This window comes from Anopheles gambiae, chromosome 3 (genome assembly GCF_943734735.2).
Source record: "Anopheles gambiae chromosome 3, idAnoGambNW_F1_1, whole genome shotgun sequence".
NCBI lineage: Eukaryota > Metazoa > Arthropoda > Insecta > Diptera > Culicidae > Anopheles > Anopheles gambiae.
In genome coordinates, this window is record NC_064602.1 from 4,141,953 (window position 1) to 4,282,598 (window position 140,646).

At 47.6% G+C, this 140,646-nt stretch overlaps 8 protein-coding genes and 1 long non-coding RNA gene across 39 annotated transcripts; 3 read left to right on the forward strand and 6 right to left on the reverse strand.

Annotated features, from left to right (window-relative positions):
* The first annotated feature begins 3,011 nt into the window (after positions 1–3,011).
* On the forward strand, positions 3,012–5,720 carry LOC4578380 (uncharacterized). Its single transcript, XM_001237934.2, has 3 exons — positions 3,012–4,026; positions 4,171–5,209; positions 5,285–5,720. The coding sequence occupies exons 1-2, from the start codon at positions 3,249–3,251 to the stop codon at positions 4,479–4,481; spliced, it is 1,089 nt and encodes a 362-aa protein (XP_001237935.2). The 5' UTR covers positions 3,012–3,248; the 3' UTR covers positions 4,482–5,209; positions 5,285–5,720.
* On the reverse strand, positions 5,484–6,480 carry LOC1277938 (uncharacterized). Its single transcript, XM_317453.4, has 4 exons — positions 6,325–6,480; positions 6,206–6,251; positions 5,744–6,131; positions 5,484–5,669 (listed from the first exon to the last, which is right to left on the reverse strand). The coding sequence occupies exons 1-4, from the start codon at positions 6,380–6,382 to the stop codon at positions 5,544–5,546; spliced, it is 618 nt and encodes a 205-aa protein (XP_317453.3). The 5' UTR covers positions 6,383–6,480; the 3' UTR covers positions 5,484–5,543.
* Positions 6,481–7,388: 908 nt separating this feature from the next.
* On the reverse strand, positions 7,389–10,817 carry LOC1277937 (uncharacterized). Its single transcript, XM_061662806.1, has 4 exons — positions 10,248–10,817; positions 9,834–9,873; positions 7,715–9,569; positions 7,389–7,648 (listed from the first exon to the last, which is right to left on the reverse strand). The coding sequence occupies exons 1-4, from the start codon at positions 10,300–10,302 to the stop codon at positions 7,493–7,495; spliced, it is 2,106 nt and encodes a 701-aa protein (XP_061518790.1). The 5' UTR covers positions 10,303–10,817; the 3' UTR covers positions 7,389–7,492.
* A 253-nt stretch (positions 10,818–11,070) lies between these two features.
* LOC5668217 (ATP-dependent RNA helicase glh-2) lies at positions 11,071–16,331 on the reverse strand. Of its 12 annotated transcripts, none has more exons than XM_061662821.1 (8): positions 16,191–16,291; positions 13,982–14,040; positions 13,879–13,917; positions 13,656–13,815; positions 12,917–13,015; positions 12,030–12,312; positions 11,896–11,965; positions 11,071–11,659 (listed from the first exon to the last, which is right to left on the reverse strand). In XM_061662821.1, the coding sequence occupies exons 2-8, from the start codon at positions 14,025–14,027 to the stop codon at positions 11,541–11,543; spliced, it is 816 nt and encodes a 271-aa protein (XP_061518805.1). In that variant the 5' UTR covers positions 14,028–14,040; positions 16,191–16,291; the 3' UTR covers positions 11,071–11,540. The 12 variants fall into 12 exon arrangements, with proteins under 12 accessions (XP_061518805.1, XP_061518804.1, XP_061518807.1 ...); XM_061662820.1 differs by having other exon boundaries at positions 16,065–16,227; XM_061662823.1 differs by lacking the exon at positions 16,191–16,291 and adding an exon at positions 14,993–15,554.
* A 1,051-nt stretch (positions 16,332–17,382) lies between these two features.
* On the reverse strand, positions 17,383–18,348 carry LOC133394090 (uncharacterized). Its single transcript, XM_061662830.1, has 3 exons — positions 18,113–18,348; positions 17,857–18,015; positions 17,383–17,740 (listed from the first exon to the last, which is right to left on the reverse strand). The coding sequence occupies exons 1-3, from the start codon at positions 18,205–18,207 to the stop codon at positions 17,560–17,562; spliced, it is 435 nt and encodes a 144-aa protein (XP_061518814.1). The 5' UTR covers positions 18,208–18,348; the 3' UTR covers positions 17,383–17,559.
* A 314-nt stretch (positions 18,349–18,662) lies between these two features.
* LOC1277933 (lamin Dm0) lies at positions 18,663–21,216 on the forward strand. Its single transcript, XM_317447.5, has one exon. The coding sequence runs from the start codon at positions 19,279–19,281 to the stop codon at positions 21,004–21,006; it is 1,728 nt and encodes a 575-aa protein (XP_317447.5). The 5' UTR covers positions 18,663–19,278; the 3' UTR covers positions 21,007–21,216.
* Positions 21,217–21,295: 79 nt separating this feature from the next.
* On the reverse strand, positions 21,296–29,880 carry LOC1277932 (peroxisomal acyl-coenzyme A oxidase 3). Of its 2 annotated transcripts, none has more exons than XM_061662807.1 (6): positions 29,336–29,880; positions 24,966–25,159; positions 23,967–24,890; positions 23,420–23,894; positions 23,184–23,361; positions 21,296–23,112 (listed from the first exon to the last, which is right to left on the reverse strand). In XM_061662807.1, exons 2-6 carry the CDS (start codon positions 25,098–25,100, stop codon positions 22,740–22,742), a joined length of 2,085 nt encoding a protein of 694 aa, XP_061518791.1. In that variant the 5' UTR covers positions 25,101–25,159; positions 29,336–29,880; the 3' UTR covers positions 21,296–22,739. The 2 variants fall into 2 exon arrangements, with proteins under 2 accessions (XP_061518791.1, XP_061518792.1); XM_061662808.1 differs by lacking the exon at positions 29,336–29,880 and adding an exon at positions 26,638–26,918.
* A 9,046-nt stretch (positions 29,881–38,926) lies between these two features.
* On the forward strand, positions 38,927–108,909 carry LOC1277930 (uncharacterized). Of its 19 annotated transcripts, none has more exons than XM_061662789.1 (29): positions 38,927–39,061; positions 80,880–81,525; positions 81,906–82,121; positions 86,146–86,549; positions 88,054–88,753; positions 88,870–89,017; positions 92,097–92,203; positions 92,267–92,581; positions 92,733–93,101; positions 93,535–94,038; positions 94,630–94,778; positions 94,854–95,138; positions 95,221–95,508; positions 95,586–95,672; positions 95,742–95,807; positions 96,066–96,110; positions 96,688–96,729; positions 96,794–96,883; positions 96,963–97,042; positions 97,109–97,257; positions 97,344–101,922; positions 102,060–102,193; positions 102,270–102,382; positions 103,907–104,028; positions 104,096–104,246; positions 104,321–104,508; positions 104,940–105,921; positions 105,998–106,119; positions 106,195–108,909. In XM_061662789.1, exons 2-29 carry the CDS (start codon positions 81,396–81,398, stop codon positions 106,349–106,351), a joined length of 10,722 nt encoding a protein of 3,573 aa, XP_061518773.1. In that variant the 5' UTR covers positions 38,927–39,061; positions 80,880–81,395; the 3' UTR covers positions 106,352–108,909. The 19 variants fall into 19 exon arrangements, with proteins under 19 accessions (XP_061518773.1, XP_061518774.1, XP_061518766.1 ...); XM_061662790.1 differs by having other exon boundaries at positions 102,075–102,193; XM_061662786.1 differs by lacking the exon at positions 38,927–39,061 and adding exons at positions 49,867–49,938; positions 79,566–79,659 and having other exon boundaries at positions 92,097–92,581; positions 102,075–102,193; positions 103,586–104,028.
* Positions 63,584–64,730, reverse strand: LOC133394091 (uncharacterized). The gene is made up of 3 exons (XR_009766598.1): positions 64,323–64,730; positions 64,189–64,251; positions 63,584–64,096 (listed from the first exon to the last, which is right to left on the reverse strand). It is a non-coding gene; the product is annotated as an uncharacterized LOC133394091 (long non-coding RNA).
* Positions 108,910–140,646: the final 31,737 nt, after the last annotated feature.

Below are 140,646 nucleotides of genomic sequence, written 5' to 3' on the forward strand. Positions count from 1 at the left end.
CGGCTCGTTGCAGCTCGTTGTTGGAAGGGAGAGCACCGGGTCTCGTGTCTGTAAACGGCACACAGGATTTGTTTCGTTTTTTGGGCATGTCCTTTCCCTCTCTCTCTCTCTCTCTCTCTGCGTGTGGCCTATCCCTGTCCGGGACACTGTGGTTTTGTGGTTTTGTGGTTGCAGACCGGAGACGGCAAAGCGTTCCATTTCCAATGGTTTTCCTTTGCGACGGGAGATGCTATGGCGGGGTTTGATGCTATTGCCTTGAGCATGGCATAGCGACAAAACGGCAATTCTTATCCATCCACAGTTTATTGTGTTTATTGTGAACGCACAATGAACTTATCTCGAGCCCTTCTCGAGTCAGAGGGAAACCGAGAGCAAGGCTTGGGTGCTTTGTGAGTGAAGTTTTCTGCTTCTCGTCTGCCTATCTTCAACGATTCGGCAGTCGGTGACAATTTCGGGTGAGTCTTGATTTACGTTGAAATGACCGGACACTTCATTACATTCGAAATTGTATTTTTAGCAAATAAACGATCGTTTGTTTTTACCCTTTTCAAAGTAATAACAGACCATTGAAGCTGTGGTGATAATTCTTGTGCTAAGCAAGGGATTTGGACATAATTTTAAGCTTCTCATACTGTTATCATTGTTCGTTTGTGCTCGTCTAAGTAACAAAAGCGTGTCTGTGATTCTGCAGATCCAGAACAACTCTTTTCCTTTTACAAAACGCTTGATTAAAGAGTGAAAATTCCAAGGCTTTCGTTTGAATGTCGTCGCCCAATCGCGACCACAGCGCGATTGAGACAAAATAGAACAGACCCGTGCTAATCTGAAGATCACTGCCTTTAATTAGCGAACGGCAAACGCACCATTATGATTGAAAGCTCCTGGCCAACAGAAAACCCGGTCAAGGCTCACCCGAAAAGGGCGTCGACAGAGTCTCACGCGATGCAAACCGCGATTGTTGCAAATAATTTTTTTCCACATTTCTGGCAAAAGAAAATGAGCAATTTTTGGTTTACTATGTGAAGCTAAATGGCACTGCCATCATCAAAATGGTAACAACAGAAAAAAAAAACTGTAAGCCACACCGCTTTGGAGCCAAAGGTATCCGTTCTGGTTCTTCGCACTCGCCACTCTGCCGGATGTTGTCGGTTTAGTGACTTATTATTTCAATTCCTCGCTGGACAGCGTGAGCAAAAACCAGCACCTTACGTGTCTGTTTTTTTGTTTTTGCTTTGTAGTGATGCCGGCAAAGACAGTAAGAATCGGACAATGTGCCGAGCGCGGTCGTAATGACTTCGCAATCGGGCGTGCTGTTATGATGGATGGGAACAGATCTTTCGCGTCGATCTGCGGCGCACACACGAAACACGGGGGTTTTGAGACGATCCGTGTCTGAGCATTTACTACGATTGGCCGATTCCGGCCTGTGGGGGGATGAGGTTTGTAATCGTGCACCGGATGTGAGTATAAAGTTAATATTAATGACCAAAGAATTAGGTGGCGTGGGGTAATTCAACTCGTTTTCAAGCCTCTCGTTCGCTCAAGGTCGAGCAAGACGGGCTGTTATGGGAAATGGGATGAAAAGGTTGAGATGAAATGAAACCCACTATTTAGCCCGAGTAAAACCGCTTTTGAATATGATTTGGAAATACAACAAAATGGAAATTTAACTGTGACAAGACGAAAAAGGTGGCGAAAGCTTGAGAACGTGGTCATCATCACTGCCCGCATGGTCAGCTCAACTAATTCCTTTTAGCTAGCGCAAATTATCTTTAAATCTTCTAACAATTTTACTACACCCTCTCACGGGCTCTCAGAGGCCTGAGAAACTCGGCATCATTTCGAGGCATCGTTTGCCCGAGGAAAACCACCCGCGACCGATGCGGCACTTTGGCGGCGATAGCGATTGTGGTGCTAACGTTGGCTAACGATGCTACTGCGCACCGCGGTTACGCGAAACAATGACAATTGACCATAAATTCAGCTCACCCCTGACCTTGGCCATCGACCATACGGCGACCGAGCCGTTGTGACGCGTCCGATGCCAGCCACGTCAATGCCGAAGTGTTAGACCTAGACGCTTACAAAGCAATTGAATGTCACTCGACCGTTCTAAGTCGCGACTCGTGCACCAGCACCACCACCACCTCAACCCGAAATGGTGATTTATTCTCACGTGCTGATGTTTCGCGAGCGAGAATTTCACGCAATTTCCTCCTCAAAAGCTACAGGGTACAGTAACGTGTTCCCCCTCCCTTCGAAGCAAGGGTCATCGTGTGGTTGACATCGTAGAATTCGATTGATTTTATCTTTCCACCACAAAACGATCTCGCGTACCAGCAGAACCGTTCAAGCAAATCGAAATACGCTACGGCCCGTTTCTTATGCAAAACTGCGCCCGAGCACAATTTACGATGTGTTGAGGTGGAAAATTCGTGCACGGTCTAGAAGCTTTTCTCGTAGGCCAAACGTTTGCCCTGGAAGGTAGGGTTGATAGTGATGATTGTGAGGCGAGATGAGCTGAGAAAGTGACGGCCACTTAGCGTGATTTATGGAAGCAATTTATGGCCATGATGAGATCGCCCGTAAGGTACGAAGGTATAAGCACTGATTTTGTGATTTTGTTTGCATAGTGATAATGTAGATAGATAACTGCTCTTTGCTCAGATGCTATCTTTTGTAAGGTCTCAATGAAAGTGAAACGATCGAAGTGATTAATTCATCTTATATGATGATCATCATGAACTAGAGAGTTTTGAAGATTAAATTAGACAGCATCATAGCAAAGATTTGGGAGATTTTGTGTAAGAATTACATTTATGATCATATCCCAACACTTTTTGAAGCCATGTTAACCTGTCATCACACACTTTCCAGGGTTAAAAATAGCCTCAACCTTTTGAATTCTTCTACCGATTCTTCCCAAACTCAAAAGTCCATCTCGAAGTTCATCTTCTCCCTTCCCTTTTGTGTTTGAGCGCGCGCGCGTCTCTCTTCCCAGGCAGCAACGTTTCAATTCATCCCTCCAACATCATTCATCACGCAAAAAAAAACGTTAGCACCCACCCGTCGTGGTCAGCGAACCTGTGACCTGCGGACGTTCTTTGCACGCGAAACACAAGCCCAGTAGTTGCGACTCGTCTCGCAGTCGAGGTTCGTCGCTTACGGCGCGTAGATATCATTAGTTAAGTGACTGCTCCGCGAAACCCATTCAGTGTACGAGGGACAGGTGTTAGCCCAAGAGTGTGATGATATCGGGAATGATTGCCCACAGTAAGATGAGATACGTTTGGTACTGTTTCGCGCTACTTGCGCTTGTGTTGTGTGGCACCTGCCGTGCTGTTACTCCTTCGGGAAAGGTAGACTTTTCCGAGGCGGATGATCTGAACGACGAAACCAACGGTGGTTTTGTGAGTGTGTACAAAAACTTCCCCAAGATTCAGGTGACTGTAGACACGCAGAAGCTGAAGCGTGTGCCGCAGCCGGAAACGAAAAGTGATGAGTCGAGCTCGGGCAGCTCCGGCAGCTCCGGTTCGGAGTCGGTCGAACGACCCTCCGTTGGAGTGCGAACGGATATAACGATTGAAATTTCGGAAGAGTCCGCAAACGATACGCGCATCAGTGGTGATCGTGATGGGAAAAAGGATCGTAATGGGCAGAGTGGCACGGGTGGTGGTGATGCTGCCGGAAGTGGCAAAAAGGATCGCAACGGAACGGGCAAAGGAACGCACGATGAGGACGATGACAATGCGAGCATCCCAGTGTTTAAGGGAATGGCGGGAGTGTCCACCAAAAAGCCGAAACCTACGCCAACCCGTGGGTCGGTTCCACATTCCGACAGCAGACCGATCGTAACGTACAATCAGCGACCGACGGTGAGCAGCTTTTACGGCCCGGGCAGTGACGATCGCAACCGTATCAGTGGAGAGTACGATGGCTGGAATGCGCACTACCCGTCGCACACGGTGACGGCCGTTTGGACCACCGAGCGACCGTACCTTCGCCGGGTGGACTACGACTATCCAGGTAGGCCGGTGATCGTACGTCACGTTAGCGTACGCTGTAGTGACATACAAACACACAACAAACACAGTATCTTCCAGCTGTCAAACGAATGATAACGATCAAACCATTCCTCACGAAACGTGCATCTCTTTCTCTCCGGTACAGGGCAACATCGATCGCCACCGTACTACAAGGGTTACGTGCCCTACAATGTGGGCCACCGTCCCTCGCAGTCGGCGGAGCAACATCCCCATCATCATCACGCCGGCGACTGGAAACCGTGCTACTGTAGCATCTACCAGCCGTGGGGTGCACGTGCGCCATCCAATCCCGTCCTGCCCGGCACGGGAACGTTGCACCCGACCGCTCACCCGCCACCGCGAAACGGCGTCGACAACAAAGTAGACATCCCGGCCGTTCATTCGCCACCGCCGGCACCGTCGCACCAGCAACACTATCGATCGATCCACTCGTAGCGGAATGCATTTCGGGTTTTTGGTGGGAGAAGCCCATCGATCACCACCCATCACCATACCCCCTCCTTCCGTCCTGTCCTAAACTCACCCCACTAGTCTATAAGAAAGCAGCAGCAGCAGTGCATTTCCCGTTTCCAAAGCACGAGCTGGGAAAAGCAACCTCAAACAACTTGTTGTATTTTTTTGTAAATGATCAATAAAAGTTGACACACTTTTTTCTACCATTAGATTTCGTTTGGAGCATTTTTCCCTCGTCGCTTCTATTCCCTCTGTGTTTGAATAGGGATCGTCACAAACCAGCTCGGGTTGATCTTCCCGCTGATCGTTCCCGCATTATGTCACCTGTGCATCCTCCCCGCTTTAGCCTGCTGAATGCAGCACAGTTGGGTGAGACAACCCGGTTGCCTTCACATCACCAACACAACTGTGTGGACTGTGGGAAGGGTTTTCTAAGCTACGGTAGACACGCTGACACACACATAGACGGCGACCTGATGCCGTAGCCGTTTGGCCCGACCTCCAATAAATTGATAAGACATCAGAGCGAGGTTCGAACGACGCAGATGCAAATCATTCCGCGCTCGATCACATCACGGGAAGCAGCGAGTTGGTTAGGGCTTAAATTTGAGTGTTTGATTTTTTTGTAAAAATGCAAACAAAGTCGTGTTTGACAATTGTGTTGATTGGTGCAGTATTTGTGCTCGCTTTAGCTACTCCGTCAAGTGCAGGTAGTGTGTAAATAGTGTGAAAAAGCTATGGCATTCTTGATGGCTAACGATCGTTCTTCCTTCTTCAACATGCAGCACCCGCCTCAACCGATATGGATCAAATGGAGGAAATGGAAGTGCTTGGACTGGTTGGATGTAATCATGCCGTCACCGTAACTGCGCTACCACTTCCCGGATTCACTCCAACCTTTGACCAACGGCAGCGATCGGAAGAATCGAGCGAAAGTGGCAGTGCTTCGAAGGAAAGTCCAAGTGTGCAGGAGATGCGAAATGATCATCGATGAATAAAGTGTGTGGTTTATTGTTAAAAAAAAAACTAGATCTTACAACCCCCCTAAACCATAATAAGCCGTCTCGTTAGATTGTTTTGCACTGGGGGACCCCCACCTACGACGGAACCGACGTATTCCACCGAATCTGTTAGACGAAGTTCCGGAGGAATGAACCCGCTTCGTGCGTACTATGGTGAAGAAATAAACCAATGTTAAATGTTTAAGATAAGACTGTAAAAGGAGTGTCAACTAGAACCGTTACCATGTAAACATTAGGTAGTTCTAGCTCGTTCGTATCGGCCACGGTGAACACAAGACGATCGTTGTTTGAAGGGTTTCTTGCCGTCGATGTTGTTGATGGAGCTTTTGTGGTGGGCACGATCGGAACGTAAGTAGGAAGATCTATAATAATGGGATCACTCAAAGGTTGCTCCGTTGTAGTAGTGCTACTTGGTGGCTGCTCCGTAGTTTGCCACCACCAGATACTCGGCGTCTCGGAAACAGGATCATGCTGCGGTAAATCACTGACGGGAGTTTCCTCCGTCGTAGACCAAGGAGGAATCCAAAGCATTTTGGAAACCTTCTCGTTGATACCGTTCAGAAACTCACGCTTCTTCTCGTACACGGTTTGTTTCAGCGTGGACACTTTGCTTCAAATGGAAAGGAAGCTCAATGAGTTAGTAATTCCGAACGATTTTGTAACTTTTGAGTTTCACAAGCTCACCCAAGCAAACTGCTTCCATCCTGTTTTCCCCAGTCGAGCAGTGGAGCTGTAACGGAGAGCGAACAAAATACGCTGTATTACACACACTTCTACAATAACCACGGTAAATGGTGACTTACAGCCTGTACTACACCCAAGGTATAACATCACAACCACAGCGATCAATGATCGTCTCATTATCAACACAATTCTTGGGAGCGAAAATCAATCCGAACTGTTTTGCGTTCAATCTATGACTGATCTTCATTTAGCAGTGCGATTCTCGATGCCGGTGACCCAGTTATCAGGGTGGTAAGCGAAACGTAAACACTCCAACCATAGGCGTACAACACTCGTATGCATTTTTACTGACGAGTCAAGGTTTTAACGAAGTACTGCTTATCAGCTACCGTTAACATTGGGGCTGCTGGTTGAACAAACTCCGACAGCAGTTACTCGTGTAGAGGCTGCATAAGTTCAGGATCATGGGTGACTAGATCAAGGATGACGGAAGTGCATTGACGTTAGGGTCGTTTTCGTGTTAAACCAGTCAAAAATAACATGAAATTGGTACATTTTTTTTAAATAATGTGCGCGGGGATACATTGACCAGATGATGGCAAAGGGATCTGTTTTACTAATAAAGATCGTTGATCAAAGATTTTACGATGATCCCCGGTCAAACATCTCTCCACATATCTGCCTTAATGCCTGCAACTACAAAAAAATAGTTTAGGAGAGATATTTTCCAGAAAAATAATGAAAGATTATCCTACTTAGCTCACAAATTAGTATGACAGGTATAATAATAATAATCGTGTACTACTCTTCTGCCCGAATAGACCGTGCCCCCATACGTAGGACTGACTATCCTGCTACGGTAACATAAAGTCACTGAAAGCCAAGCTTACTTTACTAGTGGGTACAGTCAGGCCTTGACCGGCAGCGGTTGTTGTGCCAAAAGAAGACTCTTTTGCCCAAAGAGCGAGCATCTGGATTCCAAACGATGATTACAAACTGATTGCAGGCTAACGACGATTACATTGGATTGACTATGTAAACTTAACTTCGGATGGCATTCAAAACTAACTTAAAATAGTTTTAGTTCTGATGTCGCTCGTTCCTTGCAGACATTTCAGTTAGGCCTGAAAGACGTTATGCTTTCTCAAACAGCTCATTGATTTATAATAACACGTGAAACGTCTAAGAGATGACTTCATACTTTATTGAACGAATGTCTTACAAACTACATAAATTAACGCTTAATTACATCAACTATAACGCAAACAAACTGAGGAAGAAACCCCTTTACGTCGTGTGCAGACTGTACGTGCTGACTTTTCCATCGTCATCCAGAGTCGTGGTGGCCGCCTTATATCCTGTCGTCTTTCCATTGATGTTGTGCTTCTCGCTTTCGGCAGTGGAGAGCATATTGAACGTCTTGGGTTTGCCATCGTCGCCATACTGTGAGAAAGATAACAAAATCATTAGCAAATGTCTTTGTTTAATGAATCCGCCTTTTCTACTTACACGCTGCTCTGAGGCCCACTTTGAGCTGCTAGACCAAGACTTGGTACGCTGGTAACCACCCGGCATTGTGCCCAAACCGTCCGACTCGCCTCCAAAACGAGTTTCTGCATCGATCGTTCCACTTCCTGTCACGGCACCATTGTGTACGTTCTGAGCCTGCAGCCGGGCAAGCGCCTCCGACTCACTCATAATGTCCTGTAGGTCCGTTTCCGCACCGAAACCTCCCGCTCCACCTACGGCACCGAACCGACGTCCAAAGTCATCATTCGCGATGGGATAGTGTACGAAGCCACCTGCACTTCCGGCCTTGTATCGGCTGTTGTGCGAAGAGCTGGCAGCGGTGTTGGAATACTGCGAACCATATGTAGATCCTCCAGCCGCCGGTGCATAGTAGACAGGACCACTAGCTCCGGTGCGCTGTTCGTGTGCTGAAGATGCATACCGAGAAGCCGTCGAGGAAGCACTCACTGGAGCGGGCTGTACTACGATCGGAACGTTGAGTGAGTTTTGGGTGTGTCGCTGTTGGGACTCCGCGGCACTTTCGTACTTCGAGGATGAAACAGATCCGGTTACAGGAACAGGTGCGACGTATGCTGGTGCAGAGTGGTACGTTTGACGACGCTGACCCTCCATCGATTGGGCAGTGTTGTATCGGGTGCTGGAACCAGTGTTGGGAACGTACGATCCCGTACGAACGTACGAACTCTGTTGCTCGGTGCGGCGTTGCGAAGACGTTGACGAAGCGGCCGGAACCGTCGGTGTGAGCAGTCTCACGGGACGGTCAGTCACCAGCGTATCAACTGTATCCTCGTAATCAACCTCCTGGTGGTGTTGTACTGCTTCCTTTTCCTGATGATCGTACCCTGCCCGGACGGGATAGAGATCCGACTGGCGCTGTACAGTTTGCACCGATTCGGCACGCTGCTGCGATCGCTGTTCGTTGACACGCTCCGAGTGCACTGGTTGGGCGATGTTCAAGTTCACCACACGTCCGGAAGCGTCATAGGACGTTGTGGATGCTGCTTCCTCAGTGCGTGATCGTGACGGTGCATAGTACTGCACGGAAGAGGCGATCGGCTTCGAGTACAGCACGTACGTGTTCGATGTGGACGGATACTGACGGTACTGGGTGTGATCTTGCTGGGCAACGTAGCGCCTGGAATAGTCATTGTTTGCTGCCGGATAGGTGACCGGCTGTACAACCTGCTGCTCGTTCGAAGCAGCGGCGAAACTTGATCGTGTGTTGTAGCTATTGCTAGCACCTGCCACGGGAAGAGGAGTGTACACAACACTGTTAACTACTGGGCGGCTTACAACCGACCGTTCACTGCTCGACCGTTCGTAACTGCTTTGAGCGGCATGTGTTTGAGGTGCGGCCACTGGGTACACCACCGGCTGCACGATACTCGAACGGGTCAATCCATGATCGGCACTATAGAGAGCGCCCGAAACGGGCTGAGCTACACCTGCGCTACTGTGAACTTTCTGCTGTCTTGAGGAGGACGAGCTAGAATAGCTGGAGCGTGTGCCTGCCGTGGACGCAACGGCTGGGTAGACCACCGGAACGGCTACGTTCTGTACCGACGACTCCGACACACGCGACGAACTGGCCGAATATTTCTGCGAAGAGCCAACTGCACCGGCTGCACCAGTGGAGGTAAAGCCCACAATACCCTGTCCGATCGTTTCGGCATCACTACCAGCATCGGCGGCGTAGCTGTTGTAGCACAGAGTATCACACGGTCCAGTAGAGCTTCCGCTGCCCGCCACTAATGCCGCGGCCTGATGTTGTTGCAAACGCTCTGCTGCAGCTTTTCGTGCCGCATTCACAGACGACTCGTGCTGGGAGTAGTGTCTAGGAGTAGAATAATGAGAAGGTTACGAGTAACGAAGCAATGGTTCAATTTCAGCTATAAATTGATCTTCTTGTTGATCGTGAAGCTACTCGGCGCACATTCTACTTACATTCCAGTTACAGCCGCACTTTAAAGGGGAAAAGAAGAACCAGACACAACCAAAGCAAAGCATGCAGGAACGAAACGGAATTGAACAGAGAAATGTTAAACCAGAGTCAAACAACGAGTGATCGGAGATACAATTACGCATGTTCTACACTTACTTGTTGTGCACTGAGATATCCTCACTCCAGGAAGCGATCCCTGTAGAAGATGTTAAGAAAATACAACCATTATTAGCAACCTTTGTCTAGCCTCACTTATGTACAAGAAGTTCTTCTTAGTACTCTACTCCATCACTTCACTGTTTCTAGAACCTGCCAGGCCAAGCCAGGAGATAGGCGGTGTCTGACACGCACGATGGCGATAAGACTAAAAATATGTTATGACGATCATGCTGCTTGCTTCACGTTTAATCTTTAATCATTTCAAAGGCAACAAAATAAAAGACTGCTGACGACACCAATGCACGAGCACATGATGCAAAGACATATTGCAACTATTGAAGATCAAGTATTGTACTATCCACGATCACTGTTGTTTCATCACTTTTACCAAGGATTTTTTTATGTTTTTACCTGCATTACTGTATCCCAGTAAGAGGGCTCCCAACACAACGCAAACCTTCCACATTATGCTTCAATGTGCAACCGTTTTAATTCTCGAAACAGAAACTTCCACTTATGATACTCTTTCCTCAATACTGTTAAGTACAAAGCAACTAGACGATTCCAAGCTCCCAGCCAGTGGCGAGCCTGCTGTTTGTTTGTTGAAGTAGACTTAATCCAATCCGTGCACCACTCCAGTTGAGCAGCTCGATGTGTACTGAAAGCTTTATAGCACCGTGGCATGATGTTATAGTACATCGCCGGACCCTATTCCGAGGTCCGATCGGTACGTTCTAGTTGCTTCGCATGGCTCTTCGGCAGCTCCCGGATGACCTCAACCATATCGATTGACACGCGTTATCAGGGATCCTCGCTCGGACATTCCACTAAACGGAGAGAGAGAGACAGCGAAAGAATGTGTGTGCGTGTTTGAGTGTCGCTGGCGATCATGTGCTGATACTACCGTACTTCGCAGTATTCCAGCGCAATCCAGTCCGGCTAGCCAAACGGCCAAGCGCGTCGTAGCCTTCTAATTGTTTGCTAGTGACGGAATTCCAGGAAGCAACGATTCACTTACCCTGCGCTTATCAGCCTACGGTCAGACGGAAGTTGCTCCTTGCAGGAGGCACTCGCACATGTCCGATGTCAGTAAACGCTAACTCGGTCTAGGTCAAACCATTGCCATTAATACATTTGCAGGGCTGGCAGATGAATGGAACAACACCCCGATCGATCGGGCCATGGTGAAGATCATTGTTCGGGTAAAAGAAAACAAAGCCTTACAGCGGTGTACTTCAGCTTATTGATAACTCTTCTGCTTTATTGTCGATCACCAGGTGTGGACAGGTGTGGACAGTCTTACATATTGGATAAAATTATCGAAATGCTTAGTAAAGTTGTAAAATTTTTAGCACATAAGTACGTTTCGCTCGCTAAAAATACATTCACACACACACACTCCTACACAAGTTTAGTGTCCGGTGGACTATCGCCTCGCTACCACCTCACATGTCCGCACAGCACACAGTAGTAGTAGTAGTAGTCGCATCCGCATTCGGTCCGCTCAATCCTGAGAAGGTGTACACTGACACATTGCTTGTTTCGGTTTAATGTTAAGCTCCACCGGAGCAAAGCTGACTGCACTCTCAGAGGGTAGGTCGTGAGATTGTCTCTACTCTAAGTCGTTGTTCCGTTGTTCTGCTATTCCGGGGTCAGGCATTTCGTCCGTTGTCGCATGCTGATGATGGTCATTGAAGACGCAGTTTAAGAGTGGACGCGATGGGTCGTCACCTTGCCATTATCGTTCACCGTCGTCACTGCTTCGCGGTGCGTCTGGCCGTTAATGTTGGAGGAGGACGAGAAGCTGGACACACCGACGAATCCTGATGGAAGAGGGGAAATAGAAAATGCCGAAGATCAGTGTTTGTTGACTTACAATCAATGCCAGACAGTTTGGGGTTTCCCAACGATTGGGAGTTTCGATGGTCACGTTATCTGTTTTCGGAGAAAAAATGCGCAACATTTTTCGCTACGTAAACATCGAACACAGGCTTCGAGTTATGTTTTTTCCTTGATAATCTTCTAGCCATGATTTTTTTTTTCGTAAGCTGTAACATACCTGGTTTGCCGCTCTGGAAGCTGGTCGCCTGTTCCGAACCACCGAAACGGGTGTCTACATTCGGTACGGCCTGTGAAATGCAAAAAAAGCGTAAGTAAAGCTTGCTCCAGGCTAAACCAATCAACAAAACTTACCGGATTGCCGGGATACACTGCAGCCGTCTGGTGGAATCCACCCGGTCCGAACGAAGCAGAAGAGCTGGCACCGTTGAAGTTACCGGCGGGGAAGCGATTTTGAATATAGTTCGGAGCGCTGGCAAAGTTAGCTCCATACACCGGGAACCCACCAAAGCCGGTACCGGCTCCAGCGCCTGCGAAACCAGCACCTCCGAAACCAGCACCACCGAACCCTCCATTAAAGGCGGCCTGCTGCTGCTGGAACAGAGCTTGCTGCAGAGCAAACTGCTGCTGATACAAGCTACAGAATGGGGAGGAATGACAGTAGAAAAGAAGATTAGTTTTAATGCTGCCAATTTTCAATCCGCTAATTGCCAACAAAGATCACACATGTTCTACAAAACATTTAAAAGACGAATCAGAGGAAACTTAATGTGTTTGTTTTGGAGTTTGGAGGATGTGTTGGTTAGCCATAGACGTTTGATCACAAGGGAGGTGGTAGTTACGATGGTTTCTTTAATTGGAACATTAGTCGAGAGAGATCGTAACATACGATCGAGTAGTGTAGTATGGATCGCGACATGCCATCTGGATGAAAAAAAGAAACAACAGTTCCCACGAACTGATCGAGATACACCGAGAAGTCATAAAACTTCCACCCATCGACTGATCGCGTACGTCCGGCTGGATGGATGGGAATGAAGATCCTACTCAATATCTCACGTCAACGTCCCGGCTAGATCGTGCCAATTCTCAGCCCTATCGATCAGGCATCAGGTAAGGTGAACTCAAGGTGAACAGGGTTGCCAAAAATGATGAATTTGATGCATGCACATGCTTCGCGATCGGTCGCAGAGAGGGAGAGGGAGAGATGTCCAGACGGGAGATTTGTTTTTGCCATTTACTTGTGCTGTTGATACGTTGGTTTGCGCCATGCGGGATCCAGGAGTGATGATGACGCTGATGCCGTCGCTCCCGGCTCAGAATAGGATTGCGTCATCGAGCTTCGAGAGCATCGCGATCGCAAGATCGTCGTACCGGGAAGCGAAAGATGATGTGTTCGAGTCATTACGAGCACCGTTTGGGGGGGGGCGAGTTCAGTGTCGCCCAAAAGGGGGAGGGAGCAGAAATAACAAAAAGCAAAGTGTAATGAAGAGGTTCAACAAAAACAAGCAATGCTCATTTCGATCGCGTACTGTTTAGTGCAGCGATCTGATCAAGCAAAGCGGATGCTGAAAGCTGCAATCATTGGTAGCATATAATATCATCAGCTCATATTACTTCAAGAATAAATTCTCGAAAAATACGCCTACACTAACTTTTGACTGAATGTAGTCATCAGTACTGAAGTACTATTTCCTGTGCGACAGATTTCAACGTTGTGCTGCTATCTACCATCTTTAAATAGCTACTTAAACTCTTCAACAAGGTGCATGTTTCGGGAAAGAAGGTGCAATAGTAAAAAGAAAGAAAGATAGTGTGTGTTTTAAGACCCATCACCCATCAACAACATCTATAGATGCCTTACGGAGACCATCACCTACAAACTGATTACTACAAAAAAAGCAAACAACGTAATAAAGCTTCTTCCACCGCATGAGCCTACGAAGGGCCATGCCGTGGTACTGGAACATTTGGTATTACTTTGCAAAGTTCGCCTGGATGCCCTGGAAGAAGTTGTTGAAGTCTACGGTCGGGCCGGGGAAGCCGGCGAACCCGGGCGCAAAGCTACCGGTGCCAGTTCCTACCGCCACGCCGGCACCGTTCGGTCCGGAGAAGTGCGTCGTGTAGCCGCCGTTGTAACCTGTGTTACCATGGGGGAACTTGTCAGCATAGTCGACACCAGCGGGGACCTGATTATAAAGACCTGTTGCTTTGCCATCCCGGTAGGTAGAGGCGGAGTATCCTGGATTGAGAATAAGCGGTGGTGTCAGTTCTGGATTGGGAGAGGCTTTCTTCAGTGATCTTACCTGCAGCAGCACCGGCTACGAGCGTACACAGCACAAGAAACTTCATTTTGTTAAATTACCTACGAAGATGGAACAGAAAAGCGCGTAAAAAATCGACTATATAATCGTTTGACCATTAGTTTTATATTCTTCTGCAAATTGTGTCCTATCCTTTGACATTTCAGTTGACGCAGATGGAATACAGATCCGGTTAGCCCTGCCCCATACTGTGATCACAGTGTGTGCCATAAAAAAAACAAACTTCTCATATCGTACGCAGCAACGTCCGAAAACTACTTTCACCCCAAAAAAAGACCCGAAATTGTACAGGTTTTTAGAGGGGATTCCCCAAATTTGGCAAGAACCTACACATATCCTCACTTGCCTACGCCCAATAAGCCTTCTTTATGGTGTGAAAAACCTGCACACCAACCTGCTCTGTCCATCGTTGCCGGCTGGATTCATCTCGGCTCGGGTTGCACTTTAGCGGATTATTTTGCGGCCGCGTTATTTTAGGCGTAATGCGTATGATATCACTCACGTCGCGTCACTCGCGATCAACAGCTGAGCAGAAACTGAAACGGCGCAGTAAAAACAACAGCTCGCTGCTCTGTCCAAGTCTTCAGACACACTTCAGCACGGCGAGTGGTCGTACGAGAGGAGGAAGAATTAGTCATCCGTTGTAAATAACAAACTCACGAAAAGGAAGTTAAGCCGCCAGAAACTGCCGATCAAACAAAAAAATAGAATAGCGAGTGATTGGCGACTTGAGTCAACGAAGCAGCTTGAACAGATAAGAACACCAAATGTTAGATGGTTGTGTGTGTGGCAAAATCAACCCCAAACAGTGGTAGCTTTAATCCCGCAATTTATTAGATTTGTTAACCACCAAACGGAACACAAACACCGTTCATGGTCAATGCCGAAACTGCTTTGCCGGCTTAACAATCTGGGCTTGGTTTCTCTGTTGATCAACGGATCATACGATCGCAGGGTGGGAACAATCCTTCGTTTATTCACTTATTAGCATACCATTGAGATTCATGTCCACGGTTTAGTAAGTGCAAAGTCGAAACTTCCTATTTAAGTAGGCAAACAAGCCCCTATTGTTCTACAGCGCACACTAAATCATCGTCACGTTCGTCGCTTGCTCACTCGGCAGTTACTTAAAACTATCACCACGGCGATGTATTTTAACGTTTCCCCTTTTCTCTTTACGCACACAACTGAGCAAACGAGGGGCTCTGACTCCAAAGAACCCATCAACCGATTCAAATTTCATCAGTAAACACTCCGGGTTGAGAAGACACGGTAAAAAGCATCACCCGGCCGTTGTATCCCTTGGGATGGGTGGTGCTCGCGCAAACCTGTTCCTACACATCGCTGTACTTCCCCATCGGCATAGAGAGAGACTCGCAGGGGTACCGAAAAGAAGGGAAAAAAGCCAAACCGGTTCAACAACGTCGGAAAGAAGATCGCACCGGTCCGGTAGTAGTTTTATCTGAGGCGTGCCATCGTTGGATTTGAGGTCGTGTTTGACGTACGACTGTGATACTGGATCATGCCGGATGCAGGCCAGGCCAACAAACACACACACACTCACACGCACGCGCCACACACACACTGTGATTCGGTTTCACGGTCAAGACCAGCTTCAGATTGAGTGACCGTGCGACCGGCATTAGAGGCACATTAATTTACACCAACGAACCACAGGCCACAAGGTTTTAACACACAGTCTCTCTCTCTGTCTCGCTGATCTGATCACGCCTTGCCCCACCAAACACTGTGCCCGAAAAGCTTGCCGTGAACATGATTGATAAGGCTACTCGTTGAGAGGTCTTGCTGTGTAATGTTTGGGGTAAGATCGCTTCTTTGCTGCACAAAAACACTCAAAATAAATGCTATTTCTGTCTTTTATTGTGCACATTCGTGATCTCGTGTGCAGTGCAAGATGCATCTTCCTGTTGCTTCAGAGGTTAACAGAGGTCGCGATTGCAAAACGGCTCCCTCCCCGTATGAAACGCCGTTCTAACGCGCCCCTTCAACGTGGTGCGATAATCCCTTGTGCTGCTTCCCTATCACGACGCCCATCCCCACTTACACTGAACTGCACTGAACTGATTTGGCAGCAAATCGAATCGAAAATTACGCGATTTTTGGCGTGTTTAATAAACACATACACACACCGAGAGAGAGGAAAGACTCGATCCTAGCAGATGATACGCACCACGATCCGGTCGAACGTCAGGCACGAGAATGAGGTGTAACCTCGAGCGGTGAGGTTGCTTTATACAAAAGCACGATCGCGAAGCGCGAAGAGCCGCGAACCCCGGCGAACAGTGCGTGTGATCGTGCGGGCGAGGGCTGAGTCGTAGAAGAAGAAAACAACACAACAGCCCAAGTAGATAAACAGCACGCTAAACAATAACAATACGAAAAAGGGTAAAAAAACGGAGGGCCCCAGAACCGGTTCCCGGTGGATGGGTGGCGGTGGTGGTGTTGGGGGGTGCTTGAAGTGATCTGCATAATTTGATCGCTCAAATCTGCACCAATGCGCTGGTGACACGTTTTTTTAGTTTGATAAGATTTTTGCAAAAAAAAGCAAAAATGTCCAAAATGGGAAATGGATTTCCCAACTTTTTTCGCAAATCAGGATACGAAGAAATTTCGCACGAAACTGGACAACTTTTCTTAACGCAAATTAGCGAAAGCTGGTGCTGCTCTCTCTCTCTGGAGAGAGTTTGAAATAACTTTTAATTCTAATGATCGTTCGATTTTTCCCGTTAAATCTAGTAGACCACCGTTGGCATTGAAGAGCTTCTTAGCTCTTGTCGTTGCCATGGAGTCGTAGTACGCATGTAAAGGGCGAAGGACACAAGCCGGGGTTTGAAAACAACAACAACAAAGCTAGCCCTACACAGTCGCGTCGTGTCAGTCATTCACCTCCGGAGAAGGGTCTGTTGGGTGGGGAGGTTTAGTCTGGCGACGATCGTGACATTGAGATTGTTTTATTCGCCGGCTTTAGAAGACAACACACACTCGATAAGAGCGTTCATGAATTGGCTCTTATTGTACAAAAAGCAACTTAAAGCATTATTTATTCCTTTAGTGTGTGCGCCCGTCGCTCCCGGATGTGAAGACGATTCTCTGCAGAAGCTTTGCTTTCACGTTTCTCCGATGCGAGGACCACCGGACACCGGTTCTGGCCATAAGGGATTTCCCCAAAAACGGATTTCAAAGGTACACAATGGCTATTTCTGTGCATAAACAGAACCGGAAAGTGAAAAATTACAACCCGGGTTTAATTAATTGTATTTTAGCTTCAGCATGTGAACGTTCTGGCCATGGGGAAGGGATGGATGGGATACACAACCGTCTCATAAAGTCTTCAGGTTTATGATTGAATTGTTTGAGCTGAATGACGATCAACGATCAAGTATCAAGTATGTTTTATTTTCCCAAAAAGAAGGGTTTTATTTTCTTTTTATATTCAACGTAATTTCATCTTGTTCTGCTCTCTCTCTCTCTCTCTCTCTCTCTCTCTCTCTCTCTCTCTCTCTCTCTCTCTCTCTCTCTCTCTCTGTAATTCTCCAAATTTAACCAAGCCTTTTGAAAAATTTGCTCCACCGTTTGCTCAACTGTGGCGCCTTGGCGAATCCAGTTTTGCGCCTCGTACTTGAAGCACTCTCGGCCGTCACGGACCCATGGTGCGACGAGCCGGCAGAAGCGCCCGAACCAGCATCCGTATTTCCGTTGGTCGAAACCGAACCACTATGGCTAAAAAAAACAAGAAAATCACACACAAGTACATTAACAAGAGGTTTTTATATCACCATTAAGACATTGGACATTAGAAACACAATAGCTTCTTTATCTAATAATGGGTTTCTCACCTTATAGCGATCGGTCGATTGTGCACTGAGGTGGCGATGGACGTGGAGTGCGAAACGGACACTCCTGGGAGCGCTCCCGGTGGACCCTGTATGCCCGGTATGAGGGTGGGTATGATCGTGCCAAGAATTGGCAGAACGGCCGGCAGCACCAGTGACGCTCTACGATCAAGAACGGAAGCACACAAACCGAACCAAAAAAAGATACACTATAAAGCTCAGAACATTTTGATGTGCGGTTCCCACAGTTACTGCTTACCCCGGAAACGTTTTCGGTTCCTCCCGGCTGCCTGCCACACGCGCGGTTACTCCCAGCAGCAACACAACACCGCTAATTAATCTTCCGAAACGCATATTTTTGCTACAGCGGCCGAGCGGACAGCAGAGATTGTATTTTTCCGAGAAGATTCACCACCGAAGCTTGTAATGAAATCAACGATCTGCAACCAAACGCAACCGTTGTTCAGCAACTGAATGAAGAGTGATCGTCCATTACGTTCAGCGGATTCATAAAAGTTTCAACCATAAACCCCGTCAGTGTGCCGTCGGTGGCCACGTCCGTTGGAGTACTCAAGGTTAATTGGGGCGGGCGTCACCAAACGGGAAACTGATCACCGCTTACATCTGTAAAAGGATTCCCTTTATGATTGTGCAATGGGGCTGGCGAGTGAAGAAGTGGCGTAGATCGGCGTTTGATTGTGATTGTGCACGGCTTGTTGCAACTGATGCAATTACCCTGCGATGGAGGGTAAGGGGAATATGTGTTAGATAGTGAGGGATAGATCCACTCAATGGCACTGTATTGTTTGGGGGACTGAGCTGATTAATAAATCTAATTAATGTTACTAGCTTCCCATTCCAGCGTATAACAGCTCTGAACTGAATAGTGGTCAGTCAGTGGTCGATCTTACGGATAACCTAAAATATCACAAAAATCATACGATCACTTATTTTACTATTTTAAGTAATTTTTTAGGAGAAACACAAACATCTATTAGTCTAAAATTAATTTAAATAACAATTTGCATGCATTAGAACTAACACACTATTCAGCAGATGTTTATAACCACTGATCTTCGAAAGATCGTTTGCCTAACCGCCATTGAACTTTGGTTCTATCGATGAAACAAAAGCTCCAATCTCGTACTTCATTACAGATGCTGCAGAAGTGTGTGAAACATCATATCAGTAGCGAACTTTTCAACAGTTAAAACAGTTAAAAAACTCACAAATGTGACGATCGAGTTTAGTGTTTTCCTTTTTAATCAGTTTTAGTAACAAAAACAAACTCCTGAATTCAGACAAACAAAAGTAATTCGCATCAAAATACAAGTGATCGTGCGTTAGCGGACGCGTACTTTCTCGTTGAGGTTAATCCCGCTGGGACGCTTCCATTTTTCCACACCACCAAACTGCGCCCCAAAAATGTCACAGAAAATGAAGAAACCGGCCGCCAAGCCATCCTCCACTACCGCGACCGCCAATACCAACACGGCCCATACGCCCAGCGGTGCCCAGTCCGTGTCGTCGTCCGCCTCGACCGTTTCGAGCGCCTCGGAATCGTCGGAAACGGCCCTCAGCCCGTCGCGCCGTAGCCGACTGCACGAAAAGAACAGCCTGATGAACCTGAACGATCGGCTGGCCTGTTACATCGAGCGGGTGCGCTACCTGGAGCAGGAGAACTCACGCCTCTCGCTCGAGCTGACCACCTTCCAGGAGACGGCCGCCCGGGAAGTGTCCGGGCTGAAGTCGATCTACGAGCACGAGCTGGCGGACGCACGCAAGCTGCTCGACGAGACGGCCCGCGACAAGGCAAAGGTCGAGATCGACGCGAAGCGCTACTGGGAGGAGAACGAGCAGCTGCGCACGAAGCTGAACCGCCGGACGAAGGAGCTGAGCGAGCTGGAGAAGGAGGCACGGGCGAACGAGTCGCGGTGCATCGAGCTGACCGCGAACTACAACACGCTCAGCTCGGAGCGCAAGAAGCTGCAGGACGAGCTGAGGGAAGCGGACAAGGAGTCGGACAAGCTGCGCCGCACGTTCGAGAAGATGCGCAAGGACTACGAGCACGAGACGCTGGTGCGCGTGGACCTGGAGAACAACATACAGAGCCTGCGGGAGGAGCTCACGTTCAAGGAGCAGGTGCACAGCCAGGAGCTGAGCGAGAGCAAGCTGCGACGGCAGAGCGAGATCAGCGAGATCGACGGCTTCCTGATGGAGCAGTACGAGACGAAGCTGCAGCAGACGCTGCAGGAGCTGCGCGATCAGTACGAGCAGCAGCTGCGGTTGAATCGGGAGGAGATATCGGACCTGTTCGAGGGACGCATCCGGGCGCTGGAGGAGCGGCTGGTGCTGGAGCGCACCCGGTACGACGAGGAGAAGGCCAAGCTCGAGCAGCAGCTGGACGGGATGCGGAACGAGATGGCGGTGCAGCTGAAGGACTACCAGGATCTGATGGACATAAAGATTTCGCTCGACATGGAGATAGCGGCGTACGATAAGCTGCTGTCGTCGGAGGAAACGCGCCTCAACATTACGCCGAACGTGACGAGCACGAGCACGGGCGGTGGTTCCGCATTCACGTCCAGCTCGCGACTGTTTCGAACGCCGTCGTTGAAGCGCAAGCGCAACAATCTGGACGAATCGATCGACTACTCGGTGGTGACGTCGGCCAAGGGGGACATCGAGGTGACGGAGTGTGATCCCGAGGGACGGTTCGTGCGCATCGCTAACAAGTCCAAGCAGGAGTACGCGCTGGCCGGCTGGCAGTTGATCCGGCGGCCAGTGGATGGGGCCGAGGTTAGCTATCGCTTCCCAAAGTCGGCCAAAATCGAGGGCAACGGGATGGTGACGGTTTGGGCCACGGTGGCAAACAGGAAGCCGGACCCACCGACGGATTTGGTGATGAAGGGTGCCCTCTGGACGGTGACCGATGCCATGTCGACGGTGCTGGTGAACGAGGAGGGTGAAGAGATGGCGCTGGTCGAGCGGCACCGAATGATGAAGCCGCCCAAGGACAAATACTTCCACCACGAGGAGAGTGGCGGCCGGCTAGGGGTGTACGGAGCGTCCGGGCTGTCAAAATCACCCTCCAACGGGTCGGAGGCTGGGCGTGTTGGGAACAAAAACGATGAACAGTGTAGCGTCATGTGAATGAGGGTGGACGATGTTGGGCGCAGTAGAACGAGTAAGCGGTTTGGTTCCTTTTTGCATTCAGTGTTAAAGACCGTAGTCAGTCGTTGTGTCATTTTGTACGTAAAAATGTAAACTCCAAACGACACGAGAAGTACACGAGGAGAAGAAGCTTTAGTTTCAACGTTATATAGTCAATTGTATCGATCAATAAATGCATGCTAAAGATCAGTCTTGTTTGTCTTTTAGCCTAAAATGAAGATCCTTTTCGAATGCTTTTTCAGTTTTCAACGCTTCACTAACGTTCCTCCTCAGGGATGCGTTCAAGAAACGCGCAGTTTTATATAATGTATTCGGTTGTTTCCATTCAACGTGTGTTTGGTGGTTGGTTGGTTGGTGTATATATAAGAATGTGTATATAGATATATTTTTGCTTGTATGTAGATAAACATTTCCTACACATCGTGGCACCCCGTTCCCTACTCCTCACTATCGCGTCGTATGACACACCTTGCACGCTTGCACAAGAACGGGCCGTACGACTATTAAAACTGCCTTTCGCGATCGTTGATCTTGGATCTTGGACTTGCTCTACTTGCTAGTGCGCAAAACTTGTTACCTACATACATACACATCAATGGTGAACATAAAGGAAGTTTCAATTCGATAACATTCAATAGAGGGAAAGAGGAGGGGGAAGGGCGTTCACTATACATCATCACATGGTTGTTACTATCGCGGTACGATGGGTTGTGGTGGGCTGATTTTTTGGGGGAAGGTGAAACACGCCACCGATCAACAGGGATCGTTCTAAACGAGAGCGAGAGACAGTTTCCTGCTTCGTCCAACAAACACGTACATTCATCATGCTCTTATAGGCAGACTAACACACACATACAAACAAACACTGGAGAGTTGTTGAGGCCGTGGCCACTGTTACACGATTGTAAATCCTACTCGTTCTATAAATTTTGATCCAATTACATTAGTCGGTAGACATTCTCTAGCTAGGCTGGTTTTTGTTTCCTTTTCTTTGACTATTCTCGTGATAAAGATGTACGAATATATAATATAGATAAGACACATTTTCTTTCACACAATTGATTTGTCCTGCTTGCGGGTGAGGCGTGCCGAGGCCTCCAGGTGTGAGGAAGGATATGAAACAACTAACAAGAGATTTCATCAACACAGTATTAGAACACATCAAACAAATTAAAAACTGAGCGGTAGCTGGAGCGCATTTCCGCTGCTAAACGGTATGGGAGGAACATGTTACAAAGTTACGGAGGAGTCTCGTCGTCCACTAACAACTAGAATACATCGAATCGAACAAGAAAATGAAAATAAACGCATACTAAAACCGCTGCTCCGCTCAGCCCCAAAAGCAAGTACGAGTTCATAAAAGGGCGAATATTTCGTGTGATTTGCCTAACGTTCATACACACACACACATCTACTATACACGTTTAACAGGAAAACATCTATGTACGAGTTTACACTTTTACGACCAGATGTAAAGGGTTCGATGAAACGTCACGTCCGAAATTGCACTATATACTGGTTGGTTTGCACGAATACGACGGTACCGGTGGCTCGCCTTTGCCGAGCGCAAATACAAAGCAGTTTAAAAAATACTATAAAACATACAAAAAGAAAAACCCGTAAAATACTTTGCATACTCTTCCCGATGCAACATCGGACCGTTCGCTTGCTCTAAAACCCTGACTCTGATTCCGGCATTACAGCTTCGGAGCTTACAGCTTGGCCCTCAGCTTGGACGGTATCACGTCCTTCCACCAGGAGGCTCGCTCGAGCGCACCCGGATTGGTCATGAATACTGACTGAATGTTCTCGTACAGCCGGCCGTCCGATTTGGCGATTACCGAGTTTAGCACCCAGTCGGGGGGAGCGAGCGCATCGGCAATCGCTACGGCAGAGTCCTTCAGCTCGCCGCACATCCGCAGCAGTGTACCGCGCACTGCATCCGCGAATGAGGATCCCTTAGCGAACGAACCGGCGTAGAAGGTGGTCATGTGTCGGTCGAGACACCACATACCGTAGATTAAATAGACGCGGAACAGCACTGGCTTCAGATCTGCGTTTACATCGGCTCGAGCACAGCGGGATCTAAAAGAAATGATAAATATTAGTAAAAGAGTGATGGTTTTGCCATTATTCGGTCTCAAAACTGGCATTACCTGAAACTCTCGAGAGCGTAATACTCGGCGTACGCACGGCTTAGATCCCTCGCACGGTACACCTGGCAGTTATTGCGTGCGGTAAACGTGTCCACACCGGCCTTACTCGCTTCTTCCATCTGAGCTACGCTTTGCTTCAGCAGCCAACACATTAGCCATTCGTAACACTGACTGACAACTGCAACAAAATACACCGATTAATCATTGTTCGCTCTACGCATTGCTTCCACACATACATTCCGTGCTTTCGAGACGCACTCCCGTACGCAGCAGTGCATCGTAATCGCCGCTCAGTATAGCATCCCTGCGCGTAATAAAGCTAGCCGTCCCGACCGGACTCTCCACCTTCGCATTCTTCCACTGCCGGATGAGCCAGTTTGAGGCCTGCTGACCGAGCACATTATTGTCCCCCTCGTAAGTACAGCTAGGATCGTGGTTGTTGCGCAGCTCGCCCAAATTGGCCGCCCGCAGATAGCCATGGCCGCCACACGCTTCGCGCGACTCTTGAATCGCATCACGAGCCGTCCACGTGACGAGCGGCTTCGAGGACGACACAAGCGCGTGTATCTCGGACACGATCTGCGTCAGCAGCTCGAACCCGTTCGATTCCGCCTGCGATTTCTGCACCGTCTCCAGATAGATCTCGGTCATGGCAAACACGGACACCTTAAGTACGCAGGCAGCGGCCAGATAGGGGAAGATGCGCCATTGCTACAGAAAGAAGATGGAAGAAAGAGTATGTTAATGGAAATCCTTCATTAAAAGCGATCTCCCACTACCTACATGTAACTGATACTCGATGATCGACTGCTCCGGACCGTTCCGATCCGTGCCGAACTGTTTCCTCAGTGCCGCATACCGCACCGCAATCACAGCCGCATGCGACAGCGTATTTGACGACTCCTGCATGATGCCCAACCGTCCGGCCGAGAACGATTCCAGCACGGCGCCCAAGATTTTGCCCGGCTCACTGAACGTACTCTCGTACACACCTTCCGGCGTCACGTCCCCAGTTCGGTTAAGCAGATTCTCCCGCGGTATGCGATAGTGGTTGAACATCACGAACCCATTGTCGATGCCGTTCAGCCCAATCTTCTCGCCAATATCGCCCACCGTCACGCCGGGATAGGGCAGCAACGTTTTTGGGTCCCTAATCGGCACCAGAAAGCCCTGCAGCCCATGGTTTTCCCCGTCGGCTGTGTAGAGGATGGCAAACAGCAGCGCCATCGAGGCGGTTTTGCCCAAATTGCCCACCCAACATTTAGCCGCCTCGAAATCGGGCGTGTGGATGATGAACTCTTGCGTGGCCGGATCGTACGTTGCGGTCGTTCGACAGCGCTTCGTGTTGCTGCCGTGCGAAACCTCCGTAATCGCTAGACAGGTGATGATCTCCCGGTTCCACGCCTGGTTGTAGATCTCCTGGTGCCGGTCGGTACCCATCGCTAGCAGCGAGTTCGTGAACAGCCCCACGCCGAGCGCTATCTTCACCGACAGACTCGGGCAGACCGCGTGCAGCGCTTCGTTGATGCTCATGAGATAGCGCACCCGGTACTTGTACGGCTTCGAGTAGATTTCGGGCGGGGCGAGCTCCAGATCGGCGATACGGTTCACCTGACGGGCCGCCCGTTCCTTCTGCTGATCGACCGACAGCGTGGACGTGACCGGGGCAAACAGGGGTTCCCTCTCTAACCGGCGCCATATGTCGTACTGCGTTAACAGAAGAAACAAAACGTCAGTGAGGGCGGCGGGGGGTGGAATTGTATGCATTTCTTTGCAACTTACTTTGATCTTAACCAGCTCCTTATCTTCTAGCACTAGCCTAAAATCTTTCCAGTTAAACTGTGCCTTCGAACGGTAATCACACAGCGGTCCACGGGGCACATCCGGTATGACTGTACGCTCTTCGTCTACTGGCATGTTGTGTGTGTTGTTTTTTGTAGATGAAATAGAACACTTTCAGATGGAAACGAGAGATTCTGTACGGAAGAAATAAAAGAGAGGCATATGATTAATTGTTGGGAGACAACAGTACACACTTGAGCACGTAATACACGTTACGTCAGGGGCGCGCGGGAACACTTCTGCAAACAAATCAAGAATGTTGTCTTCATTTGAACCATGACATGTGAGATGCATGTCGTGTTTTGACGACATTTCAGAAGGATTTCTCCAACAGTACTCGAGACGGTTTGTAAACAAGAGTTTTGGAGCTGCAAGACCTGAACGAATACCACAACAAAACAACCACAAGTTAGAAGGTAAATAAAACTACAAATTAATACCCTTACACAACACGACTCCAAAACCACATGTGGCCTATTACATCTTCACTAAAACACACATCTTCGGTACGAATTTCATCCTCAGTCCATGTGTCGAACGCTCATCTTGGATGCATTTCACACGTCCCACGCCAATTCGTCACTTTGTGCATGCACATTAGCAGCTATTAGCGGTTGCGCTAGTGCACATTCGGGGGGACAGAAAAGAAGGTTAGAAGAACAGCCGCCAGCCAAACAGTGCTAACAAAATGTGACATGGCATTAGCTGACTGAAATTTGTTTCTGTGTGTGCGTGTGCGTTTGTGAGCACCATAGGCGTGTAGTTTTCACCTCGCAAGACGCGTGTCACACTGTATTATGCCCCCCGGCGAATGGGGAGTTTAACGTATTCGCGATCACGTTGCACTCGGCACGATTATTGCTCAAAACCCCTTCCGATGCGTGGGGTTTTATGATCGTATTTGAAGTATAAAAATAGCCCCATTAACCTTATCACGTTTGTGACACATTTTGCTGCAGCGGTAAAACAATACAGAGCGTGAATCAATGAGCAATCCCAAAATATCTCCCCAATGCTGTTTGAGCCCATCAATTAACTTCCTGTCATAAAATCTTAAGATAAGAGTCGATCGGGGCTTTTAATTCGATTAGCTTTTTGGTGCACACCGGCAAGTAATCCATTACTTAATCGTATCTACTCTTAAGCGATTATCTAATACCTGACGACGACGGCGGCGGCAGCAGCAGTAGCAATCACTGCGCCAACTGCTGAGCATTGATATAATATTCAAGAACGCGACAATTGCACCAAAGAGCGCACTACAAACGCCGTACGGAGCAGCAGCAACAGCAGCAGTACGGGCGCACCTTCTCCTTATCTGCCCTTATCTGTGTGTGGACACATGTGTGGGACCCGGGGAAGGGTTAAGGTAAAGGTTGTGGAGTACTTTAACGACTCAGACGAGATGGAAAAGATGAGCGGGCGAATGACACGTTGTGGAGCCACTCAGACACTGGGGATAATGTCGTAACGGCCGCCACAGGGACGGATGACACATCAACTGTTTTTTAAAGCGATGAGTAAGTAATACATACTTTTGCATACAATTTTACATTAACACAATCTTTGGGAATTATTACAATACTAAGAAATTATCCAAAATAAGACTTACTTTCAACAAAACTGTTTGAAGAACGGAAATTATCGATCGAAAGGTTATTTTGTACGCGTTTAACCACCACCTCCACTCTGTATCGAACTCACTGGAACAAGCCAACGTACCAACCGTGTGTAATAGACCGTGTTGTAACTCGATACTAGACGGAGAGATAGCGAAACAACACATAGAATTCTGAGATAGCCACGGCCAATGTCAAACAGGTTGCAACGGTAGCCGAAAGGTAGTCCGTCTATCGGCAAATGCCACTGAGCTATTGCCACTCCATGGTGTCGTTTTTTTTACCAGTCTGCCAACGGTAGTGCAACGACACAACCGTATTAGAGACACGACTGGCTCATTTGGTCAGGGAGGTTTGCATTTCACGCACCCCGGGTCATGGGGACACACCAGCATAACATAGCACGAAGGTGATCTAGCAAAGACATAGACCGTTGTGGGGAGGGATGAGTATGTTACACAGCAAATGGTTCTGTTGTGAAATTGGAAAAATGACTCCCGATTACCCTAGCTGCAAAGCTGCATAACGTACAGACATCAGGCGACAACAGTACTTAATCAAAAAGAGCACCGTGCTCATGTCGGAGCCTTGTACTAGATACTGACTGAAATGCCTGGAGGAAGCACACACACACAAACACACACGCTATCATTATTTATGCAATTGCACCCATTTTCTGAAAGCAAATTGAACCACACTGCACAAGGGATGAATGTAATGAAAGTTTTTCATTCAAGCCGTGCAAGCGGGCACATTTCGACACGGATTTTATGCTCCAGCGTCATTCTATCGATCGTGCAATTGGTGGTTTGGGAAGGGGATACAAAAATAGCCCAACCAGAGGAGTGAGCACGCTACTATTCGTCGACGGCACCCGACAGCTAAACCATTACACTTTGACTTTGACCGACAAAATGCCAACAAATTGAACCCAATCAATTGGACGCGAGCATTCTGCCCTTTCCCCGCAACGATCAAGATCATCCGATCGTTTCTGCACGGTTTACGCACGTGTACAGGGGAACAGGCGGGATCGAAGGAATGAATCATTTCACCGCTAAAACAACAACGCTGTGGTGTTGACACGTGCTATGTTTAATGTACGTTTTCCTCCCACCTCTAATACAATCCACTGCACAATCAACATCTTTTAGCCGATATGACTGTGTTTGCGACTAATGAATGTTTACTTTCCTTGCCTTTTTTTGAATTCGCTGTTCCGGTGCGATATCAGGCCACTTAAATGTAATAGTTGTTCTGTATGGCAAACTGGTACTGTTTGAGCTTGCTGTGTGCAATGATCCATCTCGGGGGCGCCTTGGAACTGATAGCAGTTTGAAGCTCTTTTTTTCGAATGACAAACTGAATCGAAAGCGCCAACATGAAGATGTCACACTATGTGGGTCGATATTAGCGTAATAAAGTAGTAGAAAGGGTTTAAAATATATGTGTGTGTGTGTGTGCTATTACAGTGCACACCGACAACCACCACATTGATCAAATGTGATACGCCTCAAGCCTCCCCCCTTGCGCAACCACAACCACTTGTAGCGTGCGCCATGCCTCCTGCGTTAGTTCACGTGTTAGTGGGGCGGGCGTATTTATCGCCTATACGTCTACTCGGGGCTTTTTCCACCGGTCGGTGGGGTTAACGTGCACAACCACGTACGACCACATGCCCTCCGTAAATGTCCCGTTTTCTGTTGGATTGTGGCCCAATAGAAAGGCCACCGGTGCGCAGAATTTGTAATCAGTAACGTTCAGCAGCAACATTCGCTGTCATATTCGCTTTCTCTTCGGTCGCCAAACGGCCGCGCGGGTCAGAGGAAATCGTACCCGGCATGTGCGTGTGTGTGCGTGTGTTTGTTGGCCACCGCTATTCTCCTTTTTCGACTTTCTGCCCGTACAATTTCACAATGTTGCACATATGACCGACAGACATGCCGGCGGTTTTCTTCCTTTCCAGCATACCGCCAACGGCACATGCCTCCGCGACCGTCGCATGGATCTTGTGGTTTTGATAAGCTTCTGGTCTGGCGTTTGCTGAAAGGAACAATAAATCTGTTACCTAATTGATCAATTTAAAACAAAAAAATGGGTGGCCGGGAATAGCCCCATAAACATATCACTCCCGATCTTATGCTTCGCTATGCTTCTTCCCCTGTTAGAGGCCTGTGAAATGTATCTCTCCTCTCTTTCTACCCACTTGCAGACGTGCTATCGTTGTGCTCACTCTTTCTCACATATACACATACACACACGCAGCACACGTGAGTCATCTGGTGATGGGAAAAAGCAATCCGCTCCCACAAATAAAAAACCGGCAACATAGCAACATCACGGCTTCCTAGTGTGAGTGAGTATATTCTTTTTTTGTTTTATCGTTCCACCCGGCTGAAGCTATGCTGTGCGCGCGTGGTGTGTGGCAGAATAGATTATTCATATGTGAAATGTGCTCAGTCAAAAGCAAACGAAAAAAAAGTGCCAAAATCTCGCCACACCACCCACCCACTCACACACACATATACAGGAACACACGCGTTAGATCTCGCGAACGTGCAACATGTGGCGGGGGTGTTTTTTTTTTGATGATACAGAAAAGAAGAAGATTCCCGGGAGAGTTTTAATCGTTTCAAGATTTGCCCTCTGTTTCCTACACCGGGGGCGGAATGGATACATGTGACCCGATACCTTGGTAAGCTTCACTTCCCAGAGCGGTGCGTTTCCGGTTGAGGATGGTTTTTCACCGCAATTGGGGGGCCGTTTTCCGAGGCAGAATAGATTTTCCGGTTGCTTCGATGGGCGGCACAGCTCGGGACTTTTGCTGATTGCTTCCACGGTACACACAGGAATAGTAATCTTTGGGTAGTAGTGTGCAGCAGCAGATGAATATGTTTACACTTTTCCCCCTAACCTTATAACAACGTTCTTGTACACCACCACAAAACACACTGGATAAAACAAACGCACACACTCACACACTAAGCACTTTTCACACTTGCACGAAACAATGCACAAACAAACGCCGCTAGCAAACACACAGCAATGAGCGCGAATAAAACTAGAAATGTGTGTTTTATTACGCTGGTAGAACGTTTGGGTTATTGAGCGAAAAACAGAACAGAATCGGAAAGAGACGCACGAGTTTGTAACTTTAATTTTCCATTCCAGACCGAAGGAAGGCCGAGCGGCAAATAGCGGCAAACGAACGAAGTTTGACAGCGCGTGATGCCGCGACCGTGTGACAGTTGGCGCTTGGAAGGGAAACTTTGACCAAAACAACAGCCCATAGTGCAGGCTTGTGGACGGGAAGGTTGATTTTTTCGTTTGCAATTGTTCCAAATGTGCAAAAATTGCAAAATAATGCAATTCAATTATTCATTTGCACAAATGTACATTTGCAGGCGTGAAATCAGAATAATAAGAAAAGTTTTGTAAACTTTTGCTAAGATTTTCGAATTTTGTTAAAATGCTTTCGCCCGTGGGAGCGAAATGTGATAACGCTTGAACTATGAAGTATAAATAGCACGAAAAACTGTTATACAGAATAACATAAATGCAGCTTGTTCTCTTCATTGTCGAGTGTTGTTAATATTGGACGTAATCTGATTGCACTTTTTTAATAGAATTTCGCAATGGATTATTTGAACGATGTACAAATAATTACTTATAAACCAACGAAATTGATTAAAACTCACCTGCAAAGGCGATTGAGCAAACAATGTGTTGAAAACGCAAAATAGTTGCCACGAAATCTGCCTCGTCTCACTGTTGAGTGATAGAACATGAAAATACTCGAATTTTAATGATAAATTTTAATTTTAAACGGTAATTTCATATTGAATGCTTCATCGCAACTTTGTTAATGATGTCATATTTGTAATCGATTGGAGCAATGGCGGTTATATATTTTGTCTCCCACCACCAATCACAATTATGCTCCGCCTAGATTTAAAAAACGCTTCACCGTGAAGCAACAAGTTATTCAGCAAGGTTGGTACCTTGAGGATTATCGCCCCATGTTTCGAATTTCGCCCCAGATTGAAGAAGTAAATATATATTTTTCTGACCATAGTTAATGGGAAATGATATAATTTGGCGGTTTATCGTTAGATTGTTGATTTGGTGGATTTTTTAAATTATTTTATAGATTTTAAAACATTTGGAAAATGCATACAGATCTGATCCCAACACGATCGTATTGATTGTCAACTCGTCAACTGTCAGTTGCCTGCTTGTTGTCAAATCTTGCTGCATGAACCGATCTGTATATCTATTTTGCAGGGAGGGAGTTGTTTATGTTTTCAACGGCAAAGGAAATTAATAATGCGCCCAGGACCCCGCCGGCGAAGCTTTTGTTTCCTTTCCACCGAGGAATTGTACCTGGTGAATCGAGTGAAAGGGTGAATGTTGCGTGTTGAAGGATATAGAAGCTGTGTTGTGCGATCGTATGAGTGTGTTTCTTTGTGTGAAGTGGCTTGCTTCCTGCGGGGCTTAATGGAACTGCGTGTATTGCGTGTGGCATTTTTATTCTCCCCTCTCCCCTCCTCTTTCCCCTCCAACAATGGTGTTTGTTCAAAGTGCAAATAATAAAAACAAACATTGAATGCCGGTCGAGGCCCGTGAAGTGTCTGCTGCAATACAAACCCCTTCGGCTTTGGCTAATATGGCGGATCGAGCGGAAACATGTGGCGCCATCTGGGAGCGACTGCGCAAGAAATCTGGGAGATTCCACGAGGGCAGATTGTGAGGTAAGTTAAACACGTCAACAAGTTGCTCAACACATATGTGATGGTGTGCATTTTACCTGCAAGACTTTGTACACTTGCTCGATGGGAAGTGCGTGTAGAATCCATAACTTACGTAACGCAAAAAAGGGATCATCATTCACTCAATATTACCTTTTCGTTGGTAAACCCCCTTACCAGGTGTAGGGGGCCATAGTTTGCATGATCATTCAACATATCACCTCTACTAGAGTACTCTACGAGTGTTACGTAATTAATGGATGTCCCCAAGGACTAACCTTGAAGGGCTTGGGAAGGAGAAGGGTAGAGAATGTGGGGCAATAAGTCACAAACCGAAAGGTGTGGTAGTTTGCGAGAGAGGAGAGTAGTGAGTGTATCGGCTGGAGCGGAACGTTGAAGGGTCTCGCCGGTTCATGTCTCTACTCCTTCTCAATCTCTTTCTTTCAACTCGAGCTCGCTCTTTCTGAGATTGTCGCAGTAGCGCAACTTCTTCAGGCTTTGTGATGATGCGCGCTTCGGAGTGAACCTAGTATGTTCCTTAAACGGAATGATCGGAACTAGGTTAAACTTGTTGGTTCTAATAGGTTTAGTTTGCAAACGGTAGTTTCGTTCCGAATGGTAGGTTCGGTTCAACACTTCCCACCAACTCGATCTTTGCATTCGAAACTCGTGGTATAGACCTTCACCCGAACCCGAAAACCTACCGAACCTATTCGACATCCGGTCTGTTCTGTTCTGTTTTGCAAAAAAAGCTATTGTCGTTGTGTGCATGTTATTTCCCATCCTAGACTACTCCAGACAGCCTCATGCTCCCATACAGCACTCTCCAATGGCTGAGGACACACATTGCTCTCTTGCCCCATCGCAGAGCGGGATCGTTTTAATGCTCGGTAGTACTCACACAGAGATCAAACATTGTATGGTCGTGTGTGTAACTATACACCCGACTTCCGATCGCGCCCTATCACATTACACAAATCCGTGCAGAGCGATCAGTCGCGTTCAAACTTCGCTTCAAACGGCAACAACTTGCAGAGTGTTGATATAGCTCCAAACGGTTCTCCAAACGGTTCTGCAAACTCACTTCACCAACTATCGTACAACGTGGGCTGCTTTGTTCAGTGTTTGTTTTTGGCTAGTTGCGTTTTCCATGGATTTCAGTATGATCCTCGGCCCTGTAGAAGAGATTGTAAGTGCAAAATAGTGTCACTAAACGTTGGAATTAGAATCAGAAGAGTGTCTTTTTCTTCACACTAACAGGCCTCGGAGTATCTGTACGTGCTGGTTGCTGCGAATGATGTTGTGGCACACATCGATTGGATGTATGGGATATACCAAACATGGACGGGCACACATTTTCACGCCAACCTGTACTTACCACCAGAGCATTGGCAGTTTTATCGGGACAAAATCAACTACGTAAACCAAACCTGGTCCTCGCTGAGCGCTGTGGTTGCCGAAAATGATTGTCCGGAGATGAGGGAGCTGCTAAGACCGCTTGACGATCGTCGGCTTGCTTGGCAGGTGACGAAAATGTTTCTCAATGATATACTTGAAGCTTCGGAACATGGATGAATGGATGTTGATTAATTCAATAAATAATGATTAAAAAGTGGTTGAATTTTAAGAAATGTTTGGCTTAAAAAATTTCGATTGAAAACGGTTAATAAAGAATCTGTTCATGTTACGTTACCTATGGGGTATTTGTTTTTTTTTTTTTTCTTTTGAGGGGAGTGGTCACAAAGAGGCTTAGCAGCGATTATTCACGCTGCGTGATCGCACGTTGCTTTCAGAGTGGGGTTGAATTTCTGTTCGGGGGAATTAAATTACCGATTCAACCATTCGCCGTCGTTTCCCTCTCCATTGTCTCGAGAATTTGAACATGTCCGCCGATTAGCAGTGAATGAAGGAGCAGTTGTGCTCGAATTTTGAGGCAACAAATAGCAAATAAAGTGATATTACTACAAATAAGTTCATCAAAAAGGAATGAAAAACACACAATCATTTTGAATGATCATCTTTAGGGTTTCTTTTCCTCTACTAAAAGGTTCGCTACGTTGGAAGTAGTTTTCTAATTGTAAGCTCCAAACTTCGTATCTTTTATTACAAAAAGAGTGTTTTTTTTTTGCGGGGAGCTCTGTTTCACTTTTGAAAATCGAAGATTCAGTACCTTGCTACGGGAGTCGTTCCAAATGAGGCTTGAACCCTTGAAGTTCTGTAGTAAAAGTAAAATAGTAGGCAGGATTTTAATGTTAAAAACGTTTCCACCAAACACCATCCACTTCCGTTGCAGAAGTTAAATTAGTCATTGATGAGTCATTGATGAGTCGTACTTATACTGCAGTTGCTTTGAACGATCTTTCACACCTTCGAACACATACACACACTCGTGTTGAATGGCATTAAAAGTGCACTGAGCCGAGGAAGTTTTTAATTCATTTTTAATCTATTTCTATAGACACATTGGCACAATTGGCCTCACATCCGCCTGTTTTTTGCATCCGCAGCTGCACATTATCCATGCATTGATTTGTGCCCCGAAGGGCTTAGTCATACACACCGCAGACATCGGCTGCTGGCACGTAATAAAATTTACAAGGCCAGCGGTAGTGGACAATGCATCCGGGCAATAAAACTGTAGTCCCATGCAATATAGCCACCCCCCCCCCCCCCCCTGAAGCCTACGATCGTTTGACGGCCAGGCAACGTTTGCTTCGAAGCTGTATGAATGGAGAAGAAACTGTCCCCATAATGCATGGCCGATGTCTTCGAAGCTGTTTGAAACTCTACCCCATACTGTATGAGGAACAGTGACGATGATGATGAAGTTGCGTTCAATTCCTCCTGTGACTTCAACGCGATCACTTCGTTTTTCGCCATCTAGTGTTTCGCAACGTGTCCGGGCCGTGTGTTACCCTACAAGCAGTCTTCTCTTACACGTAATCTTAGCTACTTTCGTGCTTTTTTATACCGCATTGAGTGCCGATCGATGGAGGTAAACCAAGGCGAGGCTATACATTTTGTTAGAACACAACTGCACCTACTTCATACGTCTCCTCTCACCATAGGAACAAAACCATTACAATTTGCTGAAGGAGCTAGCCAGCCTGTCCTATGAGGCGTGGAATATGGCGCACGCAGAACAGCGATCCTTCTCGAACACGATGCTGGAAACGATCTCTGTTATGATCAGCGAATTGTTGCTCTTAAAAGCCAAAAAGAAAATGATGGAACGTCAGAACCGCACCGAAGACCCGAACTATTCAACCTTGGTTACATACCTGAACTTCTCCGAATTTGTCACCAAACATTTGATGGCCACATATGCCGCTCAGAATCATGTGTAATTTGTTCGGTTCTTTTTCGTTTTTGTATAGCATGCGTTTGTTTTGGTTTGTGAATGAGCAAATAAGAATAAATATGCATTAATCCTCCTGCAAAAACAGTGGCGTGGACTTTCACTTCTAAACATGATGACAAATTTGCATCTAAGAGCAGAAGACGAACCCAATTGTTTGATATTTTTAAGTTTCTTTAAGTTTGTAATGGAAAAGGCAATTGTTGTTTATGTGTGTGATATTCTTCTTCGATTTGTGTGATAGCTAGCAGCAATTGTGATAGCTGCACGGACCTTAGCGAACCCTTTTCGGATGGAATTTGTGTCATTTAACGATTGGGGGAAACATGTAGTGTATAAAAATCTTTATTGCTCAAAACATTGATCGTACAGAGAATTGTTCCTTTGCAGTTTGTACGTTGAAATGGTGCGGAGAAACATATATGTGGAGTGCGCTTAACAAACTAAACATTTGGCCAATAATAACAACATAAAACTGCAAACACGGCTAGTCGGTCATTAGAAACTTTACAATGATCAGCAGTTTTATCCATTCCGAACGCAGTGCGATCAACCGGGCATACACACGGATGATCTCCAACTCGTCCCGGCATACGATGGAATGCACAATGCGATATTCGGCACAGCAACGTTGCGCTATCTCGATCGTTTCGATCATGTTTCGCGCAGGCAAGCTTTTCCACGTGGCCAACGCATCGCAACATCCTTCCACGAGGGTGCACAGTAACTCCACGTGCTGGAGAGCAGTGTCGCTGAATGGTTCCTGTTCAAACAGGAGAGAGTTTGGGGATGAAAAACCTTCAACAAGAAACGTTGAACAGGGATGACTAATTTGCTTACAGCGTAAATCCGCTCAATCGCTGCTCGGGATAGATTGACCATTGGAAGCGTTAGTTCACACGAGCTGACACGGAGAGGCTAGATGAGTAGAACTGGGCAAAGTGTTCGTTTACGCGAGCTGAACTGCTTGAAAGTAGACGACTGACTGATATGTACTATACTGCTGGCTCGGAGAGGCTAGATTGAGGTGAACTTTGAAATGTATATCCGGTACTATGTACCACTGTCCGCTCAGACCGCTGGGTTAGCTCATCGAGACTACCAGTCGACCGACGGCACGATTTATTCCAGTGTGATGACGAATGAAACTGTAGTGAATAAGCTTAGCGCAACCATCTCGATCATTACCCTCACCTAGGCTCGGATGCAGTTTTAATGCGTGTGACGTTTTATGCGTTTTCTTAAATTTTTTGCATGCATGTACGCGATCGCATGCGCGCTGCCGAAGTATCCGCGAAGTACCAGCGGACGCAAGGGCTCGAGTTGGGGTAAAGCTCCGTGAGGAGGGCAATAAAGACATAAAAACATCGGCGAAAGGCGGCTCGTTGGATCTAGCTCCCTTTGGGTGGGGTTGTATTAGCAGGATGATGTTTCGCGCTGGTACGTAAAACTGCATGTCGTTGGGCAGACATTCAAGGGTAAACTGAGCGGTACGGTAATGTTGATTCCATATGCCAAGGAACTGAGATACCATACGAATCGGTTTGAAGGCTTAGTAAAATCATTGTTTGCGTTGTTCGTGTGTTCTCGTCATTCTTTGGTGGGGAATTGTTGAACGTCATGGTGGTTCACGATTGGCTGAAGCTCGCATAGACGCGGTGGTTTATGGTGAATTGCAAATTCTAATGCATAGTATGCAAATTAGGCTTGAAACGCGCTTGTTGTTTATTGCATTCGCGCTACCCCATTCGGCTTTAGAATCGGTTTTGTATGTATTGCTTGTACATAATCGAATTTTGTTACTGTGTTGTTTGGGAAATTAGGGTAACAGGATATTTTTTTTGAATTAGAATCATGAAAAAGTTGATTTGACAGATAAGAATAATGTTTGATAAGAATAATGGTACTAAGATAAGGATAATGTTTGAGAGCGAAAGTGATGATTGCTTAAAATGATTCCTTCTTTAAGTGTAATAAAATATTGATAAAATGTTCACCTTTTTTAGTTTGGTAATGAATCTTTTTTCATGCGCGAATCTCTTGTGCCTGATACGCGAACGTATTGCGTATTGCGTTGCATTCATTACACCTGTTGAATTAAGCAGAAAGAACGGAAGGTTAAACGAATCGGTAAATAAGGCCGCCTACTGAAACTATAACTGGCTTTTTCATGCACACACGGCAGGGCAAGCGGACGGACTGTTAGCAACGAAGCGTGGCGAACAATCTTTGTTGTGTGTGTTGTTATAAAATGGCGACCATCGCAAACAAAGTGCTACAAAGTCGTTCTCCCGTGAAGCGTTTCAGTCAGCTTGATTGGTAATTAAGCGCAAGCACAGAGACGGAATTTTTCAACGAATTTAAACTCTTTTTCTCCCAGAAAAAAAGCCATTTTTTAGTAAAGTTTTGCTATCGCATACTGTTGTTATTGGTATGAACGTTATCAGCAAATGCAACGCTATGATTGGACGTTACGTTATCTGTATTTTGTTCATGGGTGAGACCTTCCCATGCTTGATGCACTTGTACGGTGTTGTATATTCAACTTGTATACAATGGTTGTGCCAGGTGATTGGACAGCATTCTGTATTAAGAACGATAACTTAGTATAAAGTAAATTTAAAAAAGTATCAAATAATCTTTGATATACTACTTTGCTGTAAATCGTAACATACTTGAATGCTGATTTGTGTTGATTTTTTATATTTGTTTTTATTTGAACGAATCGAGCTCTTTGTTATGTTCTGTAAATATGTACAGCAAATTAGCGTGATATTGTTTAACGAGCATTACCACTTGTGTTCCTCGTATTTTTTTTCTATTTCTTCGATTATTTTCAGAGTCACCAATCTGGCAGAGTATCGGTTGGTATATTTCACATATCAGGATAGTCAGTACTGCGTATAGTGACTCATATGATGCGTCCTCGTGCGATTTGACGACTATACCACTTAACCGGCTTTACGATATTTTAAACCATATCATTAGCCACAGTTCCCAAGTGAATACTTTTATTATTATTATTATTATTATTATTATTATTATTATTATTATTATTATTATTATTATTATTATTATTATTATTAATTTTATTATTATTATTATTATTATTATTATTATTATGATTATTATTATTATTATTATTATTATTATTATGATTATTATTATTATTATTTTTATTATGATTATTATTATTAGTATTATTATTATTATTATTATTTTTTTATTATTATTATTATTATTATTATTATTATTATTATTATTATCATTATTATTATTATTATTATTATTATTATTATTATTATTATTATTATTATTATTATTATTATTATTATTATTATTATTATTATTATTATTATTATTATTATTATTATTATTATTATTATTATTATTATTATTATTATTATTATTTTTATTATGATTATTATTATCAGTATTATTATTATTATTATTATTATTATTATTATTATTATTATTATTATTATTATTATTATTTTTTTTATTATTATTATTATTATTTTTCAATTATTATTCATAATGCTGGGCTGTAAAATTTTTTGCTTAAAACTAGGGAAGGAGGAATACTATCAAATTGTCATCCTTTTTTCTCTGTATTATAATTGTTTATATTTTAATAGTTCAATAAATATCTCACTATCTTTATTACGATGTACAATTATAAAACAACATACAAACATGTTATAAAAATGTTTTTAATATTTATTCATTTATAAACGGTTTTTATTACCCACACAGATGCACAGTAGGACAGCGGCAGTTGAGTGTGGTTTGGTTAGGTTGCTAAACCCTGGTTGGTCACGCACCAAATTATACAACATCAAGCACACTGTTATACGTTCGTTCGAACCTAGATGGGAAAGGTCATCACTGAAACGAATTTTCTAGTTTATGGCCCTTGTAACCTTCTTGTCCACAGCCAAACTTTTTGTTTATGATGCACAGTTAAATATTAACTTGTAAATAAATAAATAAATTCAAATACAAAATAAGAAGATGAATTTTGCACAAATAGTAAACTAATCTTCACAGCTACTCCGCAAAGTCCATGATGCTGGTAAATCCTTTTATAAAGCCAGACATGATTGTAAATAGAACGGATAAAGAGTTGTTCGAAAAGGTGGCTCGTTCGTTCCTCCGAATAGACACACCAGACGCATTCGGTGTCTGTCAGTTTACCCGTACGGTTGTTCACCTGAAGCGTACGACTCAAGCCGTTTTCGTAAGCCAAGCAAAAAAGTGCGTACAGGCACTGGTACAGGCTGGTGCGTGTGTGTGGTCTATGCTTGTTCGGTGGGTTGAAAGAGCTTGTTTTGTTTACTACTAAAATAGAGAGGAGTGTGCTACATTACATGTGTTGATGCTCGTGGGGAAGTCTAGAACAACCTGGCTCACTTCACGCACTGCCACAGTTTGTGTTGTTTGCCTGGTGTCGTCATAGAAAAATAGGTTCTCCCTTTCTGGTTAGTATGTTGCCAAAATTCATCCGCCCGACGATTGGCAGTTTACGAACAATCGTAGCAAACGCTGGGTGATGGGTGAAGAAGCGTCCGTGACCGTGAGTGTGGATGCAAAGTTTTTGCACTCATAGAAAAAACCTCTACCAAGCATTGTGTGTGTGTGTGTGTGTGTGTGTGTGTGGTTACATCGTGAGACGTCGTGTATAGTGTGGGATTCTATTTTTAAGCCAATTTTATGTTTTGCAAAAAAGACAAACTAAAACATTCAGTGCAGAGGAACATTAGATGCAAACAAAAACGTCTATCGTCACAGCTTTCCTGTGTGTGTGTGCGCACGTTCGCGCGTGTGTTTGTGTGTACGTGCGCTTGTGTGGTAGTGGTGTGCGTGCAGTACTATGTGTGTGCCTGCGAGAGCTGGCCGGTAAAAAGGGCCTACCGCTTCTCTTTGTGTTCCAATTTAACGCGTTGCGCGTACTGCTGCGGCCCCGGTGCGCTGGTGTGCGTGTCATCATCGCTTTGCCGTTTGATTTTCGCGTTTTGCCAGTGACAGTGGCCGCGAGCTGGCATCCATCGATGGTCGAATAGCCAAAAAAAAAAAAAAAAAGACGGAACAATCGTAGTATGCCATACGCCGAGAACGATTGGGGATTTTTTGCTTTCCGAAGAAGCTGGGGTGTTAGGTAATTGTTGTGGTTGATTGTTGTTCTTGGACGGAATCTTGCCCTTTATCAAAAATCATGGTGCCTCGCGATGGTGGTGCTGTTTGTGAAACAGATCAAATTGTTTACAAACAAACATACAGAAATACATTCTACTGCCTGCGTGTGATTGCTTCCCTCGATGGTTCTATGCTGTGCTGGGTGCTTCAGAAATGCGATCAAAATAGAAGAAATTTTGGAGCCACTTCACTTGCAGCAACGCCGTTCCGCACGGGTAAGTTTTTGAACCGATTATTTTGGGTAATTTGTCATGGATGAGATACAATTCATCTTCTAGTTCATCCTTGCCATTATGTGGCGCATGATGCAATCGTACTCCAGAGCGATGATACAGTGCAATAGAGAGCAACACCGAATAGTCGAATTGAGCTCCCATTGTCTTCCCGAGTGCCATTTGGCGATGCCTGAGTCCTTGAACTCGCGGGGTATAAACGAAAGCATCAGTGCGTGTGGTTGTTTGTGTGTGTGCACTGTCGATTCGCAGTTGCTTGCGTTTTATGTCGTCCCGCTTCCATGACTCACTGCCGTACATTTTACAAACAATAATAACGCTTTTATTTGTGCAAAAAAACTCCCCGCCGAAATATTCATTGATAATGTGGCGTGTGTGTGTGTGTGTGTCTAGCCGGTAACTTACTCTTTACCGCGTTGTCGGCTAGTGAGAATTTCTGGAAAACCAGCAATACCGCAGGTTGATAAGCCGCAGTTCGGTTTTCCTGGAATGGAATCATTCATAAAATATGAAACACTTTCCGTTAAAGGGGTAACAGATACTACTACACCTTTTTTACGTGTATTGGAGTCGAATGAAGGAGTCCATCAAGTTTCACCTCTTTCGGACTCTAATCGTTTGGAGGCGCTACCTTTAGAGAAATTTGATAATGATTTTCTACTTAAAATGAGTGAAACACTACCGCCCATTCTCCCTGTTTGATAGGAAAATCAGTGTCAAGAATGTTGTGTTGCCTTACTTTTGATTCGTTTACCACTCATCTCTCTAGTCGTTCTTTGGGTAAGTTGCATGCCTAATTGGGCAAACAAACAAATACCTCTTCCCGAAGGTTTCTCTTCTCTTTGCTTTCACCTTTTGCAAGCTTGTCCGCAGACCTCCACGATCATAACGAGTGCACAAACGAGAGCCTCACAAGTGTTGCATTGCCTGCTTCGATTTGAGTGAAGATCTTGCATACAGCAGACAGACGACGGTTCGGGTGGAATGGTAATAGTGCGTCGTGTACAAAGCTACCCCTGCGAGCGTCTTCCAACCCGACTTTGGTTTGGGGGAGGGGGGGGGGCTCGAAAAAGGGTGTGCGCAGGTGTGGAGAGTGTGGTTTTTGCCGAAGGCACCGTAAAAGAAGGTTAAAATAAATCATTCATTTTCCACAAACACACAAACACACACATACACAAATATGCATACACGCGCACAGTCCACTAAAAGCGGCGGCCCCCATTTCATGGCTTTTTTTTCTTCTGTTGTGTTGTGCTGTGTTTCATTTAAAACGCAATCGAACGGACGCGCGGGACATCGCTGGGGCTACCTTTGGCGGTATCGCGCTGTCTCTATCTGGCGATCCCATCGTTCGCTTCTTTCCGCCTTGCTGCTTGCTGCGATTAAATGCTCGCGCGTTCCCTCGAACTTGCTTGATGCCCTCTCTATCCTCGCTCTCTATCTCTCTCTCTCTCACACACACACACCCAGCCACGACATGCTCTCAACCTCCACACTGTCCCTTTGCGCTATCCCGCCTGCTTGGACGTTTTCTTGGCAAAGACCAATTTTTTCGTGTGCGTTTCATGCTTCCTCTGGTCGACGGGTTTCGCTTCACCCCACCCCCTTGGATATCCCCCCATCGAATCGACACCCCCTTGGACCAGCGGATGCCTTCGTTGTCGATGGGCTTCTTCTGCTCTGCCGCGCCACCATTCCGCCACACAGTTGGGCCAGAATCGGCACGGGCAAAAAGACACGGCGCCCGGGATCGTTCTAGGTTATGGCTTTGGGTTTTGTTGTTTCGATGCGTCTTGCCAGCAGCGGCGAAGTGATGGGTGATGTCTGCGCAACATCTTCCACGGACCAGCACATTCTTTCTATTCCTCCACAAGGCTTGCAAGGTTTGAGGGGGGTGTTTTCAGTTTTGGATTGAGCAATGTTTCATGTTCGCAAAGATGCTAAATAAGCGCATCATTGGAATTGGTGTCTAAGAATAAATGGTGACGAAAAACATGAAATTGTAGATGCTTGGGTCTATTTATGAGGACATCGGTCGAGTTCTGTTACTCCAGCTTCTCATGAGCTTACAAATCATAACATGTTGATCGATTCATTGGAGGATAGACCGTTGGTCCCTTATAGATCTGATCTAGATGACGGAGATGTTGCTAAACCGTGAATCTGAGGTCTAACCCAGAAGAAAGACTTTAAACGAGCTACTGTTTTAAGCAAAAATGTTTGTTTGATTGTCTATAGACATTCCAAACTTCCAGCCCACGGTGCGAAGGTCACTAGCTGGATGAAACAAAAGTGTCGCCACAAGAAGTCAAAAAGCTGCCATCGTTTTGCCGTTCGGATCAATGCCTTCCCTTTCTGGGCCGGATTCGGGACTGACGTGTAAATGCCAAACACTAGCATGTACTTTTTGTTGTCAATTTTCTTCCCCCAAAACCCCCCCGTCAACTGGCTTCTGAGAGCGACGACTTCTTTGTGTGTAACGCGGGGCGTAGAGCACGCGCGTACCGCAGGAAGGTGGAGGAGGTGAAAGAAAGGACCGTGGATGATGTTTCGTAATGGACGTTTCGAGCGCACCGAGGCCCAGTCCCACACCCCTTTCGCTCCCCGAGTAAAAGGGGTGGACGGAAGAATGAAAGGGTGTTGTGTGGTCATTATTGTTTCCATCACCCCAACAGCAGCACCTATACCCCAACCCCGGGCAAGCCGTTCCCCAAGTAGCAGCAGCAGCAGCAGCGGCAGTATGAGTGAAAGAGCAAAATAGGGCAAAGAATGAGTCAACAAGCCAGCCGCTCGCGGTTGATGGGGCCTGGCGTAGGGGCCTTTTTTGCTGTGCTGCTGCCCCAGCCCAAACACTTAGTGAGGTGACGGAGGTGCAAGACAAGATGGCTGCGGTGCGGGCGGAAGCTTTTGGCTGCGTGTTTCTGGCTGGATCTGGCTTTTGTCTTTTCTACCTTTTGGCACGATGGTCGCGAGATATAGGAGGCACACACACACACTCTCTCTCTCTCGTTGTTGGACTGCCCTTTCCTTCCAACCGGCGTCACCGCCGCTCGAGAAATATGCTCGATTTGCGCGTGGACGCGTGAACGAATGGAAAATAGCCCGCCGGACCGAAACCTCTTTGAGCGCAACCCCGCTTCCAGCACAAAAACAAAAAGTGGGGCCAAAGAAGCAGAAAAAGGGAAATAAATCGCCCCACGGCGGTAAACGGTGATGGGGCCACCACGGACACACACACACACACACACACACACACACGCGGATGGGTGTGTATTTTTGTGCAAATAAAAGAGTTTTGCCTGCGCGCCTGGTGTTGGTTGCTGCACCCCGAAAGAAATTGATCTTTTTTGGCGTTCAATGTAAACCGGAGCGGAGAGGCGATAGGGTTGGAATAGTGTAAGCTATCGTTGCTTAGAGTGTACCCGGTAAATGGCAATAGCTTCTAGCAGAGATAGAATAATCGAACGGAACATCTTTTTCTACTCTTAACCGAACGGACCCGGGAATGACCTGTACCGAATTTCCCTCGCGTCTGGGTGGTTCTCGTGGTTGCCCCTCCTGGAAGGTGTGAGTGTTTGTGTATTTGCTTGTGAGCAAAGTGAGAGGGCCACGGTTCAGCACAGAAAAGAAGTCAGCAAACACCGCACGAGCAGTTGGACAAAATCCGATGGTTTATGCGAGCATTGGCACTTTGTGCGGATGCGGTGGGATGGTCCGGCCCGGTCCGTGAGCGCCCCATTTAACGCAGGGAAGGCAGGGAAGACTGATGTTTGATGATGAGCTCCCCGACCACCACCAACACAACAGCACCAACACACAGAAGCAATGGACGTGTGCTATCTATACCGTGTGCCGTGAGACTGGCGTGCGCGCGGGGTCGGTTCGATCGTTTGGTTCGTCAGGTTCGTCGTCCCACACCTCGCGTCACCCACATTTTGTCGTCCGTCTCAGGTCGGTGCGACGATGACGACGCCGGTCGGTTGTGTCTAAAGATGGTGATGATGAGCACGAACGAACGACCGCGCTGGGATCGCACTGGCTTCTATTGCAGGGGCCCGGGTCCAGAAAGAGGGGTGGTAGAAATTTGCATAAAATGCAACCCCCCGTTGATACTGGGGCGGCTGTTAGTGGTGATGAATAGAATGAAACAGCTGCATCGTTCCTACACTCGAAGACGGCGGCGTTGGTCAAAGTTGTTTTTCTGTTGGAGTGAAACGGACGATTCCTTTTGGCCAAATGAGTATTTTTACGCAGTAACCTACCAAGTGCGTTCTTCTTTTTGTTTTTATTGAAGTAATACAAACATCTAATCGGAATACTACCCGTACACTACTCAGGAACCGTCTGGAAGTGTGTGTTCCACCCCCAAAAACTGCCCGGAAAGCTGGATGGGGTTAAAACTGTCGCTAGAAAAACTGTTCTCTGCGGTTCTTCTAAAACGAGGTTAGTGGCAAGAGGAAAGCGTGTTGGGAAACTCGGTGGCAAATGTCAATCAATCTAGTTTGCGTGTGCATTTTCCACGACGACCCCTGTACGACGATCGTCCCATCCCTCCCCCGGGGTAGAGATTCTCATGGAATTAGGTGCAAAGGTTGGGAATCGGTGGGGAACGATTCTCGAACGCCGTGTGCCTGTGAGGTTTATGTCACGTTTTCGCGCTCCCTTCTCCTCCTCCCACTGTGCTTCCTTGCTTCCGGCCATCCCTCCAATTGCCGGGAAAACATGATTAAACCCCGTTACCGGAGCAGAGCGACCGCGCGAGTGAGTGGAGCGGCTTCTCCCCCTTTCTGACTGCTTCCTGTTGTCTGATGTCTTCCCCGTGCGGTTCCTTCTTCTTCCCTGGGTCTTTCTAATTTTAAAGGCATGCTTTGATTGGCACATTTCCCCCTATACCACCCTTTCCCCGTGCACCCTGTTTATCTAATATTTGTGGCAAATAATTATCTTCCCTCTTTGTGTGCCGTTCGGTGCGCTGTGTTTGTCCTCTTGCTCACTCGACTGTTTGTCCTTTGCGTACCCATAATGGGCAGTTTTCATGTACGTGTGGGTGTGTGTACGTAAGGTTTTATTCCTTGACACTACTATTTGCTTTTGGATTTGGATGTTGTTGGAAGGAGAAATTGTACGAGCACGCAGTGGAAAATACGAGTTTGTATGTGTGGGCCATAAATTAAACTTGCCGCCCTCGTCACGTGCACGGAGGAGAAGGGAAAACTTTTTTGGAAAACGCTACCGCCACGGGAGTTTTGACGAAGGCCAATCGATCTGTGTCGCAGGAGCGCCCGGTTTGTCGTCTTTCCCGCGTGAAAGACGTGGAATGGGAACAGGCAAACGCTTTCCTTTCGCGTTGGTTGTGGAAAATTGTGCAGCGTTGTTGCCATGGGCACGCGAAAGAAATGGGGTTTAGGTTATTAAGAAGGAATTTTAATCCTTGCCTGTGAGTGGTGAACTGGCTTTTTTATGAAGCAAAACTGTATTCAACATTTCGATTCCTGGCAAAGCTGAGAACGATGCTCAATTTTGGGGCACAACTGTCGCATTTGACAATTTTGCCTCCTCTCTAGGTGCTTTTTATTAAGTCTGTGAAAAGGTAAAATAACGCTTCCTTTGCATAATGTTGCCTACCAACAAGAACTACAAGAAACGCGTTAGCAGAACCAGAGGGATGGTGAATAAGAGTTTCGGCAAAGAGATGGGTTCAAGGGTCTCGGTGATTTCGAAGAAAGTTCATCTTTTCATAATTGTACCGCCAGAAGAGAAAGGCTCCTTCCTCTAAACGTCTGACTGCGGAAAAGTGAAGGGGGGGGAGGCGAAGAAAATGCTAGTCAAAGCCACACACAACCAACGCTCGAATAGAATGACCTGTATTACAGAGCTTGTTGTTTTCTCCCCCTTCTTGTGCGGTCAGTAGCGTTTGCTGCAGCTGGTGCAAGAAGTATTCATAATTTCTAATGGGGGTTGGTTTTAGCTGCAACAGCTGGGGTTTTCAAAATAATCGACAGGCTGTGTGTTTCTGTGTATGTGTGTGTGGGTGCTTTGGGTGGAATTTTTATGGCATCAAAAGCTTTGCCTGCTCCTTTTACTCTTAGCCCTGTCTTTCTCCTACCCAATTTTTGCCTATCCGTTGCATTATTCTGAAAATGCATGCAAACAGTGGTGGTGGTGGGCAATAAGTTTTCACTGCTGCAGCAACAAACACACACAGAGACTCATGCAGACAAACAACTCGGGTTTGGTTTGGTTCGAGCAGTGAAATTCCTCTCACTGTCCTGCGAACACCAACAGAATCATCCTGCCGCCCTGTTGCTTCTTCATCTTCTTCTCGGAGCGGCTTCTTCGTGTGTCTGTGCACGAGCGAAGTCAAACAAGCAGCAGCTCCACCGAAACCCGGAGGGGAAGCATGTTGAATGTGTCCTTTGTGGAGGTTTTGGTGCTCTCTGGTGTGTGTTGTATTGTTTTTGCTCCTTTCTCCTGGTGCTTAGCCCAACCCGGGAACATACACACCCACCCACTGATTACACTCACCAACAGCCCGGCCTGTTGTCCACAGAAAGGACACGAAGGCGCAGCTATCACGCGCGAGTTTGTTTTCGGTTTTCGGCAGTGCTCTCTCCCCCACAATTTTCCGTTTGTGCGGGAGCTTTTCGGGGCATGGTAAACGGCTCCCGAAAATTGCTAAGTAATAAATTTAATTTATGTCCGTCACGTCCGGATCGACCCTTGCGCTGGTGCTTCCCTGGTGCGCCCCTTTGCTCTAGGATCGAGGCACGCGAGAAGCCATGTTGGAATTTTCCAACCAACTGGCACCGAAACCAACCATCAGACTCCCTTTCGGTTAGGATCTCTCGAGCTTTCCGAAACGTGGGAAATGGCTGCCCAATTTGGAGGGGGGGGGGGGGGATGTGTTTCCAACGCCATATACCCATGTGGAGCAGCAGTGTTCGTGTGTATATGTGTGTGTTAGTGCTATCTATCGTCCCACAAACAAACGAAAAAAAAAAGAAGTGTGCTTTGGGTGGCGGCGGCATCTCCTCTTTTTGTGTCGAACTCCGTACTGTTGTGTGTGGAACACACGCGCGCCTGTGTTGTGCCGGTGGAGAATGACATCGCTTTTATTACTGTCCCCGGGGGTCGTTAGTCTGCGAAGAAGGCGAGATGCGCTGCGTCTGGGGCTTGGGGTTCATGTTCGTGAGCAAAGATGATTATTTTTTTTTGCCTACTTTCTATCTCGTGTTCGATACTAACAAACCATTTTGGGAGTTGTTTTGTTTGGGCCCATTGTCGTTGGTACAACACTGCAGATTAAACGGTTTGATGAGACATCGGTAGCTATTTTTATCTTACAATAGAATGTTTGATGTCCCCAAAAGTCCTGGGAATAATGCCTGTGTGTGTGATTGGGCCTATTCCATTGAAGATATTGGCTATTGCTGCTCAAGCTGTCTAGAAGAATTCTTAGTGCTATTTATCTGATCATCATCTTTCGAAATCTCTTTTTGGAGAGGATCTCATTGATGATCTTGGTTCCTGAAGCTCCAAGTCCCAGAAGGTGTCTACTGTCTATGTGTTATATGCCCGAGGGATATAATTTTGCTCATTGTGAGGTTCAGCAAAGGTTTTTTGACTTACATAGATATGTTTCCAGACATAGCAAAGACTCCAAAAAGCGCTATGAGCGAGACATAGCTCGTAAAAGATGCATCAGTTTTAAACTAAAACGTAATACAATTTTATCTACCAGCGTGGATGTTAAAAAATGCATACACACCGCACATGCCAGTTGTCAATGTCGCCGTCCACCATTAGGGTCGTCCGTCCGGTGCGCCTGTGAAAGTGAAATAAAAGCAATGCACCGAAATTGGGACACATTCCGCACTTTGTGCATCCCGATCAGCAGCATCCCGAAAAGTATGAAGGGGGGGACATATCTGTCCGGGGTATCGCGAGCGAGCAGAATAGTTGTCAGTTTTTTTTCCTCTGTGTTCGTTGCTTTGGTGTCGCTATCGATCGTGCATGCATTCGACCGATTCCAACGGGGTGGCCTGAAGTAGCGAGTAAATTCTGAGGCACGGTCCTAGGTATGTAGTTTCGGTTGATTGTTTTACCTTTTGCTTTTTTGTGTGCGTGTGCTCGCGTGTGTGTGTGTGCCTCCATCATCCACCGTCGAACGTGGCAATTTTGGGTTTTTGGGAATTTTGGAGTGTTTCGGCAGAAGCTGGGTTGTGCAATTGCATCGCAACGACCAGGCACATACCGGCACAGCGAAACCAGCGAAGCGCAGCGCAACCGAGCAAGGCTGCAGTTTTACATGGTAAAGGCACGCAGCAGCAGCAGCAGCCTGGTTGACGCCTGGTTGCAGAACTGCGTCATATATCATACTGTCATACTGTGCGTGTTTTGATTCACTAATTTTTCGCCAAATGGTGGCTCGTTGGATGAGATAGAGGTGATTGTCAGTTATGTCAGTTGCTGTGTGTGTGTCGAGTTTGTTTGTGAGATAAATCATATAATATAAAATAATGCACTTTTATCATATGAAGTTCTGTGAGCTTAAAGTACAATGCAGATACCAGATGAATCAGTGACAGTGACATATCTTCTTGGAGTATTCTTGCTTTGAACCAAATCAATCAGTCAACATACAGCTCAGGTCGTATGTACAATCCATAAACTCACACTTTCTGGTCACTCGCAGCACAGTGCACAAAGCCTTGCAATGTTTAGCTCCGGGCTGCGGGAAAGCGTTCGTTTTATGTGGTGTAAAATTGTCCTTCCGAACGCCAACGTGTCGCACCGGGCAACTGTTCCACCCATTGCAAATCGAATGGAAATTTATTGACCAACCCCATTGCTGGTGGTGCTGGTCGGCGTTCTCCCGGGATGTGCCTTGGTTGCAGACTTGCACACCTGGAAGCGAGCACAAAAACAGTGTACGCGATGGTGCTATAAGGTTGAGACACCACTACGTACCATCTACCCGCCTCTGTGAGGTATTGTGGGTGTCTCTATTGTAGGACCGGAAAGCAAAACTTTTTCCCCAACGCAAGGGATGGGGGTCAGGTGCACTGTTCCGTGTTCCATTCCGAGTCGACAATTTAGCAGTTGGTGTTGGTGTTGGAAAGAGATGAGTGTGCGCCGGTACGAACCATTTTCCCTGGTCGCATCGCCTGAGCCACGGGAGAACTTTCCCGATCCAGGTGGATGAAAGTTGGCGGCACAGGTGAAGGCAGCACGGAAGCTTCCCTTGTTGCGCAATCGAACTATCGACGGGTCGGTTTTTCCCGAAAGTCTCGTCTGCCATACTCCGTGTCCGCTTGTCCCTTTCTACAAGGGTGGAGTTAGAGGGACCAAAGCCAGACCCTTTCACGCTTCCCTTCGTCCTTCGTCTTTGTTCGTTTGTGTGTGTTGTTGATTGGTACACAGTGAGCTTCAGCCGTTTTCTCGTGTACGAGGCTCACGAGGCCTGCGACCGTATGTAAATTGATGGTTTGGTTGTATGGGGCGCGACCATACTCATCCGAATCGATACGAGACGATTAGATCCGCGAGTAGGTGCCGTGGGACCTTACCGAGGAGCTGTTGCCTGGGAGGAGCAGGGCGATGTTTGTTTGAAATTGAAATTAGAAGCGCTAGTACAACATATAATTAACAATAACATTAAGAGATGTTCTTTTATATCCTTTCCAGGAATCTCCACGACTCTCTGGGTTTTCTAATATTCCTTTGAGCGGGAGTTGATCAGGCATTTTATATTTAAAGGTGAGTTGCACTAGCTTTCTTATGTTCTTAATATTTTGAATTGGGAGAAAAAGAAGGCGATAATGAACTTCAATGGTACACGCAGTATTGGGAAAACGTTATATTATTTTCAATTAGCTCGATCGAGTCCAATTTATGGAATCCAATATCAATTCCGCAGGGTCGTCGTAGCACCAAATCCCGACATTTAAACAGTAAAAGCAACATTCCATTTACCGGCGGCAAGAAAATTGCCCCCTACTCTTCGCTCCCCTGTTCTGTTTGCTCCATCCGCTCTCGGGGTTTGTGTGTATGTGTCAATTAATTTTCCTCCCGGTTTGGCTTTTACCCCCGCATCACACATTGATATTCCTTTTTCTTCCACATGCACACGCTTTAACGGGAAAGCTTTGTGCGCACTCGCGCTCACGGAAAAGCGAGAGCGAAAGAAAGAGAGCGCGCTTCGCTCCTTTTCATCCAGGAGCTTTTCTCTCGTAAAAATTTTCATCCCAACCGGCGTTGAAGAAGCAATTCCGAGAAGCGTTCTCGCTCACGCACACGGTGTCACCTTTCTCTTCGCTGTGTGCACAGAGTGTGTCCCGTTTCCTTAATTTTCACCTCGCGAGAAAGTGAGCGCTTTTCCGGGATGCATTTCTTTTGGTGTTGTTTTTTCCCCCTGATGGCGCCCTCTCGATTTACTTTTCCATTGCTTTTCATCTCCTTCTCTCGCGCGCGCGTACGTTTCGTCCTTTCGTCCTTTTCCCCCTCTGTCCCATAGCTAGCCGAAGGCTCCCCGAAAAAATCGCACCAAGTGGAAACGTATCATCGGAAACGCACCACCCCCCTGACGCCATTCGCCCCTCCACCTTCTTCTGGTCGTCGACATTCTAACCTCACGTGCACAGAAAATGGTCCTTTGTGACAGTGTGGTGCGCGAGTCTCGGGATACACCGAAAAACGGCGGCCATTTTGATTCATGCCGTCGCGCTCGCACACCCCAGTACCTCCCGCCAGCAACCTCCGCAGTCTACTGCCGCCGCTCGGCCACGGGAGCCACGGGGCAGCCAGGGCAGCCGGCGGTGGAAAATGTTCGATAATCCAGATAATGGGCTTAAATCTGCATAGTGTGAGGATTTGTGTCTAAACACAATCTTATGCTAGAATGAAACTCACACCTAATAATCCCATCCTAATCCGTTATGTAGCAATTGGGCGGTGTGGTGTTTTCCGGCTTTTTTTTGCTGTGGCAGGATCATTGAAATGTATATGAAACATTGTGGTTTCACGCCACACAAGTCATGCCGAGTGTCGTATAAATATGCAATATAAGCTCTGTTTGTGTGAGTGTGTGGTGCTGTTGTATTGAGAGAGCATAAAACAAACAAACAACAGCTGTTATTTGTGGCCCCACTGGTACCACCACTGTTGCTTTCTGTTGTTATTGCATGACGTCACCGATTTGTGCGGTTGTTAATAGTAACCGAACACACAATTCCCTTCCCCCTTTCTGGGTTGCCAAAAACCGGGGGTTATGGGTAGCTTTTTGGCTCTTTGCGCGCCACAGATTGTCGTGGCTGGAGGGAATGAATTTCCATTGCTAATTTCCAACCCCCCCAAGCAGACAGTGGCGTGTTCCGGTGGCGATGAAGTTGTTGAATGCTTGGGAAGAAAGGATTAAAACACTTTGCAACAGTGTGTTTTATTTGTTGAATGTTATCGTCATTGATTGAATGTTTTCCCCTTTTTTATTCAACAACTCTACAAGGTTCTTCAAACGTTTGTCCAACGCATCCTTTCGAAACCACTTCCGCGTTGGTTCGTCCTATATAATGTATTCGCCTGTGTGAAAGTGTGAAACATAAGAGAAGCCTCTAGCATTTCACTTTCACTCTCACTTGATTAATACACTCATACTAAAATGAGGATGTTTTTGGTGCGTAGTAGCGCCCCCTTTTCTCTGTGAATAGTTTCAGTAAGTGTGGATATCTGTGTATGTGTGTGTGTGTGTGTGTTTGTGAGCAGTGTCAGAAGCTTAAACGCACACGCAACACTTTCGCCAACACACAAATCCATATTGTCCCGACTGTGTATGCCCTCTCCCTGCTCGTTTCCCATGTCCTTTACATCTCCAGTAGCACCCACACATACATACACATACACGCGCTCTCCCACACAACCCCAAATTAGGTCATAATAACGTGTGGGTGGGTGGGCTGTGGGTGGGATTGTGGGCGCGGGAGTCTCCGAGGAGGTTAATTGAATTTCCATACGGCTAATTAGCAGGATTCACATTAAATTTTCATTCCCTGCTGCTGCCGGGTGGCTTCTGTGGAGGGTTTGGTTGGTTGTGGGCTGGAGGGACACAACTACCAGCAAGCAACTCGCGTCCATCTCGCGCCTGTCGCTTGGGCTTGGGGCGTGTACAAATTGCCATAAAGACCAATAAATTGAAGCAATTAAATAATAGAGCGACAGTCGGTGCCGGAGCCGAAAGGCCAAAAACCGTGCGGTTGTTGCTGCATCCGTGTCCCGTGCGTGTGTGTGATTGTGCATGTGCCGATCCAAATTGCATTCACGGGGTGGTGCCAAAGAGCGTGATAATGAATAATGTTGCACTGTTTGTATCCGCCGCCACGCACCTGTATGCGTGGGGGTTTCTTTTTTCTCTCTCTCTCTCCCCCCGTGCTGCTTATCAATTTAAAGGATCAGTTAATTTGTATCCTTTCTCTCTTGGGAAGAAGGTGGTGCGGCGGTGAAACGAGTGAGAACACTCACCGGGTGGAAATGGCAGAGGGAAAAGCGTATTGTTTTATTGTGTCGGTGCCGATCGGGAAATGGAGTTGCTTGAATATGAAATTAAATTGCTGGTAATGGGATTGAGATTGCAGAAGCCCACCCCCGAGCGGGTTGAAGGTTTTCGGATAATTTAATCAACCAATGCGAAAATAATTGCCACCAAGGAGGCCAGCAGGCTTGAGCTGCTGAATGTCCCCCGTAATGATAACGCAGCCCTTGTGCGCATTGATTTGCCGATGGAATCGGATTCTGGGAACAATTTTCGGGGAACAAACAGTCGATTGGTTCTGTTGGCTTCGTCTGTTCGTCGTCTTACAGGCGAAAGGCGATCGAAATTACTCAGTTGCTGGCTATATCCCCAATGCTGAAAACCGTAAAGGAAACTCATCCCGAGTCCGTCCCTTTCGATTCAATGTTGCTCTCCGCTCGACACTTTTCATCCTCTGTTTCCTCTCTTTCAACCCCAAAGCACACACACACACACACACACACACACACACACACACACAGACGCCCTCAGCTTGTTCTGTGACGCCCTGCTCCTCCAGCGCGCTAAACGCGCAAACCTTCATCAATCTTGTCGCCCTTTCGGAGGAGCAATTCATTTCACGACTGTTCGGGGTTCGGTTGTGCGAAAAAAAAGTAAACCTTCAGTGTTTAGATGTGCGAGTGTGTGTTTGTTTGTATGTGCGTGAAATAAGATGCGGATAAGAGTGTGTGTGTGTGTGAGTGTGTTTGTGTGCAGTAACCTCTCTCCCCGGTACGTCCGGTACGCGACACACAAGCTCTCCCCCTTTGTTTCGGGAGCTCCCCAGCAATATTGAGCCACCCCTTCGCGAAGGTTTTCCTCATTTGCGCTGTTGTGTACCGTTTCTTTCTTTCACTCCGGTCCCCCAAGCGTCCCCCATCACACGGCGACGGTTCAGTTTGTCGTCTTCTTTTTCCGCTTCACCTTATCGCTGGTGGTGGATCATTGCGGGCGGCCAGAATTGGTCGCGATGTGCGCGGCTTTCGGGTGGAGGAGGGGCGAGAAGAAGAACGGAAATGCCTCGTGGCTAAAATCACCCGTGGAACGAACGAACGCGTTGGGTGGTTTGGGAGCGCGTGACATGGGTGACACCGACTGCTGCTGCCGAGGAAGTGCTTGAGAATTTCATATCACAAGTGTCTTTGTTTGTGCGAGAAGCAGGCAAGAGGAGCGAGAGATGATGAGTGCGAAAAGGGGAAACAATTTTAGAGGGAACGACGCCGAGGGGAGCGTGAAAAAAGTCTCCTGGAGTCGTCCTGCCTTGTGTCTGCGTTGCAATAATCGTTCATATCCGTTAGAAGTGGGTTGATAAGTTTGTGGAGTCTGTTCAACGCTCAAAAAACCTTTGAACCAACCAAAAACTTTTGGGAGACATCTTACTTCTTGTGGCCAGCGTTTAACCGTCCAATTCAACCTGTATTCAATGCACTTATCAATCCGATCCGCTGTACTCAGAGCCTGCACTTTCGGAAGTGAAAATAACTTTCCCAGTTTTTGCCAGTGCCTGCGCAGTGGACCTCTCCCGTGCCGCGCGCTACCCGAGGGTTCTATTTTTCCAATTCCATTTTCCACGCGGCGCACTGTTTTCCACGGCACCCGCACCCGCAACCGGGGGCACAGTCTTGACAAACCGAGCACACAGACACAATGGTGGAATGGAAAATTTAACCGAACAGCAGCAAAACCTTCGCTCTCGTCGTCGCAGGTAGCGCAAAGCGGCGTCGCTTCGTCCACAGTTTGCCGAGTTCAATCCTTTTCCAAACGCGGGTGCGCGCGCGGCGGGTCCGTTACCTTTTTCATTTGCTCCTTTGCACGGAAGGCACAATGGATGATGTGGGGAAAAAGGGGGAGGGAAGGAGGAGAAGGCAGAGGGTTCATCCGGAAAAAGAAAAGGCTCTCAGGGCTCTGCAATGGTGGAGGGTGAACGGCGAGTGTCGTCCTCTTACGTGATCCGGCGAGTATTTTGCGGCCCGGCTTTCCCGGGGCTCGTTGGTTCGTGTTGCTAGGTTAGACTCCGTGTCCCGCTGGTATAACGGTGGGCGGGTTGAGCGGTCACTCGGGGTTGGGGGGTCGGTCGGTTGGAGTTCGGTTCCGAGGCGCGCTAGGGTTATTATAATTTGATTGCTACAGGTTTTCGCAAACTCTCGCTAGTGGACGGATGGCAACCTATACCTTTTACGCCATTTTGCGGAGGAAACGGCACACCATATGTGTCTGTGTGTGTGTGTGTGTGTGTGTCTGGTCATGTGTGAAAAAGGCAGAACGTGCTGGAAACGCTTTGGCACTTTTCGTCGAGCGAGTGGTTTCAGTTGGAGTTATTAGAATTGAACTCTATCGCTATAAGAGCCAGAAGCGTCGCTTGTCTTTTTCATTGCATGATTACTTATTCCAATAAAAACAATGTTCTGAATGACTCCAGCGCAGATGCGTCGCATGATGTTCGTTGTATCATTTCTCTATCTCGTTTTGAGTCGAACCTCACCATGAAGAAGCAGGCTCGCTCCTCCATCTATCATCGATAATGTCATCCATTATCGATTCTATGCAAACCGGGCGTGTAATTCAACGGCGATAACACACCGTACCCCCGTTTATGCTTGATGTTTCATCGATTTTATGCTCAATAAATTATTCACCGTACTGTGCCGACTTGGCTGCCGACGGTCCCCCTGGATCGGGCAAAGGGGACTTGTTAGTTCCTGTAAAAGTTGGAAACCACGGGATGACTTGGTGTCAGAAGAGGTTAAATCAAGTGCACAGCTAGTAACATCAGGTGGTTTTGGTGTACTTTTGTACATCCTTTTCTCATTAAAGATGGCATTGTAGGTTAAAATTCCACTTTTCTGAAGCTCACAAACACTCACTCTTCGGATCATCGTGCAATGCTTCGGTAAATCTCATCGATAAGAAGGATGCTCTTCTTCCATCTCCATTTTGCTCATTTTGCTTCCCTTCCCTCGGCTCGGCGGTAGAGCTGCTTGTATTTAAAAGTCCTAAAATTCGATTCCTAGTTTTTTGCTTCAGCAGTTTCCTTCCATGCTCGATACTTGCGAGCATTAGACGGGTGATGGCAAAAAGCGGATGTATTCGCCAGTGCTCGCCTTGTCCCTCGTTTTCCAATAATACCAAACCAAGGACGAAGGGCGCAACCAGGGCGACGGAGGCTGCAGGACGTGAAGAGTAAAAATCCGTCACCAACCATCGAACCGGAAGCGTTCGTTATCTTTTTCTTTTCTACCTGGCTCCCTACCCTCCGGTCACGCGCCGACAAACTGAGGAAGGCTCGAGTGGAGAAAAAAAAATCGAGTGGAAATGGACAAAAAGCGGAGCCAATTCGGGGCTGCTACAAAGTGGATGCCGAAACGGTGGTGGAGGACGGCTGTCAATGGGGAGAGGAGGGAGGATTCGCTCGGAATGTGATGAGAATACGGTTCCAACAGTTGCAAGGATCTGTTGGGAGGGTGTTTTTCTCTCTCCTGCGCTTGATAACTGAACAAGAAACAAAAAGGAAAAACCATTTTGTGGGTGGTGCAGAGAGGTGGGAGTAAAAAATTGATGACGAAAAAAAAACACACACTCACTCACAAACACAGGGACACAATAAGCGTGAGTCCTTACAATCAGAGTCGTTTGGGTTTTGGCTGAAGTGGAAAAACGAGGAGACGAAGCGAATTCATCTGCGCGAATTTGGGAGGAGGAGGAAAAAAACGGAACACCTTTTGCGTTTTGTTCGGGAGTTGGGGGGAGGGGGGGGGGGGAGGACATTTTGTTTCAAGTGAGTGTGAGTCTTGCGAGTCCCTTTTCCAAGGAGATATGGTACACGAACGGACGGATGGATGGATGGATGGAAGAGTGTGGGCCCCACGGAGTGTTTGAGCAGAGCTTCCTTGTCCCGCGGACAATCTTCATTTGCCCTTCGCACTCAAGTCGTCTTCCCGTTGACATTGGTTTGCTTTTGCTTAATTTAAATTAATTGCACAAAATGCTGCGAGGGACGAGGAACGAGAAAAGAAAAATGAAGTACACAGCGCACGGGCGGAGGAGAGTCAGTCAACCGGGCCGCCCTGAGCCGCCCGGAGGAAGACACGAGCGAGAAGGGAGATCATTTCAACAGCTTGCTTTGGAAAATTAGATGCGAAAAAATATTACAGCGAGTGGTTTTTTTCTTCTTCTCCTCCCCCGCTGTCTCTGTCCCTGTGTGAAGGCAAGGACCGGCGCACACAAACACACTGCTACATAACTGCGAGAGTTGGGTGTGTGGGCTGGTGATTACGGTTACGAATCGAAGGTTCAGTTTTCTTTTTTTCGTGAGTGTAATGGAGAGAAAATTCGAAGGCAAATGTAAAGTTGGATCGAAGCGCTACGTGGCGTGCATTGATGTTATGGCTGAGACGGTTTTTGATGATGATTTTGGACAAGAGAAGGAAAATTCCTAAACTGTCGATACATACGATGTTTGTCAATCATACAGCTGCAATTGTTAGGAACATTGCAATGTTAAAATGCAAGAAAACCTCTTTAAACCATCAAATCAAAGTATAAAATAACAATATACAGTACAGCAATCCCTGCAATTGGTATTAATTGTAGCTGACAAAGAAAAACAACGCTACCAATGTGTGAGAAAGCACCTGGAAAACTAATCGAATTTTCTTTAATCGTCCTGACCCAAGTCGAGTCTTCTTCCTTTGAGACGCATCTATGTACGTACAGGTTTTGCGTTCAGATTGTGACCATTCCTGCATTGAAGCGTGGGAAAAGCATCCGTGTAAAGCGGCACTCGAACACCCATCCACACACACAGACACATTCTATCCCTTTGTGGCAGGCACAATTTATGTACACCAGCACCTCCACCATTGCCACCACACCAGGCCTCAGGTCTATCTAATTTTCCACTTTTCATTTCTACCAAATCCCCTTTTCCCGTTCACCTCCAGCGGGGTTTGTTGGTGGTTTATTCGCGTGTGTGTGTGTGTTGGTGTATTTATCAAGCGACACCCCTTCCCCGGGGGAAGCGAATGAACCTCCGGAAAAGCTGCCGCCTGAAAGCCGGAGGAAGGTTCAGTAAATACGCTGGCTCGTTTGTAGTTTGTGCCCGAGCATTTTGTTGTAGAAAAAGATAAGCACTGTGCGAAGAGAGCGATGTGGGGAGGGCGAATGAAGCAGGAGACAAACGATGCAGTAACGATTTTCGTTCGGCTTGTCGTTTTTACAGTACACCGCATACAGAGGGAAGCACACAAACAAGCAAAACAGTACAAAAAAGGATCCAAACCATCCTGCAACGGCGAACGAAAGACGGCTAAAATGGGAAGGATTTGCGCAAGTTTTACCACACGGCTCTGCTTGTATCTCGCCCCTCCGGGCCCGGACGGCAAATTGTTCATTTCTCGGGCAAACGTAGAAGAAGAAGAGGCTAGACGCGACGGTTAGAGGGAGGTCGTATTCCACTTTTTTGCTTTCGTTTCTGGGACGCTCTTAGAAAGCGTAGCATACTCTCCAACCAGCTAGAATGGCGAAAGTAAGCAAAACACTAACACTTGCTTTACAGCCCTATAGCCTCTCCCTCCCAGTGCTGCTCCCTTAACTCTGCTGTGCCTTCGCTTGACATTTTTTTTTGTGGCCGGTTTTGGTTTTGCTTCTTAGGATAAATCGAGGGCCTTAGCTTTTCCGGTCCCCGAGCTGCTGGGCTGAACCGGACTCGTGTTGGTGGCAGAAGTAAGCAAGCAAAAAAAAAAACACACACACACACACACAGAACGGATCTAAATCTGCTGCAGTTCTCTCCGCTCCAATGTACACTGCAGGGTGTGATGGGTTACGCGCGCGCCAGTAGGAAATGATGAGACTCCACCGAAAAGGCCATTTTGCTACAGCTTAACAAAGCTGGACGAAAAAGTGGGGAGAGGGAGGGTTGGAGAGGGTGTATTTTGCTTCTCATTCCACCCGGAGATATCCATTTGCGACAGCCGGGGATCCCTTTTTTTGTTGGCTGACTTGGTTGGTTGGTTGGTTGGTTGCGATCTCTTGTTTCCTGAGCTTCAACTTCCGGCAATGGTTATGAGTGTGTGTCTGTGTGTGCGAGAGGTCCAATTGTAAGGAGGAAGGACCGGTGTTTTTCGAGGGGGGACCGGAAGATTAAACCGGACCCGTTTACTGAAAACCCGAGGTGACCTTTGCAAAACCGGAGCGAGCTAATATTAGGCATTCGAGTGGGTCTTGCGTCCCTTCTGTGGGCATGACATAACAGGATGTGCTGAAGGATCCAGCAATGCCATTTCTTGATGCTTCACTAGTTTTTTTTGCTCTTCTACTTCATCTAAACAGGACAGGATGGTATGAAGAGCAAATTTGTGTACAAGATATGTGACATTCGCCGCAGAAGCTTGGGAAGTGTGGCCTTTCGACATTGTTTCTAATTGTAATCTACCTCTTTGTACTATTTGTACCTATAATTTGTGAAAACTGTTTGAGAATGTCTTATGAGTAGTTGTACTAATGTTGTAATTTCTTCTCCCTCTTTTCAGGTAAGACTCTTTCAACCCACAAATCTACGAAAACCACCCATGTAAGTCCAATCTTCATGGTGAAACATTACAATCAAACTAATCAGCTCTATCACATATAAAAGTGATTGCTGTTAATCCCTTGATTGAGCTGCCTATTGCACCCTCCCTCAAATCAATTCTATTAGTAAGTGTGTGTGTTCCCTCGTCTATGTAATTGATGCTACGAAGAGAGCCCACACAGGGAAAGTGAAAGCTTGCGACACGATAGTAAAAGCGATAAATACGTGATAAGGTACCTTTTTCCTTTCGATCAGTGAGTGATTCAATGACGATTGTTTCTTCCTCAATCTATTGTAGGGGGAACCAGGGTTTTGTTATTGTCTTGCCTTTGCAAGTCGCACAGCTGGCGTATTCAATTGGTGTGAAGATGGAAATTAAAAATGTAATTGCATTTGCTTCAATCGTGGTGCGAAATGCATTTCCCTGCAACATCCTCTAAATAGCTATAAAGACACGGTGAAGGTGATGTTTCCTTCCAACTGTTAGCTCTGATGTCTGGAGTCTGTGTGGCGTCCCTATTCAATGAACATTCGATTTACTGCAGTATTTTATTGGCCCCCCTTCTATGCCGCTTGCTGTGTGAAGTTTTCGCCTGTTTTGCATAATATTGGTTAATCATAGTGCCTGGCACTTACATTTACATCTTTCTCTCACTTTTGCTTCCCCGGGTTTTTAATGGCTTTTTGCAATTACTTTCTCACCCAACCACTAAACACCGCAAAAATACGCTTCATCATCACGTGGCCACAGCGACACTTAAAATCCGTGCCTCGTTCACAGTCTTCTCTTGCTCCACGAACGAAGAAGTAAAGCATCTTGTGCGCCTCCCAAATCTCGTACCATGTCGCTGACCGACACGCGGCCTGTGCATGCCATTTGGACGGACGGATCCACGCGTGTGTGTATGTGTCGGCACCCACCATTCCACGCGAACTGAAGGCGGCTTAATACACACCGTGGCCACATTCCGTAATTATCGTGTCTTTTCTAGCAGTGCCGTTACCCTCCACCCCATATTCCGCGCGGGTGATGCGTTGGAGTTTACTGGATTCGGTTCCGCCTGGCCGGAATCGTCATAAGTATGTGTCGCCGTTCGTCTGCTGCGCCGTCCCCGGTAGCAGCGGGTTCAGCGGTGAAGCATTAACCCGTTCGTGGCGTTTCCTCTGCTTCTGCTTCTTTATTCATGTTCAATCTGAAAGGTGAAAGGGAGGGGGGGGGGGGAGTTGATGGAGATGAAGTAGTGTGCTCTGTGTTGGTGCTGTTGGTGGTGGCGATCGCGATCTTTCTACTTGCGCGTGTATGTTTCGCCCCATTCGGAAAGCGCGGGGGTATTTATCGGTTGGTAGCGCTGGTCTTCTGTTCGGTCAGTTGGAATAACGTAACCTCCTCCTCCTCCTGCTCAAATAACAAAAAAAGAGCCACAGTAACTTTAGTCCTACTGTTGTGCCTTGTTTTCGTGAGCAAAAAGATGCAATAAAACAATGAATTGTACATTTTCCAAAACGCACTGGTAACGAATCGGAGTCTCCGTGAGCTGTGTAATTTAAGGTGGAAAGTGTATTATGAAACAATTGTACAGAAAACCGTGAAGAAAGTGTAATGTAATCAATACACTTTTAGGAGAACGTTTTGGTTGGTCGTTTAGCAGCGTCCCATTTCGTATTTAAATCGCGTTTCCAAAAGGGTTGCCGGTAGCATCACGGACCATGGACAGCACAGCCAACCAACGTTTCCGAAAAGGCTGTAAAGATAAATGTGCTATCAAAATCATCCATTCGTATCTAATCGTTTTGGCCTCCGGTGTGTTTGTGCGTTGACTTTGAATCCACTTTGTCGTTAAAAGAAGACTAACTAAGGCAGGCTTTATGTATTGCTGGGATATGTATAAACACTAAATTGTGATTTAATGCATAAAAAGGTAACAGTCTTACCTCATTTGCCAACATGAATCTGGTGCTGGAGGATTATGGATTGATGGCACAAACTACCACCAGCACACACACACACTCATTAGCTTGCCCGGAGCCGCTCCAAACTTTTGGTTGCAAAAACGGTTCTATTTCATACCGATATAATTAGCCCCGTGACATATGACACACTTGTGCGCCCGGACCCGTCCCTACCTTGTTGTGGGAAGGGGAAGGGGAGTCATATTTCCTTCCCCACAATCACTTTTCCCCCCTGAAACCTTAGCCTCAGTTTATTAGCATCTTTTGCTTTGTGTGTTGCTCTTCCTTCATTTTCAGCGACCCAAAACGTTTCGTCGTCTGCGTTTGCCGTTCGTGGCAGCTCGCCCCGACCCCCCGACGTGTCCGCTTCGTTTGGGTTTGAGTGTTTTGTTTTGCTGCTCTCGAAACGTGATCGGAATGCTATCGCGTGAAAGTATGTTTATCGTTTACGACATCGACATCGTAATAATGGGCAATGGGGTAGTGTGGCAGCAACGGATGTGGATAGTTGTTGGTGCGGTGCTGCGGTGCACAGTAGATGAACACTTTTTGGCGTTGAGTTTGAGTGGGGTTGAAACTATAATTGGGGAAGGTTTTGTATTATGCGTGAATGTGTGTGTGTGTTCCACTTTATAACAAACACTTCTTACTCTTTACGTGCAAAACTGGTGACACAATGGAGACATTTTTCTTAGCGCGCGTGTGTGTGGTGCCTCTAGTCTCGGTTTTTTGAAGTCCTTATGGCCTACGAGCGATTTCAATCTTTCACCTGACTGCCGTTTGCTATTTACAAATGCATTGTTGTTTGGACAGTGTTTAAGCTATCTCCGGCTCGTGTCAAACCAGCAACCGTATGATGAAACTTGATACGATTCGTCGCGACTCCAGTGTCCAGCCGTCATAATGATAGTTTGCGATGGTGCTTTGTACACAATCAAACTGTGTCATCAAGCGGCAAAGAGTTTGAATGTGTGGCGTGTGGTGACTCGAAATAATCGTTGAAGATGGCTCAAAAAACAAATGGGTTAATAATAGATTTGTTTTGGATTAATAATTGTACATGATTGGGACGCCGTTTTATCTTGATTGCTGTTATCGTTTTATCTGAAGAATGAAGAAACCCTTTCCCTGTGTGCCTCCTTTCGAAACAAGCCACTCCATCGTGCTATGAGCTGCCGCCATTCCCATTTCCAACGTGTTATGCCCAGTTTAAGAAAAGGATCGTTTATCGCTAAAAGAAAGTGTTCTTACCCGAACAGCACGCACACGTGTTGAGGGATAAATACGTCTGCTGCGTCGCTTTTACCACCTCCCACCTCGCTCCCTATCTCATCGCAGCTAGGGAACACAAAGAGTGGCCATACGTACGGGACTCCTTTTGCTTGATTGCGAACCCGTTTCCACTTTTATGCCACATGCTACTACTGCTACTACTACTACTACTAAGCGACCGACAGAGTCTCAACAGTCGCGCGAAGCATAAATACGCTTTGCTGCCATTTCCCAACAAGGGTAAGGTGGTGGCGGAGCGGAGGAAATGGCTAACTTTTTGCCTACGGTTATTGATTGCCAGCCCCATCGACGCCCTCTCGCTCTCTCTCTCCCTCTCGAACCCGGTCAGTGCGGAAGGAAGGCACAGCGTGTCTGGCGCAGGGGTGAACCCTGGCGATTGGGGGCAAAAGATATGGAAAGGACGGTGCGGGGGTTTTTTTTTCTGTCGGTTGGTTGTGTGCGAGTGAGCGAACAACACCACGAGGCCAAGGATTTGTGCCGTGGGATTGCTTTCGCTAAAGTTGTTCGTTGTCTCTCTACCCCGTTTGCTGGTGGTGGTGGTGGTGGGTGGAGATGATGGTCGGTGTGTGCGATCATAAATCCTGACCGTATGAACCGGACCCGGGGACCGGGAAAATTCATACCCAGTAGTACATACAACACACACACACACACACACCCTAACAGCCTTAAAGGCTCTCTTCCCCAAGCACACGACCCCGGAAGGATGTGGAAAGGGAAAGCAAACGTCACCTTTTTCCCGTTTCTCACCCTTTGCTTACGGTTCACGATGCCCCACCACGGTGATGGTGTAAAAGAGAATGAAGAGAGCGAGAGAGAGAGAGAGAGAGAGAGAGAGAGAGAGAGAGAGAGAGATAGGAGAGCCTACAAGAAAGGACGCCATTCTGGTAAGGGCGCGCGCGGCGGCTGTGTGTGTGTGTTGTGTCGTTTTTGAGCAATTGGCAGGACCGACCCGTTCGAACACAGCACCACCGCGGCTACCGAACGGGGAAAGGGCACCGAAAGGGGATGAGGGAGGCAGCAGGCAGTTACCCAGCCAACAATTTCCGAAGGCGCCCCGTGTAAAAAATTTTTACTTTAAGCTTTCCTTAAGTTTTTACACTAGCAGCAGCTAAAGTAAAAACTTTCAGCACGGCGCAAACCGACGCACACATTCAAATGCTTGGATTGCTGGTCCTGCTTACGCATACATTTGTATTTATCCCTCCCCTTATATTTTCGGATTGCTGGTTGTAGTAGTGACGCTTTTTCTTTTTGCTTTATGCACACTTTCGCATGCTGTTTATTGGTGTTACTCTTTCCACATACGTTTTGGAACACTCACACTCTGTATACGGCAGGATGCTTCACCCCTTCCAAATGCTGTGGTTGCTTTCTGTTACCCTTCCTTTCGTTCTTCCTTCTACCCTTTGCGCTAGGATATCCTCGACTGGTGCTGCGCGTGTTCAGCCGGCGCCTGTCTGGAAATGACGTCACGGACTGGTGCTGCGCATGTTTAGCCGTATCCTATGCATCCTGTGATGAAAGAGCTGTGATGATATCTGTTGATGAAAATTAACCAATAATTAAACCATGTGTTTAAAAAAAAAACAACTAAACAACATTTTGCACATAGGATGATAGAAACGCTTACCTTGATATTTTAAAACCGGACACCGTCCTTCCATCGGCAACCGTCGATTAACATGCGCGTGCACTGTAACTTTTTAGACGACAAGTGTTAGTTGAATGTATCCATTGAAGCACACACGAGGATAAGAAACTTACCTTAGAAATTTACAAGGATAAATAATTTCATAATTGAAGACGAAGGAACACGGCACAAAACGTAAACGAGCAAAGTACGGGGCACAAGAAATCACACATCACTCCAACACATCCTTCCACAGTGAAAGTTCTGGACAGACTGAGGTTGCCTAACACCCGGATGAGCGCGATAGCAGAAAAATCATGGGAGATCGAGAGAGATGTGTAGTCTCGGTTGAGCGGAATACGCATGCAGATGCATGCGTGTGTGTCACTCGAAGGATATCGGTTTCCCCTTCTCCCGTTTTTCGTTCATAGGCCACACGATCGGCGTTGTGCCGTCCAAAATCTAGAGAAAGAAGACATGCTCTCTCGCTTTGGCACACAGGAAAGTTTTCCAATAGCTTCGGTTTTGCTGGTTGGGTATGTGTTTCTTTGCTTCATTTTACCGCGCGACTTCTCGCCCTCTGGCCCTCACGGGTGTTCCTCGGGTGGGCACTGAAGTTATCCTTTCCACCAGTCCGTCCGTCGCTGACTTAAGGACAATTTCGTTTCGATTTTCTTGGCTGATTTGCCGCTGTCAAACGGGTATTTCGCCGCTGCTGTTGCTGCTGTTTGTGAAAGAGTGAGCAAGCAGAGAGAGAGAGAGAGAGAGAGAGAGAGAGAGAGAGAGAGATTTAGGGGTGAGTTAGGATGGGTTTTCCTCGCTTTTCTTCCTTTTTTTTGCTGCTGTTTCGGATGGAAAAGGATTTCTGTACATTTTTCCCTCTTTCGGGACGATTGTCGATTGGTTTGCATAAAAAAAGTGGCAGAGAGTGAAGGGGGGAGGGGGGGGGGGTTACGTAGCAGCAGCAACAAACTTGGAGCTAAGGCGAAAAGCCGGGCTTTTCTAAGGCTCATAAAATTATTGGGAAATGGATTCTACGGGGGCAACGTAGCGCACGTAGCTGATGGATGGAGGGCAGAGGTTGGCAAATAAAAGTAAGAAGCAACGGGCAGGAAAAACAGAACGGTCCTTAAACCCGTTACGAATCCCACTCACAATAGCAATAGGGTGAAGGAATCGGTTGGTGCGAGGGTGACCGAAAGAATAATCCTAATGACACACTGACGCGGGCGCGAGTGGCTGATAGGGGGGGGGGGGGGGGGGGGGGGGGCAGTTTTCCCTTTTTTATGGCACTACGATTGGAATGTGGTCAGCATTATGTGTGAACTCTATTAAATTAGGTTTATGGGAGTTTCACGACCATCAATTCTAGCTCGATTCTCTATCAGAAGCTCTCTATCTGGCTATTCAAATGTCGTTCTTGTTAGAAATATGTTGCCATCATTACAAGAAGCAATGTTTGCTAAAACAATCATCATAATGCTTCAATTCTCACCTTCTCGATATCACTTTCCACCGGAAATATTCTCTCTCTCCGGAAGGGAGTCTCCAAAAAGGAGCCTCAGCAAAATGTGATCCTGTTCATCCTCCCGGGCGTCATCGTCGTCGCCACTCCACCAAGCAAAAAGGGGGAAACCAACAAACGCGGGTGGCATTCGATCCGAAACGGGGAGGCGCACGATTGACGAACTTTTTATGTTCCCTGGTGCTGGTGCTTCTATCTCTGCCGCTGCCGGCTGGCTTGTGGCAAGTTCTCCGGCCTGTTTTGTACCTTCCTCTCGTTCTTCTTTTTTTTCTGTTGCTTCGCTGCCGCTTTGCTACTTTTGCGCCTTCGTTCGCCTCGTGTGGTGTTCCTTCCGTTTTTCTTTCTTCTCCCGGGGTCGGTGGTGGTGGTGCCTCATTTATTACCGGACGATGGTGGCGACGGTGTGCACGAACAAATGGAACTTGAAATTGTGAACGCGGCGCTGGAGAGAGGCGCGGCGCGGGACGTCACTGTGTTGTGCCAAGCGCGCTATAAATCGAGAATGGACACAACGAAATTAAAAAATAAACGGATGGGGGGGTGGGAGAGAAGGGGGAGGAAGCTCGGGGGTGTGGTTGGTAGAGCAGCGCGAGACGCGGTTGGTGAGGCTGCTGCTGCTGCTGCTGCTGAGGCGCTTCGGTGGTTATCGAGCAACAAGAACAAGAAGCCGCGGCTGCTCTACAGCCAGGCCCTGCCGCATGTTGTGTTCGCTCGCTGTACGCAGTAGGGTCGGGCGGGGCGGAATGTGAAGGGCGAGGGCAAGGAGAGGGTGGATGAAAAACCGCATCGTTCTCGCGCGCGCAGCACCCTTGGGTGGATGCGATGGAACAGGCGAACCAACGGTTGTGTATGTGTGTGTGCATGTGTGTGTGTTGTGAGGGAATTGTATGTTGTCTCCACACGCGCGTACCTCGTTCGTGAATGTTTCCAAAAGTGGTAGATGAGGATATGGGGGGGCTGGGGAGACGCATAAAATAGACTGTCCTAAGGGTAAGCGCAAAGGTAAGAATGGTCGTGTTTTTTTTTGCTTCTCTCGTTGCGTTTTTCTTCTTCATCTTCCTCTTCTTGTCGCTCCCTCCCAACGCAGGAAGTGTCGGTGAGATGAGCGCCGCGCGACGACGTCGAGTAGAATTTATAATACACAAGCTCGAACGAGAGCCAAGCCAAGTTCGCTCCTCCGTTGTGTGCTGCGGGTTGGGGGTGAGTGTGATGTTTGGTACTTTTTTCACCCCCCACCCTACCTCATCTATCCCCCAAATCGCCCACATTTTCTGTAGAGGAGCGGCAGAGAAGAACAGCAACAAAAAATAAACCACAGAACATCTGCACCCGCGTCAAGTTGAGTTTTTGAATGTGGAATGAGGGTGAAAAAGAGTGAGTGAGAACGAGAGAGAGGGAGCGAGCGTATGTGTGTGTGTTTGAAGGAGAAGGGAAAAAGGACTGTCGCCGAATATTTGGTGAATGTACGCGCTGCGCCTCGACCTCTATAGTGAGATCGATTTGTGACACGAAACAGTGTGTGTGTGTGTGTGTGTGTGCGTGTGTGTGTCGTTCTCATCTTACCGCACCGCACACGCCACTAACCTATGGGCGATAATTCATTCTCTTGTATTAGGTTCGATTGGTAGCTGCTGCGAGAGGGAAGAAAAAAAGGGAAAAGAGACAGTGAGAGAGAGAGAGAGAGGGGGCGGATATTGATGAAAGAAAAGAATGCTCTTGGTGTCGCTTTAAGGGCGAGTGTGGCGATGGTGTGGCGGCGGCTTATAGGAGACGGGTCGAGTTTAATTGCAATTTTAAGCGAATGCATGCACACTCCACTCGTCCCTTCCCCCCCCCCTCCCTATCGGCAGGAAGCAGGAAGAAAGCTATCGAATATTTGTGCATGCACGCATCAGCAGCGCTGTAAGCCGATGCAGCACTTCCTTTCCGGTGTCTGGTCGGAGTTTGTGTTTGTCCGCTGCTGTTTCAATGGAATCAGTTTTTGAATATCTAATAAGAATAATAGTTTGGGGAAATTTGCAACGATTACACACACACACTCACACACTCCCAACGGTATTCCAATTGTTTTTGTTTGAAAATGCACATTTAGCCAACGGTGAGCGTGCAGATTTCGGGTTTGTGTTGTGAGAAAAGCAGATGCCTCTTGCTTCTTGTGTGTGTGCGCTTCAATGGCGGGCGGCCAGAGCAGCAGCAAGAGCACCAATTTTGCCGTTTTCGTTCAAGCACACTCGCGCGCGCGTCTGCTTCTCGGAGAAAAGTCCCCCCGGAACGCAGAGACAGCGAGAGTAAAAATCACCCTTAAAATACGTGAGTGAGAGACAAACTCTTTTCCGCTCTCTCTCTCTCTCTCCCGTTCTCCGGTGCGGGGGAAAAGAGTCGGCAAACAAAAACAGAGCAGCAAAAAACACACACAACTGCGCCCGTTTGGGCGAGCGTGTTAGAATGAGAGAGAGAGTGTTATAGAAAGAGAGCATCGATGGCGCGGTGGTGGTGGCGGCGGCCGAAAAAAAAGACGATTTTGTGTGTGCGACGGTTTTACCTTATTTCTTCCTTCCCGTAGTGGTGTGTGCGCACACGACCGTCTACGGTGCTGCGGCGTGTGTTTCTCTCGCGCGGCTGTGTCAGTGAGCGATGAGTGTTGAACGCGTGAGGACGCAAAACGTTTCGTAGCTCAGAGCCCCGTGTCGCGGATGTTCTATCGGTGAGAGTGTGAGCATTTTTTGTGTGTCTTCACTGTATCCCGCCGGCGTTCCATTGTGAATGGATGTGTGCGTGCGTGTGTTTCTCATTGCAAAGGGTTAGTGAAAGCCGCCGCAGTCGCCGTGCGTGCACAAATTTGTTTATATTCCGTGAAAATAAAGCAGCGTGGTGAAAGACGCGCGTGTGTGAGAAGAAGCGTTATATTTGTTTGTGTGTGTAAACGCACACATTCACTGGTGTACTGTTCAGGGTTGTTCGGTGTTTGTAGCGGTCGGGGTGCGGGCGATGGGGCGATTAGATGCGAAGAAGTGTAACAAGAAGCAGCGCTTGTTTGTCGGCCGCCGCCGCCGCCGCCGCAGTGTGTAATCGCGAATTTGATTGCTCATCAGTCAGTGGACCCCCGTGTCACCTCTAGCGGCGGCAGAACCCGTTTTGGTGCTAATCACGTCTTGTGCGTGCGTGCGCGCGTGTGTCACGATTGCAGTGTGCGTGTGTGTGTGTGCGTACCTTTTTGTCAATGTAAACTGTGATGGGAAGCAAAGGTACAGCACGGTGTACCGTATTTAATGTTTCTTTCTCTTTCCCTTAATTATCCTCGACCAACTTGCACACAACCACACAGGACACATAGAGCAATGGGACTGTAAATTTATGCAGCGTTTTATTGTGTTTCGTGCGTGTGCGATTTGTAAGCGTCGTGTGTGCGAGTTGCAGCAGCCACCGGGAACGGACCGACCGACCGACCGCCGCAGCCGCCGCCATTACGGGTTGGTTGTGTACGCGCGTTGTGTGTTCGATACATATTTTGCTTCTTTATTTTCCCTGCCATCACCGTTCCGGTGCCTCTTCTGGTCCTCTGGCTCGGTGTGGAACGGTGGCGACGCGCCTGCTCTTTCTCTCTTTCTGTGTCTCGCTCTTGGGTGTGTGTGTGTGTGCGTCCATCCCTCCGTGGTCCCTTCTGGTGTCAACGGGGGTTGTGTTTTGTGTGTTCGTTGGTCGTTGGCAAACCGATGGGCATATGAGACACAGGAGGCAAGCGGGGAGGAGAGGGCACGCATACACGTTTACACCGAGGCGCAACACACATACCGTGCGGCACAAGGGCTTGCGGGGTGTGCTGCTGGCGTTGTGGAAAAGGGGGTTCGATGGTGGTGGAGGAGTAGGTGGCGTACGCACACGGCTGGACTGCGGGGATGGAATCGAAATATATTTAAAAAAAAAACAGGGGGGCAAGAAAACGCGAACTTCTTGGGTGTCTCTCGTTAAAGAACAACGCGGCAAAGCAAAGAGGAAAGGGGAGCGAAGACAGAAGAAGTTCGCCTGTCTGCTCTCTCTCTCTTTCTCTCTATTGCGTTGGGTATGAAGATGATGATGATCCAGCATATGTGTGTGTGCATGTGAATGTGTGCACAAACCGCATCGAAAATCACCATCAAAAGCCCGGTGTGTGTGATTTTCGGCCAGGGAAACACACAGGCCAAGCGGAGGAGAAGAAGGAGGAGGATTTAAAAGCGTGCGAGAGAAAGAAGATGCAAAAATGTTTTCGTTAACAGTGTGCGGTGGCGCTGGGAATGGACTGGAGCTCAAGTGTGTGTGCCCGTGTGTTTGTGTGTCGGTGTGTACCTTCTTCCCGTTTTTGCATGGCCTCCTACTGTTTTGCTGTGGGGGTCGCGGTCGCGATTCGCCTTTTTTTCTTGCCTCCTGGCTCCATCCGCGAAGACACATAAACCTCCTCGCCCCATCGAAGAGTGCGCTGTGGCTGGTTGGTCGTCATCTTCCCGTGGGAGACGCGTTTGAATGATGTGTACACGTGCGTGTGTGTGTGCCTTGGTGTGTGCAGATAGTGAAGATTGGCGTACTTCGCCAATCTCCCCCCCCCCCCCCCCCCCTGGAACAAGCTCCTACCGTGTCGGCGGTGGCGATGATTTCTTGTTTGGTGCGCGAAGGGGCAAATCAAAATTGGTTTTCATTTCGTGTCATGCCGTCGCGTACCCGTCCGTACGCCGCCAAGCCATGCCACGGGTTGCAGAAGCGGAAGAGAAGGAACTAAGGCAACGAGGAGATGGTTGGTGGTTGGTTTGATTTTTTTTATATTATACTCAGATTGCGCCTGTTTCGTTCCCTGGGTTCTTCGGGTTCCCCCCGGGGTAGGCAAAGTTTGTGCCCCGAAAGACAATGCAATGTAACCTCTCTGGCTGCTGCTGGTGGTGAGGTGTGCAGCACACGGAAGGGAAGGGAGAAAGCAGACACATCCACACAGACACAGCAACACACCGGGAGTGCGGGATGAAGAAGAGGGAGAAAAAGAGGCATAAAGATGCAACATGATGTCCCTGATGGTGAGCGTCCCTCTTGTTGCTGCTGCTGCTGCCACTTCCCACTTTGCTTGGTTTGCCTGGGTTTTGTGCGCGGTGGTACTCTGAGGTAGAGGAGGAACCAACCAAGAATAAAAAAAAACCCGATTCCGTAATTTCAAATTCACAAAACTTGGTCCTCGTTTTGCCCTTTCCGATGCTGGTTGGATGGATGGAAAAGTTTACACCCCGGAAAGCGAGCAAGGGACGCAAACGCAAACAGAGCTGGAAATTAATTGCTCGAAAGTGTGGATTAGGCATTTTTCAATCAGTGTATGCGCTTCTGAATGACACAGAGGAGATGTTGTTAGTGCCCTCGCTCTACCTTGTAAGATTTATTGGACTATTGATGACTTGTAGTTTCCCAGGTTCTTGGAAACTGAGGTACTGAGGTTGGATGGACATTGATTGTGATGCGACATCAGAGAGCACAAAGACTTGCAATTTCTGTTATAATATCTAGGACATTGGAGGTATGGCATGACTCCAGGCTCTGTGGAGGTTATCGTTTAGAATTGTTAGACATAGTTTTGTTGCAACCCAGAAGAAGTATCCAATTAAGCTCTCAAATGAAGATCTCCAATCAGATGTCACGAATTCCTGCAGACTTCCTGGAATATTCTCAAAACAGATGACCAGTTTCAATGTCCATCATGATCTCGGAATTGGATCGCCTTTCCATAGATCTGACACCAGTTCCATTTCCCACAACCTAGGATGAACAACAACACCATGGCAACAGCAACTGTCCCACCGTTTTATTGAACCACCGCACGGACGGCTAGTGTCCATTGCAGTCTTGTGTGCAATTATAGCTCCTTCTGTCCCTTGAACGGTACCTGTGCAAACACTTCCCAAAAACCAGATAAACTACATCGGAGAGGCGCACTGTGCGGCGGCGGCTGCTGTGTGCTAATGGGTTGTCATTCTTTCCCAAGCAAGGCCATGCGATGGAACGGCCTGCTGTGGGAGCTGGGGTCTGGGTGTGGTGTACGCACGCGGTACCATTTTTCTTCCTTTTCCGCCTGGTGGTCGGGAAAATGGATGATGCGCGCTCGCTGTGCAGCACAGAGAGTGTGTGTACTCTTCGCTTTTCCGTCCTATCCCCGCTTGTTTGAGGGGGGAAAGTGAGCGGGGCTGTGGTGGTTGAGGACGACGAGGACGGCATCGATGAAAAGATGGCTTCCTTCTCATTACGACCCGTGTGCGCTGCTGCTGCTGCTGCGGATGATGGTGCTCTTTGCCGATGTGAACGAACACAAATCCATCCATCGTTCCGCCCAGGGCGGCGGCGGCGGCTGCGGTGTGGGTTTGTGGGGTCCGGTCGGTCACGGGGGGGAGGAGCGCAGCATCGATGTGGGTTTAACGCTTCACGCGAGCAGAGCGGGGCACAAGTACGAGAGGGGTGCGCGAGGGAAAGTGGAGGGTTGAAAATGGGGTGAGCGCTGGCGGTAGACGAGAGAGAGCCAAAGGCATACACAGTGAGCGACAGATCTGACATTTTGGATTTTTTCACCTTCTTCTCCGGCTGCGACGATGACGACGACGACGACGGCGACGAAGATGAAGAAGGTGAAGGATGAGACGAGACGCACGCGGGAAGAGGTGGCGGCAGCGGAGGGTTGACTCGCTCTCGCTCTTTCTATCGCTCTGTCTCTGGCGTGCGCTCTCTCGCTCTCACGGGTATCGATGGTGGCGTGTGTTGTTGCCCTGCGTTACCCATCCGACCCGAATGCTGCGGCCTTCTTTGCCTTTTCCCGCGTTCACACACACACACACACACACCCCGCCTGCCCTGCGCGGGTCGTCCAGGGTTTAATAGGGGGAAATCGTTTCGTCCGATGCCTACTGCTGCGCGTTCATGCCCCTGCTGCCGTTGTACGTGTTTGCTTGCCTGCCTGCCTGCCTTCCTGCCTGGCTTCTCCTCTCGCGTTCTGTGCTCGACTTTGCGCGCTGCTACCTGCCCGACCCGTTGGCATATCCCCTTGGCATCCCTTCAGTCCGGTAGCAGCAGCGGCCACCGAAGCGAACGGTATGTGTGTGTTTGGGGGCTGCTGTGGGGGCTGTGTTGCCCATCTTTCAACCGATCGAACCCGTCGACGAACTCCAATCGAATATCGGAATCGAGTGGCTGGTGGCGGTGGCGGCCGGTCACGTACCGTGCGGTGGAAGAGCGCGCACAGGTGAACTGTGCTGGCGGTTTTGCTGCTCGGTGGAAGTGTGTAGAAGCAGAATATTTCTGTTTCCATCGCTCGGTTGATGTTCATCTGGCGGCGGCGGTGGATGGACGGTCGGCCGGTCGGGCGGGACTGAGGGTGGACGGGCGTGCGCGCGCGAGCCGTGTGCGCGTTTCTCTTTCGCCAACCGAGCGTGCTCCTCCGTGTTCAGGTTCGAACATCGTTCGATAATATCGCCATCGCTTCCTCACTGCTGCTGCCACTCGACGGTACGGGTCAACCTCCGGATGCATTACTTTTTTGTGCGCGCCATCGGTACAATTTGCGGTAAGTGTCAACACAAGACGTGGAGTGGTGGGTGGGCTGATAGGGGGGGTTAAGACCAGTGCGGAAAAAACGGTGAACCCGCGCGAATGTGTGGGGGGTTCGGGGTTCAATTTATTCATCTCCTGCCCTTTTTTTGCCGTAGCTCAGGCGCCGCCGTGTGTGTTGAGTGGTTGTGTTGTGCCTTCCTAAAAGGTACACGCCACGGAGAGGTCTTTTCTCTTTGTTGGGTCTTGTGCGGCAAATAGCATAGCGAAACATTCACACCAAACCCTCGGCGGTCGCTGTCACAATTCCGTTCCACTTTCGCGGACGTGATTTCTTAGTAAAATTGCGAATAATATTGCTTCATCCAATCGAAGCCCAAGGGCTGCCAATTGCTTTATCTCATGGTACGATTAAAATTAATTTGAAAAGCATCCTTTTTCTCCCCTGCTCCCCTGCCTCATCGAGCTTCGGGTGTGTCCGGCCAGAGCGTTCTCTGGCACGTTTTAGATTACCGAACTGATCCCCTTCCCCTCATGAGAGTTTGTCCTTTATTCGGTTTAAGGGATTGCTCGATTTGTGTGTGTTTTATTTTCGAGCCCACCCCTCTCTGTTCTGGGGTCGTCCGGGGGTAGTTCGGAAGGATCGCTCGTGCTACGTCGTCCTCCTCTCGAGCCATTCGCTTGGTGCAAGGAATATGGGATAAAAAACCAAACATTTTTTGATTGATGATTCGTTTGCGCGGAACACACAGACACACACACACACACGGGTGCTGTTGCTTGGGGGTACGGACACGCTCATATAGGGGTTGATTTTCCCTCCCTTCATTACTCCACTTGATTTTGTGTATATTTTTTGTTCTTCCTGCATTCGTCCCTGTGAAACGGGCAGGGAGAGCGAGACTGCTGTTTTGTACCTTTAGCGCGGCCTGGCTCAAGATATATGTATTGCCGTTGTTCAGCGAGACACACACACACATTAACACACAGAGGAACAAGGATGGAATGGAGAGACAAACCCCAAAACGATGCTACTCAGCAGAGCAAAAGGGAGCAAGAGCCCAGAATCGTTATCCGTTTCGTTTTGGTGTGTGTTTTTTGAGCATCTCCACACCGAAACAGGGAGCTGTACTGGGATGGACCGGACAGGAGGGGGTTTGCTTGAATTTGTTTCCCGGGCTATGCTCCAAAAAAGAAACCCTCCCCCGAATACCGATGCCGATGCGCCCCCCCCCCCCCCATCCGTTGTGCTTTCTTTTGCCCCCAACAACAGTTTTGCGCTCTGTGTGCGCTTCAGATGCGCTGCCGCTGCTGTTTTACGTGAAAAGCACAACACATACTGTGGCACAGAGTGCAGTCGTCGTCCTTCTGGAACTGAGGTGCTGAGGAAGAGGATAGAAGGGACCTTCAGTTGGGCGCTGTGCTGCAGCACCAGCATCAGCACCGATGTCCCCGGCCTGGCATCCATCGTCCAAGATGGAGGATTTGCAGCAGCGTCCAATTTGTGTTCGGTGTTTGAGTTTTTGTTATGTTGCTGCCGCCTCCGCGGTACCTCCCATTTGCCCAACAAAACTGAAACTGCACAGAGCACTTTTTGTGTCGTCCCCGGACGAATGCAGCAGTAAAGTTCACAGCCCAGGCACTCTCTTTCTCTCGTGACGATCGCTTTTCTGCCCGGGGGCTGCGAGTTGGAGTTTGGCAATGGGGAATTCGCTTTTTCTTTCCATTTTTTTGGGGAGGAGAAGCCTGGGTTTTGTTTTTGGAGTGCGCTCAGCTTTAGATAGAGGGATTTAGTTTTAGGCTGGATGCGGGTTTTGTTGTTGTTGTTGGTTGCTGTTGGTTGTTGCGACAGCTCTCGCATCTCGGAGATGTCCCCTTGGCGCGCTGTCTAATGGTGGAATGCATTTATGCGGGTCCAGAGTTTAGGGCGCAGGCATCAGGAGATTTGGAGCTGGAAGAATCCAGTGGAAGCCTTCATTTACAGTCGGATCTCTGGCATCCAGTTGTGTTCTCCAATGTTGAGAATTGAAATTGAATTGATTCGTTGGCCAAGCGCCAACCGGCCAAGTCAGCCGTCTGCGACGACCAGCGACGGGGCATCATTATTAAACCGAACGCATTATGAATGGTAACGCACAACTCCAATCAACAGCGCGCTCTCGCTGCATCATCCTTTGACAGTTCCAGACGACTTGCTAAATGTCCATCCAGAGTTCTCCCGTACCAGTGGGATGTCTGTATTCCGAATGCAGTGTAATCGTTTTATTCTTGCTCGGCGCAGTTTCTACAGTAATTAAAGCTTCTCGTGGACGTGGAGAAGAGGGTGGACACAGGGGTGGTTGATGCGCGCTAGAGGTGTGAGATAACTGCGGCCTGGGTTGCTTTGCAACTCCCTCGCCAGCACGAAACCGTTTTGCTTGTTCGCTCGATTCCGGTGGAGCGCTCGATGATGATGATGACGGCGATGGCGATGGTCGTCGAAACGCCTTTGTGTGTCTGTCGACCTGTGTATTGCCGCCGCTTGCTTGCCACCGTCACCTTCGTTCTCCCCTCGCTCCCACGGGTGGGGGGGTTGGGTTTTAGTTCCTCACGCTGCTGGAGTTGAAGACAGGGGAGGCTTTCCCTACCGCGTTGGATCACAAACACACACACACACACACGCATGCACACGACGGTGTTGAACTTGTTTGGGGCGGCCTGAGAACGAGAGCGAGAAATACGTGAATGCGCACTTCTGTCCCGAGCGCGCCAGAACGTAAGACGAGCAGAAAAGCAGGCTGCGAGTGGCGAGAGGAGCAGGAGGGTGCGTGCTGATGACGAACGAACGAAACGACCCAACGCCGAGCGCGGACGGTGAGATGTGATGCGATGGTGGCTACAACGGCAACAGCAGCAGCAGCAGCAGCAAATCGATCGTAGTACGCCAGATATATATCCTCACGACGACGATGGCAGGCGATGGCGGCGATGGTGCGCGATGGAGGCGATGGTGCGCGATGGAGGCGACGATTCCATGATTCACGTCCATATATTTTGCCCGTTGCCGTCATCCGTTTGCTGCTGCTGCTGTTGCTTGTTTCGTCCGTCCACCAGATTGGCCAACCGAATTGTTGCCGCCCTGTGCGCGCCTGTCTTCTTGCTCGCCGTAATCGCACTTCGGGGCGGGTCGGATGGCTTTGCTCTTATCCACCCAGGCATACACGCGCGTGTGTGTGTGGAGAAGCGGGAGTACCACCAACAACAGAAACAACGAAAAAACAAGGCCCACTTCGATACTATCTTTCCCTATGCCGACTCTACACACACACATTCGCTCTCACTATGGGATGTGCTGTGGTTTTGTGTATTAAAAATTAGGGCGATGAACAATATATAATGTAGAAATGATGGAAAGACACCTCCTGTGGGGTGTTTTTTTTTGTCGCTCTACAAATTCATTCGTCCCTTCAGTTAATGAGTGTGCGTGTGACTGTGTTTTATCGAATAGATCTTGTTTTTTTTTGGTTTTGTTTCATCGGGGTACGGGGTGAGCACAAACATTTTTGGTGCTCATAGTGCGCACAACACCGCACACCACAGAGGAAAACCGCCACGGGTGGAAAGCGGGTAGCGACCGAGATAGGAGGGACACACAGGGGTGCGAACGTGTTCACAAACGGGGAAAACGGTGGCCTCTGAGAGTGGTTTCTGTCCGCAGTGGCACCGGGATGGGAACGCTTATATGGTGAACCAAGAAGGAAAGGGGGAATAGTTTTCGCTTTGGTCGTCGTTCCCTTCCCTTCTTTCCCCCATCGTGTGTGTGCTCTGCTCTCTTGCTGTATCGCGCGCAACCTCGGGGTGAGTTTATGCTGATGTGTGTGTGTGTCTGTGTGTGGTTGTGCTTTGTTGGGTACGCAAAAACCACCCCGCCGCGCTTTGAGCCTCTTTGCTAGTAGTGTGCCTCGCGTATTCGTTCTTGTTGGTCTATTCCGGGTGGCGGTTTTTGGGTTGATTTCGTACGGCTTGCGGATGGGGCTGAGGAGGTAATGTGGTGTGTGGCACGCTCTCTCTCGACCGTGGTCTTTGCCGTCGTCCTCGTTGTCGTCAATGTGTATGATCATGTTTGTCCACCTTCTACCCTTTTACCGCACAGAACAGCTCGCTTTGCTGCTGCTGCTGCTGCTGGTGGTTGAATATAATCTCTCTTTTTCCTTGCTCGGCGTTTTCCATCCCAAGCCCTACTGGTGGTGGTGGTAATTCTGACAGAGGACACATACTCACAGAAAACACAGGGAGAGCAACAAAAAAAAAACATCACTTCCATTCACTGCCGTCCCCGGGTTGGAGCTGGGCGAATTGAATTCTCCCCCTCGACTGCCTGTTTTTTTTGCAGCACTCTTCTTCACGAATGGGGGGGAAAATGGGGAAATGGGGAGATTGTTGCAGTGTGTGCGTTGGGGCGGAAGAAATGGGAAAATGCAATTTTCGTGGCGCTGCATACAGAACAAACGGCCGCCACATTGTGCGCTCGCTCGGCTCTCTACGTGCTGAGAAGCGCCTTTCGATGATGGATTGAGTGTGTTGTGTGTGTGCTGAATTAAAAGCATCGTTTTTTTTTATGTTTCACGTTCCAGTTGGAGTTCGCAAACGCTGCAAGGGAAATGTGCTATTGATGCGCCGATATCCAGCATAGAACACCGACCCAATTTCCCTTCTCGTCTTGTAGAGAATTTAATTTAATGTGGCCACACACCTCCTCCACGAACGGTTGCAATTTTTTAATTTTAATCCCAAAAATCCCAACCCCATCCGGCAGAGAGAAGCCGGCAGACGCTCAAATCACGATGTGTGTCGCTAATAAACGGTCCGATTCGTCATCGTGCTGCTCTGTTCCTGAGTGTCTTCCCCCATTAGTCCCGGGATTGGAAATTTAATACCCTCCCCTCCCTCCTCCCTCCCCCCATTCCTCCCTTTGGACGCACGCACCAAACAGCTCGACGACCATCTGCTGTCATTTGGCGCTAATGGACGCCGTTTTTTTTGTATTCCTCTCATTTCCAAACACTCCTCTAAACCACACCAGCCAGACGCGGGTGACCGAGGGAAGAGTTGAACCGTCGACACAGAAGGGGTGTATTTGCTTGGGCTGCTTGGATGGGTTGTGTGCGTGTGTGTGTGTTTGCGCGTGATGTTTTCTTTCTTCTGGTTGTGTTTTGTGTGCGCCAGCCGAGTACGCAAGCACGCACGCAACGCAGCGCAATCGAATTACAGCGCGTGGTTGGTGACAGTTGCACTTAAAGCATACTTTTCCCCCCAATGTTGTTGGGGGAGGGGGGGTTTAAAAAGCAAGCAAATAACAGTTCCCTTGCTAGTTAATTGTTACCATCATAGGAGTGGTTTATCTGTTTGTAGGTCATGCACAATCGCTTGTTTTGTTTGCTCTCTCGTGGGTGCGCTCTCTCTTTCTAGGGCGCGTTTTGCATCTTAATTTTACCGTCAACTAGAGTCCACCAGTTACTAGAGTCACAGGCCCCTAATGTCGGTGTAGATCACAAGTGCCTTGCGGCGCACTACTCGCTTTCGGTTTGTTTGTTCGCTTCGCGTCAACCATCTTCCACTGCTTGCTTACCCTTTTGCTCTGTCCTCCGTCTCAAAACAGCTATACATATCATCCCCCCCGGCATGGACGCATCGCCACCTATTTCGGAGTTGTTGTTTTGCCTACGCGACCAACACAGACCCCCTCCGACCGACCGGCGACGGGATGATGTGTGTCTGCAGAAAAATGCGACGTTCCTATGTTTGAAGGGGAATGGCCCAGCGATGGAGAACGGAGGGACGGATCTACACTTGTATGTTTTATTTTGCGATGAGCGTGTGTGGGGTTCCTGTTTGTTCGTATTTAGGTTTTCTATGCGGCGCGCATCGGCTTTCAAGTACAGAAAATGGCGCTCCTTATGCGCTGCGAATGTCTTTTCCCATTCGAGAAACTCACACATTGTAACAAAACGTGAGGGAGAGAGGGATAGAGATCGATGAACAGTGTATCGTAGGAAATGGTTCGCTTCCTCATCTTCAAAGGCAGCGTGTTTAATGTCCGACCCCATCCCGCGGTCGTTCTCGGGGCTGATTTTTATCTCCCACCGGATTGCCATTCGTCCAGCAAATTCTTCTCGCGATCGCCATTAATCGCGGTGTGTTCCACGATCACATGAACCGTGGCGGCCCCATCCCTCCTCCCTTCTAATGGCGATCGCGCATAACAATTTGTGCACCAACATATTAATTCCTGTTTTTTTTTGTTGCTTCTCTTCTTTTCCATTTTCAGTGCCGTTTCAGAGCCGTCCCCCCCGATGGTGGTAGCAGCAGGAGGAAGCAACAGCAATAGACAGGAGGAGAAGCATGAAAAAAAGAAGCAGACAGTAATAATCGCGATCACGATCAGATGAACCGAACCAAATCAGTGGGGCGGACGGCGGCGGTGGTGGTGGTCATGGCAGCATGGAAGGGGGCTATTTTCGGTGAAATCCGCTGCCCTCTCACGCGCTTATCTGATGGTGGCAATTACAAGCACCCCGAAAAAGGGCGAACAACCAAAAAAAAAACAAGCGGTGACGACGGTGGGGAGACCTCTCCTTCCATGTATGCCGCGGAGTAGCAGCAGCAGCAGCAACACAAACACGAACGAACGCGGCCAATGTGTGTGCGGGCAAACGGCGGTTTTGCACAATTTACCAACCAATACAACGCGGCTTTTGCTTTCCGCGACGGTTATACAACGGGGGTGCGTGCGGAGCTGGAATGGTGGAAAGGAATTGATCTTTTCGATGGTTCCTGGTCCTGTTCACATGCGGCGGGACTTGGCTGTGGTGTGGTGCCTTTTCGTTGCAGCTGCATTTTGTGAACGCACAGGCCGAAAACAAAAAGACGACAATCGCCGAAACAGGAACTCTCGCCACGAGAGCGCACACCACCCATATGTGTGGCGTTGTGTGTGTTTGCCAGAGCGACGTGTGAGCTTTTCTGCCACGTCATAAGGTTTGGCGGTTTCGGTCGACCGCGGTCGACACACACTGCTCGGGCTGCTGATCACTTGAGCCGCCGATCAGCGCCATGTCGCGTTTGGGGGAAGCGGTGGTCGTGGTCGCCGCATTGTATCGATCATGGTCGGCAAGTTGTTGTGTATTTTGTAATGGCGAGGATTTGCCTTTGAATGATTGTTGATGGACCACCAGGGACAGATTGAACTGTTCGGAATAGAACAAGTTGAGAGGCAAAGGAATAAGCTCGGTTTAGTTATCTTCATAGAGGTTTTTCTACACACAAGAATATGGTTTAGACGTTTTGTGAAGATCACATCTTGGTGTGGCTCAAGAACGAAGACAATTACAGTGCCAAGATGTAACTGGAACAATCCGGGCGTGCTTAAACTTATTTAAAATTGTGAATATACTGTGTGAATAATCGAATCGACGATATAAAGTGCAACTATAATTGAAACATGCTAAGAAATGTGTAGAAGTTTACCCTTTTCATGGATTGCACACTGTTGCAAGTGTAAAAAAATCGTAAACGAGGTCTCATCAGTAGTAATTACACTTGTCATGTGCAATTCTAATGAATTTCTCCCCCTTCTTCGCAGATGTGACGGCGTAACGGCGTGAATTTGTGCTGCTAGAAGTGTTTCAAATGTTTCAAAATCACGAACCAACTCAACAACAAATGCAAAAAAGTGTGTTGTAATTGTAGTAAAATAATTCCACCTAGTGTGCTTGAGTGTGTGTGTGTGTGTGTATGTGCGCGCGTGTTGTGTATATTAGTGCGTGTGCGTGTATGTATGTGAATAATAATGATAATAATAATAATGCTAAGAAATAGTGAATGAAGCGAGCGAATTCAGCGTCACTTAATTATTGAAGCATAAAGTGTGCGTGTGTGCGTGTCCGTTGCACGATCAGAGTTAAGTGAGAGTGTGCTTAAGCGATCAAATCCTCAAACGATTAGCAACGGTTACATCTATATATTAGTGCGTGTGTTTGCAGTGCCCTTTTTGATTGGGGCGCACCGTGCGTCGTGCGTTAGGTTCCGTTTAGCGTGCGTAGAGTAGCCGCGGCAGCGCAACAGCTGCCGCCGCAATAAAGCCGTCAAAATTGGCCGAATGGATAAGGACGGGGAGAAGAAGGGCGGCGGCGATAAGAAGGGTGGCGGCGGGCAGTCGGGAACCGGTCTGGGAGGCGCAGCCGGTGTTAACGATCCGGCCGCGCTGCTAGATGCCGCCTCACTGTTCGGTAAGTAATGCCTGTGGAATGTGGTGGTCGAAGGGAGTAGGAATCCAGTTGGAAAAGTGCTAGAGAGCTAATAGGAGGAATAGATGAAACCATTTCCATTGTAAAGTAAGCTTACACTGCCCTTGCTTTCTTGTCATTGCAACGCTTTACTATCTTATCAAATGAGCTGATTATGTTTGCGTTACGTGCAGACATTGTGCACCGTTTTATGATATTGTTAATTGGAGCCAGTAAAAGATAGACACGAAGCATAAACGTTCAGCCCGAGAATAGCGTCGTAGTTGATTAATATTGCTGTTGTCCTGTTAGAACTTGTATTTTCCTTGTCCACAAACAGAAACACTTATTTTCCCTCTTTTCGCACCCCTCTCTCGTTACAGCGTACTGGGGACGGGATCCGTCCGCAATGGCCGCCGCAGTCTCCAACCCACTGTTCGGCTCACAGTTCGGCATGCCCGGCGGGCTCGGCGGGCTGATGCCGAACGCCGGTTCCGGCTCGGGCAGCGGCAACGACCGGTTCGCCATGTCCCACCACAACCAGAACACGATGGCGGTGGCCGCGTCTCAGGCCGCCTCCCTGGCCGGTTTGCACAACAGTAAGTACTGTACCGCAATTTTAGGCGTCGAACGCCCCCGGGAATGGTGAAATTGTAATTTGTAGTTTGTAGTTTTGTTCCACTTTTAGGGTGCGAAATGTGTTGCACCTTGCTCTAACCCCTACAATTAAAGCAGCATTATTAAAGTGTCCCTCACACACACAATGTTGCCAGCAAAAACGAAACCAGCTGTAATGGGGATGCAAATTGAGCAATATCAGCATATCATACATCAGAGCGACCTGACGGTGATGGACGCGGAGGGCCATCGAAGAGGGGAAGGGCCTTGACAATCGATAGCATCACATACTGGCTGCTGCTGGTTCGTGGTGCTCCCTTTACCAACCCATTAAACCCCAAAAGCGGCGGTCTGTTCAATTGGGCGTAAAATTGGGTGAAAGCTGCCCGAAATTTAGCTACATTTAAGCGCTGCATTGTGTATCGGTGTGTGTGTGGTGGATGGTGCATTCAGGGCAATTGATCCTGGATGATGCCGAGATCGAAAGTCAGCGATGCATATGAGTCGCGCGATTTGCTGTGTACGCTTTCCCTCTTTGTGATGCAAACATATGGTGCGCTCCCCTTTGGCTGCCAGGTTGGTTGGTAGCATGGGATAACTATTTTCGGTCGGGTTTTAGCTCGCATTAAAGTTGCGGAAAAGTGGCATCAATGTTGGATAAACCCAAAAGGCGTTGGGTATCTTTTCATACAGCGTAAAGCTATGTTTATTGCTGTGAAGTTTAGTTGTGTTGAAAATACACTTTAAATAATTGATTTCCAAACGTCTGTTTAAAGCTGCTAGACGAGTAAACAAGCTACTTTAAGCTGAATATTTGATGTGCTTCCGTTGCGTCCGGTCCGTTGCTTTAAACAAACAGCAGTCGTTGAATGGAATTTAAAGCATTTTCAACCTGTTGGTTTGTGAAGGGAACCAAGAATAACATCATTTAAATCGTTTATTCGTTCTGTTTTCCGTGTATCGATTGGGTGAAACAGGAACGAAGTTCTCCAACGTTTTGACCTCATTTTGATCGATCGAATAACGACAACGACTACGAGCGCCACCAGTCTCGGAACATTAAATTATTCTATTTTATCGAGTTGAGCTTTGGCGCTGCGTCTGTTGTTAAGCCAACTCTTTTGTTGTACAAGGAACAGTCAACATTTGGGGGGTTGCAAATATAGTCCTCCGATGGTAGGTGTTGCAACAGCGCGAACGAGGGCAATAAACATATTAATAGCAGTAACAATCATAATAGCCATAATCGTAAACGTCGGAAGGGGGAACCACATTGATCGATGTAAAAAGTTATATTACCTCCTCCAGACTACAGGCAATACACACATGGGGAGTGGTGGTAACAGCTGGCGAAAAGCAGTTTTATAAGAGACAATAGCATCTGGAGATGATTTTAAATCGATTATTGTTATTGATGGAATTGTGGACCTAAAAAAGCGGGATCAATGAATTCTTTTATTCTTACAATTTCAAAGGTATACACACAACGAATCCAGCACTATCCAGCACTGTGCAAGTCCCCTTTTGCAATGGAACTGCAATATGCAACATAACATTCCATTGCAAGTGGATTGGCATTAGCATAATCATGCATAAGAAGCCAATGACCTGTGAACATAACCTTATCACCTGTTGTTTGATGAACTTGCTCTCTCTCCCTCTCTCTCTGTCGTTCTCTCTCGTTCTCTCTCCCTGCCTGAGGGCTTTTCGGGTGGGTGTGTTGGTGTGTGATGGAGCATCATATTCATTTGTTAGTTTGTGAGTCCTGCTGCTGTTGTTGTTGTTGTTAGATGTAGTGTAGAAAGGGAAAGTGAAGTTGATTTAAGTGGAAGAGTAGTAGTAGTAGTAGGGTCGAGTGGGTGGCTGCATTGCATTGCACACATAAGTGTGCAGATTGCATTCCACGAATGTGTTCCACGAGAAATGCACGAGCAATGGTATGTTTGCTATGTACGTTTCGGGGGGAAAAATTATGGAAGCTATGTTGAGTGGGTTGTTGTTAAAGCTGTTTGATGTTTTCTCGGCGGCCAATCGGCGGCTGCATTAGCATTAGTAGTAAAGTGAAGGTCAAGTTCAAGGTAACAGGCGTGCTTGAATGGTGTGTTGGTTGGTAGGTGTAAGCGCTGTATCCGATGTATGTGTGCACACTGACGCACTTTTGTATGTGTGTGTGTTTGGTAGTAAATAATGTGCTTTAATGTTCTCATGTTTCATGGTACAGCAGTCTGGTAGCATTAAGTCTTTCAGCCTATGTTCTTTCTTTATTCGCATTAATCAAACAGCTGATAGGAAAGTTGGTAATTTATTACAATCGAATCAAAGGCCATGAAATTCCTATCCCTATCATTCCCCAAACAGCAGCTCTGCCCTTTTCCTCCAGCATAAATTCAGGTCTATGCGCCGCTCCTTGGGCCACGCTCCAGAAGCAGCAACGCGAGCGCCCTCTTGAGGATTTTCAACGTGCGCGTCAAGGTGTGGAAAAGAATTGGGTTCGATTTTTTTTTTGGTCTCACCACCACCATGGTGGACCTTCTTCCTTCGCAAGCCGCCACTCGGTTTTGGGTTCGGTCCCGCTCCATGGCCCTATTAAATGTGAAGAAAAGCCGTCCGAAAAATCGTTATAATCGCCCGGTGGGGAAGTTGCGAAGAACAAAGAAGCCGTTTCGATTAGAGGCGGCTTTCCTTTCGGTTGTGTCGTTGGGCCGTTAGGAAGGGGCCAGGAGGAGGGAGTGGAAGAGAGATTGTCACTTTTTGCATCCCTCCCTTTCCGATGTGTTTGCTTAAAATTGTCCACCAGCTCCTTGCGATGGCGCTGGTAGATGATGTTGGTTGGTTGGTTGGTGGTGGTGCGTGCCTCTGTGACTCTCCGTGTGGCTGTGTGCGTGAGCGAGAAGTTTTAGCAAGCATAAAAAGGGTGAGCATAAGAAGAGATCGCGTGGTAGGCTGGAAGGAAGGGACGCGGTTTTGCCGCTTGTGTCTGGTCAGGTTTTATGCGAGACCGTGAAACAAAAGCGCGGTGGATCGAATGCACGAGCGAATGAGCGATAGAGAGAGAGGAGTCGCGTGCGCGCGTGTCTGGCTGCTTGCCTGCCGCAACGTGAAGCACACATGTGTGTGTGTGTGTGCGTGCACGAAAGAGAGTAAGAGAGAGAGCGAACCCGAAAATCAAAAGGGCAAACTAACACAAACTCACGAATGATGCTGTTTTCTCGTGAAATTCTCTTTTGCTTTTACTCTCTTTCATTCAAATCCGCTCTCTCTCTCTTTCTCTCTTTCTCTCTCTCTCTCTTTCTCTCTTTCTCTCTCTCTGTCTATTTCTCTGTCGTGCTTTTCTTGGAAGGAAGATGCACGCTATTTTGCTGTTGCGGCGCTTCCCCTTATACACACACCTGGCTGACGGGGTTGATGTGGTGTATTTGTGTGCGTGCGAGCCCTCGTTCAATATGGCGTGCTCACTAACACAAGCGCCCACACGCACGCATGCACGTCTGTATGTGTGTGGCGGTGTGAAATGTTGTTATTTTTCTTAGCGTGTCACCCGCGCGCCACTCTCTTCTTCTTCTGCTGCTGCTGGCGGAAGAGCATGAGACAACGTTCTTCGCGTGCGTATCCACCGCGTTGCGTTGATGCGGCCGCCGCTGTGTGGCTGTATGTGTGTGCGGCGAGTGCGAGGACTCTTTACACATTGTTGTTGTTTTCTTGTTGCTAATGAAATTATGCTGATTATTGGCTGGGCCGGGTGGGTTGTGCAGTTTTTTTTATTGATAAATGTAAATTGTTCGCTAGGTCGTCGGTCTGGGTCGTAAATATGACGCGATGTGATGATGTCATTGAAAAGAAAGGCGGTTGATGATGCATACAGTTGTATCATTGATGGACAATATTATTGTTTACAGGTTTACAGACACATTTTCATTCACTTTCAGTTGGTTGATTATTCTCCTTTTCTTTTGAAAAAAAAAAAACATATTTTAATTGTTCCTCTTTCCTTCCCTCTTCTTACAGATTGGTGGTCGATGGCACAGCTGGCAGCTCAGGATTACTTCGCCCGCCTGCAAGCGACCGGCATGTCGCAGCTTCCCTTCTCCCACGATCTGGCCGGCGCATTCCCGGCCGGGCTGGGGCTCGGGGCGATGAGTGCGGCGGCTGCCGCGGCCGCCGTTGCCGCCACCGGTGGGAATGCGGCGGGCGGTGGAGCGGGCGGTAGTGGTAGTGGCACCGGTGGGTCCGGTGGTGGCTCGGGCAAGGGCGGCTCGGGCGGTGGCAAGGGCAAGAAGCGTGACCGCAGCAGCAATAGCAACAGCAGCAATGCCAGCTCGGGCGGTGGTGGCTCGGCTGGTGGGATGGGCGGTATGGGTGCCGGTGGTATGGGTGGCGGCGTGGGAGGCAGTAACAATTCTTCGTACAAGGTAAGATGGAATTGGGAGGACTTCATTTGACATGTAGGGAGGATGGGTGTGTAGTTTTAATTCCAGAATTTAATTGCGTTTATTTATAATAACAAAAAAAAACCAAACGTTTCACTGATTTGATGTTGTGATTGTTCTTGATTAATTGGTTTTAGTAAAAACACATTGTTTTGCTTCCGTTGTTTAGCAATCAAATAATGGAACAATTGGAAATGCTTTCTATTTTATTAGAAACAATGTTACAAAAGAGTAGAATGATAAAAAAGATCTCTCCGTGTGTGTGATAGAGTGTTTGTGAACGAATGTATTTCCATTATTATTGCATAAAAATAAAACGATACTAAGTCAACAACAATAACAACAGTTGCCACTGTTCGTTTTCAACTCCAACTTGATTGGACGCTGTTTCGTGGAACTTCTATCGTCCTCTATCAGCTTGCTGCAATCGCAATGCATCGTTTTTTTTTCCTAGAAATGCTCTACGGAGGGATCCCACCTGACTTTTCAACCCACCCCTGGAGGGATGCATTTTTATAATGTCGTTACCGGCAGTTTTCCCCGGGTTTGCCGCTTTCGCCACATGGCAGGCAAACGTGAGCGAGGGAAAGAAGTGGTAGAGTGCTCGGTGCAAATAGAAAACCCGACAATCAACCCTCTGTGTGTGTGCCCTATGCACCATGTGCCGTAGAACAATCCCTAGTTCCCTATTAATCAGCACAGCAATCCGTAGCGTTGCCTTCTTTTTTCATAAACCCTGCTGCCCCCCTACCTTTCCTGGGGCTGTGAAAAACGAGCAAGAAGAAATAAAAACCACACTCTGTCTCTCATGTATGCGAGCAGGATTTTTGCCAGAGGTAAAATTCGTTTCATGCACACACCACGAAAAAACCAAAAATAAAGAAAAAGGTACGAAATTTAATTTACGAAAAATGTCCACCGAACGTGAACGACGACGTGTACCGCAACGATTCACCCCACCTCACATCCATCTATCGTGTGTACGTGTGTACATCACACACAATTGGTTGGAAAAGATTGTTTTTTTGTGTGTTGTTGGTTGCTGGGGCACCATACCACGCGATTGCATGATTCGAACGGTCCACTGCCCACGCGACAAGTTCCACAACCGCTCACCAGAGCGTATGAGTTCGCAACTGAACCTCTGAACCCTTATAATGGGAATGCAAGTACCTGCTGGATGATGGAATGTCACATGAAGTTTACCGAAATCCCTCAATATCCAACAATGTAGGAAGGAGAAAGGTGGCCAATGTAAATTTAATTAGTACCAGACGATGAGCATGGAAGCTGATTACACCTCGCTGCCATTATTCAATGAGAATGGATCTTTTTTTGAGACAAAAAGCTTGTAATTAGAGATATGTTTTAACTCCTTCTTTGTGAGGGATGTTTATGGAATTTTAACTTTTAATAATTTTAGACTTTTAACACTTCTTTCTTCATTCAACTGTATCTAACGTGTTTGCTTTTTCTCTTCTTCTAGAACTCACCCTCACCGTCCGCATCACAGGCCGCGGCTGCCGCTGCCTACAAACAGTCCCTCTACAGCCAGGCGACCCTGCACAAGGAGCTGATGGCCATTACGGCGGCCGCAGCAGCTGCCCAGAATCAACAGCATTCCGGCGGAGGAAGTGGCGGCGGTGGTGGAGGAGGAGGTGGCAGCTCAAGCAGTCAACAGTCCCAGCAGCAACAGCAGCAGCACCAGCAGCAACAGCAGCAACAGCAGCAACAACTGCAACAGCAGCAACTGCAGCAACACCAGCAGCATCAGCTCGCCAGCCTCGGCATGCTGGCCGGGCTCGGTGGCACCGGCAGCAGTGGCAGCGCCAGTCCCGGCAGCTCATCCTCCAAACAGAAATCCTCCTCGTCCGGCGGCGGTGGATCGTCCTCCTCGCTCGCGTCACCGCACGGTGCGAGCCGGCTGATTGGGAACGATTCGATATCGATCACGCGCGGTTCCAGCTCGCCCTCGATGAGCTCGAGCAAACAGCAGCCAACGCCCAGCGTTACCATCAGTGCCAGCCACGGGAATCCCGGGTCCTCCTCGTCCTCCTCCTCCGGCTCGTCCGCCCAGCAGAACCATCTGCAGAATCTATCGTCGTCGTCGCGCTCGTCGAAGGATGGCAAGGGTGGCAATAGCAACAACGCCAATGCCAGCGGTGGACCAAGTGCGGCCGATCTGGGTGAGTGGGTTGTGCCCTCCGTTCCTTCGTGTTGGATGTGGAATAGTGTAACGACATCGAAAGCGTGCACCAATAAACTAACTTGGTCTGTGTTTGCCTTCCCTCTGCCTCCGCAGGTCTGAGCGCGTCCATGAACGCCCTGAGCACACTGTCGCAGTTTAACAATCTCGACCTGACGACGCAGCAGAACATGACGGCCACGATGAACGCACTGGCAGCGAGCCAGGCCAAAGCGAAGGACTACATCTCCTCCGGGATACTGAAGTGAGTGTGTGTGTGTGTGTGTGTGATTGTGTGATTGGGAGGGGTGATGGGGTGCATCGCTCGGTGGTACGCCAAACAAGCGCAACTAAACAGTGTTGCATCCGGGCCGGACGAGCGCGCCTAGATAGCTGCGATAGAGTGGTCCATTGTGGGTAGTTTTTTGTTGTTGTTTTAGAGATGCTTTTCGCGAATAATTTTAATGCATCGACAGAGTGTCCTTCTGGATCGATGGAACGAAATTCCCGGGCTGGGTTGTATCGTTGGTAGCATTTTGGAGGGCGTTTATAGATGGAAATGTATTCTAGCGAGTGTCAGACATGCAGGGACACGAACTTGGAGAGACCAGAGATAACACCGGAGCGGGATGGGAAGAGGTTGACGCTTTGTTCCGAGTTTCCTGGTAAAAACCGTCCTTTATTCCAACATGAAGGGAAATTAAAAGCGCGTGATGTTCTGGGAAGTGTGAGGCGACGACAGTGCTGCTAAATTCCACGAAAAAACAAACCGAAACCTTTCGTTGCCAACCAGGAGAAAGCTGATGGAAATGAATGGAAAGAATCTAGTTTCTTTCTGGGTGAGGCTTCGCTCTAGTCTTTTTCACCGCTTAGTCTCGCCTAGTCTCGCCTAATCCAATCCTTTTCGCTTTGTAAATGTGTATCCGCGTGTGATCTTGCCCATTTTGTGAAATCTCCAGCCTTGTTGGGGTGATAGTAGGGTGTGTTGGTTGGTTGGGATGTACCAGAGCCTCGGTAAATCACCTCCACCGACCCGACGCCCTTGGTCCCCGTACCAGGGACGGTCGTTTTGTGTGGATTTCGGTGGATGGTGAGTTTGCTGCCCCCGATAATATGATGGTCTGTACAAATCCACCAGCGTGAGAGCGCTGACTCGATGAAGAACTACTACCTACACCGAACTGAACCGAACCGAACCCTCCCCATCATCAGCCCCTTCCCGAAAAACCTCCGCACGTGTGCTCACGATGGCGAAGGATATAGGAAATGTAAACGAATAAATTATTCCGTCCCTTGGCCCGTGGAAAATGGAATGGGATTGGGTGGTAGAGAGAGAGAGAGAGAGAGCAATTTCATCGTTCGGGAAATTTTGGAACATGAGGTGAGAGAGTGGGGGACGACGGCTGCTGGTGATGGTGGGCGCATTTTCATTCGTTCGGCGTTTGTGCAAAACCGGGGCTTAGGAAGCGACAGGGAAGCGAAGGACGACAACACACTGCTGGCTGCTGGTGCCTGTGCTCTGCTGGGTGATGGTAAAGTTTGCTGGAGTCGTGCTTGCATCATGGCGTCAGGCGGTTCTTTCACTCGGCAAAGGGAGCCTTTTTTTTTGTTTTGTGGTGCTCTCCGTCCTGTGGATGATGCTCCTTCTCCTTTTCCTCCTCCTCGCACAGCGTTGGGAGGCGCACAGCGTGATGCTACAAATGAGGGGTCGTTCCGCGCTAGTTCCCATCTGCCTCCGTTCGCCGTTCATCCCAATGGAGAATTTCACATCGGGGAAAACTACCGCTCCCCTTTCCTTCCTCCATTGCTCCTCCCCCCCTCAAGCCATTCAGTTTGCTTCTTCAACCCGCTTCTTGCCGATTGCGTACGCCTGCCATTTGCTTTCGCGCATGTGTCCCCTGCCCTGGAGAACGGTGCTGTGGTGCAGCAATGCCGTTGGAACTTGGGCCCGGATGGCACAGCAAGTTCCATTGCTAAGGAAAAATGGGAGAGTGAAGTAAAAAAAAAACACACTCACCACATCCCTCAACCAACATCCGATGGTGGATGGGACCGGTGGAAAAGTCTACGTGAACCGAAGCCTTTTTCTCACCAAGCGCGCGGGGCCATATGCGGAAGGATTTGTGTCCGTTTTTCGTGTTTTTTTTCTCTCCATTCGACATTCGATTCCCGGCACGGTGAGGAGCTTCTACTCGTTCTAGTTCTTTGCTCAACGGGAGGAAGTTATCTTCATCGCTTCCAGGCAAAAAAACAGTCCACCGGCAGTGCACCGAGCGCTCGTTGCGTTCGAAATGCATTCCACATTGCGCACTTGTGTGTGTGTGTGTGTGGTGTGCACTTTGGATGGGAGGAGGATAAGTCCCCATTCCTCCCAATGCTGCTGCTGCTACTAATGAATGTGAACTTTCAGTTAAACGCCGTGAGGTGTTGGTGGTTTGAGTGGAAGCAATGGATGGACGGGGTGAGACAAATAAAACTCGATCCTATGGTGCGAAATTCTCCGTCATTCCCTGGGACTGGAAGGGCACTGAGAGATGCTCTCAGTTCAGTTCAGTGCCGCACTTTCCCATACTTTTACATTTTACCTCCGGGAAGGGTGTGTTTGTTGTTGTCGCACTCTACTGCAGATGTAGCTGAGTTCTAGAGGCGGGAAGCGGGATTTTTCGTTCTTTCTTTCGGAAGAATTGGTCCCTGCAACGGCATCAGTTCCATTGGCACTTTTGCTGGGAGTCTATAATCGATAGCTGGCTGGCAGTGGCCCTGTGCTTTACACAGAGCTGCGGCCTTGCCCTATGCTGCGGTAGAATTTCGGTCCCAAAAGATACATTTTCTGGTGTTGCAGCGGCGGTGTACAGACTCTTTTGGAGCGTTGTGCAACCAAATCGCAGGATCGCTTCAACCTCTTGGTCCTAGTATCTTAGCAGTTTAATGTCCAAAAATGGGAGAACAACTACACCCAAGAGCATTTTCTAATTGACTGCATCGGGAAATCGATTGTGGTGGCAATTTGGATCGTTGCCATTATAATTACATTGCGTTGCGTTTGCGAGAGTTCTTGTTGGATAGTTCACATGCTTTTTAAATGATTCTAGTGCGTTAGGGATAAACACATGAGCAGCTAAGTAGAATAAATTAAATAATCTTTAGTAGTTTCTTTGAGTTTCGATTTTGTTTTAGTTTGTGTTTAGATATCATTTACATTTCCTCTTTAAAATTTATTTAAGTAACTACATGTCCTTGACGTCAATAATCCTAATCTGCTCCATTTTCCGCTTTATCTTTCCGGTCTTGTCGCCCTTCTTTGGACTCATGCGCTTCGTGGAAAAAAAACACACATTCATTAGTGATCCTTCCTCGCTGCTGGGCGTGCGCTTGCCACCGGACACGGAGATCATCAAGTACACCTCTTCCATCGTGGGGCCCAAAGCATCGGGCGGGACCGGCCGTGGACGTAAGAAAACCATTTCGTTAGAAGACAATTCCATTTTTGCTCAAATGCATGGTTTAAGTGCAGCCAAGCGCCAGCGACTGGAACCGAACGAGTATGGAGGAGGAGGAGGAGGTGGCGGCAGTAACAACAGTAGTGGTGTCGGCGGCGGTGGTGGCAGTGGCGGCGGTTCGCATCTCAGCTCGGGCAGTGGAAGCGGCGGCTCGGCCGGACTGCTTCCGCCCGGTCTCTCCCATCACCACCACCATCAGCTCGGTAGCAACGGTGGGCTAGTCTCGGGAGCATCGTCCGGGACGGGCGGATCGAACGATCGGATCGAGGTCATCAAACTGCCACCGACCATCACCTCGAACGGGGTGTACAATGCCGGAAAGGGCGCGGGTAAGTAAGCGCCGCGGACCATGCATAAGCGCTCCTTTGAAAGTTGTCTCCTTTTTTCTCTCTCTCTCTCTTGTCTCTTGCGAATGCGTTTGCGGGTGTGATTGGAACGGGAAGTGTAATGGTTTGTTTCTATTTCTCTTCCCCCGTGCAGGTAAAGATTCCATGATGGATCATATGAACGAATGGTCGGGACTTAATCTGAGCGCGAAAGGCTCGGGTGGAGGTGGTGGGTCTTCTTCGGCCGCTGCCACCATTGTGTCCTCGTTGACGGCGGGCGGTATGAACAGTAGCGGAAGCAACAATCAGTCATCCGGCATGATGGAGCAGGACGATGCACCGCTCAACCTGTCGATGAAACCGTCAAAATCGTCCAACGAAGGAATGCGCAGTGACTCCACCCACTCGGCATCCTCGTCCTCACCTGCCATGTCCGGTGCGAGTGCCAACAGTTTGCAGAGCCTGAGCACCATCACGGCGGCGCTCGGTGGAGCGGCCGGCAATGCGAACGATTCGTCACGATGTAAGTACTTAGGGCGGGTTGTCTATGTTCCATTTTTTCGTTTTAATTTTCGAGTAGGAAAAGCGGAGGGAACCTTTTTTGCGATCAACAATGTGCAAGAAAATTTAAGAAGAAACCCGTTGAAGATTTTGGACATACATTGTGCACATGTCAGGAATAAGTTCTCAAAACCTTTAAAGCCAAACCAAATTGTGAGATTTTACTGGTTTGATATTTCTTCTAGTAATCTCTCAGTTTATCTCAGGACATTCCTGAGTTGATCCTCGCTTATGATTTCAATCTTCCATTCACCTAGCAAACCCCATTATTAGTCTTTGTTTGTATCCTTTGTGACTCTATTTTTCCATTTTCTTCTCTCTTTGATCAACTATTTCGATCCTTGGAACGTTAAAATGGACGTAATTTCGTACCAAACCCCTAAAAATTAAAACAGCGCGTCGAAAGTCCGACAATAAAAACCGTCGCAATGCGGCGGCTGCAGCAGCGGCAGCGGCGGCCGCTGCCGCTGCCGCACTCGGGGCCGGTCCCCTCGGCCTGGACGGGAGTGTCAACATGAGCCTGGCATCGGCGGCAGCCGCGTACGCTGCGGCCGCACCGGTCTCGACCGGTGCAGGTCTGGGCACCGGTACGAACAGCACCAGCACGCTCAACTCCCTGCTGATGGCGTCGGTTGGGACCGGCACGGGTACCAATACCATCACCACCACCTCCAACACAACCACCAGCGGCGGCGGTAGCAGTGGCAGCGGAAGCGGTGGGGGCATTGCCGGGGGCAGCAGTAGCGCCGCCGGTGGCGCTTCGTCCTCGGCCACGGCTGCTGCCAATGCCGCCAACCATCAGCTGATGGCGGCTCAGCTGGGCTTCAACAGCTCACTGTCGGAGCTTTTGAAAATCTCCAATTACGAGGAGTACGATTACGCATCGCTCAGCGGCGGATGTTAGTATCTTTTACTGAACATTTTCCATTTTCCCTACGCGCCACCTTCCTGTGCTCTCGGTTCCTTCCCTCTTTCACAATATCCCGCGCTGCTTTAGTAATGCAAAAACGTAAGAGGGGGATGATCAATCATGTGTTCATCATGTTGATAACTGGAAAACGTTTCGGACCTAAACATACGACAAAAATAATCTCTTATCTAGACGGAAAGAGAATGGACAGGGAAAGCATGTATTTAGGGGAACATCTAACAAGGAAAGAAGCGAAATTTGCATGAAATCGCTTATAACATCTGTCAGGCCTTTTCGTTTCATCACAACCTTCGTTTCGGAGTGCATTTGCATCCTGCTTGACGCAAAACAAAACCCCAATGTTGAATATCCCGACGCTTCTTGTTCTAATAATACACACACTGTCTCTGCCACACGATTTCTCACTCCATTACTTATCGTGCAATGTTTAACACGATTGTAACAATACACGCGCTTGCACACAATTGATCGCTTACTAGAGATAGACTGAAGTAACGCATGCGTTGTAGTTGCGGAAAATTAATGCCAAAATTCTTATTCCTTTTCATGGCTACTGCAGCTCAATTCAAGGAAGGACGTCCACGTAATCTGGGCCGAGGTGTGTCCAAGCCGAAGAAGAACACCGTTGCCTCCCTGTTGGCGCAGAGCCGTGCCGTTGGCTCGAAGCCACTGACTGCCCAGCAGTTGCTCACACAGGATGCAGAAATTGTAAGTTCCAAATCGCTGATGAATCGCTCTGTTCTTCTCAGTTCGTTAACCGGGAAATCTACTTTGTTTCCATAGGAAAAGCTACGCCAGGCAATGCTTGAGGCGAGTCGAAACCAATCGATGGACAATAGCACCTCCAACACCAACACCGACACCGAAAGCATCTCCGAGAGCGGCATGTCCGAGTCGGAGGGCGAGGAGCACATTAACTTGAAGGAGCTTCGCGTTCCGCTCGAGAAGGGTTGGCGCCGAGAGACGGTGATTCGCGGGCTCACGAGAAACGGGCACATCAAGGGTGATGTGTACTACTACCCACCGCAGAGCGTGAACAAGATGAAGGGCATGAATCAAATTCAGCTGGTAAGTTGCATTGAAAACGCATAATTTGGGATGAAACTGCAACCGACACTGAACCGGTCTCTTTCCTTCTCTCGCACTACAGTATCTAGATCAGTTTAAACCGAAGGATCTGAGCCGCGATAACTTTAGCTTCTCGGCGAAGGCCATCGTTGGTACGTTCTTGCAACCTGCCCCACTGCCGTACGCGACGGACGGTGAGTTCATCAAGATGACGGACGTTGAGGTGGCACGCCGGCTGGAGGATCTGAAAATGTTCACCCGGCATGCGGGACTCGGTGTAGAACAGAGGATCGAAATCGCCAAGCAACAGCAGGCACTGCGGGACGCAAAGAAGTTGGCCAAGGAAGAGATGAACAAAAATAAGGAAAAGGTAAGTTTAGTGAGAGGAAAACTTGGGCTAGAATTTGGCTTACTTACTTTTGTGTGTGTGTGTTTGTTATACTTCAGGCACGACAGGCAAAGGAAGCTGAACGGAATGAACGCTTGGAGCAGCAGCGCAAAGAGAGGGAACTGAAAAATCAACAGGCACTAGAGGTAAAGACGAACAAATATTAAAATATATTGGATGTGGTATTTAAACCTTACTGTTTTCCTTCGAAATAGGCAAAGAAGAAGCGTGAAGAGGAACTTGCACGACAGAAAGCGGAGGAAGCTGCCCGTAAAGCACAGGTATGTACAGTTATGCATTACGATGAAGTGAATTTCTTTCTGAAAGGTGGTCAGAATTACTTGTTTTAAGCGTATTGAGAGTATCATTTCGAACATGATTTATTGGAAATATGTACTCTTAATGTTTGGTTTTTTTTCCTTTCATTTCTTATAAATTTGAATGTGGCCAACCCCGAATCTCTTGTCTGTTTCGAATTGGTCTTAAATCGGATGAATGGTTCGAAATTGTCACACAAAAATTGATTGTGCTTCTGGCAGGAAAAAGAACAGAAACGACAGCAGGCACTTCTGCAGAAGGAACAGGTACAAAGATCTTCGTTAACCCACAGCAAGTGACTTGCTCATTCCCGTTGTCAAAATTGTGTTTCACCATGTTGCGTGTGTGTTTGTTTGTTAGCTGGCTTGTGTATCCGTAATCTATACAATAGCAAAGACATCAGAGTTTGTACAGAGTTAACCCCGTCCAATAGATACACTATAGACATCATTTGTTCCTGTGTGTGTGTGTTTGTAAATGTGTCTCTCGTTTCGTTTCCTTCTTGATCTGTGTCAATTTGTGATGTACTACTCCTGATCCTTGTCTACCTTATTTATGTTGTTATCTTCAAAGCCTTTCTTATGTTGTTTCACTATTTTACTGAGGACAACAATCTCTCTAGTTGTAGATAGCTCCAGTGAATGTAGGTTACAAGTTATTAAACAAGAATAGTACCGTGCACGTTAAACCAAAAGAAAAAAAACATTAGGAAATCCCTCCCAAGCTTATGTTTGTTTCTGTTTCCTCTTGTGTTTGTAACATCCTTTTGTGTTTCCTGTAATGCCGTAAACAAAATGTTTACATACATATTGCTAATGAGTTTATGACTTAATCTAATTTTAGGAACTTGCCAAGCAGAAGGAGTTGATGTATGCAATGGAAATGGTAAGAAATCTGCGACTTAACCGCAACGGAAAACTTGAGAATTCATTATTTGTTCGCTTTACAGGAACGTGAAAGGCGAAGGCAACATATGGCCCTGATTAAACAGTTAGAGCTGCGTCGCAAATTCGAAGAGAAGGAAAAGAAGAAACACCAGGTAAGGGTCATCGGTTCATTGTGACTTCATTTCAATCATTTCATTAATTTTGTAATTTTGATTTTTTTTGGGATTGCAGGTAATTCTGGATAAGTTGATCCAACGGGAGAAGAAACTCGTGATGAGAAAGCGGGACACAAACATTCTAGCCGAATTGAGGTAAATGGAACGGTGTGGTAAGATCTCTAGCGGAATGGATCTCACATTGATTGTTGATCTTCACAGAAAACCTCAAGAGGACTCCGAGATCGTGGATCAAACGGTGTTGCCTTCTTTCTCAAGAATTCCTGGCCTCAAGCTGACGGGTACCGGGTATGCTGATCTGCTGATGGTATTTGAGTTCTTGCACAACTTTGGCGAAACGCTTGGATTCGGTGAGTATAATGTTCCTAATTTGTTTATGTTTCATGCTATAGAACGGCCATTTTATTCTATTTTACCCGTGTTCTCGTTGGTTTAGACATGGAGTCACTGCCCAACTTGCAATCTTTGCATCTCGCACTAACGTCGGAGAACGCGATCGATGCCGAGGAAGAGCTGCTGTCTGTGATGACACATCTCCTTGTGTGCGCAATAGAAGATCCGGGCATCCCCAACCCAGGCCGCCATACGACACTGCTCGGCCAAACGCTACGCCAGGCGGACATCACGCACACGAACGTGTCGGAAATATTGCGCATCTATCTGTACGCGGTGGCCACCGGCGAGGTGAAGCTACAGTCCGGCATCAATCTCGAGCGCGATCGTGACGCCCCGTCCAAGCATCATCTAGTCAATGACGAGGATTTCAAGATGTGCAGCACGAAGAACTCCCAGTTCTACGAGCTGCTGGCCGAGAACGCACGCTACAAACTGTCCGAGCTGCTGAAGGACAAACCGTTCGTGGCGCTCAACCCAACCACCAAGACGGAAATCCTGGCCATGCTGTGCAACGATCTGCTCATGAACAAAGCCGTCTGCAAGCAGATCGACAGCAGTCTGGAGGCGCAAGCGCAACTCAAAAAGGAACGGTACCTGCTGGACAACAAAATCCGAAAGTACAAGATGCTGGTAGCCCGCAAACAGCGGCTGGAGCAGTACGAGAAGGCACAGCAAGCAGCGCTGGAGAAATCACTCTCCATGAAGGCAGCCGAAGAAGCGAAACGTGCGGAAGAGGCCGCGGCAATGGCGGCCGCAGCAGCAGCAGCGGAAGCAGCCGCAGCAGCAGCAGCCGAGGCAGCAGCTTCAGCAGCGACCGCGTCGTCAGAAGAAGCAGCGTTAGCAGCCGAGGGAGAGACTAAGCTTCCGGCAGGTGAAACTGAGGCCACAGCGGGTGACAGTGAGTGTGAAGTGGTTGAGAACGGTACGGAAAAGGAGTCGGCGCCACCAGTTGAAGGGGAAGGATTCAATTCCGTCCCACCGGCCGAAGGAGCAAGTGGGCAGGGAGAGCTGGAAGAAGGTGAAATTGTTAACAAGAAAGATTTCGGTGCGGAAGGACATAAGACTGATGATGACGATGATGATGACGATAATGACGTTGTAGAAATCGTCCCAATGCCGGTAACGTGTACAGTGACGGAAGATTCCTGCCCAAACACTATCCCCACATCGTCCGAGGTGGAAGGGGAAGAAAATGGTCAGTCAAAGCTAGACACCACCGCTGCGCCAGAATCGGGTGAACCAATGGATACGTCATCGGTAGAGCCGTCCGAGTCCAGCTCACTCAATCAAAATCACACCGAATCTCTGAATGGTATCGACGCTCCTACGCCTGCCGGGGATAGTTGTTCTACTCGGATTGAAGGAAACGGTCCTAGCGCACATCATCCACTGCCGGAGGAACATCACGCTCCGCCTACCACACCTCCTCCACCACCACCGCCGGCACCATCGCAGCACGCCATCGTGCATCCTGTAATGCAGCAGCACAACAAGGCGATCATGCAGCTAGAGCCAGGGGAAATACCGCCACCCGGTATGGACATTTCGGCACTGGGCATGCGTCACATGGCTGGAGGCGAAATACAGACGATATCTGTACCCTCAACGCCTGAGGAAAGCCCAGTGAAGATGGGCGAGGTGGGTGGTGAGACGCCCAACGGTGGTGTGTTCAACATTCCCGGCAAACCACTAACCGCCGAAATGACCAACGGCGGCGAGCAACCGTCACAGCACCAGCAGCAGACACCGCAAGTGCATCAGAATCAATCGAACAACTCCGCGTCGGAGTTGGACTTGCTGTCAAAGTCCATGATCAACGATCACAGCACATGCGGCGATCGGGCGGACGAAGACAACAGCGATCTGGAGAGCGAAGGCACTCAGCTGGAAGAGGACGAGGACGCCCATTTGACAGCGGAAGAGGCGCAGCGGAAGTATGACAAGATTCTGGAAACGTCCTTCCAGAACAAGCAGCAGCTGGAGAACGCACTGAACCAGCTGCGGGTGAAATGCTTCGGACAGGATCGGTACTGGCGTCGGTACTGGAATCTGGGCAAGTGTGGTGGCATCTACGTCGAGGCGATGGAATCAACCCAGCCTGAGATGTATCGGTATGAGAATGCGCTCGAAGAAGTGCAGAGCCGGCCCGACTACGTGCCGAAGTATGCGCCAGCCATCAAACCCGAGAGCGCAGTGAAGCAGGATCCAGCGGAAGATGTTGCAGCAGCAGAGTGCAAGAAAGAGGAAGGTGAAGTTGATGCGGTTAAGCCTGAAATTATCGCAGATGAACAGGGCACGAAACAGGAACTGCAGCCCACGGAGGATCGAAAGCGAAAGCGTTGCTCATCGGTGTCGCTTAAAAAGTTGAAGAAGAAGAAAAAGAAGCAACGCACCACCTCCGAGGGTGGGGAATCGTTCCGTGGCAATCATGGCAGTGCTGCCGGTGGGTTTAACGATGCCGCTGACGATGAGGATGATGGTGATGATGAGGAAGAGGACGGGCCAGACGATGAGGACGACTGTTCGCGTACTAGCTTCAGCAATGGGCCAGCGCTGGAGGATGGTCGTACTGCTGATTCACAGTCCGATGATTGTAAAATCATCGAAGAGCCGGAAGTTGTGCAAAAGGAAGGCGCTAGCAATGGCGATAATGGTGCAAATGGACAATCCGCTACTCGTGAGGGTACGGGAGAGGATCGTACCGGGTCCTCTAGCGAGATCAATAATGGATCAAATGACAACGCGGACGGAGAAGGCCATGGACAGAAGGAGAATGAAGCGCAACAGGAGAACCACAAATCGGTGGAAGATGGCCAATCGGTGGAAGGCGCCCCGAATCATAACGCAACGCCCAAGAAGTCCGACGATCAGCTTATGGACATTGAGGATTCAATTCCGACAGCGATCCTCGTACAGAAGGGCAACGATCACGATGAAACGAAAACGGTGGAAGTGAATAATCAGATTGGTGGTGTGAACGTGTCGCCCCATCAGCCTACGGCGGGCTCGGGAGCATCGGCAGCCACGCCCGAAGATGACGATGACGTGACGATGGTACAGGAGGAAACGCCCACGATCACCATCCCCGATGACGATACGGAGAGTGGCGATCGGATGCCGACGGCACCGTGCGAAGGTGTCAAGACGGAGCACGACAACAAGGGGTCAACGACGCTGACCGATAGCATGAACTGTGATATGAAGCCAAAACTGATGGAAAATGGAGTCGAGATGCGTGACCCGGGCGAGTTGGTCGAGTGTCAGCTGCAGGAGGTGGACGACGACGAGGAGATAGTGACGGGAGCGCGTGGAAACCACGGCAGTGCGAACGATTGCAAACCAATGATCGCGGCCGGCGATAATGGTGGAGTTGATCGTAAGCCGCGCACGACGACGACCACCTCCTCGGTGATCTCGTACGGCAGCGACGTTGAGATGATCGAGGTCAAGGACGAAGACAGCAACAACTGTGCGGTCCGTGCTCCGATCACGCCGGGCAGCTACCTTTACCTGCGCAACACCGACACGAAGCAGGAGAAAGAGTTTAGCGATCAGCTGCTGAACCGTTGGTTCTCGATCGTGGACAAGGAGCTGCCGCTCTCGAGCACGGAATGTCCGCTGCCGACGATAAACGGCAGCACGCCCGCCTCTCTGGCGCGGCAAATCTTCACCAACATCACGTGCCGCGAGATCTGCCAGATTCAGGGCAACCGGTGGGACATTGGCAACAACATCCAGTTCTTCAGCGTGCCGCTGGAGAAGGGCGTCGAGATCCATTTCCCGAACGAGTCAATTCTGTCCATGTCCGGGCTGGACGATGACGAGATCAACGAGGTGATCGCGAAGAAGAGTCGCCCCGAACCGCTTCAGCTGTCCGACATGAAGCCGGCGTTCAAGCGGGAAACGATCGAGTACTCGTACAGCCAGCACCACCCGAACCAGATCCGGTTGCGGGCGGAGATGATGGCGGAGGAGACGGCCGATCCGGAAGAGTACGGGAACTTTTCGCTGCCGGCGTACATGACGCTTACCCTGTCGAATCTGACCGCGTACGTGCAGTGCGACCAGTTCCAACCGCTCCAGATGACACCGGAAGAGGAGAAGCAGCTGGAGGACGTGAAGCAGCACGGTGCACCGCAGAAAACCGAACCGCAGGTGGTGCCGCGTGAGTTTCGCTACGGCTGGTGGAAGATCAACGACATCGAGGAGCTGAACGAGCTGATCAAGGCGCTGAATCCGCGCGGCGTCCGGGAGCGGCTGCTGCGCCAGAGCCTGCTGGAGTCGCTGGCGGAAAGCGTGAACCTGACCACGCCGCACCATGTGTCGCACCCGCGGGCAGCACCGCCTCCGAACGGGTACATCGAGCCGGAAGCATGGAACGCCTGGAACCCGTCCATCGCGCGGCGAGTCGAGGTCGCACTGCTCGACCAGATCGAAGCGATGGAGGACAAGGTGGCGAGCGCCTCGATGCAGGTGAAGGGCTGGCAGATGCCGCAGCGCGAGGGCGACAGCGAGAACGGGGTGGTGGAGGACGTGACGATCGAGATGCTGCGCGAGCGCATCCTCGGGCTGGAAGCGGCCATCGAACGGCGCTACCTCAAGCCACCGCTGGGAATCAAGTGAGTATGATCTGGAGAGCGACAGGGGGACAGTGGGTGTGGGTGGGGCGGAACGGGTGGTGGGGGTGTGGAAAAACGGGGTGCTTTCCGCACGGCGTGTCGGTTGATTGTAATACCTCGTGAATTTGCTTCTTTGGGTCTCCCATCCACAGCACCACCGAGGCGCAGATGGCGGTCATTGCGCAGCAGGAGTCGCACAGCAATCAGAACAACGTCTCGAACCTGTCCAACTGCTCGAACAGTTCCGCCGAGGATGAGAATCTCCCGAAAGGTAAGAAAGACGCGCGGCGAAGAAGATGATGGAGTGGAGTGGACAGTTGACTAACGCATTTCCTTCTTCCCAACAGGTCTGCTGTCATGGCGCGACGCAGTAGAACGATCCGTCACTACCGCTCAACTCTCGATGGCACTGTACGTGCTGGAATCGTGCGTCGCCTGGGACAAGAGCATCATGAAAGCGGTACGTAGTGTAGTAGGATCCTTTCTGGAGGATGGTGTGCCTGTGTGTGTGTATATAATGTTTTGAGCACCACCCGCAAAGTACACAAGAGTTTGGGGTTGTGTGTGTGTTTTGGTGTGATGTTTGTGTACCGTTGGTCTTTTGTGGTGTGCGTGTCTCCCAGTCAATACTTTTCTCTGTACCTTGTGCTAAGGATCGTACACGTGTTACTGTTTCACTGGGATGATGTTGTTGTTATTGTACGATTTCGGCCCAACTCAAAAGGGTACGGGAGTTTTGGGTTTCCGAGAATGACGTTTATATTAGCTAGCAGTATATCTACTGGCCTTGAGTGGTCCATCCATCATCGTCTTTGTTGCCGCCGTCTCGTCGTCGTCATCAACACCGTTGTCCGGCTGCGATACAGATAGCAGGACCATCTACTTTCCCGCTTTGCTTAACCATTCCTTCTTACCTTGTTTGACGTGTGCGTTGCATGTTCTTAGTGCTGTTTGTGTGTGTTTGTTTTGACTGCTTTGCACCGATTTTAGCATGATTTTTATATACAATTGTTACAAAGCACTCCTTTTTCTGTATTCTCTCATGGCATGATATTTTGGTTTGCATTTAGTTGTTTTGTTTGAACATGTTCTATTTTATGATTGTTGTTTTGTCAGTTCAGTTGTTTTGTAACCGTTCTATTCCATGTACTCGTTTGGTTTGGTTGTGTCGTGAATGAATGTTTTCATTGTTGTTGTTTTTTTCCGCTCACCCGTTGTTGCGGGCGGCTGCTCGTTTTTGCTTTTGATACTGATTGCTGTTTTTCTTTCTTTATCATTTTCTTTCTTTTTCATTCTGATGAAAATTGTGCAATGTGCTCTGTTTTTGGTGTTTTTTTTCTCTTACTTCTTCTTACTTGTATCTATTCGTTTGGCGAAACGGGCCCACAACTCCACAACTGCTTGGCGCTGTGCACCCTTCGTTTGCTGTCGTTGATGAATGTGTTTCCCGTGTTTCCTTGCTATTAACTGGGATTGGGATTTTGATAATGGCGGTAATGATGAACCCCCTCATTTTCTGGCGCTGCGAATCAATCGCAATTTTGGACTGATGACGTGGGATCCCATGTCGCTGATCTCCACGTCCATCTGTTTTTATGAAATAATGCTACGCTTGTCGCATGATCATCGATGGTGTGCTGATCGCTGATGGATGATTGTTTAGCAATGCACGAAGGGGGGAAAGAATGGAAGCAAAAAGGCGACGAGCAAGTCAAGCAAGAAGAAGAGCGGCGGTGCAGCTGCAAGCGCAAACCAGCAAGATTCGCCGGCCAGCAAGAAAGGCACTGCTTCTAATAACAATACTACTACTAGTACTACTACTACCACCTCCACTACCACTACTAACATCTCGGGATCCTCCTGGGAGTGCTCGGCGATGACGGCGGCAACAGAGACGATGAACACCGGCAGCAGCAACGCGGCCAATGGCAAACCGAAGAAGAAAACTCTCTCGAAATCCAAATTGTCTTCCCTTCTATTGCAGAATTGTCAGTTCTGTCAATCGGGAGAGTCCGAGGACAAGCTGCTGCTGTGCGACGGCTGCGACCGGGGCTACCACACCTACTGCTTCAAGCCACGCATGGACAAGATTCCGGACGGTGATTGGTAAGTGTTTGGTAAATGGTAATCCTTCCCCACGATGCTAATCTTCTGTGTGTTTGCTTCGTTTTAGGTATTGTTTTGAGTGTAAAAACAAAGCTACTGGTGATAGGAAGTGTATAGTTTGTGGAGGACTACGACCACCGCCGCTAGGCAAGATGGTCTACTGTGAGCTGTGTCCACGGGCCTACCATCAGGACTGCTACATACCGCCGATGCTGAAGGTAAGAGTTTGAAGGGAAATAGATGGAATTGAGGATGGTTATTAATGTAACGCTTTTTTTTGTAATCATTTCAGTATCCCCGAGGCAAATGGTACTGCCAGAACTGTGTAGCAAAGGCACCGCCAAAGAAGAAGCCGCAGCGTAAGCCGAAGGAACGCACCACCAACAACAGCTCCCAGTCGCTGCTGAACAGCTCGCTCAACAGCTCGCAGAACCAGTCGCTCAACTCGTCCCACGAGGATATCGCAACGACCCCGTTAAGGTAGCTATTTGTTGTTGTATCCTAACACCCGTGCCTTGCACGCACAATTCACACTCACAGTCACCTGCTCTCCTTCTCTATTGACACACTAAAACGCTCATCATTTCATTTCCAATTAACATACACAGTTGATCATGAGACACACACGCACGTGTTTCTCGTACCATTGTGCAGCCGCTTCTCTCTTTATGATTTGCTCATCTTGTGCTTGTGTTGTCCCCTACAACCACACACATACACACTCACTGTCTGGTGTAGTTGGGAGGGGTTTTTTTTTCTTGGTGTAACCTTTAACCAATCGAACCCGCTTTCGCTTTCGCTGTGGTTCCGCCAACCGTGTGGGGGGAACTGCACGCGGCCTAACACACATGATCGTTGTCGTAAAGATGAGAACAATTTAGAAGATATTAAAGAGAACCCAATTAATACAGTCCAGCACATTCAATAGCGTCCACGAGTCATGAAGAATCGTCGGCGCCACAACATCTACAGCCACCGCATAGCAGCGTGCCGGGAGTACCGATGCCAGCGGCACCAGCAACAGCCTCAACATCATCGGCTTACCATCATCAACTCCAGCAGCAGCAGCAACATCCACAGCAACCACTACCACCACCATTACATCCGCAACAGTACGGAGGGGCACCTTTGGTTGATGCGAACAACTACGCCATGTGTCATCCCCCGGTGCCGAACGAAACGATGGCGCTGTACGGTCAACAGCAAGCACAGCAGCTGCAGCAGCAGCAGCAGCAGCAGCAATACTATCAGCAGTACTATCAGCAACAACAGCCTTCAACCTCGGTTGGGCCAGCCCTAGCTCCGCCAGCTCCGCCACAACAACCGTATTATCCAACTCCGGTCGAAAGTAGCGCGACCAGCGCGGCTACAGTAGAGCAAGAAGCACAGTCGGATTACGTCGCCTCCGGTGAGGCAGCACAATATTCCGCCTCCGAAGGCTACACCCACGCACAAAGCACATCGGAGTGTGAGCCAGATCAGCAGGAATCACCCGCTGAAGTGGACGATCAAATCGAGGCGTCATCGGAATCGCCCGTTCCCGCCGCTGGTGGTGGTGAATTTTATTCACCTTCAAGCAACGCGATGAATGCGGCAGGTAGCTCGACAAGCTATCTGGACAGCGATCGTACACCCGGCGGGCAGGATGGAGAGGAGGGCAGCTGTGGTGGCGACTCGTCGGAAGAGTATCAACCGCGACCGTCGCCGGTTAAGGACTCGCTGTGTCTGGCGGGCAGCAGTAGCAGTAGCAGCAGTAGTATTAGCGACCACCAGCGCAAGGAGCGGTCGAAGGAGCGCGATGAAGCGAAGGAGCGTGCCAAGCAGGAGAAGAAGGCCACCAAAAGACTGCTGAAAGAGTTGGCCGTCTGCAAAACCATCCTGGAGGAAATGGAGGTAATTCGTGGAATGAAATGGAAGGCTTTTTTATCAGTTGTTTATAATGTGCTCTTTTGTGCTCTCTTTCATGTAGCTTCACGAAGATTCGTGGCCATTTTTGCTGCCGGTAAACACCAAACAGTTTCCGACGTATCGTAAGGTCATCAAAAGCCCGATGGATCTTTCGACGATTAAGAAACGCCTCCAGGATTTAGTGTGAGTAAAGAAAAACGTTGTTAAAATGCTTTGCTTTGTGCTTAACGCTGACATTCCTTCCTCCCACTTTTATAGATATAAATCACGCGAAGACTTTATAGCAGACGTGCGGCAAATTTTCGACAACTGTGAAGTCTTCAACGAGGATGACTCACCTGTCGGCATTGCCGGGCACGGTATGCGCAAGTTCTTCGAGCAACGATGGGCTGACTTGACGGACAAGCACTCTTGATACCATCAGCTGCATCAACCGCATCCCACTTCCCGTGGCAGCACCACCACATCCGGCAAGGAGGTCGAGATGGACGCCAAACCATCGGAAGACACGGGAACGTTTCTAACGCCTCCGCTTCCTCCACCACCTTCGTCACCATCGGCACAACTACAGCCATCTTCTTCTCCGACGCCAACGCAAACGACTCCATCCTCATCCTACTCTTCAACGTCGCTACTGCCAAACCAACAACAGTATTGGATGGAGCAAGGTGGTAGTAGCGGTGATGAGCGATCCTCAGAAAAGAACGATTATGATTTGGACGCTGGACGCAGCAGCAGTAGTACGGTTGGTAAGGATAATGCTGCCAACGATAATGATCAGGTGTAGCAAACTCTGCTACACCGAACAGAGACAATGGTGGCAAGCATTGAGTAATGGTAGAGAGAGGCAAGAGACAGCTAGAGAGGATAGTACACAGTACAACATGTATTACAGCACGTGCGCGCGTTATTTATAGACCCCAGAGAGAACCAGAGAAATAAGACTGTGTCCGCCGCAGCGTTCTGGAGTTGACAGGCGGCAGAGAAACCACGCAGAAAAAGCATACACTGTGTGTGTGAACATAATTAGTGTGATTTGGAACACATCGAACAACTTGACAAAGGGCAGCAGGGAAGGAGGTGACACGATTTAGACACACAAAGGCAACGGTCCGCAGTAGCGCCTGATACTTTCTACCACCAACAACTGTATCGCAGCTGTCTCTCCCTCTACATCACAAACACATCGATAAGGCCATTCGTATATTAGTTTTATAGGTTAGTTTTCTTTTCCTTTCGTGACACAGTAAGATATTAGTGAGACAAGGGAGCAGCAGAGAGAGAGAGAGATAGACAGGAATGATTAATGTGTACGGACATTGGTCGATTGGTTTTTTGTTCCTGTACAAAACCCCGGCCCCTTTTTTTATTTGCGTTTAAATGCCGCCCAACAAACCCCTTTTGTACATAGTAGGACATTAAAGTGTAGAACAGTAGATTGATTTGCCTTTCCATTGGTTTTATGAATTGAATGACGTATCACAAAGTGGACGAACGGGAAGTGACCGTGGAGTACGGATATACGTTAAGACAGAAAGAAGATTTCTCTTTTTATACCGTTTTTAAAAGGTGCAGTTGTTGGTGTCCTTGATGCCACTGCTACCGATCGGAAGGATATGGAGAGAAGAGAGTTGAGAAATTGGGTGGTTCATTCACGAAAACAGAAGGAAATGAGGCGGTGCATTATGAATCTTATGCATCGTATGTGACTTCACCTTTTAAGAAAGTGCGAAAGTCATTCAAACAGGCCAACTTTTCATGTATATTCTGGATCACATTTCATAGAGTTAATTTCTTCACACCACGATGAAGGCGCACATTATTATAGGTTAGACAGAGTTTTGCTTTTACTTAAGTTGTACCTATCAGTAGGTGAACGGCTAGGGCGAAGATATTCGGTATTGGATCTTAAAGATGTGATGTTTGCAAAGGGAGAACAACGTTTGGGCATGTTGTGCGACGACGTTCGCATTCCTTCCATCCCAGGAAGGTGTGAATCGTTCTTTGGTAATACCTTCACCATCGGACGCTGGTAAGGATTGATATATTTATTAAATCGAGTGCGACCAAACTGTGTATGCACGTAGCCGTAGGACGTAGGGACAAGAGAGGAGCGCAGCTATGAGTGTAGGAGTAAATGGGCAGGAACTGACTGAAGGAATAAAAAAGAACTAGCGGACAAAACGCCTCAAACGATGAACAACACTAAGATATTTGTGCCCAGCTAGAACAGAAAAAATGAAGTATTTTTTACACATATATATACATACACACACACCCATTCACACACGTAAACACGCTGACAGACTCACCGGGGCAACCGGGGACAGATGTACGTATAATTTCTACGGTCGATTAGGTTTAGAAGGTGACAAACACACGGCAATGAAGTCACGACGATTGCACAGAAACAGTTTTATTCTGTCGGACACAACACAATTAAAGGAAAGATCTATATATATTTTTTATGTTCAAACACAGTTCCTCAGGAAATGGGAAAAAGGGCAGCAAACGAAGGAAGGAACGAGTATCTCTTAAAAGGACGTATCATTTTCTGTTTGCCACAGACTTGGAAGCAGGCAAATGATATTTCTGTTTGAAACACGGTAACAGCTAAAATGGTGGAAAAGATAAAGTGAAAGTCCACCATCAAAATAAACCGAAAACAGTTAATTGAACAGTGCGAAAAATGGGCGTACAAGTGAACAGAAGAAGCATGTATGTGAGTTAATAAGTAGATGAATCGTTGCTGAGATAATTAGAATGAAAAGCTCGTGGTAAACTCACAACAACACAAAAAACTAACTAACAACAAAACAAAGCATTTAGTAAGGAGTAGCAGAGATTGAAGCTCGAAGTCAAACATACTTTAGAATGCCATCCTTCCGGTAACCGGGAAAACAAACAAACACGAAAACAAATAAAGAAACGAAACGCGTTTGAATGTGCTTGCAATAGTAGCGCAACAATGAAGCACCAGGCGGAAACGGGGAGGATTCCTCCAAATTCGTTCAGCAAGCGAAAGAAATGGAAACGGAGCAATTATAATAGTGGTGGAGTGGAAAATTCATTATATTTGTCGTTTGGATCACGCGCAGCGAATCGATCGAGATCATCTACATTTGAGGTATGATATTGCTGCTGCCGTTGATGATGCTATGCAGATGATTGCAATGTTGAGCAATGTAGGAGTTTTTGTAGAAAGTGTGCTAATTTGTGTTGTATTATAGAGAAAAAGCAAAGCGCAAATGGAGAGAGGGCGAACTGTGTATAAAAGAAAATATCCACGCACCGTATTGATCTTACCTAGGTTGCTCTTTGTAGGCAAGGACAAAAGAGAGGTACTGCGTACTCTTTATGTTTGTGTTTATTTCGTCCATTTGGTTAGGCTGGTTTAATTTCTCACGCCAAGATTGACTGTTAATAATTAATGTTAGTAAGAAATGTTGTAAACACTACTGAAGCGCATTTCATGTCCAATAAGTCTTTGCTTTGGTTTACATCTTTAGTTTGCTCTTTTGTTTAAAGAGTTGCTTTCTTTCATTTTAAACCACAATGCGAAAGAGATATTTAAACGTGAGCTGTGTGTGTTCTGTTTTTTGTTGCCCTCCAAATGTGTTAAAGTGATTGTGTAAATAGGCAGTCGATTATGTATTAACCGTGGAATGAGAGACGATTTTGATCTGAATGAGGACGTGGGAAGGGAAGGGCAGGAGATGCAGAGCAAACTCGCGAGTAAAACACAAATTAAACAAACATACTTTCGACTCCGAACGATAAGCACTACAGTTAAGGTATATGATATTTGAAAAATAAATGATAAATTAGAGAGAAAAAAAACTTATGAAACAATGAAACTGCTTGGTGTATGTTTCAGTTTTATATCACTATTTGAACATTTCACATGTTCTTGTGTAATTTTAGCTTGAAACACTTGCGATACAATTTAAAACATTTTAAACGGTCAATTCGTATCGAAATAATTCATTCCGTGAAATACTTCATGTGAAATGTTTCATGCAACAAATGTGGATAGGCGTTATAAGCGTTACATGTAGTTGGCAAGGCGTTACATTCGTTCGTTTGCGATCGGATTGTGGAAAATTCGGTAAAAGTAAGGCTCAGCCCTCTACGTTACATTGGAGAAGCGTTACATCCCTTAAAATATTCCCAAGCAGCATTTTTATTACAGTTTTGTCATCCAGGCGACTGACCAGTGTACATTATTTGAATAAAAAATACTTTAAATTGCGATAAAAAAATAATTGCTTTAAAATGAATCGATTTCTACGAGATTTAATTTTTAAATAACGAGTAAATCAAAAGTTCAATATTTTTCATTGTTCCATTATGATTTATGAAAAATAGTCTGAAAGAAAGAAGTTCATAAACATCCCAAAAGCTTTCAATTGGAGTAACATTTCCTATGATTAGAAAATATAAAATATTAAAAATATTTATAAATAAATTGTATATATGAAATATAATTATAACCTATTCAATCTATTGTTCCGGCCATTTTGAACAAACATTACTTTAGGTGCGAGGGCTCTTTTTAAAAGTTAGGTTAATGAAGTTAATAAATATTTGTATGTATTTCATTATCCTGCTTTATCAATAGCTGGGAAAATAAATAAATAATCATTTTTTATAAGTAACCCTTTCTTATGTATAATATTTTTATTAATTATAATACTTGAAGTTATTACAACTCTGATTGCTGTTAAAAATGATGGCCTAATAGTAATACTATAATTTATTTATACTCATGAAGTATCAATGAGTTTTATCTTTATTAGCGATTGCCGTTCTTTTTTATGATTGTTCAAAAATTGTTGCTTTTCTAATAATCATGTAAAAATAAGCAATAATAAGACATGATAATCTATTAATTTGCTCATCCACGGCGGTTAAAACAGGTATTCAAAAATGCTGCTTGGGTTGGTGATAAACAGGCGTTACGCGTAACGCTAGCGTAACGTAGAGGGCTGAGCCTTACTTTTACCGAAAATTCTATTGTTTTCGTCTGTGACTTGTTTTAAACATCAGTCCTTCGCTTGTTTTACAAAAAAACTATCACTGTAACACATTGCAATTGATTAAATGTACAACCCTTTCGTAGTTGCGTGTCTTAATACCCTTTCTTTACAGTTCGATAATAACAATCATTAACCGTTGAATTACCATATCCCGTTTCAGTGCGATCGTGTACTGAAACTACCCATCATCATCATCATCATCGATCCAGGAAAGGATGTTCTTTCAATGGAAGTGCGCATCATTGCTTCACCTGCCATATGGTGGCTGTTTTGAGGTAAGCATTGACCATAAAAAGGAGAGAACACCATTCGATTATTGTCTCATCGTTGTATGATCACAAGTGACACTCGAAACCCTTTCGTAATTGATGTCTTTAGTATTGTAAAAAAGTAGAGAACAATTGTAATTATCGTGCCCAAAAATTTGGACCCCTAATATTCACCCGATTGAGACGAAGACCAGGCGGAAGATAAATATTTGCACGTAGCACGCACAGAAAAAGCGTAACCACAAAACCACATTTCTTAGGACATTGACAACGCAACTGATCTCGCATGCTTCTTTCGCCCTGAGTTATCTAACCAGCCAGAAGAGTTTAGTGAAATTTAAAACAAATATTTTTTGCTTCCGCGTACAGCCTGTTGCGCGTTTGGCGTCTTGTTTCCCTTTTCGTTAATTAGGTTTCATCGGCATCGGCGCTCATCGTACGCGCATCGTTTGACCCGTGTCCCGTCAGAGCCAATTAGTTGGGATGGATGTTCGAAATAGCCCACCAATCGCCACATGATAACGAGCGACTTTCAGCTCCTCTTCAGCAGGTGGGCTACCGGAGGAAATTTTAAATCGTTCCGAACGGATACGCAGCTCTGTTTTTTTGGCTTCATTTTCACTCTAATTGGATACCTTGATCCTGGTATCATATTGCTGCGGCTGTGATCGCTTCCAGTGGCTTAGGTCCGCGTGTTATGATGCTATTCATTAGGCGATCGATAATAGGTAAAGCTATAAAACTCGACACCAGTGCAGAAAAAGAGTAGAAAAATTAACGAGTTATGTATCCGTGAAATATGAAAACATATTTCCCGCTTTTTGCTCCCTAGCCAGTCCTTAGAGCAAATCCCAATCCGCAACACTAATTGGGCATCGTAACGAATGCGCGTTTGTGCAGCACGGGGGGTTCCAACTGTTTCTGTTTTCCACCACTTTTCCATAGCGTTTTCGATGATGAGAAATTGTTTGAATTGTGGCCCCACGCTCATAATCCGATCGTGATCGGTGAGGATGATAATGAGGCAATGCGCGTAGAGTGAAGGGAAAGCCCCGTGGCTAAAATGAGATGATCCCGAAACGGATCAATAAATATCCCAAAAATGCTGCGATAATGACATCCGATCGCTCGCTGTGCTCAATCGAGCGGCTGTGGGACGGCATTGCTCGTAATACCAGCTCCGTGTGTCTAATCAGGTACAATGGTGGACAAAAGAAAAACGAAAAAACAAATCGAAAGAAAATGGTGGCACTAGCTTGATTGTGTGCTTTGTGATCTCCGTCCCGATCCGCCCTTTTTCCCAGATTAAAGGCTTTCTGCTGCTGTTGTTTGATGTGGTTGTCTCCATCTCCATCTCTAAGGGCCCGCCAAGGGCCTCCGTAATGAACATCTTATGACCGCCCTAAGGGACTGCTTTTTAATAGATAGTTAGCTATCTACCTTCCCAAAAGCATGACCTTTCGTCTATGAAGGGACAGCAGGGCATTGGCATTACACCACCGCGGCATCGGATAACAATCGACCGGTGGAACTGCCTCCCTATCATCGTGAGATTGTGGACGACATTTCCTGTCTTTGGGGGCCCTTTTTTCCCCGAACCGCGTTCCTTTGGCGGTGTTTTCGTTTTGAGAGTTTGTTGATCGTTAGAAAGTAAGCTTTCGTAATTGTTTCACTGTTGTGGATGTTGTTTGTGCAATACGTACAATGGGCAATTGACTCAAATAAAACAGGATCATCAAATTCCTACTTTTTTGGACAATTTACATTCGAATGTTAAAATGAAAATGTTGTGTTTAAATCTTTGTCTCACAACGATCGTAATGATTATATTCTTTTCCTTGTAAAACAACATGGAGGCATTTAGTAATCTCTCCGCCCCACTAGTAGCAAAACATCTGATTAATTTATTTTTTCTTCTTTCACAACCTACTTCACGACAGATTGGAAAAAACCCTTTACAACTCGTCCACTGCCGTTAAAGGAAAATGGAAGGCTAGGCTGATGTCAGAATGAATATTCTTCATGCCATGCCAGTTTGCAGAACTCTGGTCCCAGATCACACCAGAGCCAACGAAAAACAAAACCCGTTTGCTTTCACTCCCATTCCTGCGTCCGAGGGATCCGATCCGATCCCGGGTTGAAAAGCTGAGGGACAGAAGTAGTTCTTGACCAAGCGCTCTAGTATCCCCTTCTAGCTCTGATTGAGTTTTCGGATCGGAGCGTGCGATAAACGCACCCATTTGACAGGAATCTGCCATATTTTCCATTGCACGTACCACGATCGCAGCAAAAACCCATCGATCGAGCCGTGCCGTGCACTAGAAACGAGGTCCACAGACAAATGTGTCCGTATGTCCATGTGTCCATGTGTCACCCATCCTCTTAAAACCGCACCACCAGCACCACCAGAAACAGGGCCACACGATACTGCAGTGAAAACGAAAGACATCATCAATCGACGACGCGTACGCCGTATGTACAAGCGACGAACCCCAGCCCAGTCTCGTGTCGCTAATTTTTGCCTCGCCGCACCGGCCGGGTCGTATTTCTTTTTGTTGCGTTTTTGGAATATGGACCGTGTGTGTGTGTGTGTGTGCGCGCGAGACAAAAAAGGGGTTTTGCTGGTCCGCACTGGTTGGGGTTGACAATTGCCCGACCGTCCGATCACTCGATCACAATTTTCCATATCGTTGCGGCAGATCCGGCGCGAAACCGCAGCGCTTGATTAATTGAGTCTATTATGGGTGAGCGCGCTCGCGTTCGGGCGTGCACGTTTTTGGGCAGGCGGCCGATAAAAACACCATAACAACCTAATCATACGTCGTGTCGATGGGGTGTGTATGTGTGTGTGTGTGTGTGTGTGGGCAAAACCGGGAAGCGCGTGCCGTCCGCGACCGATCGCTGCGGAATCCGATTCGATAAGGAGTCTCCGGGCTCCGGGCACGGATCGGATCGAAAACATGGCCCACCACGCTGTCCATATTGGGCGTGTGTGTGTGTGTGTGTGTGTGCTGGGCACCTTGGCTCCATTGCAATGCTGCTGGAATGAGAGAGGGAAGTGGGGGCAGTGATGCATGCCGCAATGGGAGCCCGAGACATTTGATAATGAGCCATGCGGTCGATAGCGATCGCACATACGCGCGGACATACAACTCGACTCGGCTTGAGTTTATGGTGTGCTGATGATGATATTTTTAACAAATGATGATGATGATCGTCGATCGACTTGAAGTGTGAGGTGGCTGGGAAGTGGTGATAAAAGGGGGGAAAAAATGTGAAATTTGTAGCATTATTTCGTATCATTACTTCCATATCGCTTACCGAGTTGCGTTTCCATATTGATATATTAATTAGGTACATTAACGAAGGGGTTGAAGTGGTTGATTTTTTAAAAGGAATAAGGTTTTTACAATGGTTAATACCAGTATCGATCTATTGAGTTGATGCTGTTTGGTTTCAACTTGATTTATTTATTTTGAATTTCCTTCATATTATTCATGTGATTCATCTATGTTCTAATTGACTTCATTTATCTATAAGACTTCAGTCTCATTGCTGTCTAATGATTATAAAAACCCCTTTTTTATTCTTCGAAAATAGCTGCTTCCAATTTCTACCACAGAAAAACAACAACACTTCCATCGAAAGGATGTAAAACATTCTTGCAAATCAATTTCCACTACAATGTAACGGTGCCAGCAAGTGTGCTACGACTGTTAAGTTCAGCTGCACAATTTCCTTCGCCAATTTCATTCTCCAACTGTCTGGGGAAAACTGCTTCGAAGAAACAAAGGTGAATACAATGGAGATAGAGAGCGGGAGACAAGGCGATAGAGAGAGAGAGAGCGAGCGAGCAAGGTAAATGGGTGGCAAGACAACTTGTTAACAGTGAGCCCCGGTGACAGGCAGCAACGCGAAAGGCCTGCTGCACCAAATGCACCGGGATGGCGGGTGATGATGTTATTTAAATTGATTAAGCGCTGCACCGTGTGTGCCTTCCGTGCGTGTGGCAAGGAGCGCGACAAAGGACGACGAGCAGAAAAACGCATACGAAACGGCTCGCTTTCGTCACGCAATGCACTGCTGCAAATGAATCTCTGCTCCATCCTTCCACCAATCGCGCAAAGGCGGGCCCGGGCGATCACCAATATTTAATGTAAATTTCGAATCAGGCTCGAGAATGCTTACACGCTTCGAAGTGCACAGGGAGAAGAAAGGTGCTTTAATTTGTAGCACACACACAGACACAAAAAGTGGTGCAAGTTGAGAAGTCCCAAAATTCGAAGAAAATCCAGTTTCCAGCAGAATGTCGTCGTACAATGCATGAAATTAAAGCAGCGCTCCTGTCCTGTTGACGACTCGGGGTGTCGTGACAAATGTACACGACGCAATCGCGCAAGACCCGCAATGTGCATATGCATACAGGTATGTAAAGGTAGTTGCATTGATGATTAACAAATTAACTGACACTCGGTGGACAGTCGATGGAACAGCATCGGCGGGTCTGCTGGTCTGAGGCAAACATGGCAAGTGCCCTGTATCGTAACGAGGCAGCGAGATGGCAAACCATTTGCATAATGATCTCCTTCTTTGGGCAACATTTTATCTAAACCCCCGTCGTCGTCGTCTGCTCCACTCCTTCTTAAGTGTTCCGGACGTACGTCACGGCGCACTCGTTTGTGCGAAATGGTGATGAGTTGGCAAGGCTGCATTGCCAAGATCGTCCTCGAGAAGCGCTCCGGTGAGTTGACGAGCGCTCCATAGCAGCAAGGGGAGAAACATCTTATGATGCAAACAAGCAGCATTTGTGCACAACTTTTTTGCTGTTGTTGTTGTTTTGCTCTCTATCTTCCCGCTTTAGGGCATCGGCGAACTAGTTGATCATGTCAGTTATGATGCTGTGCAGCAGCTCAGCTTTTGTGTCAACGCAGGAGAACTGGTCCGATTTCCATACGACGATCCTCGCGCTTTGGTAGTGCCTAGTTTGGTAGATGGCGGGTTTTTTGTGTTGCTGCTTAGAACTCGCTTTCCGTGGCTAATGAGGCATATGAAGATGAGATCCGCAGGGAAAAAGGGGGTGTCCCTTGCACCGTGTGCCGTTGGTGATTGACCAAAACGATTGCATTGCTTGTTGGTTGGTGCCTTATGGGAATGAGAGGATGTGTCATTTGCTTTCTGTCCAATTATGAACAGTTGATTTATTGCTGTAACATTGTAGCTTCAATAGCGTTCCTATCGAGATGGTATACGTAAGTGTTTCGATAAGATTTAATGAGCCAATAGAGGGATGTGAGCCTTTGCAAGAATAAATTTAATTTAATTTAATGCATTTTACCTTTAAAATTTTAACAACCAAACCGACCTCAACCTGCTTTTACTAGAAGGAGGAAGAATTTGACGTGGTATTTTAATCAAATCAAAAGTCTCCGCTTTCGTCCTTCCCTCTGGAACGATTGATTCATTTGATCGCACCAACGGCGTATGCGCAAGCAATTGCCACGTTTAATTACACGCTCCAGCAGCATCATGCACTCATGGTGTGCACCATCTTTTCGCATTTCGGGACGGCAGCTCACGTTTTCGGTGGCGGGTTGCGCGATCGTTCTGCTGCCGCATCGCTCCCCGAACAACCCAAAAAAGGAGTCCCGTGCGCTCATCTAAATTGTTTCGCTGCCAACGCATCGCACCGCAAAACGGGCTGAAGATGATGGGCTGATGAGGCTTCCAGCTACATATAAGGGACGCGCCCGGTCATCCGTAGCAGGCGATAATTGTCATTCGAACCGTGAATGTGTGTGTGTGTGTGTAGGGCCGGAGATCGCTTCTTCACTTCGATGCAAACCCGATGCTAATTAAAATGCAAACCTCGAACGATGGTCCGGTGTTAGGAAAGCATCTCGACAATCCCGAATCTGTCCTCCCGTTGGCGTTGTGAGGCAACCAATTTGGGCCCCTTTTGTGGCTCTGGTTTGTGTGGTCCGCATCAGCACATTACGTGATGATATTCGTCTACAAAATGGTACCAATAGCGGTGCACGCCTTTTAACGAACCGTGCAGCACAATGCTGGTAATTGCACAAGACGCGATCGAGCGCGATCATTAAAAGCGAACTAATTGCAGAAGATCGCAGGTTCGTCGTTTGCTTATTTTAAGCAAAATGAAGGCTTTATATAGCGTTAGAAATACGTTTAAAAATGAGTTGTATTTTATGGTAGAAAAGGGCAAAAAAGCACATCATTGACAGTAATGCATCGACCAGTAGCTGCAAATCATTGTCCAGTTTTGATGATATGCAATCTAGTTCGCTCCATATTGAACTCCACTGGGAGGATGGGCCACCCCGGAGTGTGGATGTGTGAGCTGTTACATTTTCTACTCTCTCTCTCTCTTTCTCTCTCTCTCTCTCTCTCTCTCCTTGAATGTAAATTGTTGATGAAGTAATTAGCCTAATAAGCGGCGCACCCGCTTTGGTCGTCACTTCTCCAATCTCCAATCGTCAGCGACATGGCAGCAAACATGGCAAGCAACCACCGAGGAGTTGGAGACGGTTTCACTTTTGCCTAGAAGCAAAAACAAGATGGCGTTTAGAAACCGATTCCCCCGCACGGCTGCATCATCATTATCATAATGAGCGTCTTGTAAGAAAATTGAATAAACGTTCGCCGTCGATTGTTCGACTCAAGTTCCCCTTACTCCAATGCTCCAAATGCGATATTGTCAATTGTTCCACTGATTGGTACGCTATGGTGCCACGACCAGCGGAGAGGCACCACACACAGGAGTTCCGCTCCAATTTTGATGCTTGCATTTTTCATCGCCAACGCATAATACTGCACAATGCAACCGCAAGCCGCGCCGGTTGGAAACAGAACGGAAAACAGCTCGGAAAAGCTTTTGTTCGTGGAAGGAAGAGAACGGGAGAACACATAAAATGCCGCCATTTACAATGCAGCAGAGGGGCAGGAGAGAGGCGAGGGAAGTACGATTGCAATTTTCAACTCCAAATGTGATTATTCAATTACCGAGGGGGATGATGGTTGGTTTGGCCGATGGGAGGAAAACGCCGTGCCGAGTCAGTGCCCTTTCCCGGGGAGCTATACGATCTATTTATTTATTGTGCTTCAATTTACGGCATAAATTAGCCTTATTTAGTCAGCTGAATAGCTCGGCAGGGGGATAGCTGGATCCCCCGAATGGATTGTTACATGTGTGTCATTCCATAAAACTGGCACTGGGTTCGGTTCGGGGTTTTTTTTCCTCTTTTTTCGCTAAGGAAAGCGCCAACCGATTGCGAAACGTCGATCGCAGAATGGAATCGTCTCGAGAGCTCGCAACGGACTGCACTACTGTATTATGAAAATTTCACCATATGCAAAACAATATCATTAGTGATTGGTCGGCACACGAAGGAGAAGGTGATCTCCAGAGAGAGAGAGAGAAAGAGAGAGAGAGGCGAGCAAAAGAGTAAAGAAATTGTCATCGAGCATATGTTTATGGTAATCATGGTTGATCGTACGCGGTTTGGATTGCCCTTTGGGGGTTGGAGGACGGTTCCCTTTTTGTGCAAACAAGACGATGCTTTTGGTACGGTGGACAGTGCAGAAGGATGTTGGAAGCCCACTCGCCTGCCATGTTTGTGTCGGCCCGCGTGGTAGTAAATGCCGCCCGTGAGTGGATTGACAATTTTCAGTTGATTATTGCGAACGAAACGCAAGTCGAACAAATTGGTTCACTAGGTGTAGAGGTGGGTTACAAAAGCGGAGGAGGGAGGGCGAAAAGGTTTTGATGTAATGATGGTGGAGTACTCGCATGGGTAGGAGGATTTGTTATCTGTTGTTGGAGGGAAAAGAAAGATGAATTGAGTCCCAGACATTATTAGTTGATGGTAATAGTGTCTAACGAATATATTTAAACTTTTAAGAAACAAAAATTGATACAAAACAGCTTAAAACCATTGAAAGTAGTTGTTTATTTATACCACAGTTGGTAATACATTAGGCCAACCATCAAAATCCCCTTGAAAATTGGAACAACGAATTTGCCTAAACTATTTAAGCAATTAACCTTGCCCCACACCGTAACCAAATCGTTGTGCCAGCAATCATTAAACCTACCCATTAGTAATTGTATACCAAGCTTCCTCCCTTCATCAAAACCATTTCCCACTGTGCCACAAAACAGAAAATGAGCTTCTGGAGGCTCGCCTCAGTCACTTCACTCAACCCGCCCAAGGGCGCCCAATTTGCCCGCTGACCGGTTGGAAAATTAACGAACGAAAACGCGACGGCAATGATGACGAAAAAGCATCACCCAAAAAGCCCCGGGTGCACACGGTGTCACGGATCGGAATCGCAACGGTTCAGATGATCCGCGGTCTCAGATATCACAGTCACCATACCTTTGCCATTGCCTTGATGAGGTGGTCCGATCGATCATTAGCGTTTGAAAATGATGCCGTCTAGTTGCTAGCTGCTGCTGCTGGTGCTGCTGCTGCTGCTTTGGGGCGAGAGGGTGAAACAAATTATTTCACGCGTAATTTTGTAGTTCCCGCGAGTGGCCACAAAAGGCATCAAATTACCATACACACACACGCGCGCACAGGTACTGAGTCAGACATATTTTTCACCTGCCGTCTGCAACCTGTGCCGGTGGAAAAGAGCGGGGGTTTCGTTTCGTCTACAATGGCGATGCGTGAAGCGTTTCAATCGCGATGGATCGCACACCGTGATAAGACAATTCTATTCTTTTCCTACTCGCCCCCTTTCCCCCAAAAAAATGGCTGTTGTTGGTCTCCTCTTTCTCTTTCTTCTTCTGTGAATTAAGTTTCTTGAAGTGGAGCCCAACACTAGCCTAGATTCATCACCGCATTCATTCGCCATCATCATGATCGCCCCGCCATTCCCGCCGGGGGTGTATCGGTAGCATGACCAATGAAAATTAATTACGAAAAGCAAATAGATAATGATTACAGCTCAGAAAATGGAGGCAGAAGAAGAAGGAGGTGGTGGTTGAAAGGGTTCTTCACGCTTTGTGCGTTGCCTGGGATGTCATAGAACTCGCGGCCCTCCACGGAGCGGGAGCTTTGATCTTTTTCCATTGTTGTGGAAGGAGAAGCCCCGATTGGAGAGCGAGATTGAATTATTTCGTTTTTCTTTATTCTCCCCCAAAAAGGGAAAAGAAAAGGCTTATGAAATACGTGAACACAGGCTTCACATCCGGATTGGCGTAACAAAGGCAATCGGTGAGCGGACATTACGACGAGTTTTTGTGTTACGGAAGTACTTCCGACACTCACCCAAAAGACCGCGGGCCGGCTAAAGGTAGCAGATCGGGAGGGCGTTCTTTGTTCCGTTAGGGGAAAAAGGCGTCTCCAGCCGAACAAAACGCACGAAATGTATCTAAATGTCTCGATCTTCCTTGATTGACTGGTAGCGTGATCGAATTGGGCCCACAGATTTTATATCTTGATCGCATGTTTGCGCTCAATAAAGTGCGTGAAATTCGTCCAAGCTTTGAATAGATAACAGTGAAATTCCGAATGGAAACACATTCTCGTGCAAGAGCATTCCAGGCGATACCGGGAACTAACTTTTCCCACGGATTTGCACGTCCCAAACAAAGACTCTCGAACCTCTCTGAAACGCTCAATGCCGCAGCATGATGCCATCGGTCTGGTTTTGCGGCTTTTCGCTCCGTTTGTGTGCTTTACGCTTTGTGAAAGTGACTAAATCTGTTCTGTCTGCCCAAAAATGTAATCGAAAGGGACGATAAATTCATCCTGAATGATGGCAGTGTCCCAAACTTATCCCTTTGATTGTGACAAATGCCGCAAAGTTCGATAACAACAACCTGAGCCAACCTTCCTAGATGTCCTGGGGCGCTAGATCCGGAGCACACCTTCAGAGTGCGCTGTGGCAGTGTGCATGCGGTGCCAAAAGCAACATGGCCCGGGGAGTTTGACACAAAACAACAAAAACGAAGGCATCCTTTCTGGCCTCCCGATTTCCTTTTCCCCCTGTTTTGCCTGTTCGCTCGGGCCGTTTGATGTGCGACGCTTGTGGTCCTCGCGTTGTGGCTTTGCGTGGCACAACATAAATTAATATCGGTCAATTGATCTCTCGGTAGATCGCTCAGGTGCCGATTGGTACCTGTGACCATTGGCAACGCAAAAGGGAAACAATATTTTGACAGTAGACAATGGCTCACCCTCAGGTTCGGCCTCAGGAGGTGCGGGTTGCGCTTTGATGTTGCCTTTTCTTTTCTTTGCGAGAATGTCAAGGTTACGGGAAACAGAACACACAAAAAAACCAAGTCGCTGCCTCAAGAAGGGGTCTTAATAATATAATTGTCACAACAGTTTCAAAATATTTAGAAGTTGTCCTGTGTGAGAATGGCACGCTGGCCCGGAGGAAAGAAGGAAGAACGATTGCTGTACACTGTAGTACTGCGCTTGGGTGGTCTTCGAGATTGATACGAGAGAATGAATGGTGGAGGCGGCGGCGGCGGCGGCTGACAAATCGTCGGCTGACACGGGCACCGTGATCGATTAATCATAACGAATTACGGAGCTGTCACGGGGACTTGCGGGCAAGATCTTAAAAGCTTCCCCGATCAGAAGAGACGGTGTAGAAGGGGTTGAGAGCGTGCCGCGCTCAGAACAAGTCGATTGATATGTGTCTACGTGAGTCGTTGCGCGTTGTACTGTTTAGTGACGTTTGAAGACATTATCGTAGCACAATGGCAAAGAGGTTTCTAATAGGTTATTGAATTATTTTGAGCTCCACATGGCCGATTCCTTGCATTATCTCCAAAACGTTCACCCTCATCTTTACCTTCGTGTGCGTGCGTGGTATGAAAAATGCCCTGTCCCTCCTAATATGAACAAATTTATCACCTAATTCCAATCTTTCACCTCGTGTTGAGCTCAGCGACAGGAAAATCAATTAACAACTACAATCCTTCGTCAATTCCGCGTGACGCGTTCGCCCACCGCTCGGGGCCCGCTCCCTACATCATTATTTGTCGCGACCTCATTTGTCATCCGCCGCTCGATCGGTGTAGATTAAAAGCTTCCCCGATCAGAAGAGACGGTGTAGAAGGGGTTGAGAGCGTGCCGCGCTCCCCCTTGGGCACATAATTGAAATGGTGTAAAACAGTGCTCCAAATGACGTGGCGAAGGGGAAAGGGGAACAGGGCTTCCGGGCATGTATGTAGGGGACTGTGGTGTGGCCTTCCGAACCGCTGATCGTTTATGATTTATGATTGACAAATGCGTCAACTTTGCTTTTCGATTCGGGCTTTTCGGGGGTGCCCAGGATACAATGGCAACGGCCTATCGATGGGTTATAATCGCGTGTTTTCTTTATTGCTACATGGAGCGCATCGAATCGAGATCGAATTCCAATTTTCCCTTGCAGTCACACACACACACACACACACACACACACACACACACACACACACACACACAAGAAGAAGATAAATCTGTAACGCTTTGAGGTTCCACTCCAAGTGTGTGAAGGACGGCTTACGAAACGTTCGGTCGGTACGTCATGTACGCAAAAGCTTCAATTATTCAATGATCAAGTGATTGGAGCGGCTGCTTGACTTCCCTGTTTTGGACCACACCCTCCGCCCGACGACTGGGTCAACCGATTAGGAGGCGATAATTATCGTAATTGTAATTACGCTGTACGCGGTAACGCTCAACTGTTGTTGTGGCTGTTGAGCCTGTGCTGGCCACTTTGGAATCCTTTTTGTTTGCTCGCTTGGTAAATTACTGTATTTTATCACCCTGGGCGGGTGGTTCCGCCGTTCGAGCTGGTTTTTCATTTACAATGTAATCAAACGTGTTTGGAGGAGCAGCACATGGAGCGAAACAGAGAGAAAGAGAGAGAGGCTACAAGCAATCGCTTGATGGGGAAATGCATACTGCACGAAGTAAATTATGGTTGCATGCACGGCAGTTCACATTAATTATGCCGCCTGAAGGCTACGGGGAGGGAGGTTTGCTGGCTTTGTTGCAATCCATCCAACTATCACGACAAGGCTTATCGGTTTGGGATTATTTTTTACGTAGCAAAAACCTTTTTTACTATGTGTTGTTAAGTTAAGAAACATATACTAAATAATAACATTGTCATGTCGATTCAATTCAACGATCTCGTTTAATTTGAAGTGATCATAACGAACCTCCGCACCCGCAGGAAACCGTTTGTCTAGACATGCAAATGATCGGTTTGCCAAAGCCCCGTCAGCCGTGAAGCACTTAAAATGACAGCGTGAATGTGTGGATAGCTGTGTGATTATGGTATTAAAAGTAATCAAATCAACAACCAACCAACCAACCGACCGACGGGGAGTGGAGCGACTAATGTTGCCAGTAGCGAGCGAACCACTGAACCGAGCAACAGCAGCAGCAGCAACTTCTGATTTTAAATCAAGAGATTGACAGCTAAATTAATCACGCTGGGCTGGAGCGGGCAAAAATGCACCAGCTCACGAACACCTTGTTTTTGATTTGCTCTTTTGGGCAGCTGCTGGGTTAGCATTTGTGACTGATTGGGCGCTATTTTGTTCGACCTTGGGTTAACATTGGTTAACCTGCTAGCTAGATATTTGGAGGTTGATAAAGTCACAGACGTTGATGTTGGACGCTCATTCAACAACGACGTTAACATGATCGTGAGTGGGTGAGTTTGTGATCGTTTGATCTAGCGTTGTGCTATGGATTGGAATTGGCATGATAGGGAAGCTGTCATTAGGTTGGTTTTTAAAGTTGGACATTGTGCTATGATGATAAAAGGCTATTAAGTGGAATGGCGAAATAATGAAATGGGAAGGAAGCTATTAAAACATGGCGGTGTGTGTTTCTGTTACACTCATAACAAGCGACTGTACATGCATTTTCAATTTGTATCATTCCAAAAACGGGGTCGAAAAGTCCTCCTACAGGCTATTATATCCTTCTGTAATCTTCACTCCCGTACTCTGTTTGTTTAGCGGTGATGGAGTGCCGTTGGGTGGCACAAAAATGCAAATCAGCTTCATTATCTACAATTTCCCACTTAGTCCCACACAACATTTACCCCTCCAAACTAGCTCGCGACTTGAATTGAACCTTTTATCCAAAGGGTAATATAGTAGTTATCCTGTCTTCCAGCGGCCCTTCGGCAATCTCCAACAGTCCAAGGCAAAACTGTAGCACAAACAACATACTCCAATGTTTCAATGTGTATTCAAAGGCCTCCACCCTCGGGAAGAGTCACTCTCGAGCAGGCAGCGTGGACCAGCACCTAGATTCCATCACGGGACGGGCGCCCAGAACGTAATTACACTTCACAACAACAACAAAAAACCCTTCAAAAATGCTGATGGCTGCCAACGGGTGTCGGGGTTGCTGTTGAGCTGTTGTTTTGAAGGAACAAACTTTAAAACACGTCAACACACAAGCCCAACCCCGAAGGGAAGGGAAGGGAATGAACGGAAATCGTTCGCTTGGGCCCTGTCTGCCTGTTGGGGAAACAATGTCTATTAGGAGCTATAATTTAATTTCACCACCCGAAAATGGTCTACACACACATACACATACACGTTTAAAACGAAGGAAGAAGGAAGAGTACACACAGCACAAAATGGCCCACTGTAGAGGCAAACTGTGCAAGGGCAGGATATCGAGCCATCAACGGCGAAGGGTCCTCGGCGAACGCACCCCAAAAAGCTGCCAGACAGCCAATCATTTATCATAGAAACTTAATTTTCGGCTAGGCAATACGGGCTGCCGAGTGTTTTCCACCGGTTCCTATTATTATCCTGTCCCGTGGTGTATAGAAATGCCGATGGCCGTTGGATTGAAAGTTCGAAAGCGAAACAGAAACGGAACAACCCAAACTCGATGAATGGTTGACTGGTCACGAAACTCAGGGAAGGATCTCTATATTGCCACGTCAATTTCTAGACACTGCAGTTTTGAGTGGAAGATATTGCCCATTGTGGCTCGGCGGAATTGTAGTATTATCACATCACTAACAACAGTCCGCTAGGTCCGCCACGACAACCTCCAAAACGAACAATTCCTTCCTACACCCAGCGAATGAAATGTCGAAGCCGCTTCACAGCGGGCTGCTCTTTTATGCCGTGGTAGCCATCTTGATCGTCCATTTGATGACCCGATGGTCCGAGAATGTGTGGACCCGAAAGTGTCCGGCACGGTTACACAATGGAATGCTGGCTTTTTACAAATCGGTCCGATTTGTTGTTGTCCTTCTGGTTCGCTGGAGGGGAACATCCCGAAGGCCATCCGTTATCGATCGGCGCGTTAAGGGGCTTACAGGCGCTCTCTGGGAATGTTTCAGGGGACTTCCGAAAGATGAGTCCTTGTCTGGTGACTCTTCTAGTCGGACCACCAACGTTGAGCGGTCGGGTGGCGGTAAAGTAGAAAGGAAAGCCGGTGGGTACGGTGAGATGTTGTCATGTGTTTTGATGTGTGCTGATTAGGAGCTAAAGAAGGTGAGATTCGGGAGAAAAAAAAACGAGGGACACCCTGGGAAACAAGATGAAGGTGAAGGAGATAATTTAACACCAAATTTGGAACAGCAGGTGGCATGATCGAGCATTGTACCTTTTGAAAATGTTAAAAAAATGATAAATTTTGTGTAATATAAACAACTTCAGCTAAGTTTCAACTAACTTCTCGCTGCTGCTCCTTCATCGTTTAGAGTAGTTTAACACAAACTCACCACAAACCAAGAGGGATATCTCTTCATTGAACTCGGTTTTTTTTGGGAACGCTCATTCCAACAGTCGCTGTACGTGTCAGCATCTCCCTGAACGTACACAAAGGCCTGCCCAAAAAAGCAAAAATTAAATTGCTATATCAGCTACGAAGATTTCGCAACACGTCCGGGCACTGTGCGTGCCCTGGAACGATCCTCGCAAGCGTAGCCGAACTCAAACGTGAAGCCTTCCCTCCCGAAACAATCGTGTCAATTTAAGGACCAATTTCGTTGCACACAAACACACACACACACTCTTGAGTTAAAGATGTTGATCGTAGAGCAGGAGCAGCTCAGAGAAGGGGTTGTGTAATTTTGTGGTTTTTTTTTCGTTGCTATCCTTCCCCAAACGAACTACAGCAAACTATAGAGATATTTTTGGAGCTCGCTTTAAGGAGTACGCCCGTGGCAAGACAATCAGCCAGCCACGTTGCTGGCCTGCGGAACAGTCCGGCGGAAGACAACTCTTTTCGGCCTCTCGCTGGCTTCTGGAAAGGGAGCGAGGGCCGGCCCGCTTCCTTCGACAAACGTTAGGAATTTCATCATTAAGGGAGCGTAAACGAAAACAGCGCGTAGCCTTAAAATGGTCGGTCCTCGGTCGTCGTTGCCCCAGAAATAGTTGTCCGTGTCGCCCCGGGGTAGCTTTCTGGTGAGCCCCGGTCCGTTGCGTTCGCCTTGCGGGCATGTGTAGTGCGTAGGGTAGCCGATGGAACGCGATCGATAACCACTTATTTTCGGAGCGAAGCGAAAAACTGTCCACTGAACCTGCCCGGACGATAATATCATCGGTTCGGCTGGGGTCGTTGTGTGTGTGTTGTTGTGGGACTCAACATACTGGTGCAGTGATAATGATGCTGCGGCTGCCGGCCCATGATCATCGGCAAAGGAAATGCATTTGTACGATCGTGCAGGGCGTGAAAAGAAAGTCCAGAAGGTGGATGGAACATGCAGCGAAAACAATTTACTTTTCACCGGCTGTCTGCCAAAACAGTGGAGAGAGATGAAGAGAACAACAGGATGACTCTTTACACGTTTTGTTTTCTTCTCTTCGCTCGGCATCAGCGGGGGCCAAGCGCAGCCTCGGGGTGAGTTAAAAAGGAGCACAACAGAAGGCACCGAGCGCTCCCAATTCAAACTTTACGTAGAGATTGCAATTTTCTCATTTTCGAAACATTAAATTACCCCTGAAATTGTGTACGTACTGCGTCGCTTGCCCCACCCTCCCTCCCAGGATCTTCACCAATCTCGATCATTTTACAAAACAATCGTATCACCCCGAAACGTCGATCACCTTCACCCGGTGTCGGTGTAATGGAAAAAGTGTCAAAATAACGACCTTATTACGATCTACCCTCACGGTGTACGCGTATTCGTACGTGAAAATTGAGCCCCCCATTGCTGCGACCGAGGGAAAAAGTGCTGATAATTGTTGATAATGTTGTTTCGGGGGACCCTCACCTGGGAAGCCATCCAATGGTGGAACCTGTCCGCCAGTCAAAACCGCAATTTCGTGGGACTCACTCGTTAAGCTCCCTTCCCTGATAGGTGCGGCGTGTAATTCGGGTGAGAAAACCGGTAAAAATTAAGGTGTGCTAGGTGATCGATGTCGTTTCTTTGGTGGACTTTTTTTTGTGTGTTCGTTTTTTCGATGAGAAAAGCTGGCGGGGAGGCGAATTATGAATCCGTTGCGGTAGATTACACCTGCCCGGAAAGTTGTTCACGTCCCCACGTCTCCGCGTAATGAATGATGATCGGTCCCGGGGCAAGCGGCACGACTCACAAACGGGTGCGATAGTTTCAGGCTTGTCAAAATGACATTACACACACACACAAAAAACGTCGTGGCCCGTCAATGCTTGTGGCTGTTGTGGCAAAGTGAAAGGAGATCAGGAGGGGACTATAGGACGCTCCTGCTGCTGCTGTTGCTGCTGCTCTATGTCACCATTCATTTGGACGGGTTGACAGCGAGCTCGTAATTATTGTAGTAGCAGTTGAGTAAGAAGTTTAAGTCAGTTGGAAGTCGCCGTTGGTTGATCGTTTCTGTATGATCGACGGCACTCGTGATGCAAGAGATTATGTTAAATTGAACTAGATAAAGCTTGAGTTGCTTCAAGTGATGTTACAAAGCACATAAAGTGAAGAATGTTCCCCATCGAAGAGGTCACTAAAACGCCGCCGTTTCTTTATAATCACGGCTTGTATCTTTAATATTTATTGCTCCAACTCCACTGCAATGGATTTATTTCGCATGATGTTAAGCTGTTGATCGAATAAATCAACTGAGCTTTTGCCTTTTGTGCTGTAGCCTCCGGTCCTTTGCAGCTAGAGCCTTCACCGAGATCTAAGCGGAAATCTCATCAAACTGGTCAAACACTTGGTGTACGAACACACCGAAACGTGACCCAAACATCAGCGGTAATGAAAAACAACATCGCTTAGGATGACGGATTCTTCCAGCCCGAGCGGCTACCCTGAGTGAGAAGAGGGAGAAGAAGATTTACCTTTTATTTTTTTGTTCGAAAATCTTCCGCCCACAGCCCACAGCGATGAAGGTGCTAGATAACCTTTTCCCCGGCATGCTTCTGCTGGTAAATGTTAATAATAATATGCCACCCATTTGTTGACCTTAGTCTACAACTTTCCGCTATCTGGCTGTTGCCAGAACGCCTTGGAAGCGTTTTTCCTCACCCTCAAAAAGGCTCCCAGTACACGGGGGAAAGGTGTTCAGTCGTAAAAATGCGGTGCAAAATAAACACTCGCGTACCTTCTTTTTTATTAGCAACGCTGTCGTGTGTTTTATTTTCACCCAACAACCCGCGATTCGGAGGTTTTGATTTATCACTCGTTGATCAGAACCTTTTTTCTTAACCTTCCCAACCTCTCAAGTAGCGGCGTTCGACAACCTCCGTTTGACGGGCAAAGGAAAGAGAGAATGAGAGAAAAAAGTACACAGGATATTAAACCTTCCAATAACGATAACGCAGCGCATCGAGTTGATACAAAATCGCCTTTCCCGAACGATCGGATCGGGATGGGGTGAAAAACAAACGCGCCAAAGGTAGCTTATGGTGCGGGATGGAAAATTCTCCGCTGCGCAGCAATTCGCAACACCACCGGAGGTTACGAAAAACCGTTTGGCACCGGGGTGATAGATTTATGAAGCTCGCAGGTGAAATTTATTATAATTACATGTTTACTTTTCACGGGGCAGCGCAGCTTCACCCGTTACCCGGCGGTTTTGAGGTTCAGGTATGTCTGTTTGTTGTTCAGCTCGCTGCTTCGTTTTTAGTCGGTAGAAAGATTTACTCCACACACTGTTTGCTGTTGTGCTGCTTGCAAAGGGGCATACCGATGTGGCCAACCTTTTGCAAAGGCGAATTTGGAGCGGGACATTACACCGACCCGATTTGCTGCAGCTGTGCAGCCGTTCGGTGCTATGGGAAGGAGTATTAAAACATAAAATACCGCAAGCTAAAGTTAACAAAACTACCTGATGGACCAACGGGCCCAGAGACACAGAGAGGTTGGACCTGAAGGTTGGTTTTTTGAAAGTAAGTAACATTTTGCTGATTCTTGGAGGAAAAAATGGGCTACAGCAAACCCCGTAGCGCGGGTAACGCGGGCAAGCAATCGCTTTTCCTTTGCTCCCCTCGAAACTAACGTTCAATGTTTGGGGCACTGGGTGCCCACGGTATGCCAACATTGAACCGTAGGAAGAAACCAAACAAAACAACAACAAAAAAACGGGTAAAGTACATATTTTAACGCAAAGTACTTTGGGCGTTATTAATGTTTTTATTTTTGTTTTTCTCGTTTTTCCCGGCTGTCCGGCACTGCAATTGCTTTGGGGTTTTGTTTATGAGCTTATGATTTGTGATTATATTGCGATTTAATTTATGTTTGCCAAACGTTTTGCAATGCTTTGCAGTGTTTTTGCCATTTTTAATTTTAGGTTTGGCGATGGGTTGCATTTATTTGTTGATTTAAGGCCACAACGTAGTTTTGTGCCTTATTTTAATTTTTTTAAATATATTATTTGAATTTTAGAATTAGTCATTTATGTAGGGATACAGGTTAGATTTCCAAAGTTTAACTCTGCCTTAGGATTTCAAATAAAAATAATCAGAGTATCAGAGAAAGAGAAAGATCAAAGAATAGACTGTGGAGATGTTTTACTGATGTCACAACAGGTTCAGGTTCATTGGATGTAACAGCGGTCGTAATGTTGTCAGTAACTACAAATTAGACTGAAACTACATTACCGATATTTAGTCTGATCTATTGACTTCAGATGAGAGATCTGAGTCTTTGACAAAATCCGTAACTGGGAATAGAAATTAGACCAAGATTTAGTTTTAGACCAAGAGATAGGTCGAGAGCATTCCAAAGAACGGGCTTTACTTTAGCCTAGATCTGTCTTACTATCGTAATTGATCTATGAACATTATTTTAATATACTTCAGGGTAGGAAACGAGAATCGGAACACATTCAGGAGTCCATGTAGGAGTCAGATGATTACCCAAAAGATTTTCGGAGGAAAGGGAAATATAGAAAGAACAAGCATTGCATATCAAGCAAGGAGGACTTCCTGTGGTCATCATCATCATCAATTGTTTCTGGATTTTACATAAATGTTTAAATGTCAATTGTCATTCAAACAAAAATCCATCCCTTTCTTTTCCTCAAACCCGTACAAAGCCCGAAATCAATAATCATCGGTATGCTGTAATGAGCCGAGAATGAATAAATCTGCACCCCTAAAACCGGCTCCAATTCGATACGCGTAATCATCAAAAATACATCAAAAAAACCCACTCACCCGATGATGGTTGCGCGATTGCGTTGCCAACTTATTTACAGCTTCGTTAGAGTGGAGAATTAATTTGCCCACCAGCGTAGTGCTGACAGGGTAAGGGCGCTAAATAAAGACCCCCACGAATGCATCTGCCCCCGGACCCCGAGAAACCCCTTTGGAGGTGCAAAACGGGAGTCTCACACGGATCCACAGCACACCAATCAAAATTCCATCGTTTACTGATTTTTTTTCCTCTCTCCTTTTGCTGAAGTTGGGGCGTCCCGTTTTTGTCGCCATCGTCTCAGCCCAACCAGTCGTCGCCAGTGATCGTCGGAGTGTGTTGAATAATGAAGCAAAGTCACTTTTGCGCACGATCGCGAGTATTTGGTTGGTGACTGCAACGCCTTATTGATAAGGCGACCAACTCAACCGAGGTGTGATTTTGGGGGCACATGGGCTCGCATGTGCCGTTGAAAATGCGTTGATTGTATCGTGACGGGCCGTGGTTAGTGTGTGCGCGTGGAGTCGATTTCCATTCCGCATAGAGGTCCGGTATTAAAACGTACCGAGTAACGACTTCAATAAATTTATGACTTTATGCAACTACTCGTTTTCGTTCGCGCAGTGTTGTTGCGAGTGCGCCTCGTTTCGTTCCGTTGCTCTGGCCTGTGTTACCCGTAGGGACTCGTTTTATGCTCAACATAATTTCCCACTTCCCAGTAACGGCAAACGGCGAATGGTAACGGCAACAACGGACGGATGGACGGTCGTGTTCGGGCGCAGGTTTTTGCTAAATAAATCATCTGCACCCTTCGTCCGGTACTTTCCCTCCACGGTTATCCTCAGGGTCAGGGAGTGCTTGTTTGTGAGTCCTTAACTCGTCGAGATCTCTACAAAACAAAACTCAACACAACACAAACTCTTGGACACGACACGGTGGAACACCGCGAATCGGACAACACACCGGGGGAAGAGGAAGAAAGACTCCTCCTTTGTCGAACTTTATATAGTAATCATGTTGGTTGATTGGTAATTTTTACTCGCAGACATTTTGCTCTCTCTCTGTTCCCCTCGACCCTTTTTCCCTCTGGTCGGCCACGCCACCAGTTATTATTATTCTACACCCTTGATTTTCTTTCACCGCTCTTCGGTGCGGTGTGGTGTGGATCGTTGGAGGCCTGGGGACGCCACGCCATCAAAAACACACTCCGGCGCACGATGGACGTGTGCAATCGGACACATTCGTATGCGCGAAATTTAACGAGATTGGCGTCAAGTGGGACCCCGAACAGGGGAGACCCCAGCGTCCAGCTGAATGGACTGGCCGCCGCTGCAAACTCGGGGTGTCCGGTTTGGGGCGAGGATGATAAATTGCCACGATCGATTGTGATGGTTGGCCGGGTTTGAAAACCCAGCCCTCCAACTTGTGGCTTGATGGCCACCTTGTGCCCGGGCTGGGAAAGTTTCACCACGCCGCCGACAACGACCAAGACGACGACGATGATGATGATGACGCCTTTGGTCCGAGCGATCGCCCGTTGGAAGCCATTTCGTCCGTCAGTTTCATTTTGAATGAGGATCGCTTGCTTACCTTCTCTTTCTCTCTCGCTCTCTCTCTCTTTATCTCTCTGTGTTACCTTTTCAGCGCCCGAAGGAAGCGTTGGTAAGTTGGGCTGTGTTTTACTTATGATTGATGTCCAGCTGGCCGAACGCGGACGCTTCGACGCCCTCCGCGCTACGATCGCGTCAATAATTGGTTAACTTTGCGTTTGCATAAACATTTGTTATTTGAGGTGGAGCGATTGCATGGAGAGGGGAGCAGATTGAGGTGAGGCTGTTAATTGAACGGATTGATCGATGGTGCGATCGGTAGACAACGGCAACAGTTGTGCCACAGTTTGGTCCCGTCCAAGCGGGGCAACCTGTCAATCTGTCAGCTGCAATTTATTGAGCTATCGATAGGGTTACGATGTTGCTGATGATTGTTTTTTTCGCCCCCTCTACGCGTCGATTGCTACATAGTATTTTCATTATGCTGCTGATAACTGATTGTTGTGAGGTAGGAAAAAAGGTGTCTAAAGGAGAGGAAACTATTTACCGAGAAATTACGCACGGTTGAATGGGAACTGTTTCGAATTGATTGAACGTTGACCGCTTCCTTGCACGTTCGTAACCGTGCAACTGCCTGTCCACGGCAATTGCAATTGCCAAGGGAATGGAATTCATTTAAAAAACATTAAACCAACCACACTCGCTTCCGATCGGTGGTTCGTTTGGGCCGATTGAATTCAATTGAATGTGGTGGAAATGAGCTTTTTGCTAAACCATGCAGAACTGATGCTCTGTTTGTGGTGAAGTTGTCGATTGCGATCGATTTTGTGGCGACGAGAGCCTCTCAGGTTTACAACCGGAAACCACACATCCTTGTGCGAAGGGAATAGTTTAACGCGGTGGAATTTAATTCCACTTGGAATGCACTTTACCGGTTCAATTGATCGTGCTGTATCGATCGATCGTTTCGAGCTAGGTTGTGGTTTGTTGCATGAAAAATAATTTAAAAATAAAACACAACACCTAATTGTTCTTGGAAGCAAATGAAGACAATTCCTGCTGTTGTTATTTGCTTTGCAACGCCTCGACCAAACAACACGATGCCTCAAGTAACGAATCAATTTGTCTTTGGTCGTTAATTGCAAAAAAAAACTTCCCGCTCTGTCTGGCTCGATACAATCAAACGGAGAATGGTTTGCAATCGTGAGCAATCGTGACTAAAGTGATTTCTGACTCCATTTCCGAATAAGCTTCTACGCCAGGGGTTTTCGGTTTCGATTGGTTTGCTGCTCTGCCGAAGCGAATGGTTTCCGGCTGATCGTTGCTCTCTACCTCTCCTTCTGTGGGTTCGATCAGGCTTTGGAGATCGTGAACGGAATCGCTTATAACTCTATAAAATTAATTAAGCCCTACAGCATGAACATTCGAGCGGCTTAATCGAGGGTCTATCTTTCCATTCTATTCTAAAGGCTTTTTTTGTGGAGTCCACAGAGAGAAAGCGGACTCTCTGCACGCTTTGATAGGATAGAAGGCATTGAAAGCATCTATCAAAAACACGGACCCAATGTTCATTAAATCCCGGAATTCGATAGTGAGGTTCCTGTGGTGGCCATTTTTAAAGCTCGATCGATTGGGAGGATCACTCTCCGCTCCAGCTCGTTGCCTAGTGACGTCGATGGGCCCACCATCCAGTTTCCCCAGTTTTCAAGCAATACACCGGGGCCATTTTTCATCTCTGGCATCTCGGGTCTGTTGTGCCATGTCTTGCATCGCATCCCTCCGGGGCGCTCCTTTGCCCATGCCGTTTTCTAATTTACTTTTTATGATTCAGCTTAAAATTCTCATTCTAGCGAGATGGGCAAGGAACCAGCACGGGGAAAAGATGTGTTTTGTGTTTCGTGTGTTGTGTGTTATGTTACGGCTTTATGTGCCGTTGATGCTGTTGTTACTGTCCCGGAGCAGGAGGTTGTAGGGGAACCCATGTTTTCCACCGGTCCAACCCAAGAACAAGAACTTGATCATTACGAGCAGGCAAAAACGAGAAAAGAAAGAGAGTGAACAAAAAAAAACAAAAAACACCCGAGCTCGTCGTTCCGCGGCTATTAGTTAAGTTATACAAACGTTCGGCAATATGGCTGACACCGTGTATAATTATTAGATTGAAATATTACAAATCGCCCCGGGGACGCAAAGCGCAAGCGACGGTCGAAAAAGGGCTCTCGGGCTGAGGGGAGGAGCACACGGGCACAGCTACGACAACGGAGAGAGAGAGAGCGAGAAGGGAAACGTAGCCAATTCGTAGCGCTTGAAACCCGCGGCAACACACCGGTCGAGGAGGTCCGAAAATCGAAAAACTGAAACTGCGAAAGAAGATGGGCGTTGATCGAGGGAGAGACGGAGACCCGGCCACAGCAACACACCAAAAGGGATCGCGCCCATTCGCCATCGTCGTCATACCAGCGCGAGAGACAGCGGGAGCGAAGGAACGTACGCGATCGCGGCCCTGGATCGCGGTGCTACGGTGTTTTTTTTGGGATCGTTCCTTTTCCAGCGTTTTGCTGCAGCGTTCGGTGTTTTGCTGTTCTTGCTTTCGTCCGTTGTTTTTCGTCTTCATTTCGTCGCCGGAAGGGGATCCAATTCGACACAGACCTGCCTTCGCCATCGCGCTTGTGGATCAGTTTTTGGTTGCCATCTCTCTCGCTCTCTCTCTCGCTCTTGTTTCTTCTGATTTTATGTTGCTTTTGTTTTATGTTTGTGCTTCTTGCTGTGTTGTGATGGTAGGAATTTCGTTTTTCCCATTTCTTCCAATTTAAGCTTTCGCGCTAGCTGATGATGATGGTAGCTTTTGTTTTGGGTGTCTGTGTGTGTTGCCTGTGCTTGCTTCGGGGCTCTTGCTCGATCACACTCTTGGATGGGGCGAGTTTTTTTTGAAGGCAAGAACTTAACAGGATCTTCTCCACTGCCCGTGTCCTAGTGTTACCCGGTCCCGGGGCTTGATGGTTTCACCTTCAGCGCTTCGGAACACCCGCCCGGTTCGGAATTGTTGGGTCGCTGGCAACATCATAATAAATGATCGTGCAAAGGGGAAGCAGGGGTGGGGGGCGAGGGGATACATGGCAGGACCACGGGTGTCTGGAGCGCCCTGTGTTTCGCCTGCACTGGAATTAACCGTGCAAGCCGGTGTGGTTCGGGTTTAATAAGTTTATCTTCGTTTAATATCTATCAATATCTGTTTATGCCTACGATCGTGCTCTGAGCTATTCGTGCCCGTCGAAAGCATGATTTTGGTTTTCCCCCGGAGTGGCAAGCGGAGAGAGAGAGCGGGGTACTGCAGATGTTTAGTGTGCTGTTTTTGTAGAGGTTCGTTCCCATTTTTGACACGGCAAGACGATCTTTCCACAGCCAGATGGTTGCAGTGCGGTTCGATTTAATCGTTGATTTTTAACACGATTTAAACGCCTGTTGTTTCCAGAGTGGATTAAAATGATGCTGAAGCAGTGGAACATATACAGCTACGGGCAATGATAGTTTGGGAAGGATTTATCGCTATTTGAGCATTTTTATAATAACAAATATGCTAGTGGAACGTTTGCGCTTATTTGCCGTCGGTTAAAATGCTTCTAAAATGAAGCACATGCAACATAAGAAATTCCTTGTTTGCAGTTGATGTTTGAATCATACAAAAAAACAATAAAATATACCATCAATTCCCCTTCATTTCTATTGCACATTGTGGAAAGTGTTTAATAAAATGGAAGTGTTGTTTTTCTTGCCCCGAGCACAGATAAATTCAATCTGTACCCCCAAAATGGCCAATAAACTAGATTGTGTGGCCGAAATTTATGTCCTTCGGCAACACATCCTCAGAGGGGACAATAAAAAGACACGAAGATAAAATAAATGCATTCATAAAGATGTTAATTTGCTTCTTCATTTGCACACAGCTTGCGGAACTGATACGCAGGGAAGATGGAACAGAAACGGAAGATGGTCTTTCGCATGTGACAATATCTATCGCCGTTTGTAAGAATTGCGCCATTTCCCCCTCCAAAAAAAACAATATACACCAACTTCGTTATGGTTGTCTTCGTGTTGTTTCCCTGCGACGTCTCCCATCTCTGGCGGGAAAGAAGAATTGATGCACCGTGAAGCGTTCATGTGATCATTTCATTTATCACCCTAATCGCAAACAAAGCAGATTGGATGGGTTTTCACCCATCCTTTCCCCCTTCGAGCAGGAACAAAACCGAGCGTCCGGCCTTTGATTGTACAGAAACCACCATTAGGAGGAAAAGTCGTAACGTACAAGACATGATACGTGTAGCTACAAATCCCCATAAGCCCCGTGTGCAGGCTGAAAGCGACGCAAAGGATCCTGAAAATTGCGTAATAATGAACACGTATTCAATTTGTGATGCGAACAGCAGCAGCAGCAGCGAACTGAACCAACAAATTCACTCCGTAATGCCCTTGGGAGGGAGCAAAAGGACACACCCAGTCCAACCGAGCGCGTTTGTGCATCTCTTTCTCACTGGCGCTTCCCAGGAAGGGGTTCGCTCGAGCCGCTATCGATTTCAGCTGCGACGCTTTTCCACCACTGTATTATATGGGGTGAAAATTCAATCAACGGTCTACGGTGAGCGTGCGGCTAGAAGAACACACCAACAAGGACGAGAATGAAAACACACAACAAATGGCGCACCCCTGTTTTGCGTGAAACTGAGCGTGGAACCGGGTGAGCGAGAGAGAGTGTGTCAGTGTGTGTGCTGTGATGGTAGTTTGCCCTTCGCAAATGGATTCCTTTTGGCTGCTTTTTGCTGCCTTACCCCCCGGTATATTAGCTTGTTTGTGTGGTTACCATTTTCATGTGGTCAATGGAGCGGGGAGGAACGGAACGGGATTTTCCTCGTTGGTCGGAGGAGGGGGTCACGGGAACGAACGAATGATGGCCGAGTACGCGCGCGCGTTCGTAATAATGATGGCGTGTCGGTGAAAATGAGTTGCAAATTTGTTTGCTCAAGGCTTGCTGTGTGTTGTAATGTGGCGCACAAATGGACGTGTGTTGACTATTAAGCTTCAACATTGTCTGAAAAGGACAAGTGAAAGTTTAATAATTTACTGCAAATATTTTCAATTTATATATTAAATTTTATCACAGCACTTCTTTCCAATACAGAACCCAAATCTTCTCGTCACTAATCCAAATCAATTTCCCTCCGCTCAATGATTAACCACAACCGAACCGAACCCACACGCGGGACGAGCGGGACCAAAATCGATCCTTTTTATCAACAGGCTCGAAGCTGTCACACGATCCACTCGAGGACATTTATTTCCCCTTAAACACACTACTATCAGCCGCCACCGACGAGGATGACCGCACCAGCACGGCAGCTAAAAGGTAGCCAGCGGTCAGTGCGTGTGTGTGCGCGCACGTTGCGTGTAAGTGCACGCTCTTCTCGACCCATTCTCCATTCTCCATAGTGTCCATTTAGCGCTCGTTCCCTTTTCTCTCAATGTATCTCTCCACCTTCTTCACCCTTCCCTGCGTCATCCTCTAAGTGCAATCCGCGGTGGCGGTCACCGATATCGTGAGTGCATTATGGGTTCTGGGACGCCTGACCGGTGCACCCATACGGTAACAGGATTTATCTCTCCGGTGGCTCAAATTAATGATCATAGTTGGTAAAATAATCTCTTTCGAATACAAACATGCACTGCTGTGTGGACAGGGCAACAAGGGGGGGGGGGGGAGAGCAACAAAAGCAGGAAGAGGCGGATGGCGCGAGAAAACGTAACCGCGAGCGCGCGAACAAACGACCTTTTTTTCGGGACGAGCGGACTGGGGGACGGAAGGAATGGGCCGGGAATGTGTCACATCATTTATTCTATCTGAAACGCGTTGACGCATTCGGGGCTTCCAATGTGGCAGATGCAACGCGGGCCCCGCACATAGTCGTGGAGGATCGTTTAGATCGCCACTATGCACTTCAGTCGGGCGTCGGGAGCGGACGGTGCGCGGGGACACATTGAAGCCGACCCCGGAGAGCAACCGAACCGGCAGCTTATCTGGACAGCTGTCCACTCGCGCTTCGTACGGCCATTTATTTCCCCCGTCGCGGTGCACTGGCGAGCGGGTTTTGTTGTAATGGAAGGGCAGCGGGAGGATCACTCGCGACCGTAGGTTAAGCGACGAACCCGAACCCGATGCTTCACGCAGCAGTCGTCCTCCTGAGCGCGGTGAACGGTCCTGTTTGCTGCAGCCTGCTGGCGCGCGGTGTTCATGATGATCGTTTAACCTTTTTCGGGAGGTTTCGGTGTGTTCGTATTCGGTGACAAAGCTGGAGGTGTTAAATGACCCTTTCGGATCGTCATTAAGTGTGTTACAATGTTGCTATTAGGCGTGATTAGGTTGATCGATGCGGGGGGTTTACGAGCATCATTCTCGGTGCATTCGTTGAAGATGAATTGGTAGGAGTTGCATCGATACAAAGAGAAATTTAGAAGTTGTTTGGAGGAGATCTTGAATATATTAAAATTAAATGTTCTGTTAAGGTTAATGATCAATCTCTCATCGATGTTATAGTGTATGAAGACAGTTGATGAGAAATTATTGTATACAACTCTTCAGTGTTGTTCAAATAGTTGATACAATTCGCCACGCTTCCCACACATAAGTCACACGCGTCCTATACATATATCAATCCACCCTTGCTTTCTAAGGCCTGTGACTCTCAGCCCAACCCAGTCGTGCTCTACAAGCCCTTTTCACAGCAAATCGCGTCCATCCACCCGTCTTAAACGATCGTGATTTTGAATTAAATATTTAACACCACTGGCACCTCCTGCTCCTATCAAACGACCACCCCTCCTGCACTAAGGGATTTGGAATCAAACACCAACCAACATGGATGGGATGAAACAACAAACATCTTCAACAGAGTGAAGTGTGACAATCTTCTGTCTGCGCTCATGTTTTATTCTCATGCCCCATTCCCTGCCCGAAGGACTTCCACTTCCCTGTGGATTGTGATTGTTTTCCATCTCCCCCTATTTTTGCTGAAGTGGATTAACTGGGATTGCCTTCCCGCTCCCTCGCTCCTCTTCCAGTGAAGCTGTTCAGCCGATAGATTGAAATTTATGGCCGACTTCATTTGGGTGATTGTTTTAAACCACCACCAAAGGGGAAAAAGGGCTTCAAAAGGCTCTGTGGGGAGCTAGTGGGTGAAAACTCGTTCTGTCTGGCGGGACGGCCCGAATCTTTCCCTGGTGCCCGAACGGGGACAGCCGTTCATAATTTTAATGGGTTTTTCATGAGCAGTGCGCTGTTTTCGGGATTTTCTCCCGGTTTTTGGAACGGGGTGGATGGCGCATGGTGTGGGTGTGTCACACTGCCGCGTGTTTGCTCTATCACGACGACGACGACGACGACGTTGGGTTGAATTAGCCAGCATTACGTTACGCCACTTTACGCGCAAAAGATGAGTTTTCTCCCGGGCGTCATGGTGGAATAATGGCGTCGTAAAAGTGGTTGGTGTCTGTGTGTGTTACTAATTTTGTCGAGTGGTATAAACGCTTTGTACTTGGGATGGTTTGTATGGGAGCTTGGAAACACCGTTAAGTGGGTTGGGTGAGGGTGAAACCTTCGCTTCCAGCTTTGCTGCCCGGCAAGGGGTTAATTAAATCAAGACCGGCAAAATGGTTACAATACAATTTTCCAACCATTTTCTGCCGCTGCACTGCAGCACGGATCGTAACGGTTGTTGCTTTGCATGTTGAGGGTTTAAAGTGTAGAAAGTATGAAGGGGAAACTCGACTGGGGGGGAGATCACTTATTGCAGCACGTTGGTTCATTATTATGTACACAGGCACCTTCGCTTTGTAGGGCTTAGCGTCTTATCAGCCCTGGAACACGCCTTTGCGCCCTTTTTAATACAGTTGTGAGTGGCGGTGGTGGTGGTGGTGTGCTGCCTTTTCTTACCATTGTGTGTAAAGTGGCGGGTAATTTGTATGCTGCTTGTGTGTGAGTGAATTGTATAAAGAAATAACAGTGCGTTGGGGTTATTTATTTTTATGTTATTTTTGGATGAAAATCTCCATTCCATTGTTTTTTCTTCCAAACGTTGAATTCATTATGAAAAATGCCATAAACATTCCTAATGATCTAGCCAACAAGCACCCAACAAACGTCCTCATAGCAATCTGTCTAATACGATCAATAACGTTTAATCCACCGCTAGATCTTCCTTTTTTCTTGTATGTATCACGTGAGGAAAGGTA

What these genes read in the sequence shown, in the direction of transcription:
- LOC4578380 (XM_001237934.2), top strand. Translation starts at nt 3,249, where the DNA reads ATGATATCGGGAATGATTGCCCACAGTAAGATGAGATACGTTTGGTAC. An exon ending in GGTGGACTACGACTATCCAG is followed by an intron (nt 4,027 to 4,170) that starts GTAGGCCGGTGA and finishes TCTCCGGTACAG; the next exon opens with GGCAACATCGATCGCCACCG.
- LOC1277938 (XM_317453.4), bottom strand. Translation starts at nt 6,382, where the DNA reads ATGAGACGATCATTGATCGCTGTGGTTGTGATGTTATACCTTGGGTGT. An exon ending in GATGGAAGCAGTTTGCTTGG is followed by an intron (nt 6,132 to 6,205) that starts GTGAGCTTGTGA and finishes TTCCATTTGAAG; the next exon opens with CAAAGTGTCCACGCTGAAAC. An exon ending in AACTACCTAATGTTTACATG is followed by an intron (nt 5,670 to 5,743) that starts GTAACGGTTCTA and finishes TCTTCACCATAG; the next exon opens with TACGCACGAAGCGGGTTCAT.
- LOC1277937 (XM_061662806.1), bottom strand. Translation starts at nt 10,302, where the DNA reads ATGTGGAAGGTTTGCGTTGTGTTGGGAGCCCTCTTACTGGGATACAGT. An exon ending in GATATCTCAGTGCACAACAA is followed by an intron (nt 9,570 to 9,833) that starts GTAAGTGTAGAA and finishes TTCTACTCCTAG; the next exon opens with ACACTACTCCCAGCACGAGT. An exon ending in AGTGGGCCTCAGAGCAGCGT is followed by an intron (nt 7,649 to 7,714) that starts GTAAGTAGAAAA and finishes TCTTTCTCACAG; the next exon opens with TATGGCGACGATGGCAAACC.
- LOC5668217 (XM_061662817.1), bottom strand. Translation starts at nt 14,027, where the DNA reads ATGAAGTTTCTTGTGCTGTGTACGCTCGTAGCCGGTGCTGCTGCAG. An exon ending in CGTAGCCGGTGCTGCTGCAG is followed by an intron (nt 13,918 to 13,981) that starts GTAAGATCACTG and finishes TTCTCAATCCAG; the next exon opens with GATACTCCGCCTCTACCTAC. An exon ending in CCAACGTATCAACAGCACAA is followed by an intron (nt 12,313 to 12,916) that starts GTAAATGGCAAA and finishes CCCATTCTGTAG; the next exon opens with CTTGTATCAGCAGCAGTTTG.
- LOC133394090 (XM_061662830.1), bottom strand. Translation starts at nt 18,207, where the DNA reads ATGCGTTTCGGAAGATTAATTAGCGGTGTTGTGTTGCTGCTGGGAGTA. An exon ending in GAACCGAAAACGTTTCCGGG is followed by an intron (nt 18,016 to 18,112) that starts GTAAGCAGTAAC and finishes TCTTGATCGTAG; the next exon opens with AGCGTCACTGGTGCTGCCGG. An exon ending in AATCGACCGATCGCTATAAG is followed by an intron (nt 17,741 to 17,856) that starts GTGAGAAACCCA and finishes TGTTTTTTTTAG; the next exon opens with CCATAGTGGTTCGGTTTCGA.
- LOC1277933 (XM_317447.5), top strand. Translation starts at nt 19,279, where the DNA reads ATGTCACAGAAAATGAAGAAACCGGCCGCCAAGCCATCCTCCACTACC.
- LOC1277932 (XM_061662807.1), bottom strand. Translation starts at nt 25,100, where the DNA reads ATGCCAGTAGACGAAGAGCGTACAGTCATACCGGATGTGCCCCGTGGA. An exon ending in AGGAGCTGGTTAAGATCAAA is followed by an intron (nt 24,891 to 24,965) that starts GTAAGTTGCAAA and finishes CTGTTAACGCAG; the next exon opens with TACGACATATGGCGCCGGTT. An exon ending in TCATCGAGTATCAGTTACAT is followed by an intron (nt 23,895 to 23,966) that starts GTAGGTAGTGGG and finishes TTCTTTCTGTAG; the next exon opens with CAATGGCGCATCTTCCCCTA.
- LOC1277930 (XM_061662782.1), top strand. Translation starts at nt 81,396, where the DNA reads ATGGATAAGGACGGGGAGAAGAAGGGCGGCGGCGATAAGAAGGGTGGC. An exon ending in TGAACAAAAATAAGGAAAAG is followed by an intron (nt 95,509 to 95,585) that starts GTAAGTTTAGTG and finishes GTTATACTTCAG; the next exon opens with GCACGACAGGCAAAGGAAGC. An exon ending in CCATCCTGGAGGAAATGGAG is followed by an intron (nt 105,922 to 105,997) that starts GTAATTCGTGGA and finishes TCTTTCATGTAG; the next exon opens with CTTCACGAAGATTCGTGGCC.